Source organism: Siphateles boraxobius, unplaced genomic scaffold (assembly GCF_051911475.1).
Source record: "Siphateles boraxobius isolate OS27281-9 unplaced genomic scaffold, OSU_SipBor_1 25, whole genome shotgun sequence".
Lineage (NCBI taxonomy): Eukaryota > Metazoa > Chordata > Actinopteri > Cypriniformes > Leuciscidae > Siphateles > Siphateles boraxobius.
In genome coordinates this window covers 36,229,808-36,373,986 of record NW_027508866.1, presented here as the reverse complement: position 1 = coordinate 36,373,986, position 144,179 = coordinate 36,229,808, and the positions used below count along the sequence as shown (strand labels likewise).

Here is a 144,179-nt window from a genome sequence, read left to right as displayed (position 1 = left end):
TATTTAATCCACATCTTATTTTACCATTTATTCATATTTAATGCACATCTTATTTCACCTACTATATTTAATGCACATCTTATTTTATAATTTTTACCTACCATTTATTTAATCATCTAATCAGCTGACCAGGTTTATAGGTTTATTTAACTGTGCATGTGACAAATAAAAATGGTGAATTTTGAATCTTGAAGATAGGGAGGGAAACAACCTCACAAACTTCATCAATATCAGAAATGTCATTGTAGCAGTCTGGCAAAATTTTTCTATACAAGCTAATATAAACCTGTTCATACAACCAGCCAATCAGATGCCACCCAACACTCACCTCACATATTTAGCTGGAATAATGAGCGTCTTAATGCCACATCCTCCTAACAGGCTGGAAACCGTCACAAAGTTCTGAGTGCTGATGAACAACACCTGCGTGGCCTTTCAGATCACAGAGAAAAAGGCTGTTTTTAACACTGCACAAATGTCACTCCTGTGCCTGTAGGTCTGAATGTAGCGGTGAGTTTACCCTCGGGTCTCTCTGGTTCAGGACTACTGCTAATAGCTGAGCATCTGGAGAGAGCGCTGGAACCAGAGCACCTCTGGACTTCACTGGTTTACATGGAGGCAGGAGCTGGTTGAACGGGAAACACTTAGAGGACCAGTTAACACTGAAACCTACTGAACTGCCAAACAAAACAGAATAAAGTAATAAAGATCCAGAGGCCAGGGAATGATTCCAGGAAATGCATGAACTTAACAAACACTATACGTATCTTGAATGCTTTGGAAAAAAGCAGCTTGTTATTATATATAAATGGATATATTATAACTGATTATTTCTGATATATAAATTACTGTTCTCTCTGCAGGCACTAACATGTATATATGCGTACGTATTATTCATAGATAGACATATGTATGCAGATTCACACAAAATGCACACTTACATATTAACAATATATACATATACATGCTTTTTGCCTATCTGGGGTTTTTAATATTTGTTGTTGCTATGATTATATTGACTGTTTTTATTAGTTTGATGTAGCTGGAGACTTAAAATAATCTCTTTCTCCACTGTATTTGAATTGTTTTCTATCTGCAAAATATCTATAATAAAAATACTAAAAAAGCCCAATGTAAAATAAATAATTAAAATTATTATTAATAATAATAATATTAACAAATCACCATAAACAATACTTCCAAGTGACATGAACAAATGATACCGGAATTCTAATAAATAAAAGCACATTTAACATCATCTGACCTGAGTCTGTTTTCCCATGTGGAGTCCCACTGGATTTTCAGCAAGGTGACGATGAGCTTCCCATCAGCAGTGAAGACAAACGCGCTCAGACACGCGTCACCGACTGCCTAAAAACACCACAGCGAAATATAACACAAATGCAAAAAACCTGAGCAACATTAAGGGTGCTGCGTTTCAGAACCTGGTGCATTTTCTCCCCAGGTTCGGTTCGTTTAGGCATGTGTGCACACGGCAATCGCGCTGGGATCCGCCTGAACGCCTGAACGAGATGTTCTCAGCCCGATAGCAAACGAACTCTTGGACGGTTCGAGGTATGGAAGCAATCCGACCCAACGGGCCAAATGGTATTATAATTCATAACGGAAAATGTGCCATATAAATAGCAGTAGTGTCTGATTCTGTGAGTGAGCACATTAGTTATCAGTTGAAAACCAAAAGAGCACATACACATATATATATATATACATACATATTTATATATACACAGACACCTTACCTTAGACTGCTTCAAGTGGTCTTTGAACGTGGATCTCGACAGTAGCAAATAAAGCCACAATAAGCTCATGGAGCAAATTTGTCAATCATTTTGATGGATGACGCAGAGGAAACGCTGACCAATAAGAGGACAGTTGTACTCGCATGTGACTTGCATTAACACATTTTCACGCTTTGAAAGGTTGCCTTGTGAAAGCGACCCGAACCATGGAGAAAAATTAACATTGTAACAAATTAAGTCCCTGTTTCGGAAACAAAACAAACAATCTATAGGTGTGATAACGCCTTAATACTCTTTTCACTGTTTTTACCTGGTTCTTCACAAACACACTATGAACGGAAGCCTCTTTGTCCTTTACGGAGGGCAGTTGAGTGTTTTCATGCCATGATATGTGACTCCATCGTCCCGTGATGGTGGCGTCTCGCGGGCCGCTTAGATCCTGAAGTGTCGTACACTCCCAGAGGAATACCTGTCCTGTAAGAGCAGCCAGGAAAACTCTCTGCGCATTCTCCGAAACCAGCAGAGAAAGTCCTAGTGTAGTCGCAGAACCTGCGTTAGACGAGCCATGTTAGTTTAAGGATGATTATGGGATGTGCATCAGGAAAAGTTGAACTCAAGGTCCTTGCATACTGAGTCCGAAATTTCCGTATGCTTTTTTTCGTATTCTTCATTCGGTGGCTCTGAATTGTCAAAAAAAACTCTTGAAAAGCTTGCTACAGACGCGAAAAACGCAGAAAATCGAAGCTGATCCGAGTTTTTTTATGACTGACGATGGTTTCGGAGGCAGTGAGCAAACGTGATTAACAAAACATGAGGTTGTATTTATTTTTTAACGTGCAAAAATTGCGGACGCGAATTCTGGACTCAGTGTGCAAGGACCTTTAGGCTGGACATTCACTGTGAGATTTTTTGTCCGATTTTGAGCCGAATTCTGACTCGTGCGACTCTTTTTTTAATGAAGAACGAGAGGCGATTAACCTCTCCCAACCGCCAATCGGATGAATTCCTGGAATGTCAAAAAATGTTGGTCACTCCTTATAATTATATTGCACAGTTGAAGCAGAGCTACGAACCGATTGCCCTAAACTCCTGTTTTCATACAGGCGCAGTGAGGAAAAAACACCAAGTTATTAAGGTTGTACTGTGTAAGAATAAGTTCAACTATGTACTACAATTTTGTCTGTCATTGTATTTTTGTGAATGGCATTTTACACATTTATTACTACTTGTCTGCAGCTTAAAATTCAGAATACAGGTTTGTGACTATTGTCTGCGAGTGCAAATCTCAACATTCAACTTCAGATTTTTATTTTACAGGTTTGCACATTGGAGCTGTGAGTGTAAATTTTAGCATACAAGTACAAATATTTATTGCACAATTTCTCAAATTCACATCTACGTGCTCTCGAGTTTTGCTACTCTTTTACCTTCATACATTTGTTGTATGGTAAAGTTATTTGTCCACTGGGTGGTGCTGTGTACTGTGTATAATTAGAGCACCTGAGCAACAAGTGTGTGTGTTGGTAATTGGGAAGCACACAGTTTTTTAGAGTAGCTCACATGGTGGATTTTAGTCTTATGCTGTCTACGGTATGGCTTTGTGTGTATGTGTGAGCAAGGAAAGGCCACAAGAAGTTTTGAGACCATTGAGCACAAGCAATAACGAAAAACATTTGTTTGCATCTACATCCGTCTGCATGGACTCTTGTTTGTTTGCGTTCTAAACTTGCTTACTCTTATTATCAACGGCAAAGGCTTTGGAAAGCCATTAAATCGTGCATATTTCACACGTACAGTGTGAGCAGTAAAGTCACAGCTCGACGTTCGGACCGCACAGTGTGAACACATAAAATGCGAGCTTTAGTTTTACATCACATACGATCTACTCAAACAGTGCGAGTAGGTCACCTTGCTGAAATCGCACAGAAATCGAATGGTGTATGCCTGACTTTACACAGACCTTTGATGGAAGAAACCAGCTGATGAACCGCAGGAACTGCTGAGACCGTTTTTAACAGATCCTTGTCTTTGTTCCACAGGAAGAGTTCTCCAGAGACCAGCAGACCCACCAGCCACACGCCTGCAAATAACATGAATGAACACGCGTGTGATCCCATCACAACACACACACTGATGAGTGACAATCGTGTACCGTTCTGAGACGCTGACATGGACACCACCCTCTGCAACAGAGGCTGAAGTTTTGGGATCTTCTTTTTGGTCCGTCCCGAAAGCAAATGTACTTCACTAATCCGACTGTCATCTAACAGAAAAACACCCTCTTTTTCCTGAAAGAAAACAGTGTCGACATGCACTACTGTTAAAAACTTTTAGATCAGTAAAAAGAAGTCTCTTCTGCTTACCAACACTGCATTAATCTGATCCAAAACACAGTAAAAACACTGAAATATTATTACAATGTACAATAGCTGTTTTTTATGTGAATATATAGTAACGTGTAATTTATTCCTGTGATCAAAGCTGAATTTTCAGCATCATTACTCCAGTCTTCAGTGTCACATGATGCTTCAGAAAGCATTCTAATATGATGATTTGATGCTCAAGAAACATTTGATTATTATCAGTGTTGAAAACAGTTCAAAAGAACAGCATTTATTTTAAATATAATCTTTTGTAACATTATAAATGTCTTCAGTCACTTTTGATCAAGTCCATGCTGAACACAATTATTAATTTCCTTCCCCAAAAATATCTTACTGACCCTTTCTATTTCCTTTCTGATTCTTTCTACATATTGTGTTTTCTACATATTGTTTATTGTATTTTGTCTGTCTATAGTGTAGTGGAAATTTTGATATTCATTGATCCTTAGTAGGTATTACAAAGTACTGTGAGTCACATGTTTCTGTTGTGATATGTGAACAGGATATATGCATGTTTGTATACCTATGGAAATGCAGGAGTAAGACACTTTGGGAACAGAAGGGACCTTTGACCCTAGTATTCACCTTTGGTGGTCTAAGTGTTAACTATTGATGAACAGAAGGATATGCAACAGCATATGTCTTATCTTGAACGTGGATGGGGGAAAAGAAACCCGCTGAGTATAGTATAAAGGCTATTCCTGTCAGTGTCTCACTCGCTCTACAACGTAACTTCTGTGTGGTGACTGGGTCCTTCTTGCAAGAATAAATACCTTTTAAAAGACAGTTTGTTGCAGAGTGTCTCTTACACAGTGATGATGGTTTGATATTTAATTTTTGCCACAACAATTTGGAGTCAGAATAGTGGGATTCCTTGGAAGTGCCTTCTGGACCTGAGAGCGGACAGTGTTTGGCCACCCGTTCTGAGCAGTTCCAGCTCTACCGCGTAAGCTTCAGAGACAGGGACCGACCGCTATCAGGGCCAGGAGAAACTCCACTGGAATTGAATGAAAACGAACCCGTGGCAACCCAAATATCTCTGGTAAGAGACGGCTAAATTATTTTCTTTTGGGATAAAAGTCAGTGAACCGTAGTGGCTGAGACTGTTTTCTGTGGAGCAAGTACAAGAGGTTCTCGAGCCAGAAACTGAGACCTACAAACAAGTCAAGAGATTTCTAAACAGTTTAGCAGGTCAAGAGATTTCTAAACAGAGACTGAGTCTCACAAAGATGGGACATTGAGACCTAGGAACAGGTCAAGAGATTTAACACACCCAATTAATTAAAGGGGTTATGACAGGAGAAACCAAATTTGCCTTGATCTTTTGGTATATAAGAGGTCTTTGAACCATTAAAACCTCCTGCATGTTTCATAGCTTAAGACGTCCTCCCCATTATAAACAAACAAAAATAACGACTTTATTTGAACAATTCATTTCCTTCTCTGTGGGCCTCGAGTGAGTTCACTAGTGTAACAGCGCAGCGCTTCTGTTGTTGTACGTCACACGCATCACCCACATGACCAGCGTCGACCAATACGTGTGACGTACAACACAGAAGCGCTGCGCTGTTACACTAGTGAACTCACTCGAGGCCCACAGAGAAGGAAATGAATAGTTGAAATAAAGTCGTTATTTTTGTTTGTTTTTGCGCACAAAAAGTATTCTCGTCGCTTGATAAACTTAAGATTGAGCCACTGTAGTCACTTGGACTATTTTAACGATGTCTTTAATAACTTTTCGGGGAACAAGTTTCAATCCCTTAGAAGCCTATGGAGGAGTGATCCAACTCTCAGATTTAATCAAAAATATCTTAATTCGTATTCCGAAGATAAACGAAGGTCTTACGGGGTTGAACAACATGAGGGAGAGTAAATACTGACAGAATTTTAATTTTTGGGTGAACTATCCCTTTAACACTATAGAGTGGAGCGGATGGTGTTTATGTGAGATGTGTATGAGTGGAGCGGATGGTGTTTATGTGAGATGGGTGTGAATGGAGCTGATGGTGTTTATGTGAGATGGGTATGAGAGTGGAGCTGATGGTGTTTATGTGAGATGGGTATGAGAGTGGAGGTGATGGTGTTTATGAGAGAGTGTGTATGAGAGTGGAGCTGATGGTGTTTATGTGAGATGGGTATGAGAGTGGAGCTGATGGTGTTTATGTGAGATGTGTATGAGCGTGGGGGTGATGGTGTTTATGTGAGATGGGTATGAGAGTGGAGGTGATGGTGTTTATGTGAGATGGGTATAAGAGTGGAGGTGATGGTGTTTATGTGAGATGGGTATGAGAGTGGAGCTGATGGTGTTTATGTGAGATGGGTATGAGAGTGGAGCTGATGGTGTTTATGTGAGATGTGTATGAGAGTGGAGCTGATGGTGTTTATGTGAGATGTGTATGAGAGTGGAGCTGATGGTGTTTATGTGAGATGAGTATGAGAGTGGAGCTGATGGTGTTTATGTGAGATGTGTATGAGCGTGGAGCTGATGGTGCTTATGTGAGATGAGTATGAGAGTGGAGCGGATGGTGTTTATGTGAGATGGGTGTGAGAGTGGAGCTGATGGTGTTTCTGTGAGATGGGTATGAGAGTGGAGCTGATGGTGTTTATGTGAGATGGGTATGAGAGTGGAGCTGATGGTATTTATGTGAGATGAGTATGAGAGTGGAGCTGATGGTGTTTATGTGAGATGGGTATGAGAGTGGAGCTGATGGTGTTTATGTGAGATGGGTATGAGAGTGGAGCTGATGGTGTTTATGTGAGATGGTATGAGAGTGGAGCTGATGGTCTTTATGTGAGATGGGTATGAGAGTGGAGCTGATGGTGTTTATGTGAGATGTGTATGAGCGTGGGGGTGATGGTGTTTATGTGAGATGGGTATGAGAGTGGAGGTGATGGTGTTTATGTGAGATGGGTATAAGAGTGGAGGTGATGGTGTTTATGTGAGATGGGTATGAGAGTTGAGCTGATGGTGTTTATGTGAGATGGGTATGAGAGTGGAGCTGATGGTGTTTTATGTGAGATGGGTGTGAGAGTGGGGCTGATGGTGTTTATGTGAGATGGGTGTGAGAGTGGAGCTGATGGTGTTTATGTGAGATGGGTATGAGAGTGGAGCTGATGGTGTTTATGTGAGATGTGTATGAGAGTGGAGCTGATGGTGTTTATGTGAGATGTGTATGAGAGTGGAGCTGATGGTGTTTATGTGAGATGGGTGTAAGAGTGGGGCTGATGGTGTTTATGTGAGATGGGTGTGAGAGTGGAGCTGATGGTGTTTATGTGAGATGGGTGTGAGAGTGGAGCTGATGGTGTTTATGTGAGATGGGTGTGAAAGATGGGTGTGAGAGTGGAGCTGATGGTGTTTATGTGAGATGGGTGTGAGAGTGGAGCTGATGGTGTTTATGTGAGATGGGTGTGAGAGTGGAGCTGATGGTGTTTATGTGAGATGGGTGTGAGAGTGGAGCTGATGGTGTTTATGTGAGATGAGTATGAGAGTGGAGCTGATGGTGTTTATGTGAGATGGGTGTGAGAGTGGAGCTGATGGTGTTTATGTGAGATGGGTATGAGAGTGGAGCTGATGGTGTTTATGTGAGATGGGTGTGAGAGTGGAGTTGATGGTGTTTATGTGAGATGAGTATGAGAGTGGAGCTGATGGTGTTTATGTGAGATGGGTGTGAGAGTGGAGCTGATGGTGTTTATGTGAGATGGGTGTGAGAGTGGAGCTAATGGTGTTTATGTGAGAAGGGTATGAGAGTGGAGCTGATGGTGTTTATGTGAGATGGGAATGAGAGTGGAGCCGATGGTGTTTATGTGAGATGTGTATGAGAGTGGAGCTGATGGTGTTTATGTGAGATGAGTATGAGAGTGGAGCGGATGGTGTTTATGTGAGATGGGTATGAGAGTGGAGCTGATGGTGTTTATGTGAGATGGGTATGAGAGTGGAGCTGATGGTGTTTATGTGAGATGGGTATGAGAGTGGAGCTGATGGTGTTTATGTGAGATGGGTATGAGAGTGTAGGTGATGGTGTTTATGTGAGATGGGTGTGAGAGTGGAGCGGATGGTGTTTATGTGAGATGGGTATGAGAGTGGAGGTAATGGTGTTTATGTGAGATGTGTATGAGAGTGGAGCTGATGATGTTTATGTGAGATGTGTATGAGAGTGGAGCTGATGGTGTTTATGTGAGATGGGTATGAGAGTGGAGCGGATGGTGTTTATGTGACATGGGTATGAGAGTGGAGCTGATGGGGTTTATGTGAGATGGGTATGAGAGTGGAGCTGATGGTGTTTATGTGAGATCGGTGTGAGAGTGGAGCTGATGGTGTTTATGTGAGATGTGTATGAGAGTGGAGCTGATGGTGTTTATGTGAGATGTGTATGAGAGTGGAGCTGATGGTGTTTATGTGAGATGGGTATGAGAGTGGAGCTGATAGTGTTTATGTGAGATGGGTTTGAGAGTGGAGCGGATGGTGTTTATGTGAGATGGGTATGAGAGTGGAGCTGAAGGTGTTTATGTGAGATGAGTATGAGAGTGGAGCTGATGGTGTTTATGTGAGATGGGTATGAGATGGGTGTGAGAGTGGAGCTGATGGTGTTTATGTGAGATGTGTATGAGAGTGGAGCTGATGGTGTTTATGTGAGATGAGTATGAGAATGGAGCTGATGGTGTTTATGTGAGATGAGTATGAGAGTGGAGCTGATGGTGTTTATCTGAGATGGGTGTGAGAGTGGAGTTGATGGTGTTTATGTGAGATGGGTATGAGAGTGGAGGTGATGGTGTTTATGTGAGATGAGTATGAGAGTGGAGCTGATGGTGTTTATGTGAGATGGGTGTGAGAGTGGAGTTGATGGGGTTTATGTGAGATGAGTGTGGAGGTGATGGTGTTTATGTGAGATGGGTATGAGAGTGGAGGTGATGGTGTTTATGTGAGATGGGTATGAGAGTGGAGGTGATGGTGTTTATGTGAGATGGGTATGAGAGTGGAGCTGATGGTGTTTATGTGAGATGGGTGTGAGAGTGGAGCTTATGGTGTTTATGTGGGATGGGTATGAGAGTGGAGGTGATGGTGTTCATGTGAGATGGGTGTGAGAGTGGAGCTGATGGTGTTTATGTGAGATGGGTGTGAGAGTGGAGCTTATGGTGTTTATGTGAGATGGGTATGAGAGTGGAGGTGATGGTGTTCATGTGAGATGGGTGTGAGAGTGGAGCTGATGGTGTTTATGTGAGATGGGTGTGAGAGTGGAGCTGATGGTGTTTATTTGAGATGGGTATGAGAGTGGAGCTGATGGTGTTTATGTGAGATGGGTGTGAGTGGAGCGGATGGTGTTTATGTGAGATGGGTATGAGAGTCGAGGTGAGGGTGTTTATGTGAGATGGGTATGAGAGTGGAGGTGAGGGTGTTTATGTGAGATGGGTATGAGAGTGGAGGTGATGGTGTTTATGTGAGATGGGTATGAGAGTGGAGGTGATGGTGTTTATTTTAGATGTGTATGAGAGTGGAGGTGATGGTGTTTATGTGAGATGGGTATGAGAGTGGAGGTGATGGTGTTTATGTGAGATGGGTATGAGAGTGGAGGTGATGGTGTTTATTTGAGATGGGTATGAGAGTGGAGGTGATGGTGTTTATTTGAGATGGGTATGAGAGTGGAGGTGATGGTGTTTATGTGAGATGGGTATGAGAGTGGAGCTGATGGTGTTTATGTGAGATGGGTATGAGAGTGGAGGTGATGGTGTTTATGTGAGATGTGTATGAGAGTGGAGGTGATGGTGTTTATGTGAGATGTGTATGAGAGTGGAGGTGATGGTGTTTATGTGAGATGTGTATGAGAGTGGAGGTGATGGTGTTTATGTGAGATGTGTATGAGAGTGGAGGTGATGGTGTTTATGTGAGATGGGTATGAGAGTGGAGCTGATGGTGTTTATGTGAGATGGGTATGAGAGTGGAGGTGATTGTGTTTATGTGAGATGGGTATGAGAGTGGAGCTGATGGTGTTTATGTGAGATGGGTGTGAGAGTGGAGCTTATGGTGTTTATGTGGGATGGGTATGAGAGTGGAGGTGATGGTGTTCATGTGAGATGGGTGTGAGAATGGAGCTGATGGTGTTTATGTGAGATGGGTGTGAAAGTGGAGCTTATGGTGTTTATGTGAGATGGGTATGAGAGTGGAGGTGGTGGTGTTCATGTGAGATGGGTGTGAGAGTGGAGCAGATGGTGTTTATGTGAGATGGGTGTGAGTGGAGCGGATGGTGTTTATGTGAGATGGGTATGAGAGTGGAGGTGAGGGTGTTTATGTGAGATGGGTATGAGAGTGGAGGTGATGGTGTTTATGTGAGATGGGTATGAGAGTGGAGGTGATGGTGTTTATGTGAGATGGGTATGAGAGTGGAGGTGATGGTGTTTATGTGAGATGTGTATGAGAGTGGAGGTGATGGTGTTTATGTGAGATGGGTATGAGAGTGGAGGTGATGGTGTTTATGTGAGATGGGTATGAGAGTGGAGGTGATGGTGTTTATGTGAGATGGGTATGAGAGTGGAGGTGATGGTGTTTATGTGAGATGGGTATGAGAGTGGAGCTGATGGTGTTTATGTGAGATGGGTATGAGAGTGGAGGTGATGGTGTTTATGTGAGATGTGTATGAGAGTGGAGGTGATGGTGTTTATGTGAGATGTGTATGAGAGTGGAGGTGATGGTGTTTATGTGAGATGTGTATGAGAGTGGAGGTGATGGTGTTTATGTGAGATGGGTATGAGATTGGAGGTGATGGTGTTTATGTGAGATGGGTATGAGAGTGGAGGTGATGGTGTTTATGTGAGATGGGTATGAGAGTGGAGGTGATGGTGTTTATGTGAGATGAGTATGAGAGTGGAGGTGATGGTGTTTATGTGAGATGTGTATGAGAGTGGAGGTGATGGTGTTTATGTGAGATGGGTATGAGAGTGGAGGTGATGGTGTTTATGTGAGATGGGTGTGAGAGTGGAGGTGATGGTGTTTATGTGAGATGGGTGTGAGAGTGGAGGTGATGGTGTTTATGTGAGATGTGTATGAGAGTGGAGCTGATGGTGTTTATGTGAGATGGGTATGAGAGTGGAGGTGATGGTGTTTATGTGAGATGGGTATGAGAGTGGAGCTGATGGTGTTTATGTGAGATGGGTATGAGAGTGGAGGTGATGGTGTTTATCTGAGATGGGTATGAGAGTGGAGCTGATGGTGTTTATGTGAGATGGGTGTGAGAGTGGAGCAGATGGTGTTTATGTGAGATGGGTATGAGAGTGGAGGTGATGGTGTTTATGTGAGATGGGTGTGAGAGTGGAGCTGATGGTGTTTATGTGAGATGGGTATGAGAGTGGAGGTGATGGTGTTTATGTGAGATGGGTATGAGAGTGGAGCTGATGGTGTTTATGTGAGATGGGTGTGAGAGTGGAGGTGATGGTGTTTATGTGAGATGGGTATGAGAGTGGAGCTGATGGTGTTTATGTGAGATGGGTGTGAGAGTGGAGCTGATGGTGTTTATGTGAGATGGGTATGAGAGTGGAGGTGATGGTGTTTATGTGAGATGGGTATGAGAGTGGAGCTGATGGTGTTTATGTGAGATGGTTGTGAGAGTGGAGCTGATGGTGTTTATGTGAGATGGGTATGAGAGTGGAGGTGATGGTGTTTATGTGAGATGGGTATGAGAGTGGAGCTGATGGTGTTTATGTGAGATGGGTGTGAGAGTGGAGCTGATGGTGTTTATGTGAGATGGGTGTGAGAGTGGAGGTGATGGTGTTTATGTGAGATGGGTGTGAGAGTGGAGCTGATGGTGTTTATGTGAGATGGGTATGAGAGTGGAGCTGATGGTGTTTATGTGAGATGGGTGTGAGAGTGGAGGTGATGGTGTTTATGTGAGATGGGTGTGAGAGTGGAGCTGATGGTGTTTATGTGAGATGGGTGTGAGAGTGGAGCTGATGGTGTTTATGTGAGATGGGTATGAGAGTGGAGCTGATGGTGTTTATGTGAGATGGGTGTGAGAGTGGAGCTGATGGTGTTTATGTGAGATGGGTGTGAGAGTGGAGGTGATGGTGTTTATGTGAGATGGGTGTGAGAGTGGAGCTGATGGTGTTTATGTGAGATGGGTGTGAGAGTGGAGCTGATGGTGTTTATGTGAGATGGGTATGAGAGTGGAGCTGATGGTGTTTATGTGAGATGGGTATGAGAGTGGAGGTGATGGTGTTTATGTGAGATGGGTGTGAGAGTGGAGCTGATGGTGTTTATGTGAGATGGGTATGAGAGTGGAGCTGATGGTGTTTATGTGAGATGGGTATGAGAGTGGAGCTGATGGTGTTTATGTGAGATGGGTATGAGAGTGGAGCTGATGGTGTTTATGTGAGATGGGTATGAGAGTGGAGCTGATGGTGTTTATGTGAGATGGGTATGAGAGTGGAGCTGATGGTGTTTATGTGAGATGGGTATGAGAGTGGAGCTGATGGTGTTTATGTGAGATGGGTATGAGAGTGGAGCTGATGGTGTTTATGTGAGATGGGTGTGAGAGTGGAGCTGATGGTGTTTATGTGAGATGGGTGTGAGAGTGAAGGAAGGGATGGTAATCTGTCTGTCTTTCTGTTATCAGCCTGCTAAAGCAAGCTTGAACAAAATAATGATAATGAACCAAAACAACCCAGCTGACTTTTCTAAAATCAGATGAATAATGAACAGATATGCTTTGAAACTGGTTAAGTGACTATGTACAATTAGGTAAACCCGAAAGAAAAATGTGAAGTAAATATTTTTTTTTTTAGAGTTAATATCAAACCAATCAGATCAACGTGTTTTTTTGTTTTTTTTAGAGTTAATATCAAAAAGCGAACATTGAAAATGAGCAGTTAACATATGTGTGTCTAGTATGAGTGCGTGTGATGGTGACTGCACTTTATGTCTTGTATGTGTTAGTTTGGGGTACTAATATTGCCTGATTTGTGGATAGTGTGTCATTAACCTCTGGAATGAGTGTTTTATCATTAAAGATGGGTTAAGCGAAACGACAAACTTTAAAGAAGCTGATAATTCTGAGTCAATCTAATGAAAAGATGATGCAGAACATGAGACAAGCTTTAAATGGATTAGTTGACCAGCTCTGTCTGCTACTGGTAATTACGAATTACTCTCCGGATTAAAAGCATTTATGTAAATTGGATTTGTGAAGTTGTAGATAAACGGAAAAAGTTATAGATTTGACGGCAACAATAAAGTGACACATTGGCTAAGTCAATATCAAATTATCCAGAGAGTCTCTAACATTTATGATTATTGGAAACAAAGGAGGAGAATGTTGTTTGACTGACATTGACCAAGTCTGTACAGCATGACCTGACCTGAGAGAAGCAATCGATGACTTGTTTGTAGATGACTGACTTAAGAGACCAGACAACAGGCCTGAAAAGCAGGATACGCCGTGAGACTCAGGGCCGTTGCCCTTCATATATTTTGATCAGAGGTGAAGAATGTAATATTTTGTTTCAGAGACAGAGAAAGATGCCTGGAGGAAATTTGGGTGAAGGATAGTGTTGATGGCAAACTTTATTTATCCAAACACCATTATGTTAAAATTGATGCACGAGTTGGGTCATGCATCAAAAGGGGGATGGTAACAATTGCCAAATATGGGTTACTAAGGGGTTCACATTTGCTGAAAGCCATCACACACTACGGCAGCACAGCCGACAAAAGAAACTGCGTGCTCTTCTCTATTAGACAATAACCTCGGAATTTGTTTTTCTTTACAGAGCATGCAGACTGTTGATACAGGGAATGTGCCCAATAAGATAGTGGCTATGGATGAATTTGACTAATTATCCTGGCCTGGGTTATTATTGTGGCACCTGTGCAGCGCATAATGTGGGAAGGCAGAGAGCAATGGTAACAATTGCCAAATATGGGTTACTAAGGGGGTTCACATTTGCTGAAAGCCATTGCACAGGTGGGACAATAAATGTTGGGAGGACGCTGGGCTTGATTGGGTAAAAGCCCGGCAAGAAGCCATTCTTCTCCCTGACAAAATTGCTGTCTGTAAGTGTGCCGGACACACTAATGACAAAATTGCAGAACTGTTTCAACAGGAAACGCCAGGCCACATGCGGCAGCGAAGGCCGCAGCAGCAAAGCCGACAAAAGAAACTGCGTGTACTTCACTATCTGACAATAACCTCGGAATTTGTTTTTCTTTACAGAGCATGCAGACTGTTGATACAGGGAATGTGCTCGATAAAATAATGGTTATGGATGAATTTGACTAACTATCCTGGCCTGGGTTATTATTGTGGCACGCAAGCTTGCCCTTTCCACCCCACACTTAAAATTTTCCTTTTGCAGGATGTCAGGAAACATCAGGAGTGCATCAAACAGAACTGATTCTGTTCCAAATGTATAAATATTGTTTTGTTAACATAAGCAAAGTGGGTTGAATGTTTTTCAGGGGGAAAAGGACTCTGAGTGATATTAAGTGAGCAAGAAATTATTTAGTGATAAGATGATTTGTAAAATGAGAAAAAACAGAGTTGACTATATCCACAATAATCTGTGGAGTAGCGTTCAAGTATTTTATTGCACTTGATAACTTCTTTTGTACCAGCTGCCATTGGTTTTCGAAATTACTTTGGAGTAATTATTTAAGGAAGTCTTTTTTATATACTATTGTGTGTTTGTTGTTGCGTTTTATTTTTTTGGTTGTTGATTGTATGGATTACTGCTGGCTCTAAAACAAATTGCCCCTTGGGGATTGACCTAAATTGACCTAACCTAACACATGACAATAAATGACTTTTGACTTTGATATTGGTGTTTGGTTGAAATCATTACATTAGCTTCAAAGCATTAAAAAAGTAAAAATGTGTAAAGAATGATCTCACCCGGCCAAGCCAGCAGAATCTGGGCCACGGCTTCCGGCGCTTGATGCTGGACGACAACAAAACCTCGAACTTCACATCCATTGTCGGCGCTGACGGTGAGTTTCAGAGGACCAGAAGCTCGGTTTCCTACAACATTCAGCTTCAGGTGGAGCGAGAGAATTAAAAACAGCACACAGGAAAAAATAAGTCAAATCTACTCATATTTACAGCCCACGTAATGTTAAACAAGATATTGAAGCAGAGTATAATACAACCTTTGAATCATATGCAGTATTTATCTGGGTTTTTTATTTAACCTGGTTTACAGCTAAATTATCAGTACAAGCACAAGTAAACATACTTATTTTAATATGAGTTAAAGTAAATGCTTATAGCATGACAACAATTTTCTACAAAATTCAACCACAGCACTTAGTTAGCAAGATAAATCAAAAATAAGGTATTTAAGTAAATAAACTTGAATCTAAAATTAACCATATTATTATTATTTTGCATAATTTAACCGCAGCAAATCAAATCAGCTTCCAAAATACTGTATTACAAAAGCTAAGTTACACTATTAGTATAACGTTAAAAACATCCTTTAATCCGTTTGAAATGGATGAAAGAAACATTTGTGAATGATAAGATGCCAAGAAACTAATACGATTGAACTCTGTTAATATTGAAGAAATAAATAACTGTCATTAGCATGCGCAGTAATACCGTTAGCTGCGGTTTGTAAACACAACATCAAACATGATCCCCCCACACACACACTTTAGTTCTGTACAGTCCTAAACGGATGTTAAAGTGTCTTTATACTCTACCATCATCCCATGACTTTATTAAACACATGCCGCGTCTATTTTATCCGCTGTTTCGAATCTCCCTCCACTTCCGGTTCTCCAAACATCAAACATCCCATGTTTCCCGCTGCGTTTCCATAGAAGCAGACGCATTTGAGCGCAGCCAGTGCGCATGCGCGATCAGAGCTTCTTGAGCATGCGCAGAACGCATGACTAATCGGATCCTCCCTCGAAATTGGTTCTTCTATCTATCAACTATCAAGATTATACCATTCTCTGATTATATACTAAGTACATACGAACGGTACTAATTTCATATATGTAATTGTTAAACTATATAGTGCATAATGTAACAAATTGAACGTTTTTTTTGTTTTTAAATTGTTAATAAATAATAATAAGCCTACTAAGTGAATAATTGAACATTATTACATTCTTTTTTGAATGAAATATTCGGACCTTTAACACACGTAACTACATTAAAGATTATTGTGAATACAATATGCAAATGAGGCATTGTCTAATTGAATATGCACTCATTTGCATACATTTCCCGGAACAGAAATCTGCAGATTGGAGGTTCAAAATTCTTTTTTTCATTTTGTCGACATATTAGAGTTAAAGAGTTCCCTTTTTATAGAAGGGATTATTAATATCTCCATGAATCAGAAAATGCTCCCAACAGACAGAATTGTTTGTTTAGAAATAAATTGTTATATTACCATGGTGTAAATAAAACTGTAAAGTTTGCAAGTGCTACTGAAGAGAAGAAAAATTCCACGGCCTTTAAAGAGATGTAGGCTATTGAAACTGAAAACTACATATGAAGTGCAATAAAACAAATAGGCTACTTAATGTTTTTTTTCACATTATTCTGAAGGAGGACAAGTTATGGAAGTTATGGAAGCAAAATAGCAAAACATCTCAAAATTGACCAGTGGTATGCCTTAAAAAAATGAAATAATAAAAAATAAGTTAGAGGTAGCCTATTGTTATTGTTAGCCTATTATAGGTAGCTTATTGTTAAGCCTCTAGAAATGCAAAACATATACAGATATTAAAGATTTGTCTGTGAAAGACTGTGAAATAGCTTAGGTGTAGCTTTGCACCACCAAAGGAAAGAAATTGAAAATGATTGTTCTCTTGTGTTTTGATAATTGCGACCAGACGTCACTGCAATTATGTTTATGCCACTTGACGAATTAAAACCGCCTATAAGCGCAATTATTGTTGTGGGTAATTTTACAGTCAAATAAGCACAGAAATCCTTGTGTCATCAGCCAAGATAATGAAGTAGCCTACTAGACATTTAAAACCAACCAGCATTAAGTTTTTTTCGGCGGGAGAAATCCAGTTATTTCGTATGACGTCAAAACTCGTATGACTAATTCAACGCGATTTTCCTATGGGTTAATATAATGGGTTTATATATGGGCTTTTTCAATTTATAATTCAAAAAAGGTCTGTGGTAAACATAGTTTGATGACACATTTTGTTCTAAAACGTAGCCTAAACTACACGCACTCGACAACTTTTCTTATCGCCTAACTTATTAGAAACATACTGTCTAAAAAATAAATGTATCTGCTTAAAAATCAGCGTTTTCAATATGTGTTCGTGTAATTCACTTTGTAAAACGAAACGTTGAAGGCTGTCGTCAAGTTATATACCACGGAGCCCCTAAAGCAGAGACAACGGCATCATTTTATGGCCCGCGTCTTACAAAAGATGAATGCACTTTTTTGTATATAACTTGAGCTCAAATGTTGCGCAAATATTAGACAGTAGCTAGGCTATATATAGCCTATGTATACCGCGGACGCTTTGGATAAAACGTTGATCGATTAATAAAAAATAACATTCATCATCATCATTGTGATGTGTGTCTAATGTTGGGACTTTAGGCTATATAGCTACTTGATATCTCCGAAATGTAGCCTACCTTTAACTTGCTAAGCGCAACAAATAGCGAAACGAGCGGTAAGCTGTCTGGCAAGTTTTGTGTGCGCGCTACGCAGAGCTCGTGCATTCAGAGCTGCGCATTTTCACTTGCGTTATTGAAATATCACACTTTCATTATTTATAGCTCATAACTTAATAAAATAAGCTGTGTTTCTATATGACGAACGATTACCTGAAATGTTGATGTATGTGTAGCCTACTTTTTTAGGCTATCTGAATTAAATACATAGCCTACACATCCCCCTAATTTTATCTCACGTGCCAGCAATGTGCCATACCAACCCCTGGTCTCCCTGTAGTCTATTTTATCCCTTAACTCATCTTTGATCATGAAAATGACACATTTAAAAAAATGTACCTTGAAAAAATTATTATTCATGCCTTAAAATAGCTTAAATGTAGTCGACACCCTTGCCTCATTTAGTATACGTGGTTCTATGAATATGCAAATGAGCCCCGCCTCCACTCACTCACTCACTCACTCAGAGATCCACTCGTTGACGATCACACGTTGATCTGATTGGTTACAAGGTAGTTTGTGACGTCAGAAACATCAGTGATTTCAAAGCGTGTTTTTGAGACTGTCTTTGGTTCACTGCAGTTTTAAGGAGAAAATACTCAGCAATGCTGTCGACTTATGAATTTACACATGGTTTGTCTTAAAGCATATTAAAAACAACACATAGACATATTACCAACAATAAAAGCTGGATTTCCACCACAAGGGGATTTTAACATTTTCTCTGATTCTGCAATGGGTGTGCAAACTTTTGAGCACAGCAAAAAAAGCTGAGCATCTTCCCGTTCACATGATCATTTATATCTCATTAGAATATAGTTCTTTCACCTGGGGCGTGTTTTAATAAGGAGGTTCAACCAACTCGGAGTTGACTTACCCTGAGATGGGAAACTCTTGAGTTTTCGGTTTCAGAACAGCTGAATTGAGCTAGTTCAATCGACTCTGAGTAGGTTGACTCTGAGTTAAGCGCGTGCACCACGACTATGAAAAGCCATGATCAATGGAGCTCCGAAATTACGATTCACCATGACAAAAAGACGTGCACAATCAATACACAAGTATAATTCTTATTCACTGTTATATTATCAGGTGAAAACTGACAGAAAGGCAAGTTATTGAACTAATACTCATATTCATGCTATCCCACAGGCAAAAAACAAAACAAAAAATGTGGCAGCAACTAAAAATTATCATAATTCAATCAGTTAAATCTTTAAAAGGTTCGTGGCTGTAGGCTACATGACTTTACAAACATTTGACATATTAAATAAATATAATTCAGTGTCTATTTCAATGTGCAGCAGCTGTTTCCACACGTATAATGCTATTTTCACATAATTAAATGTTCTCTAATACAACCGGTTAATTTTTTTAATTAGGCTAATGAAGTTAACATTTGACTTCTACTGGGCCGACAGCAAGAAGGCATAGGCTGGACCTGTACATGATAGATGAAGAGGAGATGCACAATACTGGAAGAATATTAAAATCCAACAGGAAAAAGAATAACTGGTGCTTTCGTATTTGTAGGAAATAAAGATGACCAAATGAATTGTGAATAATTTGTGTGTATTTAACAGCTGTGGTGGTTACGGCATATATCTCAGACTATCCTTCCATACCATACAGTAATCCGTTTCATTTCCGGAAGGTGCGATGATGGGAATATGCATGTCATCAATGCATCCAAACACACTAGAAATCCTAAAGGAAAATCTAATTATTAGGTTTCTTTCAGAATCAGATGTCACAGCAAGATGTTATCAAGTGAACGTCATTCATCAGATTATCCTCATTTAAACCGTTTTCTCCACCACTGTCCTGCAATCCTGTGAATCTCCTCTTAGATGGATCTCATGAGTTTGTGTCGAGGAAACAACACAAAAACTCTCAGAAAGAGTGTGAGAGCGAGACACAGTTCCCTTCCCGCTCTGATGATACTGATGATGCTCTCTCCGATGTTATATAGAAAAATGTGCAATTAATGAATGCACGGCACTGCAAAAAAATAGTTTCTTACTTAGACTTTTTGTCTTGTATCCAGTCAAAATATCTAAAGATTATTAAATCACAATGCATTTACTAAAAGAAAAACTCTGGGTTTATATAAGAAACCTTGCTCCCGACCAGGTTAGGTTCACAGAGTAAGTTACCATGGTAACTGAGTATAAATGACCTCTCTTTCAGAAACGGGCTTGACTAACTCTCCATTCTCGGGTTTGACATACCTCACATTCTTTTATTCTTATTAATAAAGTAGGATATCGCGAACCAACTAACAAACTCTTTATTCTAAGTAATACCTTAAAGTTTACAGATAATGCATACACAAAAGTGCACTAAATAAAAGTCTTCCATCTGGTATTCAGAAATTATTTAAGTTAAGAGAGGGTAGATATAATTTAAGAGGCCTGTTTATGTTTGGATGTGGAAAAGAAAGAACTGATGTAAAATCGCGATGTGTGTCAGTAATTATGGCAAGCCGTTTTAACTTTTATTCATTTCCAGGATATGAATTCTTGTTATCAACAATTGAATTCTTGATATCTGTAATTGTATTTTCACTAGTGAAATGTCACCATAGGCTGCCATTCAAAATTAATTGTTGGTATCAATAATTGATTTCTTACTAGTAGAAATATAATTTTTGATTTCAATAATTACATTGTTACTAGTAAAAATGCGAATTCCTGATATCAATAATTCAATTTACACTAGTTGAAATGTCTATTCTTATCAACAATTTAATTGCTACTAGTAAAAATTTTAATTTTTGATATCTGAAAATGTATTTCTGATATCAATATAATTTCAGATATCTAAAATGGCTGTCTTACTAATAATAATTACATTCATGAAATCAGAAATTAACATTGTCACTAGTGAAAATGGAATTATTGATATCAAAAACGAACATTGTTACTAGTAGCAATTCAATTGTTGATAATCAAGAATAGACATTTCAACTAGTGACAATTGAATTTTTGATATCAAAAATAAAGGTTTTTACTAGTAAGAATTGTATTTCTGATATGTGAAATTTGAATTTCAACTAGTAAGAAATCATTATTGATATCAACAATTGATTTTGAATGGCAGCCTATGGTGACTTAACTAGTGAAAATACAATTACAGATATCAAGAATTATAGTTTTTACTAGTTGAAATTCAGTTGCTGATATCAAGAATTATAATTTTAACTAGAGAAAATTGTATTGTTGATATCAAGAATTCATATCCTGAAAATGAATAAAAGTTAAAACGGCTTGCCATACAGTTATGTGTGCGAAACTAGGAATTTACTAAAAGATGATTTGAAATGTACTTCTCTGTTTAGCTTCAAAAGATCTTTAAAAAAGAAGATTGTTAATGATTATTCAGTTAGTATGTAGGCTAAATCTTGTTAATATTATGTAGCCTATATATTTTTTTTTTTTAAATGTATGTGCAGTATTGTATAATTATGTATACGTTTTTTTATAATTTATAATGCTGATTCTTCAGGTATATGGTTAAATAGGGTAGGCAAATATTTTTTTTGGTTATTTCATTGTAAATTTACCAAAAAATAAAATAAATTTCAGGGTTAACATACTCAGAGTTTTCACTTAACCTCTTTTCTGAAACAGGCCCCTGTCTAATTTGTGGCACACTTGTTAATCCCACCATCACTCACACATTTCTCCTCCTCTCACATGTAATTAGTGCTCAGCATTATGAGAGGAGAGTTCAGTGACGTGACCACAGACCAGATCTTCACACACACACACACACACACCTTATAAAGTTAGATCTGTTATGCAAAGCAAGGAGGAAAACAACTGAGATGGAGGTTCAAGACTGGATCGAATCGTCCACACGAGCGTTTTTCTGCTTGACCGGAATCACAGGAAACTTCTGGCTGGGTTTGCGTTCTCTTCCCAAATCCAAATCTCAAATGCGTCCCAATGATCTTCTCTTCATTAACCTGGCCGTGTCCAATCTCATCACAAACTGCCTGGTGGATCTGCCCGACACTTTGGCACAGTTTGAGAACAACTGGTTCATTGGTAAGAATTACTGCGGCGTGCTTCAGTTTTCATCCGATCTCTCAGAGACCAGCAGCATCTTCTCCACGATGTTCATTAGCATGTATTGGCACCAGAAACTAGTGGGATCCCTCAGACGTGGAGGAGCTCCGGTTCAGATGGACAATCTGAGGCTCGTAACCGTGTTCCTCGCTGGGAGCTGGAGCGTGGCGTTGATGTTCAGCGTCCCCCACTTTTTTATCGCAGAACATGATGGGAATGAGAGTTTAGAAGTTTGTGAGGAAAGTTTCCCAACGCTCGCGGATAAACATACGTTTGATGCGCTGTATCTTATTCTGGCTAACGTCGTTCCTCTGGTTGGGGTCACGTACGCCAGTGTGCGGATCGTCTTAGTGTTGATGCAGAGCCAGAAACGGGTTATGGATCTCTCTAAAGGAGCGAATCATGCAAATAATAACTCGGGCAGCACTAAGAATAAAGCGGTGAATAATAGCCAGGTGCGCGCGGCTAAAAGCGTGGTGGCGGTGGCCACGATCTTCATCATCTGCTGGTTCTCTCACCTCGTGCTTCGCATCTACAGCAGCTTCAGAAAGTCAATACTGGCGGTGAAGCTGACCAACTTTTTCGGAGCATCTTACACTTGTTTCGTCCCGTACGTGTATCTGCACGGGGTGAAGAAACTCGACTGCTCCTGCTGGTGAAGTTCTGTGAAACATCATAATGGAAAAGTGTCTGAAACACTGTGTTTAAGTATGCAAACTGTTTTAGGGATAAAATGTTGATTATAAATGAACGAACCACTCAGGAAAAACCTTCAGAATATAGTCAAAGAAAAAAATATGTAGTTTTTGAATGTTTTTTACTAGTGTGTGCAGGACACTATAGTTCATTTATGTAAGTGAGGAGAGCAAAATAAAGTAAACTGTGACATATTATACCCAAATATTCTTCATACGGTTACTAACAATAAACATTTTTGACCAAAAATGATTCGGACACTTTGAGCTGATCATGTTTTGCTGAAGTGTTTTTTCTGTAATTGCTAATGCACCTTTTTACACCACAGACTGAACAACATGAAGCATTGCTTGGTAATCGGTTGAGCTAAACTGGTATTATCTAATTGTGTAGTTAAATTTAACAGCTGACAGATATTCAACATAATTCATGTGTGAGAGTCTAACAGAAGGACGGACAAAACCAGTGAAATATCAACTGATTTAATAACTCTGAGTTCTTCTCATATTTATTACCATTTTCTAAACTATAGCGAATAAACTGTGATAATGAGAGAAATGTTGAAGGTGTCTGAATAAGTTTTGATTTGACTGTATATAATACTGTAAAGTGTGGTGTGTGTGTGTGTGTGTAAAGCTGCTGAAGTGGAGGAAAAAACTCACAGCCTTTAAATATATTTATTGCATATGAAATCTAGACGCAAATGAATAAAAGTGCAATAAAATAGTGTATTTTGGTTGTTTTCTTTCCACTAGAATGAACACATTATGAAAAGCCTTTAAAATTGCCCAGAATTGAATTACGTCTTTGTCTGTAGCTTAATGGCAAAAACATGTAAATAGAGTTTGAATAATTAGTCCTGCATGTTAATTCAAATTTTTGTATGAAATGCATGTGAACTGTAGCAAAAGACGGGATATATAAAATGCTGTATCTTTTTTTCTACCACCAAAGCAAAAAACTGAAATGATTGTCCCTCCTGTGCTTTAATAATTGCTGCCAGCAATCACTGTAATTATGTTCGCTATGCCACTAAACAAATTATAAATCTGCATATGAATGCAATTCTCATCATGTTATTTTTGCTGTGACATCAGCATAAAAATCTGTTAAAGACAAAGTAAAGAATAATACAAGACATCAAATTAAAGTAAATATATTTACATTATACAAGTATATAAAATTTGCAGATTACAGTTAATATATTGTTTATATGTGTATATGCATTGTTTATAATTTGCCATTTTCAATTGTGTATATTTTTAATCATTTGTAAGAAAAAAAAGTTATATCTCCCTCTCTATAAATATATAATGTAAATTTATATATAGATTATGTAAATTAGAAAGAATATAGTAAAATCTTTAAAATGCGTTCAGAAAATCAATTAATTTCTCAGAAAATTATAAATGTTACACAATTGTGATTTAAAACAAAACTTTTATTATTTTCAAATCCTTTGCAATACATATTACACAAAACTAAATGGTGGTTGAAAACGATTGAGACTTTCATAAAAATGAGTAATTTTCATAAAACAGTCGCCTGATAGTACAAACGCCCGAGAGCATGATGTTTCCATTCAGAGAAACTTTAAACAAAACAGCATTGATGGGGAATTTGCAATAGATATGGAGAATATTATAACAGGCTTGCTTCATCCTCAGCGTTTATCCAGTTTGCACACGTAAAAAAAGTGTTACCGCACTCTCAGAAAGTGTTTTAGCAGTAGAAAATATCTAGAATAAGTGCCTCACGGGACAGTTTATGAACAAATACTGTACAGATATCAATGATTAACGATAAACACAAGAATTAATTTAGCAAGATTTACCCTCATATCTGGAATTCTCAACACAAAAACTTCTGCAAACCAAAGTATTGACATCTGAAGAGTTTATTCTGGCTGTCTGTTGGGCATTTCCATGGCTGGGTGAGTGAACATTACTCAATTTCTGGCACAAAGGCAGTAAATATAAAGACTGAAGACCTGGTGTGATGAGATGTAGTATCAGGACGTCCATCAAACTCTTACAAGCTGACAGCAAGAACAAACCCCACTGTAAACACTGACGGAGGGTCACCGTAACCTCAGTGGAGCTTCTCCAGTTTGGCCTGCAGGGATTTGAAGTTGCGTATGATGTCCTGCAGGGCAGCGTTTGGACTCAAGGACTGCAGCTCCACCAGATAACCACAGATGTTATCCAGACAAGCGTTGGTGAACCTCCGTCTGCAGGGAACCACAGAGAGCGTGAAGGACAGGACAATGTGAGATGTAGGGGATGTAGGAGGAGATGATGTTTACCTGTCATAGGTGGGCACACGGCTGGGATCATCCACGTATCCCGACAGGAGCACATGGATGCACTGCACCAGATGAAGAGGTTTCTTCAGGCGCTGCCAACACGGGTCCTGCAGAGAAACAAATCATTTATGGCTTAAAAAACAAAAAGTGCGCACGCCTATATATATATATACATACTATATTTGACTATTTGAGTGCAAGAACCAAAACATTTTGGGGTTGATCATTATTTTTTTTTAAATAATGAAATATTATATTAAAACAAAATAAATGAATAAATATACTTTATAACTATAATATATATATATAAATAAATATATAACTACCATTAAGCAATCATTAATAGGATTATGGATTAATAAATAATACTTTTTAAAGTAAATAAATAACTACCGTTAAGCAATCCTTGATAAGATTATGGATTTTTAAAAATAAAAAAATACTGAAATAATAAATAAATAAATAAATATATATATTTTAAGTAAATAAAAATATAAGCAAATTTTAAAAGGATTATGGAGTAATAAACAAATACTTAAAAAAATAAACAAATGAATAAAAAAAAGTAAATAAATATATAATTACCATTAAGCAATCCTTAAAAGTATTATGGATTAATGAATAAATAATAATAATAAATATTTTTATAGTAAACAAATAAATAACTACCACTAAGCAATCCTTAGATTATGGATTAATAAATAATAAAAAATACTGAAATAAAATAAAATATAGGTTAAGCAACTTTTAAAGGATTATGGAGTAAAATAAAAAATGAATGAGTAAATAAATAAATAAGAAAAAAGTAAATAAATAAAATATATATATAAACTACCGTTAGGCAATCCTTAAGATGATTTATAAATCAAAAAGTAAAATAATAATAAATAAATATATAAATATGCGTGTGTGTATATATATATATATACACACACACACATATATATATTTTTGGAGAGTACTTGTTTATTTAATTAATATTCTTAAAAAAATATAAATTTTTTCACACACAAAAAAAAATAAATATTTATATATATATATATATATATATATATTTTTTTTTTAAAGAATATTAATTAAATAAACAAGTACTCTCCAAAAAATCCTTAAGAGGATTAAGGGAGAAGAAACAAACTGAAATGAGCTTGAGATGGCGGTCTGATAAAAGGGCTCAGCTCTCGTACCCGTGTCTTGAAGAGCTGGTCATACACCTCCAGCAGTCGTGGGAGCTGAACGCCGATCTCCTGCATGGTGAAGGTGACGAAGCCCACGTCCCAGTTTAACCGGCACACCTCCTGCTCCAGGAACTTCACCAGGAAATCTGAAGAGCACAACGAACACCAGAAGAGTACATTAGAACTGTAAGAACGATCACTAGAGCTTCACACACAGTTGATCAGGGCTGGGTATCGTTCAATAACTTCACACACCCGTACCGTGACTTCAACACCGGTTCCTCAACCATACTTTTTTTCTATACCAATTTTATGAACAGAAAATGTTATAGCAGCCGGCTTTAACATTAATGTGAAGAGGGGAAAAACAAGCTAAACTGTTAATGCAGCCAACCTTAAGGATAAGCACACTTTACAAGACACCGAGTTTAATCCGAGTTCGTTTCGTTTGTCCCGTTTTCATTTTTCAGGACTCAATATTTGTTTTTCGCCATTTTGATTTTTCTGGGTGGTTAAATTAAATTGTATTAATCAAAAAGCATGTGTAATTAATTGAAATCAAGAAACTTTTTATCAAGAAAGCAATTTATTAACAAAAATAACTTTTTCCCCCAAATTCCATTTTATTTTTTTACTAAGTTCTGTGCTTTCCTTTTTATTTAGTATATATTCTATTTAAATGGGTTAATCAAAAACATTTTAATGGTTTAATCAAAAAAGTACCCAATTAATTGAATTCATAAAAACAACGTAATTTATTAATTTCTATACAATAATACGGTCCTATGAAATGTTTTTTGTTTTTTATAAATTCTGCGTTGTGTATTTAAATTTTTTTGGTAATCAAATGAAGGCATAAACATTAATTTATCTTTTATTCAAATGAAAATTAAACAAGTCCTTTAATTTTTTGGCAAACAAGTAGGGCTGTGAATCTTTGGGTAGGCAGCGAATCGATTCACGATTCATAGGTTTTCGATTCAAGAATGATTTTTGCAAATTCAGAAAGATTCGATTCAATGCGATTCACATTAAAATTCGATGCGATTCGAATAATTCGATTCTTAATTTTTTATATGCACTCATAGGATCATTTAAATGCTTCCCCCAATGGGTCTTAGTCAGGGTGTGAATTATACAGCTGCCTTCGGGGGTCAGAGAGGGGGAGCAAAACAAAAAAAGAACTAACGACATTTTGTCTATTGTTAACGTTAGTTCATGTTAGTTTTTAATGAATCTATTATTATAAAAAATATTTCCAAAGCCTATAAATTAGCATTTGTACAAATGTAAACCAAGATTTAAAAAGGATTTAAAAGTATAGTTAGTTCATCATGCTAACTATTTTGTCGGAACACAACCTTAAAGTGTTCCTGGTACATTAAACATCCTTCCTTTGTGAGACTAAAAATACCATGAACTTTCCCAACGAAACCTTAACTAACGTTTCCTCATGGAATAGCTACTCTTTGTTCTCTTTATCCGACTGAACATTTTCCTTGTGGTTCTGAAAGAAAACGCGCCGGGTGTCTACTTGTGCTATAGTAAAGATTACGAATGCAACTTTAATGCGCGTCTGATTGATGGATAAACCACGCGCTCTTATTTCAGTGTAATTAATGTTGTAGTTATTTCATCAGTTCAGTTTAACGACATTAAGTTACATTTCATTCATCATTCATGATTAATCGGAAGCGTGTGCATTTTAGACACCTATTATACGTTTTCTCTTTCCATGTAATAAATGCGCACTCTTGAATAAGTGGGGTTTTACTTTAACTGCTCAGGACGGGTATGACCCATCTCCGTAAAACTTCAGTATCTTATCTTAAAGAAAATAACGGTGACGTTTCCACGCAACGAGCGCGTTCTTTCATAGCAGTGCCCGCGCAATGATATGGCAGCTTTATCTATGGCTTGCTTTCTCGATAGAGAGCTGTCATCTGCTCATGTGAACACCAATGGCGGTCCACCAATGGCTGACCAATGGCTCAAACATGGACTGCTCAAAAATCTGTAGATGAGAGCTATATGGGACCGAGCGCGAGCGAAATCCAGTGAAAGATGGTAAGAGTGCAGCGAGTATGTGAGAGCTGTGAGGACGCCAAATGACGCCGCATAACGCCTCAATTCGCGCATGTAGTCATTTAATGTTTATATGTTTTAAAGCACTGCATCGATATAGAATCGCAAATTATTCGATTCTTAGCATTTTAAATCGAATATTGACCGAAATAAACGATTCACGATTCGAAATACATGTTTCAAGATCGATGCATATGCATCGTCAGGATTTGTAATCGATGCATCGAGAAAACGAATGAATCGTTACACCCCTACAAACAAGTGATACACAACAATTTTACTGTTAAAATTATATCATGGAAAATAAAAAAAACTATTATTATTAGTAGTAATAGTATTAGATTAAAATATACATTATAATATACAAGAGTAATGTATTTCTATCTCCGTTTTTAAGTGAAACCAAACTTTTATTTTGACGGGTTGCTGTGTAGAGCTTCTTCTGTGATGTTATGATAGTTTCTCTCAAATGAAATGTTGTCAAAGTGAGAATCAGTCAGTGAACTCGATACCCAGCGCTACAGTTGACCTCTGAACTGACGGGGAAGGGAAATGGCACCTAATGGGAAGTATCGTGGCGTTCCAGCGTACAACTTTCCCAGTGACACGAGCTTCAGGCTCAGCGCTCTCATCCGGTCCGCTGGACTCATGGCCACACTGTCACTCAACTCTGAAACACAGAACAAGCCGTCACACACACATCCACCACACAGGAACACAACCCAACAGGAGAGGCTTTACCAAAGCCACTTGATGACCAGCATGCAACCTTTAGCCAAAAACAGGGTAAGAGAGATTGATATTAGGGCTGGGCGATCTCGGTATTTTCTGGTTAAGGCGAGACACTACAGGTGAATAGGGTCATTTTTTTAACTAGCAGATATCACCATGAAACTTTGCCAGTTGATTAAGATGAGAAAAAAATTTATAGCAAGTTTTCTGTAATTTAATGTTTAAATATGCAAATGAGGCATTATCTAATTAAATATGCACTAATTTGCATATATTTAAAAAAACGAAATCTGAGTATTGGATAAAGCCAGGTTCAAAATAATTTTTTCATTGTGTTCACATATTAGATGGGGAAAAATTACAGAGGGATTTATGGATATCTACTTTTGTTATCCTGTAAATCAGAATATACTGCCAATAGCCTTAAAAAAAATTATTTTCGACATTTTTTTTGGAATAAAATGTTATATAAATCAGGCTAGGAATAATATATTTACAAATCCCTCTGTAAATGTCTTCATAATATAACTAGGTACAAGACTGGAAAGTTTGGTGTATACAGGTGCCACTGAAGTGGAGATTTCAGACTTGGAGTATGAGAGAAAAGACATTTTGAGAAAACGGGCTTTAAAGATTTAGCATCAGCCAATGAGATTGCACATTTAGAGTAAAATCCCCCCTTTTACTTTCACGATTGGTTGCTGATAAAAAGGAAATGACCATATTTGGATCCAGCAGTATTGTACACGAGAGAGAGAGCTTTCTAACGGTGTGTGTGATGACAGGGTGCAGATCGCGATCGCGGAGCAGAGGGGTGATTTATAACGACAACTTTTGATGAATTTATGAGCAATCTACAGACGCAAACAGACAAAGTGTAGTAAAATAAAGACCTAAATGTGTATTTCTGACTTTTTTTCACCACAAGTCTGAAAGAAGACATGTTATTGAAGACAAATATCCCAAAATCTCAAAATTGACCAGTGAAAAAAAAAAGTTTTTGCCTGCCGTGTCTCGCCTTAAATGGCTATATACGATATACATCTCAGTACTTTCTACGTTTTTCTATTTGGATCAAGAAAATCTGTATTTATTTTAAAAAATGCCATTTCAAATCCTGCCCAATGATATGTTGATATTGAAGGATATGGAAAAAAATACAGTAAATGTAATGTAGGCTATGCAATATATTATGTGCAAAAAGGTGGTTAAAATCACATTACATTCTAACATTACATTGTAATAGTAACATTGTAACAATATTACTATGTATATTTTATTCAGAATTATTGTGCTGCTATTCTATTGTGCTCCGTCTGTTTAGCGCTCTTTAACACCAATACAGAATATATATGTAAAAAAGCTAATCAGAGACCGTTGAAGGGGTTTAATGTTGATAGATCACTTCTGAAAACTTTTTATTCATCCTTTGATGAGTCAATTTTAACCTATGCTATGATCTGCTGGTTTGGCAATTTGAGTGTAATTTACAAAGACTGGGAAAAACTGTAAACATAAGTTGGAGAATAACTCTCACACTGCTATTTTTCAGATGTGCTCGTATCAAACTACTGTATCGATATAAACGATATTGCCTGATTTCGTATCGTTTCAAAAAAATATATCAATATATCGTACAAACTCGATATACAGGTTAAACTCGAAAAATTTGAATATCGTGCAAAAGTTCATGCATTTCAGTAATTCAAATTAAAAGGTGAAACTATATACAAATGCTTGATTTTACTTTTTAGAGGGCCGACATTTCTGTATTTAAAATACTTTTTTTTAAATTGATTTCATGCAATGTTCTAATTTTCTGAGATTTTGAATTTGGGGTTTTCATAAGCTGTAAGCCATAATCATCAAAATTATAACAAATAAAGGCTTGAAATATCTCACTTTGCATATAAGTCTGTATAATATATTAGTTTCACTTTCTTGAATTACTGAAATAAATGAACTTTTGCAGGATATTCTAGTGTTTCGAGTTCACCTGTATAATAGATATCTCCCTAATATAAGACTCACCCTTCTCAATGATCTCCTGCCACAGCGAGTGCACCAGGATCGGATCCGAATGTCCCGCACAGTGAATTATAGCCAGCTTACACTCCGACAACCGGAAATGATCCGCAAACTCGCCGTACAGCTTCAGAGAGGAAGACAACAGAGGAAATGTTAGTGGTGCAACAGATCACAACGTTCACGGTTCAAATCATTTACGGTTTTTGAGCCACAGATCAGTTGTTTTCTTTTCATCTATTACTTAAAGCTCACCTGAAGTTCTTTGAAACCACTTGCCTAACTGATAACATTATTCTCTTCAAATATTATTAAAAACAAGTGAACCGTCAGTAATAAAATAAGAACAAACACACAAATTAGAAGCAGAGATGAATACTAAATAAAGTTATAAAGTCTAACAGTTGTATTCAGGTACAGAAATTAATAATTAAGCCTAAAATGTAAAATAACACTATTTGTTCACTGTAGAAATTAAATATAGGATCATCTTTGTTAAAGCTGTATTGTTGTTTTATGAACATTAATGACACGGACAACAGTAGGAATATTAGGCCTCTGTCTCTTTAAGACCGAATAAACTGACAAACATCCAGTTTCTTTCTCAACTCTTCACTTATAAACGAGAGAATACTTGAAGAGACGGGTATTTAGATATCATTTTTTGTGTGTGTGTCCGTTCAAAGGCAAGGAAACGCGAAAGAGGAATCGATTCTGTGTTGGAGCTCTGTCTGAAACACCTCTCTCTCTCTGAGTGTGTATGGTTGTGCGCACAGATAATGTGTTTGAGTTTTGCGTTTAAAATTGTTTTAATGTGTAAATTGGCAAGTGTTACGGCTGGTGCCGTTTTGTGTTGTTTGTTTGTTCCCCCCATTTTCTGTTTGTTTTTACTTTCACTTTCTTAGTTCTGCACCATTGGTGTTGCTTCCTGTCAATCATCGTTGGAGCCGATGACGTCGTCTCCACCTTCTTCCGATTGGCTGACACCAGGATCCATAAAAGGAAGACGCTGACACGGATCGGGAGAAAAATGCTTTGTTTTGTCTGTTGCTGTTTTATGGGGAATTGTGATTAAGAGACGACGTTCTGTGTGACGTGCGTTACCAGTTTTATATTTTTGTGTGGAATTTAAATGATTCTTGTCCACCTTCCTTCGTGTAATATCCATTACGTTGGTTGGATTTGTGAACAGTGGGGAGGGAAGGAGAGGAAAGGTAAGGATATCACGTGATGTACATTGAGCAGTGAGTTATGTTAGACACTAGGTTAGGGGTGTGCATCACTTGCTGTATTTTTGTTTGTATTTAGTGAGTATAGTTTATATTTTAGTGTATCTTCGGATACTGAAGATTTTCTTTTCTTTCTAGTTAGTTTAGTACTGGTTTATGAGATAGAGGGTTATGTTTTGATCATTTCTTTTATTTGATTGCCGCCCAATTCCCTTCTTTTCCCCTGCCTGGGTAGGCTATGGATTTTCCCACTATATTATTGTTCATAAAAACTTGTTGATTGCCTTTAGAGCTTTGGTCTCATTCGCTTGCATTGACATCGGTCCGAAGTTAAACTCCAACAGTTAATCTGAGAGCTGGATCACTCCTCCATAGGCTTCTAAGGGATTGAAACTTGCCAGCCCCGAAAAGTTATTAAAGACATCGTCAAAATAGTCCAAGTGACTACAGTGGCTCAATCTTAAGTTTATCAAGCGACGAGAATACTTTTTTGTGCGCAAAAACAAACAAAAATAATTACTTTATTTCAACTATTCATTTCCTTCTCTGTGGGCCTCGAGTGAGTTCACTAGTGTAACAGCGCAGCGCTTCTGTGTTGTATGTCACACGCATCATCACACATGACCAGCGTCGGCCAATAGTGAGCCAGTGTGTGACGTATCTGTACGCAATCACACTATACGCTAACTGACTAGAGGCCCACAGAGAAGGAAATGAATAGTTGAAATAAAGTCGTTATTTTTGTTTGTTTTTGAACACAAAAAGTATTCTCGTCGCTTGATAAACTTAAGATTGAGCCACTGTAGTCACTTGGACTATTTTAACGATGTCTTTAATAACATTTCGGGGCCGGCAAGTTTCAGTCCCTTAGAAGCCTATGGAGGAGTGATCCAGCTCTCAGATTTAATCAAAAATATCATAATTCGTGTTCTGAAGATGAACGAAGGTCTTACGGGGTTGAACAACATGAAGGAGAGTAATTACTGACAGAATTTTCATTTTTGGGTGAACTATCCCTTTAATGTTAAACATTTTTTACCTCTTAATAACGGCAGGGTACGTAACAGCAAAACATAACACATCCAAATGATACATTTTCACTCTATGACGGTTAAATTTAGCAGTTAATCCGAGAATCACCTGCGTGCCGAACCGTAGGACCCGATCCGTACGGATCATGGTGCACCCCTAGGAAATGTTCGTAAAACACAACAGAAGCTCACATTGGCTGAACTGAACCGTCTTCTTCACTTACCTTAGTAATGTCCATGAGCTCAGAGTCGAGCTGCGTCATGGCTCCCTGCACTGAAGGATGCTGGGAATACTGTCTGCGCAGGGATTCCTGGATCTGCACCTGAATCCGCACCACCTGAGGATCAAAGCAGCGTTACGCTCTCGGCAGGATTAATGAAGGCACAGTAGAGACCGCTTTAAGGCCTTTTAAAGACCAAGTACAGATTTTAAGGAATAAACTATGACGGCTTGACAAAACCAGGTCTGACAGTTTAAAATAACAGCTTGAAGTTTGAAGGTTTTACTCAGAGAAAGTAAAAATATTTAGCATGTTGTTAACATGATTTAACTCATTGCTAGCATGTTTTAAAGTCAATCATTTTATCCCTTAAAACTCTTCTTAACACCGAAATGACGTTTGACGTTTTTCCTTAAAAAATAATCTTCAAGTCCCCCTGTGGTGAAAAGAAACCAGCTTTTAAATGTTGTTTATATGTCTATGTGGTGTTTTTAATATGCTTTAACACAAAGCATGTGTAAATTCATAAGTCGACAGCATTGCTGAGTATTTTCTCTTTAAAACTGCAGTGAACCAAAGACAGTCTCAAAAACACGGTTTGAAATCGCTGGTGTTTCTGACGTCACAAACTACCTTGTAACCAATCAGATCAACGTGTGATCGTCAACGAGTGGATCTCTGAGCTGAGTGAGTGGAGGCGGGGCTCATTTGCATATTCATAGAAACTCGTATACTAAATGAGGCGAGGGTGTCGAGTTACATTCAAGATATTTTTCCAAAGAAAAAACTTTAAAATGTAATTTTGGTGATTAAAGATGAGTTTTAAGGGATAAAACGATTGACTACAGGGGGACTTTAAATCCTATGGAAGCAGTAGGTGTGTACTTATATTTAGTCACCCATGGCTTTTCCATTTTGGCTTTATTTTTGTTAAATAATGACACAGTATAATATGGCCTGTGTTCTTCATCTGAGGTTGTATTTACCTATTTTTAAGACCTGCTGAGGACCAGATGATTTTTTATGTCCTGATAAATAAGACCATAGAATTAAATAGGGTGTCCTTTCTTTTTCACATGACTGTGTGTGTGTGTGTGTGTGTGTGTGTATATATATATATCATTGTAAATAATATGTGCTAGGATTGGACAAACAAAGTTATGCATATGGAAGGATGACGTTTATGACAAATGAGTCATCCATCATTCCTCCTTAACTTTAAACAAACACAGCTACAGGGAAGTGCTGGACACACCCTTTGAAGAGCTATGCAATATTAAATAGTAACGAGGACCGGTCTTGAACAGGTCTGGCTCCATAGCTCAGTGGTTAGAGCACTGGTCTTGTAAACTAGGGGTCGCGAGTTCGATCCTCGCTGGGGCCTGGGAATCAATTTTGCACAAGTATCAAAAACAAATTTATACAACTTTTAACAAGAGTAACACTTACAAGTCATCACATATGTGTCTGACTCGTGTGCGCTGAAGAACTATGTGCTGAGCTCCTAAAAAAACTTAAAGCAATTTATTGTGTCTATATGTAGTATCAGATTTATAAACAAAATGTGAACATTTAAGAAATGAAACAATACAAATTACAATGTTAATATTACTTTAAGTATTATTATTATATTTCTTTAATATCCATTTTGAATTTTGCAGTAGAGTTACATTAACAATATTTTTCTTATTTTGTTTAATATTTTATTTAATAATATTGATACATAATTAGTAGGGCTGTCAAGCAATGAACTAAAAAAAAATATATATAATTAGTTACATGTGGCGATTAATTAATCTAATTAATCTAAAGACATTACTCCCTAAAGATCATTTAAAGACGTAGCTTCAAAAAAGAAATATTTTATTCAGAAAATGACTGAATATTGACTTTTGAATGAGCTATACCGGTTTTTTTTAATAATATGTGAATAAGCTTATGTTGTAGTTGTTTTGCCCCCAATGAAATTATACTCTAAATAAGAAACCAAAACTGCCAGTAGCTGGTGGTAAATGTCTTATTTATGTTCACGTGCTATGGTAATTATGGTAAATGTTTAACCCTTTGGTGCTCTTCTGTCATTTATGACCGAAAATCTTACTTTTTTTTGTTTTTTTGAGAATTTTTGACTTTATCGGAATGGTACGAAACTTGAAGGTTTTGGCACTTGCTGTGTGGACAAATTGTGTAATTTTTGACCGACAGCAAGCAGCACCAGAGGGTTAATGATGAAGTCATCAAGTCATTCATTCGATTCGTTCAAACAGCTGATTCATTCAGGCGTGAAGTAAATGGCTCTTTATGAATGGTCCATCAGATCATTGGTTCACCTGATTCGTTGAAAACGCAGGTTCAGAAATCAAGCGCCGCTGTGTGTTGCTCGTAGACGAACCGTTCTGTTTTGTCTTTATATTTTCGTTTATTATTAAACAGACAATATTATTCTAAAATAACACGATTAACCTTTGCTGAACGATTATTTGTTGAACAATTGTATAAAATCAATATCACATTTGCACTCATGTGATATTGCTTAACTATATCATATGATGTAAATATGAGAAACTTATAATACAGGGGTATTTTGCTCTATATCTTGAATTTTAGGATCATTCTTACTGTAGTCTATAGGCTTCATCACAGTGAGTTGTTGCTCTGCTTCATGTTCATCACCAAACAACTGTATGAAATGTCAGATGATCTACGTAGATCTGTGTCAAGTGCTTTAAATGCGTTTAAACGTGTTATTTTTTACCGGGATTAATTCATCTAATTAACCCTCTGAGACCTAAGGGTATTTTTACAATAAATTTTTCGTCTGGTGTTATTCACTAAAAAAGCTTGTAAAACATCAACACTTTTGTGCACAGACAATTGACACACATCTTTTTTTTCAGGACAAATTGAACTTTCAGCTTATTTGTGTTTCATTGATGTCACCTGAATGTAAAATAAGTTATGGGACCACAAAGACAAATGAAAAAATAAATCGGAAATTGAATCACTGAAATATTTATTGAAATCACACACAAATAAATAAAAGCTAAGCAATTTTCCTCTGGAAAACAGTTTGTTCAAGTCTTTGGAGTCCTGGAGCACAGGAATGAACATTATAACTTGAACAGAACAAAAAATATTTACATTTTTCCAAAGGAAGTCCAGGCGTTTTGGGCCTCATGAAAATCACTGATGCCAAGCCTCAAAACAGTTCCTATCAGGAATCACACAGAGGGCCACATCACAGGCTTTGCATTTCCAGGGGGTGGCCTGTTTCACCTGCCTTGTCTGTTTGCAGTTCACACATTGCCTTCTACCATAGGTGGCCTTCTTGCTTGCTTCAGTTTGTTCCGATGTTTGGACGGGTACATGGTTACTTTGTTGCTGGGTGGGAGGAACAGCAACTGTAACACCACAGAGTTGGGCTGTCAGCTCCTCCAGAAAAGCCCTGTGGGTCATGGGCTGTTGCTGCTTCTCTGCACAAACTTCCTTGTGAAGTAAAAAACTGCAGCAGCCGTCCATGACCTATTCCTGGCAGCTGCTGGGATGCTGCAGCAGAAGTGGAAGGGCCCTCCTCAGTGGAAGAATGGGAGCTTTCCTGTCTGGCTTGGGTGGGTGGGCTGGTGTCTTCATCATTATCACAACTGTAAAACAAATAAATAAAGCAAAATATTAGATCATACAAATTAGATCAATTACTGTTTTTGTATTTGATTTTTCACATAAGATTACAATGGCTGAGATTGCTACTGTACCCCCAACCCACCACAGCTATAATATGACCATTCGCTTTCCAGCCAAAAGGTGTGACCAACCCCCCACTATTCTCTCCACAGGTAAAAGGTGTGACCAACCCCCCACTACAACATCCTTTGTTTGTATCTCTAGGTAAACTCAGACAAACAATGGCTGAGAGACAAAGTGTAATCCACAACTCTGTAACAAACATAAACAAATGAAATACTACTTTTACAGAACTTATTTTTACATATTTAGAAAATTTATATTTTATCATATTAGTTTTTTCTTCTTTTTTTTATACTTTTTACAGTAAATAAACTCAGACATACAATGGTTGAGAGACAAAGAGTGTAATCTACAACTCTTACTACTCTGTAACACACACAGAAAAACGAAATACTACTTTTACATAACTTATTTTTCCATATTTAGAAAATGTATATTTTATCATATTAGTTTTTGTTTATTTTTATACTTTTACAGTAAATAAATAAATGTAACTTACTCTTCAGCAGGGTCTAGACGATTCTGGTAATCAAGTTCCTCATCAGTCAAAAAGCTCTCTTCTCCAGAAAATCCATCATCCTCCATGGCATCCAAAAAGGCCAGTGCTTGATTTACATCCATGTTTCTCAATCTCTGAGGATCCATTATTCTCCGTGTTTCTCTGTGTATTATTCAAAACTCGCGTCTCTCTGTGCGTCTCTCTCTCTCTCTCCTCGAAACCACTGTGCCGTGCGTCTCTCTCTTTCCAAAATATCACCCTTGGTTCATGCGTAATGACGCACACCAACGTGGACGACGGATCAGCCTGTCATTGGTCAACAACCTCACGCAAAGCATCGCGAGATGTCCAAAATGGCAGCTTGCATCAAGCTAGCAGCAAATATGACGGAAAATTTATAAATTATGGACTTCAGAGATCAAAACTGGGATATACACATATGGATTTATTACTGAAACACTCTGAAAGGACGCACAAGTTCCAGGCTGGATAGAAAACCTTCTGAAAAGGCTAGAAAGACACCAAATACACCCCCGTGACGGCTAGCGTGTTAGCTTTCTGCTGCAAAAAACGGTAAGGAAATCGATCAATTTTTCATCAAATAATATCAATATTTATCGGAGGAGTCGTGTGGCGTCGTCGACGATGCCGTCGGTTTCAGAGGGTTAACGCGTTCAATCGACAGCCCTAGTAATCAGTCATATTGATATTGTACAGCCCTTCAAACACCCTGGAGCTTTTAAAAAAATATATATTTTTAAAAAAAATCTAATTTTAATTTTAACCATACACGCCGCAATTAGATTACACAAATGTCTCATTCAGATCATCAGCAGCTGCTTCTGTGTCAGTACCTCCATCTTCTCCTCCAGTTCATGCAGAAACTCTCCGTCAGCTCCCAGTGAAGACGCGCAGGACGAGCTCTTGGCCGAGAGAATGGCCCTCGAGATGTACTCCAAACGCTGCTTCAGAGAGATCTCAGTGCTACACACACACAGAACCAACACTGACCACTCAACTTCATTTGACACCAACAAACTGAGGAAAATTGAACCTTTAAGGGTTCATATAAATGTAAAAAAAACAGGAATACCAAAAAAAAAAAAAAAAAGTTATGTTTGAAAAGGCAAAATTATCGTTAAGAATTTTTAACTTCAAATGTAACAAAAGAATTGTTCATGAAATTGTTACGAAACCAAAGTGGGATTAAGGTTAACATACTTGAATTCTATTTAAATAATTGAATTTTAATAATTTAAATAAAATAATTTATTTAAATCAATAAAAATCTAACCATTTCACTAAATAAATGTAAATAATTAACTAAAATAAAATTAAAAACTGGAATTAATTAAATTAAATAAAAGAAAAAAATACTCAAGTAAAAACAACTAAAAACAATAAATAAAAATAACAAAAATAAAAATATATACTTAGATAAACATAGAAAAACAAAATAAATAAGTAAATAAAACAAGACTAAATTAAAAAAAAGTTGATTTTATAAATATTAACAATGCATGAAAAAAACAAAACATAAAATTGCAAATAAGCTAAATAATAAATATGTGAACTAAAAACTAAAGAAAAATACCAAAATGAATAAATTAACTAAAAAAAACTGTGTTTCCTTTCCCACAAATGTTTAATATATGTAAATGAAGAGTGATTTTGAACCAATAAGATTTCAGTGGGCGGGGCTAACCTGTGCATGTCTGCCAGTCGCGCCAGCACGTGCGCCGCTTTGCCAAAGCTTCGGTTCTTCTCGTAGTATCGCCACAGAAGGTCCATGTTACGCACTTTACTCTGGTCCTGTTTGATCATGTGCATCAGATGATCCTCGAGGTATGGGGAATTCACCTGGACCGGAGGAGAAAGGGTCCTTAACACTCACAGCAAAGAGACCTTCATCTGTGTAGCAAAACTCTGCATTATTTTTGTCATACCTCCAGAAGTTTGTCGGTAAGATCGGCCTGAATGAGCCAGTTATAGAGAGCGATGTGGAAGAGCTCGTCTTGAGATCTCTGAGCGAGACCCAGCATCTGCTCAAACTGTGTGAGGAATCAGTGCCGTTACTGATCATTCATCCAAAACCATTAAAATCATGTTCTTTTACTGAAATGAGGCTGGAAATAAAATAAACTAATACTAGGGGGAAAACGTTAACGAAAATTAGAAATGTTGCCTTGGCAAAAACGTGAAATAAAATAAAAGTAAAAAATAAAGTCTGTTTGTTAAACATTTACTTTTCAAGTTTTTTTTTTTAACATTTCATAAAAAATAAATAGATATACATTACAAATAAAATCACTAAAGCAACTATAGTAAATAAATAAAGTAAAAAACTAAAATAAACTGAATTAATGATAAATACATGAAAGCAAAAACTAAAATTTAAAATGAAATGAAAAACAAAAATATATAAACCGAAAACCTAAAATAAACAATAAAAAAAGTTTTGTTTCAGTTTAAGTTAACTATAATAACCTTGGTACTAAACTACTAAAAGAAAAATTAGAAATATAAAATAAAAAATGTAGTAAAAAATATTCAAGTTTCTAAAAATGAAATAAATTAAAGCTAAATAGAAAAAAAAACTAAAAACATTTGCACATAGCAAAATTACTAAAACTTCAACCAAAATGAAAACAATATAAAATATAAATATAAATATGAAAATATAAAAATAAAAGCCAATTCAAAATATTAAGTACTTCCATTGGAAAATTAAAATAACACTAAAACAGTTTTAGACTGAAGTTCTAGCAGGTGGCATGTAACTCACATGGGCGGCAGCGTCCTCATTGCTCAGCATGTTGGGGTCAGAGGTCATGACGGGTGGCCCGGGTTGTTTAGGCACGCTGGGAGACTGAGGAGCCGCTTTACTCTGGTTCACCAACTCCTGAATGGTGTCCGTGATGCATTTATAACAGGACAGTCTGGACAAAAATGTCATAAATGGTTTTAATTATTCATTTATGACCGGATTCAAAACTGCAACTTCCACCTGAGCACCTTAGGATCCTATATGATGAGTAGGGCTGTCAAATAAAAATTTGAATTTTTAAATATTCGTCGAATTAAAAAAAAAACTGCATATTCGAATGCAAAAACCGTGCATTCTAATTTTTGCTGTGTCAAGAGGGGCGCGAGACATGATGATGACGTAACGGACGCGGTGAGTTTGTTAGCTTATCCAGTATACAGCGCTGCGGCTTCGTTGCTAATTAGAAAAATGGCGGGAAAAGGCTTCTTGCTGACGAAAGCCCTCTCAGATCGTGGGAAAATCGTGCAACGACACACTTGACCATATCTGGCACATAGATCAGAGATGAGCGTGTGTGTTCATCAGCTGGAAACATTGTCAACAGAAAGCGCTCAGCACTCGCTCAGATCAAGCTGATCATCTGGTGTTTTTAACCAACAATATGTAGATGTAGTGAGTAGAAGTGAGTGTTTCTGAATGCCTGTTTGCTATTTTGTGTTCATGTAGTTCATTACGCTGTGTTGAAGAGTGTTTTCTCATTCATTTCAATAAAAGATGCTATGCTTGATTTGGTTCATATTTGCTTATAGCCCCCTCTTGTGGGCATAGGAGACTATACAGTACTTTTTCCTTTAACATAATATTGCCTTTAAAATTCTAATATAATTTGTATTTTGGTAATATTTAAGAAGGAAATTCTAATTTAGCTTTTCAGCCATTTTGACAGCCCTGATGATGAGTGTGTGTGTACTGACCTCTCCTGGAAGGCCTGCTGGCCGCTGGAGTCCTCCTCTGGTTCTCCGTTCCTGTAGAAGTGCGGCCCCAGTTTCTGAGGGTCTTTTTTATCAGCGGCCGTGAGACACAGCTCCACCACTCCCTCATAGAAGCGAACTGAACGGGGGCAGAAGGGGGTCAAGTTTGCAATATAAAGATCGTTCAGTTCCTCTGCATTGAAAGGGATAGTTCACTCAAAAATGAAAATTACCCCATGATTTACACACCCTGTATATGACTTTTTTTTTCAGACGAATACAATCGGAGTTATATTAAAAAATGTCCTGGCTCTTCCAAGCTTTATAATGGCAGTGAATGGGTATATATTTCTTTTTTGGAAGTCCATAAAAGTGCATCTATCCATCATAAAAGTGCATCTATCCATCATAAAAGTGCATCTAATTATCATAAAAGTGCATCTGTCCATCATAAAAGTGCATCGCATCCATCCATCATAATAGTGCATCTATCCATCATAAAAGTGCATCCATCCATCATAAAAGTGCATCCATCCATCATAAAAGTGCATCTATCCATCATAAAAGTGCATTTATCCATCATAAAAGTGCATCTAATTATCATAAAAGTGCATCTGTCCATCATAAAAGTGCATCGCATCTATCCATCATAATAGTGCATCTATCCATCATGATAGTGCATCTGTCCATCATAAAAGTGCATCTATCCATCATAAAAATGCATCTATCCATGATAAAAGTGCATCTATCCATCATAAAAGTGCATCTATCCATCATAAAAGTGCATCCATCCATCATAAAAGTGCATCCATCCATCATAAAAGTGCATCTATCCATCATAAAAGTGCATCCATCCATCATAAAAGTGGATCTATACATCATAAAAAAGCATCTATCCATGATAAAAGTGCATCTATCCATCATAAAAATGCATCTATCCATGATAAAAGTGCATCTATCCATCATAAAAGTGCATCTATCCATCATAAAAGTGCATCCATCCATCATAAAAGTGGATCTATACATCATAAAAAAGCATCTATTCATCATAAAAGTGCATTTATCCATCATAAACTGCTCACAGGCTCTGGCGGGTTAATAAAGGCCTTCTGATGTGAAGCGATGTGTTCGTGTAAGAAAAATATCCATATTTAAAGCTTTATCGACTTACATAACTAGCTTCCGGCGGACGGCATATGCATCAATTTACAGTGGAAGAGTAACACTTGACCTGACGCATGACATAATGATGAACGCAGGAGAGCAGAGGAAGGAGCAAAACATAACACTTGAATTAGAAGTCTAAAACCACAATTTGTAAAGAGAAATGTGGGAGGAGCTTGAGTTTGTTTGAACCGCGAGAGGCGTCTAAACTTAAGCTACTCCTACATCTACATCACACAAAAGAGTTACTCTTTTAGAGCAAGTCGACTTGCGTAGGCCGTCTGCCGGAAGAGAGTTATTTTAGTCCATAAAGTTTTAAATATGGATATTTTTCTTACAATAACACATCAGAAGGCCTTTATTAACCCGCCAGAGCCTGTGGAGCACTTTTATGATGGATAGATGCATTTTTATGATGGATAGATGCACTTTTATGATGGATAGATGCATTTTTATGATGGATAGATGCACTTTTATGATGGATAGATGCACTTTTATGATGATAGATGCACTTTTATGATGATAGATGCACTTTTATGATGGATAGATGCACTTTTATGATGGATAGATGCACTTTTATGATGGATAGATTCACTTTTATGATGGATAGATTCACTTTTATGATGGATAGATGCACTTTTATGATGGATAGATGCACTTTTATGATGGATAGATTCACTTTTATGATGGATAGATGCACTTTTATGATGGATAGATGCACTTTTATGATGGATAGATGCACTTTTATGATGGATAGATTCACTTTTATGATGGATAGATGCACTTTTATGATGGATAAATGCACTTTTATGATGGATAGATGCACTTTTATGATGAATAGATGCACTTTTATGATGGATAGATGCACTTTTGTGACGATAGATGCACTTTTGTTATGATAGATGCACTTTTATGATGGATAGATGCACTATTATGATGGATAGATGCACTTTTATGATGGATAGATGCACTTTTATGATGAATAGATGCACTTTTATGATGAATAGATGCACTTTTATGATGATAGATGCACTTTTATGATGGATAGATGCACTTTTATGATGGATAGATGCACTTTTATGATGGATAGATGCACTTTTATGATGATAGATGGACTTTTATGATGGATAGATGCACTTTTATGATGGATAGATGCACTTTTATGATGGATAGATGCACTTTTATGATGATAGATGCACTTTTATGATGGATAGATGCACTTTTATGATGATAGATGCACTATTATGATGGATAGATGCACTTTTATGATGGATAGATGCACTATTATGATGGATAGATGCACTATTATGATGGATAGATGCACTATTATGATGGATAGATGCACTATTATGATGGATAGATGCACTTTTATGATGATAGATGCACTTTTATGATGGATAGATGCACTTTTATGATGATAGATGCACTATTATGATGGATAGATGCACTTTTATGATGGATAGATGCACTTTTATGATGGATAGATGCACTTTTGTGATGGATAGATCCACTTTTATGATGGATAGATGCACTTTTATGATGGATAGATGCACTATTATGATGGATAGATGCACTATTATGATGATAGATGCACTTTTATGATGGATAGATGCACTATTATGATGGATAGATGCACTTTTATCATGAATAGATGCACTTTTATCATGGATAGATGCACTTTTATCATGGATAGATGCACTTTAATGGACTTCCAAAAATATATACCCATTCACTCCCATTGTAAAGCTTGGAAGAGCCAGGACATTTTTCGATATAACTCTGATTGTATTCGTCTGAAAGAAGAATGTCATATACACCTATGATAGATTCAGGTTGAGTAAATCATGGGCTAATTTTCATTTTTGGGGGAACTATCCCTCTAAAGCAGATTCTCAGACGCTCACCTTGCCGGTACTGTGAGCACACGAGTGGCAGGTCTGTGTGGTGGCTGATCTGCTGATAGAGACGGAGCGATTCCTTCAGTGTTCGCTCCTTCTCCTGCTTGTTCTGGATCTGTCTGGAGCTCTGGAGAAGCTCGTTGGCCTGTGAGGAGGGACAGAGATTTGATTTCAACCTTATATTCAAACGGTAACAGTTTATAAAACACAGAGACTTCAGTTATAGCGACTGGTCACGCTTGAAAAAGCATAATTATCGTCAAGTATTTTTAACTTCAAAAGTGACAAGAATTGTTCATGGAATTGTTAAGAAGGCATGGCAAGGAACCAAAGTGGAATTAAGATCATATTAAGAATAATGAATTTTCTTGAAATAATGAAATTGAGTAAATATCTAACTATTTCTCTAAATCAATGTAAATACAAATTAACTAAAATGAAAAAATGGAATGACTTCAATAAAAAGAAAATAATAAAATTATTATTTTATATATGTTTATATATATCAACATATATATATAAACTAAAATAACTTAATAAAACTAACTAGTTAATAAATAACAAATACATAAAAATAAGCTAAGTAATAAATGTGCACTAAAAACTAAAGAAAAACACCAAAATGAAAAAAAAATCATAAATAAAACTGTTTGATTCCTTTTCCACACGTTAAAAAAATTCACTAAAATATAAAATGATATAATACTGCAATAAGAAAAATAAACTGAATAAAAAAAATATAATAAATAAAAAATATGAAATTACAGAGATAAACAAAACCCCAAAAATGACTAAAGTAAATAAATATATATATAAAAAATAAAATTTGAAATAAATTAATAACAAACTAAAATAAATAAACATTAAAAACACAAAACTAAAAAATGAAAATAAAAATAAATAAATAAAACTGAATAAATAATAAATGCGTACAAAAAAAACTAAAAGCAGTGCGTTTGATTCCTTTCCCACAAGTTTAAAAAAAATCAAATGAAAAACTGGAATAAAGTAAATAAATAATTAAATAAATAATTAAACTAAATTAATAACAAACAAAAAAAAATAAACAAAATAAAAATGGAAAAAGAAAAATTTAGGAAATGAATTAAAAAACAAAGAAAAAAAAACAAAGAAAAAACTAAAATAAAACTAAAGAACTTAAAAATAAAAAAATTAGGATAAATGATACACACACAAAAAAAAAAAAAAAAAACTGAGTGATTCCCACAGTTGCCTCAAGTTATGTTTCCATCTTCATACTGTGTGTGGTTTGTGTGTGTTCTGTGAGGATGGGCGGTACCTTGGAGCAGGTGCTGTCGTCACTGCTGTACAGCAGAGGGCAGATGTCCCTCAGGTGAACGCTGACCGTGTCTACACACGCGCTGTCTTTGATGTACACGTTAATGAGCGCGGTGATGAGAGCGCCGCTCAGCTCGCGTCCAGAAACAACCACGTCCTTAAAACTCACGCCCTTAATCTGATCCTGAAACTCCTGGTAGTGGAAGAAAACCAGCGAGGGAAACGATAGGAACGTTTGTGCATCAAGTTTCAATATAGGGCTGCATGATATATATAAAAAGATACAAAAAAATTTATATCGCAATATGGCTTAGTGTGATTGTCAAATCACAGACTGCGATTCAATTAAATAAACGTATGCACTGCCAGTTAAATGAAAAGTGCCGTGCTTCATTCTGAAACGGGCACTGCATATTTTTTTTGGCCGGCAACCAGTCAAAATAAAAGCTCAATAGTTTACTGTTTGAAAATTAAGAGATTAAAATATTTCATAGTCATTTCACAGTAAAACAAAGCATTTTTTATTTTACAGTAAAATATTATTATTACTATTATTAAAAGTCCCCCTGCAGTCAATAACTTTATCCCTTAAAATTCATATTTTATAACCAGAATAAAATATATTCCTTGAAAAAAATTCTTCATTCCTTAAAATATCTTGAATGTAACTCGATAGCCTCGCCTCATTTTGTATACGCGGTTCTATGAATATGCAAATGAGCCCCGCCTCCACACACTCGTTGACGATCACACGTTGATCTGATTGGTTACAAGGTAGTTTGTGTGACGTCAGAAACACCAGCGATTTCAAACCGTGTTTTTGAGACTGTCTTTGGTTCACTGCAGTTTTAAGGAGGAAAGACTCAGCAATGCTGTCGACTTATGAAATTTACACATGGTTTGTGTTAAAGCATATTAAAAACACCACAAACATATACACAACGTCAAAAGCTGGATTTTCACCACAGGAGGACTTTATTATTATTGTAGATGCATATTGAATTGTTCAAAAACACTGTGAACATGGTCTATGAAAACTTTCCAAAAAATTCCTTTTTTCATATCGCGGAAAAACAAAATCTAAGTTTTTTACATTATCACGCAGCCCTATTTCAATATGATTTTGCCAATTAAGCGGTTTATATTCAAGAAAGTGAGAGCGATGAGTCGTACCTTGGGCATCTCAGAGATGATGAGGCTGAACTGGTGATCGCACAGGAGTTTCCAGAGTGCCAGCGTCTGACAGGAGCGATGAATCAACTGTTGCATGGCCTGAAGAGACGCTTTCTCATGCGCTTGAGCCTCCGCTGAGGAACAAACATGAGCAGATGCTGAATATCTGAACATCCAGAGACACACAAACATACAGACAAGGGCTGCACAATATATCAAAACTATCGAAATATCGCAAATGTATATACCGCGATGGTGTGCAATAACTGGGGTCATGAATAAAAGACAGAGACGCCTTGTTTTATTTCTACATTTGATTATACACATTCTGTTGTTATATAAACCTAATGTAGGCCTACCTGAAACCCTAAACCCCCTGGTTTACACTGATGTTAAAATAACACTTACTTCTTAATCCAAATTTATACTTCTGCGTGGAACTCACGGCGTAGCTACGTCGTAGGCTGTGTGTAGCGCGCGTACCCTGACGTGCACCTCTCCAAAAATGTAACTACGCGTCAATTCTACGCGGACGCAAGCGCTGTGATTGGTCCACTAGAACCCCTCCCCTTGGGTTTCACATGCTCCCTCTGCATGAGTAATTGCGCGTCAACGCGGACAATGACGCAGAACTATAAATGAAAACCAAGTCTATAGCGTAGAGGCTCTGGCGTATGTGTTGTGTTTATGTTTTTAGAGAATATGTTGTGACAAGGGCGCGTAATGAATGACCATATGAATTTCCCCCGTGGGATAATAAAGTTTACCTTGACCTTGTAGGTCCGACACTGAAGTATAAATCAGCCTTAATGCTACAGTAAAACACTGCTGTTCACTTTCGGAAGTTCTAGGGATGTTTTCTTGTCACAAAAAGAATGTGAAACGCGATAAAAAGATAATTTAAGTTTATTTTACACACTCTATACACATACATACATACATATATATATATAAATATATTAGTGCTGTCCGTTAAACGCGTTATTAACGGCGTTAACGCAAACACATTTTAACGGCGTCAATTTTTTTATCGCGAGATTAACACTCTTTTTGGCCTAGCAAACTTGTATTTTTTTCACATGCTGTTGCAACAACTAGTAACGTTAGAAAAACTACAACATCACACCGGATAGCTAGACCGGAAACAAAACAACAGGCACGCCGCACGTACTTGTTTGGGCTTGCGCGCCGGCCAAAGAGTAGTAGGCTAACGTTACGTTTTGAGTGGATGGCGCGAGCGCGAGACGCCGATCTAGAGACGTGCACTCTCAACGCAATAGAGTGCGGCGCGGGACTAGATTTGATGGCCGAGTGCGAGCGCGGGCTCGAGCGGTAATGCACTCACTCTGTGTGCGGATACGGACGCATAAAACGATTCGCGGGACTCCCGCAAACTAGAAATATCTATGAATAAAACATAAAAACTAATACATTTTTATTCATATGTTGCAGAAAAGCAACAAGAACAACTAAAACAAAATAGAAACGATTTACAGGCCAGAGTTTCTTTTTATGACATGTTTGCAGCGTTGAGGGATGTAGCCAATCACAGACATATGTGTTGATTTCTTGAACGCAATGGCCAATCAGAAGCATTTAAAATAGACTCCCCTCACCGCTCAAAGCAGACTTTTTGTTCAGTGCTGAATTCTGTATGCTGGCAAATCCTCAAATTATAACAAACAAAGTGTATATATTATGGAAGATGCATTGTGCAGTCAGCTTCATTGATAATAACAGATGTGTGAGATTGCGATGAACTGATGTCAGCTTTTTAGGAATTATTAAGGGAGCGCACTTTGCGCGCATTCAGTCATGCCAAACCATGCACTCAGTAGCCTGCTTGCTTTTATGTTATAACAGTGGTTTGTGTGTTAATGCTTTAATAACAAATAATTTATCAGGAGCATTTATGCTGATGTGTATGGTGGCGACACGTAGGCGAAAGTATTTGGAGGTAGCCTACAAAAAAAGAGTCTATTTGCGGGCGGGAGCGGGACAAAAATGTTGCGGGCGGGAGAAAGTAACATAGAAAGTTGAGAACGTCAGTTATAACGACCCACCCACGTATTAAAAAAATGGACGGGTTTAAATCGGGCTCGGGCTCATAATTACGGTTTATGTGTCGGGCCGGGCCGGGCTCGGACACAATGCGCACTGCTCGGGTCGGGCTTGATTTTTTGGGCCCGATCTAAGCTCTACAATTGATGACTTCAGACAGAAACACATGGATACCACAGCTAAGAACAAACTTACTGCTGATCCACTTTTCTATGTTGATAAGAGCATTCAAATTAGAAAAAATAATGAGACAAATAGAAATCAAGTGACATTTAGAATAGATAAAAATGTGCGATTAATCGCGAGTTAACTATGGCATTAATGCGATTAATCGCGATTAAATATTTTAATCGTTTGACAGCACTAATATATATATATATAAAACGTTATAGTTCCAGTCCTTGATTCTGATTGGTCAATAGCGGTTTTATTCACAATAAAACATTACTATGACCGCTTCACCCAACGGCTCAATGTATCACTACACAACACCCCTAGCAACGCAAACACGTTTGTTCTCACTGATATTGTTCATTGAAGCTAGAGTAGAGTATTGAGAGATCGAGTAAGTGAGTGTAACAACCTGCATTTACAGTATACAGCAATTTCCTTCAGGTCAGTGCTATATTCGTAATAAAAAAATCTGCTTAAATGTCCGCTGCGATATCTTGTCCTTTTAACGGTTAAGGTGTTTTACCGAGCCTTAGTCATTTATCAGTTGCATCTTGCTTTTCCGTGTTTACAAGTTTCAGTCCTTTCAATGTAAAAGTCTTCTCTACACACTGACTCACTCATAAAGACAGTTTTTGTTGCCATCTAATGGTGAAATAATGCATGTAACCTCTGTTGCTGTTGACAGTCAGGGACTATTTATTTCAGCGGAAGGAAGGCTTTTAGTGATTTTACTTCATGAAAGTTACATTGATACATATTTTTCAGCTTTAACATTTGTATTGTGTGGTAATCGTTTTATAAAAGCATTAAGGAACGAGAGGCTAGTGCTGTATTGTGAATAAGTCACAGCTGAAGGGCGTTGTTAGGCACGACGTGAATCGGAGCCTCTCGTACCTTATTGCTTACTCGCATTTTTCTTCAATATCGTGCAGCCCTAGTACAGACACACACTGAAACTCACTGTGGTACTTCCGCTGAAGCTCCTGCTGTACTTGTTGAGAGCTGGAACCATCCGGTCGCATGAATCCCAGAAGTCTTTGCTGTAGGTTTGCTGGAGAGCTGAAACTGATGAGGTCGAGACAGTTAGAAAACATGCATACTTTAACATGAGCGAGATGAGAAGAGGTGACGGGGACCTACTTGGCCACACCCAGGGAAGTCGGACTGAACTGGGAGTTTTTGTCCAGGAATTCCTTCAAACCCTGAAGCTCCAAGAGGATGAGCTCCAGATCGGATGAACTGGCTGTGCTCTCCAACTAAAGGTCAAACGACATTATCAATGAACCACACAAAGAAGTGCCGAGATTTTACACCAAAGAAATGTCAACCTGAACCTAGTCTCAGATTTGGCTGAACGTCTGATAAATAAGGCACACAAAATCATTTTGGAAAATTCGAAGTTGAATGTCGCGTTTACATCTGTGACAGTAAGCACTTACCGTGATCAACAAAACGCTGGGTTTTCAAAAAGCATGTAACCAATGTTTAGACTCTTTAAAATACGTCCAAGAGTTTTACAAGACTGTCTGTTATTGTAGGAAACATTGACGTTACATTTTTACGCCCCTAAACATGACGCTGAACTGTGATTGGCTGCTTTACATGTATGTTAGCTGGCTTCTGGAAAGTTCTTGGCCAATGAAATACATTTATGATGTCAATCTAAAGGTCTGGCTACGTGAAACTAGCCTGAACCTAAACACACAAAATCATTGACAGGTAGAGTACTTTTCTGATTTGCATAAAGTTGCTGGAAGTGATGCACTACAAAAACTTGAACGCAAGCGGAGCAGGAAAGTAAAAAATCTGTCGTTATTCACCATAGACAAAAATTAAACCAAAAAGGTTTTTGGGGGGAAAAATTAACCAATATCTGTCATTGCTCACAATAAAATAAAATATAAAAATAAATAAAACAAAAGAAAGCATTTTTTTGTAAAAATGCTCCAAAATCTGTAATTTATCAAACAAAAACTAAATGCATAAATAAAAGCAATAAAGCATTGAAATTTCTCTAAAATCTGTAATTACCCAAAATAAATAAAATATATATAAAAAAAGGCACTGCTCCCAAATCCGTCATTTGTAACAATAAAAAATTGTATAGAACATTTTATAAAACACAAAAATGACTCGTTTTACAAAAGTGTAAAAATACTCTAAAATGTCTCATTACTCACGAAAGTCACAGTCTGACTCCCTTTGTTTATGATGGTCTCCATCGAAAGACTCCCGTCCCAGATGTTCCTGTTTCAAAGCATCAACATAAAGTAAATCTTTATTAAAGTCATTCAAAACAGCTTTCGTAATGTCAAGGCAAGCATGTATTAAGCGTAACGCTGACTGACCCCAGTATACGTGTGAAGTAAATACAGATGCCGTTGTGTTTTCCAGAGTAGATGACCTCTGGTCCAGAGGACATAGCTGTGAGAGTGGCACCGCTGGGGATCATGGGAGTAACCGGGATGTAAGGGGTCGACATGGTTGGTGGGTACATGCCTGATGAGTCAAACACATATTAAAGGGGCATTGTGTAATTTAGCGCCATCTATTGGTGAGGTTGCGAATTGCACCCAACAGAAGTTAAGGCTTGTTTATACTTGACGCGTCCGCGCGAAGCAAAAATGACGTCATTGCGGTGTGGGCGGTCGTGTGCATTGGGTGCGAAAGACCCCATTATAACTGGCGGTGTGCACGGCACTTTTTGCAACATCGCGCGCAGCGCCGCATCCGAAGATGAACGACTTCAATGCGACTTTGTCCGAGCTGGTACGTCTGCACCAGCATGTTTATGATCCTTCTACACACAGAGACATTTGCATTGATTGTGAATAGGATCATATTGCATTGATCCTCTCATTTTGTGAATAGGAACACATTTGCATTAAGCACCCAGTTTGCACTTATATAAAGTAACTGCTTACATTTACAAAATAAGCCTACTATAGCAGAAGTAAGCCCTGCTGATGAAATTAAGGATTAAACACTCTTCAATAAGGCTTCAGTTGTTTAACTAGTTTACATACAGTGAAAGTACAATAAACCTACTGCATTTATTACTCTTTTTTATATGAATTTCAGCAATTAATAAACTACTAATAAACGGCAAACTACTTCTTCACTGCTGATTCCTGGTGGTTTAGAGAGCAATTACTCCGAGTCGCCCCCTGACCTTTCACAGAATAGCACAACGGCGACGCGTCGAGTATAAACAAGGCTTTACGGTGGCCGACAGGAAGTGATGTCGTTGTCTAAGCAGAGATTAGTCAGTTAATCAATGAGGTTTCTTTACAAAGATAAATTAAGAAATTAGGTTTACTTAATTATTCAGTAAAACGATATGTTATTGCAAATATTATTGTTACTTGTTCATTATTGTGTCAGTGTTTTATTCGCTTCTTTGCACAAAGAACAACATAGTGAGGAAACGCGTTTGTCTGCTCAGGGCCACTGTACATGTCGATGTAAGGGGACCCGCGGTGTGTGTAGAGAGAAATGTAATTAAAACATAACGGTTCATTATGTAAGGTCTTTATACACCACTGAAAACATAGTTATGAATATGATATTGCATTTCTGTCAACAGATCGTCCTAAATATTACACCCTGCTTTATAAAACGCAATGTTTAGAATAAGATACAAAACAATAAGACAAAGACAACAAGATGCATTATGGGCCTGGAATAGAGACAGACACACAATTGATTTCTTGTGTAAAATGATTGAATTAAAGAGGACCTATTATGCTTTATTTCATGTTCATCTCTCTTCAGTGTGTAATGTTGCTGTTTGAGCATAAAAAAAGATCCAGTTCTTCTCTATATCAGTGTCAGTGTTTCTGAACTCCCTGAAACGCCTCCATTGTAGTTCCGGGAACGAACACGTCACAATATTCTTCATTTAAATAATTAATACGCAGAATAAAGGGGCGGGGCCTGGTTGAGTTAGTTAGTAGTGTGTTGAAACTGGCGGTTTTGGGACATTTCCCAAACACACTCGACCAATCACAACACACTGACCAGGCCGACCAATTAGAGCACAGTGTGCTTTTCAGAAGGAGGGGCTTCATAGAGACAGGAAGTAAACAGAGCGTTACTGACAGACTGAGAAGAGAGGAGCCGCAACAATGGAGATTAGGAGGAAAATAATCAACCTGTTCTAATAGAGCACAAAAACTAAATCATAGGTCCTCTTTAACATCAGATATACCAGTACACACAGATTAGTGGAGCTCTCACTGATTTGAGGGGTAGTTTTATACCTGGGGCAGGTGTGGCAAGAAAACTGGGGTTTGGTATGGGGCTGCCGACAGGCATTGGGGATCCTACAATCACAGCAGACTACAGATTAGACATTAGTCAACACGGACAGATTCTAGTGTGATTTGACAGGGTTAATGGTTACAACTAGATTTGTGTGGCAGGTTGAAATGTCTCTCACCTGGTACGGGGGAGCTGAAGAGCGGGCCGACGTTACTGGGAGCAGAAATGGCAGATGGGAAACGCATCTGAGCCTCTCCACCGTACCTGCAAAAAAACACCTTCTGTGTTAATGCATCACGTCAAATCATCAAATCAAATATTTCCATGATGATTTTGTTGGCCGTAGAGTTTGGTACCAAGTCGGTACTAAAATTAAAAAAATGTGACTGAGCGGAATCAAAATCGCCTCTGATTGGCCATTGTGTTCAAGAGCTCATCGGATAGGTCTATGATTGGCTACAATGATCAGCGCCTAAAAACATGTTGTTAATATACATCAATGACGCTCTTCACACGAGAGTGTTTGAAAGTAGGACGGGTCCGCCGATAGACGTCTGCTTGTGCTTTCAAACGCTCCATCTCCTGGTTTTTAAAACACTTTCAAACTCTCCTGTGTGCTGATCAGTGTAGCCAATCACAGACATATCTGATGAGCGTGTGAACACAATCGCCAATCAGGCGTTTACGATTTCATTTAGTGTTCAAAGCGTCAAAATTTTACAATTTAAGTACCGACTTGGTACCGAAGTAGGTACTGTTTGACTTTTGGCCATATATTCACAATTCGTGAATTTGCAAGTAAAGGTTTTAAAGTAAAATTGTTTTAGCCATTGAATGAACTGGTAAAATGTACCATATTTTCCAGAAAACAAGTTGGACACTGTCAAAATTACACTGAGAAATTAAACGCAGATAAGTCGCATCTGTATACAAGTCACATTTTTAAGACCAAACAAATTTATTGAAAAGCGAAACTGTAACTTCTGCAGTGTGGGAAATGCGTTATAGATATAAACTTGGCTTCACGTATCTCTCATTCGCATGAATCTGCATGTTTTGCGTGCTTGACGTTAATTTAATTATACAAGTTGCTTTGGAATACGTCTCAGCACATTTTAGATTTAAAAAAAAAAGACACATGTTCTGGAAAATACGGTAAACATTGATTGAGTCGGTGTGGATAAAAGCATCAGACAAGATATATAAATTGAAATGTAATGTAAATTTCCTAACGAGTGTGTCAGAGCATTTCAATCAATCATTAGTAATGATGCTGGAAATTCAGCTTTGATCACAGGAATAAATTACACTTTACTATTTTGATCAAATTCATGCAGCCTTGGTGAGCAGAAGAGACAGTAGTGTGTGTGTGTGTGTGTAGTAATTATAGTGCTGTTTATTGTTATACTGGTGCAAATAAAATGATTAGAAATTCTCTATGTTAACTTGATTTTTTATTTATTATTTTAACACTTTTTTTTTATAGTTGTCTACTATGACTGTTGAAATAAAATGGTTCGTCTGATTTAAAAAACAGATAAATCATATCTGACCTGAAGAACGCTCGCGTGGCCCATACAGACACTTCTCTATCACTCGCTGCAGTGGAACAGGCCAAGATCAGCGCCGTGGCACACGCCTGCTCTTCCTGTGAACAGAGATCAATATTTATTAGGGGTGTAACGATACACTCATGTCACGATTCAATACATATCACGATACGATATTATTGCCATACTCCAAGACATATTTTTAAATGACCGCGGATTAAAATGCTAAATTTGATATTACATTGTGTGTGTAAATTAATAGGACGGACTTCGTGTTGATAACCCAATGCAAAGGATAATATAGACACCAGAATAAAAATATTAATGATTCTGAAGCTTAAAATACAGAATTATTTTGACGAACACGCTTGCACTGGGTAGATATATTTAAAATAATGTAGGTTACTTTTTACTGGTAATATCAGATATTTCGAATTATCAGAACACAAATATTCCCTCATTGCATTATTATACATTATTCTCAACATTATATATAGTTGTTTAATATAGTACGGACACTAAAACTTTCTCACTCAGTAATTTTTATTTTTTATAACTATACACAATAAATATTGTCACTATCCACTATACACATTGTTGCATTTTTGTATTGTGATATATTGTTACACCCCTAATATTAATTGACAAATGCATTGTTTCGATATTAAACGAATAAGCATGACGACACGTACCCTGTGCAGCTTAAAGAACCTCTCGACCTCCTCGCTCTCGCCTCCAGCGCTGCTCACCAGTAGGTGGCGCAACTGATCCACCGGCCTCAGCTTGTGGAAGATGTGACTCCCCTGCAGACGTAAAGATAACAGTAAGAGAAGAGGAACGTGAAGAATATCACACAGTGTCATCAACGGGAAGATAAATCACACCTGAGCGGACAAGAGAACAAACTTCTGTGGCGGGACGTTGTGTTGCTGAACGACTAAAGGAGAATCAGTGACTGGAATGAAATCTTTATTCAGAGGAGTGAGGATTCTGGGAGATTTCGTATCCTCGATTGAACACAGAGCCCATGAGTGACCGTCCACATTCACGATCATCTGAAGAAAGAGATCAAAAACAAGAGTGCTATCTTAAAAAACAGACAAACATTAAGCCATTTCATGATGCTGTTTTTCTGTCTCCAAATTTAAGACCACTTGAAATGATATTTAAGGATTTTCTCATATCAGTTAGGGCATTTAAGATAGGGATGCACGATGTATCGACCCCCATGTGTGACCCTGGGTCATTGTATGGGTCAAAATTATCGATTTTTCTTTTATGCCAAAAATCATTAGGATATTAAGTAAAAATTGTTTCATGAAGAAATTTTGTAACATAAATGGACAATTTTTTATTTTTTTGCACCCTCAGATTCCAGATTTTCAAATAGTTATATCTCAGCCAAATATCCTATCCTAACAAACCATATGCCAATGGAAAGCTTATTTATTCACCTTTCAGATGATGTATACATCTCAACTTCAAAAAAATTGACCCATATGACTGGTTTTGTGGTCCAGGGTCACATATCGGTCGATATTTGTTCATGTTATCGTTATCTGCCCAATAAGAAAATTTGGCCAATATATTAAATCTCATAAATAATGGATTATTTCACTGTTCAACATGATGGTTTTGAATTGCTTGAAATATGATTGAAATCACTTCAAAAAGGAAAATACAGTTCAGTGCAACATGTGCAGCGCAGGTCTGTCATATCGGCTACATAACATTATAATGAGATCATCATAATTGTGTGTTTGGGACATGGCGTTTAATGGTGAGACTTATGTTTTTGTAATCAGGCTCTCAAAATTATATAAAAAAAATTGGATTTAGATTTATCGGCCAATATATCGGTTATCGCCTTTCAAATATAAAGAATTATCGGTTATCGGCCAAAATGTTCATATCGCTGCATCCCTAACTCAGGGTTCCTGCACACTTTTTAAAGTCAAATTTAAGGCTTTTTAAGACCTTTTTAAGACTTGAAGATATCAAAATTAAGACCGTACATTAGGGGTGTGCAATATTGACAAAAATATATCTCGATATTTTAAACGTTTTGTTGATAATAATTAGATGATATTTTACTGATTGTGTTTTTGTGCTGGTGCAATGGCTGGTTTAGGCCTGTTGTTGACAGCAGACTCACGAAGATATTCATATTTTTCATATTCTATGCAGTGGTCAGTTCACAGCAGTGACAGAAATGATTAATTAACGTGCAATATTTGCCACCTTAAATTGATTTCCAGGGGCATTTTCACCTATATATGGACATTTTTTCTAAACTTATTTAGAGTTCTGCATCACCTTTTATGTCAAATACTAACATTCAAATTATTCAAATTAAATTATACAGTAATTATACTTATTTATACAATAATACTTAATTACACAATAATTATACAGTACCACCGTTACCAGTCAAATTAAATCATTCAATCAAAATCCATCTTTGCAGTTCAGAGGTGACACAGAAGCAGCATCAGAAGAGGCATTAATATTTACACTCCATTTACAATTGCATAAATAAAGCTATGAGATAGTTTTTAAAAAAATCCATATTCAATATTTAAACATGAAATGATTTCTAATTTTAACGTTTTAATTAAAGGGTACTTTAAATATGAAACTAAAACCGCCAGTAGGCGGCAGCAAGTCACTGTCTTAATACCGTAAGCGAGTTGAGGGAGTCATTCATTCATTCAACCGATTTGTTCAAACGGCTGATTCATTCGGGAAAGAAACAAGTGATTGTTCATTGAATCATTAAAATGACTCGTTTAAAACGTGGATTTCAGTCAAGAAATCATCGGTGTCTGTTGCATTAGACTCTGCAACGGTTTCATTTTGAAATTCTCGTCAGCGAAATAAAGGGAAAACAAATAATATTGTCAATATGGTGTCTAAAAAGTAACTCACAATGTTAATTTATTTTTAATTTAACTATTGTATAACATAAATATCACACTTGTGCACGGGAAAACGGCACTCTTACTGATGTGATATTCTAATATAAGAACATAATATAAATATAAGACAAAAACTAATTTGGGGACATAGGCCTACCTATAACTGCACTGACACATCACGCAGTGAAAGCACGAGAGACAAATGCGATGTCAGCTCACAGTGCCTCGTACATCGTTAAAACAATGATTACAATATCATAGTAGACAATACACATCGCACACCCCTACGCACAAAGAATGAACTTACTACTGAACTGACATTTGCCAACTTTCTTCTTCTCTCCTCTCTCGCGTGCAGGAGACAGACGTTATTCTGCCGGCCGCGAATGTGATGCGAATTGTCACGTGAACAAGCAAATCCACAAAGATAGAGTAATAAAAAATAATACTACGCTAATTAGATAGTTTTAATTTGGAAAACATTTAGATATGTCTAAGTCGAAGTGTCATCTAAAATTTAAGACCTTTCATAAGTAAAAATAAGACTTTATAAGACTTTTTATGGCCTTAAATTTTAAAAATCTAATTTAAGACTTTTTAAGACTTTTTAAGGATCCGCGGGAACCCTGAACTTAAGACTTTTTATGGCCTTAAATGTGATACAACTTAATTTAAGACTTTAAGGACCCGCAGGGACTTTGCTTAAAATAAAGAAAAAGAAACAGATAGGCAGCAAATGGCTTCATCTCTGACCTGAGCTTCCATGAGGGGCTTTTTAAAGGGAAACGAATCGTGGTTGATGCACCACAGGACATCGCTGTCTTCTGTCTCAGACGAGGCCATCAGCAGAACACCTTTACTGTACAGGGCCTTGTGTACTTTGGCTGGTTTCTGGAGAGTGGAGGACGCAGAGAATCCGGGCGGCAGACGCACATGAACCAGTGATAGGATGCTGGGTCGGGCCGGGACGTGTTTGGCATTGGGCGGAGCAAAAGGGATGCTGCTGAAGTAAAGACGCACACCTGCACATCACATAGAGATACAGCAACAGTCAAACATTCAACATTTCTCACATTATCACAGTTTATTCGCTATAGTTTAGAAAATGGTAATAAAATACGACAAGAACTCGGAGTTATTAAATCAGTTGATATTTGACTCGTTTTGTCCGTCCTTCTGTTAGACTCTCACACATGAATTATGTTGAATATCTGTCAGATGTTAAATTTAACTACACAATCAGATAATACCAGTTTAGCTCAACCGATTACCAAGCAATGCTTCATGTTGTTCAGTCTGTGGTGTAAAAAGGTGCATTAGCAATTAAAGAAAAAACACTTCAGCAAAACATCATCAGCTCAAAGTGTCCCAATTATTTTTGGTCCCAATTTTTTTATAAATTTTACTGGTAGTCACTGTATGAAGGATATTTGGGTATAATATGTCACAGTTTACTTTATTTTGCTCTCTTCACTTACATAAATGAACTATAGTGTCCTGCGCACTATAGTGTCCCTAAAAAAATATCAAAAATTAAATCTGGTGTCTGATTAATTTTAGGTTTGACTGTATATATACAGATCGATGCTTCATTAGTCTCCATGAATAAATGAGGTGTTCATACCAGCATGAGTGACGGCCAACAGCTGACAGTCTGACGACTCGGAGCGATCGATTACTGCGATCTGAACGATGGGTTTGAACACGGAGCGATCAATCGTCCTGCAAAAAAGATGTAGACACACATTATCAATTTAACTCGTTTAAAATGTATTAAACAATGATAACTGTATTAATACAATAATATTTCATTTTAAAATAAAATAATGTTATTAACAATAATTACTCGCTGACCAATATTAGTATTTTATAATACATTTAAATTCTGATTAAAGATAATGATACCTAAATCTTATTAATATCCATAACACCTCACAATAAAGGTTTCATTAGTTAACATTAATAAACTACATTAGTTAACATGATGAACTAAGAATGAACAATACTTCTACAGCATTTATTATTCTACAGCATTTATTATTCAGCATTTATTATACTAGTAAATGTTGATTTCAACATTTACTAGTACATATTTAAATATTATTATTATTAATACATTTAATACATTAATGTTAATAAATGAGAGATTATTGTAAAGTTTTAAAAATAATTATTAACAACAACATTTCATTTTAAAAATAAATCTTATATAATTATCATCATCGGAAGCTTTACATTTTTAAAATGAATTTTAAATGCATTAAAGAGAATGATCAATTTATTATTAATATTAAAACAATTTGATAATTAATGATTATTAATTTAATTCGGAAAAACAAGGAGTGCACAATATACTGATTGAATCATTTCTATAATAACATTTTAATACTATTAATAATATCAATAATTATTCTGAAATAAAAAATAAATGTTCTAAATTTGACAAAAATCTACCGGTAGTTAATATATTGATCCTTAAAAAAATATATATATATATATATTTTTTTTTTTTTTTTTTTTTAATTTTTATGAATTAAATAATATTTAATAAAATGTAATATGAATTAAATTATGAATAATTATATAAAAATAAAGTAAAATTATTCCAAATTTAATCATTCAGATTGTAAACTCATATTGACTGTCGGTTATCTATTCATCAGCCAAAATGTTTCTATAAGCGCATCCATACAGAACACACAGGTGAATCTCACCTGGCGATGTTTCCAGCCGCTGAGACGATAGAGCTCTGAGACATGGCAGCGACTCGACTCATTCCCTGCCCATCCACACCGAGATCATACACCTGACAGACACGACAGCACATCAGAACGACACGCATAACCATAAACACCACAGACACGATTCATATCCAAGCACACACCTGCAGAACACCCTTCTCCGAGCGCGTGTATAAAATGTTACGGGAATTGTCAACAGCAATTTGGACAACAGGATCTGCAACAAACAACAAGATTCAAATGAGAAACATGAGATCAAAGCACAAACCATTAGGGCTGTCAAAATGGCTGAAAAGCTAAATTCGAATTTCCTTCTTTAATATAAAATAATTTGAATTCTAAAGGCAACACTTAATGTTAGAGGAAAAAGTACTGTATCGTCTTCTATGCCCACAAGAGGGCGCAAACAAGCGCAATAAGCGAATATAAACCAAATCAAGCATCGCATCTTTGATTGAAATGACATTCACTTTTTAAAGTCTATTAACTTTTGAAACAATTGTTCTTAAATAACATATTTCCTTAATGTGCATGCAAGGAAATTATGTTACACAGGGTTCCCACACCTTGGTTAACCTCAAATTCAAGGACCTTTCAAGAGCTTTCCAGGTCCAATACTCTCAAATTCAAGGACTTAAAGCTATACTGTGTGATTTTTACCCCCATCTAGCGGTGAAAAGGTATATGACCATCCAGTGAATATTAGTTTCTGTTCCTCTCAATTTCGATTTCGTTTTAACTCCTACGGTGGCCAATGTAGTCCAAGATTGGAATGCAGCCTTACAACTGCATTATCACATTAGGCTACGTTAATTGTGTATAAAGTAAAATAAATGAAAAATAACTAAAATTTAAAGTGCCTACATATAACTTATAGCCTACAAATTATAGCGCCATTAAAATATTAATCACATGTTATCCGTCATAGAACACGGATTTATGTTACAAGGTAAACAATACTTTTCATCATTGACGCGAGGAAACCTATCCTAGATGTCGTTCTAGCGTTATGCACAGCACACCATGATATAATTAGCCAAGCAACTTCAAATATACACAAACAGGCTTAATTAACGTTACCTGTTGAGAAGAAAGCAGGCAAAGTCGGCATCCTTTTTAAAATCGTTGCTCGTCATGAGCTCTTTCCATCTTGGAAAGGCCACTCCAATATTTACTTTTGTCTTGTTGATTTGCCTGTTGCGTTGCCGTCTTAATTCTCTTTTTCGCTTCCTTGGCGACTCTGATACGTATCCTCGAGAATAAGAGTGATCCTCCATCAGCAACAGACTTTCAAAAAGGCTTTCAGGTTTTTATATATCAGTCTCAAGCAATCCCCCTCTTAAGATTCGACACGGTGCCATCGAGTGTTAAAACGCGAAAGGCGAAGCTTGAATTAACGGGTATGTCCCTCTTTGGCTAATGTACTTTCAAGATGGAGGAGCAACATGGCGACCGACATTAGAACCCCCCCACCCGTATGTATTTTCAATGGCATATTATACACTCACGAGAATACTTTATTACTTGAACGAAGTAAATATACATTAATGAGCACATATATTTTTGAAAGAACTAAGTGTTTTTAGCTAAGAATAAACTAAAAAAGTTACACAGTGTAGCTTTAATATGGGGACACATTTCAAGTGAGAGCAAGGTTACATCGTGTTACCTTGTAAGATACATTGTTACAGTTTTCATGCGTCAAACACAACAATGCAAAAAAGCATTTTTTTGCATTTATTTTTAGCCATATTACAGAGATCTGATATTCTATTTGTCGTATTTCTGTTTTGCATAAAACTGAAGAATATTTGGTACATCCTATACTGTATACTTAAATGATCTGATATTAACGTTTGCAGGGATTTTGTTGAAAAGAGCTTAGGCTCATGTAACCAGAAGTTTTCATATATTTGAATATGCTTTTAAAGGAGTAGTTCACTTTAAAATGAAAATCAGCCCATGATTTACTCACCCTCAAGCCATCCAAGGTGTATATGACTTTCTTCTTTCAGACAAAAAGAATGTGAGTTATATTAATTAACACCCTGACGCTTCCAAGCTTTATAATGGCAGTGGATTGCAACCATCAGATTGAAGCTCAAGAAAGTGCATCTATCCATCATAATAGTGCTCCACACGGCTCCGGGGGGTTAATAACGGCCTTCTGAAGCAAAGGCATGAGTTTTTGTAGGAAAAATATTCACATTTAACACGCTACAAAGAAAAATGGTAACACTTTATTTGAAGGGGCGTGCATAAGACTGACGTGACACTGTCATAAACATGACATAACACCTGTCATGAACATGAAGGAGTCTTTATGAATGTTTATGACTGTTGTCATTAAGTGTCATTCGGTAAATTATGACACTTTTAATGCAAAGTTGACATTGTTTAAAATGTCTTTGTTATGACAACTTGACATTAACCAAGAAATCATAACTAGTCCAACGTGTTCCACTTTACTTGAGGTAAGGGGAAATATTAATGACACTGTTGTTAACGCATTTGACAGTGTAATAACCCTTAATGACAAGTAAAATATTCATGTCACAGCTTGAATATAATATAATGGTGTCATGACAACCAAAGTTAAAACCAACCATAAAATATGACAGTGTAATGTAATGTTAACGCAAAGCTAAATAACTTCTTTAAGTTTGATAATTAGACCTGTTATGACATAATTGTGACAGGTTGACAGGTTATGATTTCTTGGTAAATGTCAAGTTGTCATAATCAAGACATTTTAAACAATGTCAACTTTGCATTAAAAGTGTCATAATTTACCGAATGACACTTAATGCAGGTGTTATGTCATGTTTATGACAGTGTCATGTCAGTCTTATGCACGCCCCTTCAAATAAAGTGTTACCGGAAAAATTCTAGCTTCCGGCCAAACGAATAATATGCAGTCTACTTACGCAAAGCACAACTTGTGACGTCAGAAGTAGCGTAGTGCGTCATGGCGTAGCGTAAATATCAGCAGTACGTTGCATTATTACGCATTACTGTCACATTACTTACCGTCAACCGGAAGATAGTTTTTTACTTTATAACGTTTTAAATATGAATATTTTTCCTACACGAACACATCGCTTCGCTTCTTGAAGGCCTTTATTAAACCCCCCAGAGCCGTGTGGAGCACTTTTATGATGGATGGATGCACTTTCATGGACTTCAAAACAGAAACATCCATTCACTGCCACTATAAAGCTGGGAAGAACCAGGACATTTTTTAATATAACTCTGATTGTGTTAGTCTGAAAGAAGATGAAGTCATATACACCTCATTGACTGAACATATTTGGGTTAGTATGCATAGGCCACGAAGTGTTGGCGGAATATCTCATTAGTGGACCGGAGGGAATAATATGGATTTTTTTACAGAAGACTTCTTGCACAAAAATAAATTCAAGCACTTTCAAGGACCTGTATCTATGTATGTTTATTTTCAAAAACTTTCCAGGGCCTTGACATTTTTTTTCCAGATCCACAAACTTTCAAGGATTTCAAGGACCCGTGGGACCCTGGTTACAATAGTGCATAAACTGTGTTTGTGCAACAGAAGCGTAATGAACTACATGAACACACAATAGCAAACTGGCCTTCAGAAACGCTCACTTCTACTCACTACATCTACATATTGTTGGTCAAAAACACCAGACGCTCAGCTTGATGAGCGAGTGCTGAGCGCTTTCTGTTGACAATGTTTCCAGCTGATGAAAACACACACTCATCTCTGATGTATGTGCAGGTTTGGTCAAGTGTGTCGTTGCACGATTTTTGCCAGATTTTGGAGAGGGCTTTCATCAGCAAGAAGCCTTTTCCCGCCATTTTTCAAATTAGCAACGCAGCCGCACCGCTGTATACTGGATAAGCTAACACAATCCGCGTCAGTTTCATCATCATCATGTCTCGCGCGCCTCTTGACACACCAAAAATCAAACGCATGTGTTTCGCATTCGAATGTGGTTTTTTTTGTAAATTCGACGAATATTGGAAATTCAAATTTTTATTTGACAGCCCAACAAACCCTCCAGTTGTGATGTTCTGCATGGCGTTCTCACCGTCCTCAGAGAAGGAGAACTGCAGGAGTGAGGGGATGAGGAAGGAAAGGCTGCTCTTGGAGTGGTTGATCTTCCTGCAGCGCTGACTGAACCAGCCCGCCTCGGCCTGATACGCGATCTCGTACAGACAGCCGTCTTTACCCGCCATGAAGATGCGGCCCACATCCGTGGAGGTGATGGCCAGCAGGTACGTGTTATCCGTGGGGATGGAATAGAGAGGATCCGGCAAGAGCTGCATCGCTCCTGACATGCTGTCATTCAAACCTGCTGGAATATAAACACAGAGAGGGCCGAGAGTAAATTTGAAAGCTTTATATTGCATCATCAAGCCAAAAATTATTCAGGCACTAGATTTAATTTTTTGTATTTTTTTGTGTGTGTTCATTTATGTAAGTGAGGATCAGAAAAAGTAAACTGTGACATTATACCTAAAAATTCTTCATACAGTGACTACCATTAAAATGTATACAAATTTTATGAAAAATGACACTTTGAGCTGATCATGTTTTGCTGAAGTCTTTTTTCTGTAATTGCTAATGCAACTTTTTACACCACAGACTGAACAACATGAAGCATTGCTTGGTGAGCGGTTGAGCTAAACTGGTATTATCTAATTGTGTAGTTAAATTTAACAGCTGACAGATATTCAACATAATTCATGTGTGAGACAGTCTAACACCACAGTTGTCAAACCCCCAGGGGTACGTGGACTGATTTCAGGGGGTACGCGAAAAAAGATCTAAGGGACTGTTCGTTTTTAATTTAAGGGGCTACCAGAGGAGTTTTGAGATCTGTTGTCAAAAAGACTTCGCCAGCAATAATTTTTTCTATGACCCTCCAAAATGATTGTGAAAAAAGGCATGACCCTCCCCGATAATGTATTGATTACTTCTGTACTGGTTTGCGCTTGACTAGTGATGTAGTACTCGAGTCCGGTCTCGAGACCGATTTCTGCTTTCTCGGACTCGTCTCGGACTTGTACCTTCAAAGACTCGGTCTTGACTCGGACTCGGCATTGGCGGTCTCGTCCCCATCACTAGTTGAGGCTGTAACGATAGACCAAACCTACAATTCGGTTTGTATCATGATTCTTTATTTTAGATTTTAAAAAAATAAATCATGTTTTCGGTGCTGATGCAGTGGTGACGCCTTCATGTAACAAGGGTGGCGCTCCCAATAAAGTATCTTAAAGCCGCCACAAAGAACCGGCAAAAGTAATGATTATGAATATGTAAAATATAGCAAGGAGAGATTTTAATTGTTTATTAATAAACAAGGTTTTTCAGTGTGTCGGCTTCAAGATGAAGTTGACGATGCTGAATCGCAATCTTCACAGTAACGCGCCAGAGAGAAATGCAGATTTCATCCGGATTACATAAGCAGAGAGCAGTCTGTTTTTCGTTTTTAAATGTTCTGTTTAAAAGTAGACATCAAGCTTTCTATATATTTCTCAAGTCTGTGAAGTACATTATACGCTGAGTTTCGGTTCATTTATGAGACGAGAGTCCAGTTCACGCATCGGCGACTCCGTGTCATGATGATCTATTTTCTACTATATATTTACTTCTTATTTATTAAATCCAGGCAATTGGTTGATGAAACATTAATTAAAATTAAGTTTAAATTTACTTTAAAGAAAGGCTTTGTGCTTTCTTTAGTCGCTTTCAGAGCGGTCACGTCCGTAACATTGTTATTTCCCTCATAAATGCGAACTCGAAAAATTAAATAAAAATAATATTTTATGTTCTGTGGAGGCCGACCCTCATCCGGTGGGTAGTATTAGTTTTGTTTTGCGCAGTGTAGTTCATAGAATTACTAAAACATATTTTGCCACCTAAAAGTTAAAGATTTTTTGTGTTATGTCTCGTGTATTTCCCTCATATTAAATATAAAACGCATGTGTAGACTGATATTTTTCTAATGTCTGGAGCTTTATTAAGGGAGTGTGGATATATAAACAGACGTTTCAGTATTAAATGCATTTTCTGAGAATTTATATTTCAAGTTCGGACCTGGCAAACCGAGCGATTAAGACGTTGATGCCATTTATTTATGTTGATGATTTTTTATGTTGATGCCATTTATTTATGATGCAAACGTATTTATGTGAGACTGGATTCTCAGCTTTGGTCTGCCTTAAGACCAAGTATAGGTACAGACTGTTAGTGGAAAATGATCTAAGACTGAAACTGTCCCCAATTCGGCCTAACATCGCTGCATTATGTAAGCACATCCAGGCACATCCCTCACATTGATTAAACTGGTGATGTGGATGGAGAGCTTTAATGAGATGTTGGATATGTGTTGTAGGCCTATTGTGTGTGAGATTGGGTGCATATCTGTTTAAAATCATTATATTCAGCACATTTGTATCATATGTTGACTTTTGATGAGATTTGTATCATATGTTTATGATTCTATTAACTATTCTCGACAAAATTGATAAAAATAAATATTAATAAATAAATAAAAAACTTGTTGTTAACAATTGGTGGTGTTGGGGGTACTCCGGAAGATCTATAATGTCGCAGGAGGTACATGCCTGTTAAAAGTTTGGGAACCACTGGTCTAACAGAAGGACGGACAAAACCAGTGAAATATCAACTGAGTTCATAACTCTGAGTTCTTGTCATATTTTATTACCATTTTCTAAACTATAGCAAATAAACTGATAATGTGAGAAATGTTGAAGGTGTCTGAATAAGTGTTGGTGTGACTATGTCCGCCGATTACAGTACTTAAGTTACTGACACATGAGGGTGATAGTGATATCGCAGAATCCAGTCATGAAAATGGAATTTACGGTATTATGTGGAATTTCACAGAATTTGATGAATAAGTAAAAAGCAGGTCTTCAATGTCGGACAGCTGTTTGCTCACTTTTGTCTGTTGCGCTTGATTGACTTGCTGTCAATGATTTTCTGTGTGTCTAACATTCGAGTTCTGTTTATTATTGCATAGTGTTTTGAGATTATACTGTTCAGCCTGATCAGTTTACACGGAGTGTGTAAAGCTGTGAAGAGAGCAGGTTAGTAGGTCGCGCGACGTACACTTTGCACTTAGGATGTTTTGGATTATGTTAGACACACTAGTTTAGGAGAGTGCCCACTTTGCAAGTTTGGTTATTTAGTTAGTGTAGTTTAGTTAGAGCGTCTTGACGCCGAAGATTTTCTTTTCTACATTTTTTGTTTGGTAGTTAGTTTAGTTGAATTAACTTTTAGCTAGTTTGTTTTGTTTTATTGTTTCCTTTGATTTGGCATCTCTTGTGCTCGCCTTCCCAACTTGTGTTTTTTGTTTGTGTTTAATGTTGTTATTTTGTTATTGTTCTTATTCCTTGTTTGTACATGTGGTAAATATCATTTTCTTCTTGGGCACTGAGGATAAATAAATCCTTTTGAGCTGAGTTCTGAGAGTACGGTTTTCTTTTCTTGTTCTGTCCTGCACTTTGAGGTACACACACATTTTTATAAGTGTTATTTCCTAACCCAACGGGAAAAAAAAGGACGTAACATTTATGGGAGACTTCTTAAATCAAGAAGTGTCTGTGACTATTAAAAAACAAAAAGACTTTAAATATGAATCTTGCATGTTCTGTATGGCGCAGAAGCGCGGTTTCATTTACCACACACACACACTGAAGCATGTGGTGTTTTCAGCCTCTGCCGCCTCACTATATGAGGACATGAACTTCATTTCCAGAGTCACTTTATGAGCATTTTACCGTTTAATTTGAGAAAAACTATCATCATATCAGAAAAACACAGAAAAAACACAGAAAAGGTCTTCACAGCAACCCATCAAAACACAAAATTGTGACAGAAATACATTCCTGCTGTACAGTAGAATTTAGCTACGTCTCAATATAATAATAATACTAACACTAATAATAATACATTATTAACTATTAATATTAACCATTTTTTTAAATAAAAGTTTGTTTAATTTCATATGAATAAAATTAAATTCATGTTTTATGCCTACATTAGATTGCCAGAAAATTTTAAATACACAACACAGAATGAAATAAAACAAATTTGAAATAGAATTTTATTTTTAAATTAATAAATTGTTGTTTTAATGAATTCAATTGATTAGACATGCTTTTGATTATTAAAATTTAATAAAACCATTAAAATGGAATCCAGAAAACTTAAATCAGAAAAAACACAGAATTTGATAAAAAAAAAAAAAAAAAAGCGCCGTCAAATTTGATAAGATTCATGACTTCAATGAATTAGACAAGCTTTTTGATGACTAAAATTTAACCGAAAAAAAAAAAAAAGAATTTGGGAAAAGATAAAACGTATTTCATAGGGCCCTATTAAATCAAACAACAAAAGACAGAGAAAATCACTTGTGCTTTTAACTCAATTAATCAGCAGCTTTTAATAAGAAACAATTTAGATTTAATTCATACAGTATTATGTATATCAAATAGTGAAGACTATGCAGTGTTTTATTGTTACATTTGATCATTCAATTTCTGAAGAATTCCTTAGTACATGTTGAATAAAACTGAAAAAATGCATCTGTCCTATTGTTTGTAATTTACTTTCGTTCTTCAATCGTGATCTACATCGTTAAATTAAGATTTTGGTCATAATCCAAGTGAAAACATCCAAATGTTGAACAAATCATAACATGACACTTACCTGTCTGGACTTTTGGGAAGCTCAAGCCCAGGATCACAACATCCACCGGTGTGGCCAACACTAACAGGAAGTGGATGTGAGGCTGAAAAATACCTGTAACAAGGGATACCACATAAGTTCAATATTCATAATATAAACACAAATCAGTGGTAAATCACAAAAATGTCCAGAATCTCCAGAAGGGAATCTTTTGATACATTACAGATATGTTTTCTGGAAATGACTGAAAAACGTTCTAATAATCAATCTATAACATCCTCAACTACTTCTGAGGGTGAGCACTAAATAGTGCACGACAGAAAAACCAACTAACCTGGCTTTGGTTTGACCAGTCCAACAGACAGTATAGTTTCACTGAGGCCATCAAAATACGCCACATCACTCCTGAACAAGAAAAATAAATCCCAATGAACATCATGCATCTGAAAAATCTAACTGATATCCGACCTGTCGATACTCACCCATCCTCATAATTCCACATAAAAATGTCATTATCAATAGTGAGCCACGCCCTGGAGATTTCAGGGAAAACTCCCATCATGCAGTTGCACTGCATATCTGTTCAGTGTCAATTAAGGCATCGCAAACAACTTAAAAATCGTCATGAAACAAAAGTTGCGCTAGTGTTTTCTTCCGTAATGTGACGTTTATCCGAGTGAAGCTGCTTCTGGAACAAGAACAAATGTGGGCGGGGCTTGATTCGAGTCCATGGGGAATTGATTGGATGGTTGTGGTTTGCTATTGGCTGATCTCATGTGAGTGACAGGTTGCCCCGCCCACATCATCAGAGAAGAGAAGCTGCAAGAGGAAGTTATTCTGATTCATGATTACCAGGAACATGATTTTAAAGTGCCCCTATTGTGTCTTTTTCAAATATTCACTATCATGCAGTGTGTAATACAGCTGTTCGTGAATGTAATCCTTCTGCAAAGATGTCAAAAGTACACGATAAATAAAGTTATTGTCTCCCAAAAGAAAGAATCAACTCTGAACCGCCTTTACGAGTGCTTTTTGTTTCGAATCCCACTGCTTTAAGGTTCTACGTCATTAGAAAAGACATTTTCATTTAAAGCCCGTCTAAAGCCCTATTCGCACTGGATTAGTATTATCTGGGAACCTCGTGTGAATTAGAAATTCACACGAAATTCAGTAATTGTACAAGACACTTTCTTTGCAGAGATCATTATCATAAATAAGCGTTTGGATGGTAGGATACGCCCGAACTGCTCCACGAGCTCTGGGGGCAGAGGAACCCTGCGGATGGTGCTGAGTTCGGGAAGACTCGGCACGCTGATCAGGCCCGGTCCCTGCAGAGGGTAATCCATGTCCGACACCCCCGAGAGAGAAGGCATATCTGACAAACACCAGACACAAGCATGAGTAGTAGTAGTGTTTATTTGTATAGTAGGGAAAGTAGTTTGCAGCAAGCTCACACAGACATTTAAAGAATCACAGCTGGCATATACAAACAATAAATCAAAAGTGCATTGTGTAATATTTAGGAGGATCTGTTGACAGAAATGCAATATCATATACATACCGGTAACTATGTTTTCAGTGGTGTATAAAGACCTTACTTAATGAACCGTTATGTTTTTATTAGGGGTGTAACGGTTCACAACATTCACGGTTCGGTTCGTTTTCGATACAGCAAAAAAAAATGCAAAAAAGTTTTCCTACATCTTGAAACTTTTAGTTTTATAAATGGGGGTAATCTTTGAAGGATGAACAAATAATGTTTTGGTCATCACATTAAAAATAACATTTAAATATGATAATATCTGAGTTTTGAAGTGCTGGAAAAAGATGTGTGATGCACTTGTGAACATTTTAGTATATCTGTCAAACGTCCATGGCTACAGTAAATCCATGGTGAATGTTGCTGATCTGTGGACTTAAAACCTTTAACTAGTTCATTCATGGAACAATGTTTCTCCTGGTTTCCACGTCAGTGCTGTTTGATCCGTTAATAACGGAGAAATTTTAATGCTTCTCACCAGATCTCGCAGCGATGTTATTACTTAGTGGAGAACTCATATGCTTTGTTTACTGGATCTCTCAGCGCTGTGTATAACCGTGTCGCTGATCAGGATCGGCTCGCGCTGCACTGATGCTGATGGTCCAGGGGCGGATCTACAAGGGGGCAAGGGGGGCAGGTGCCCCCCCCCCCCACTCTAGAGCCTTGCCCCCCCAGCTGCCCCCCTAACTTTGATGATCCAAAAACTGTGCTACTTGTAAAAACAACCTGCAAGCTTCTCAAAACAGTGAACTAAACGATACATTTACCAAAAGTGAACAATTTAATTTTTATTAAAGCTCCTCCCCCCTGCCCCTCAAATAGTACGTCCCTGATTCAAACGTGCAGCGGCGTTCGCTCAGTCTGGCTCACACACACACACACACACACACACACACACACACACACACACACACACACACACAGCGAGTCTGCTGCGGTGCGCTGGCCCTGCAACCCGACTGGAGAGACTGAGCTGCCCCAGAGCCTCTGAAGGTGAAGTGAGTTTCCCCAGGTGTAGTTAAACACACGTTTAATTTAAAGTTACATTTGTAATGAATGTATTGTATGCTAAAGACGATGTATCAGCAAAAACAGCGAGTCTGTTACGTTAGCCAAAATCAGCGGTCAAATTGCTCCCTCGTGATTTGTAAGAGCACTCTTCCCTTTGATTAGCCTAATTTTGATTTTAGTAAAGACAAGAACAGCTTAATAAAAAATATAAATTGTTTGTATCCATAACGTTTACTGATGGTCGCCGTTACGCCGACGTTACAATACAGTGCCAGTTAGGAGATCGATCATTTGATTAGCTAAGCAAATCCAATTCCTCTCAGGTATCACAGCAATGAAACCAGTCTTACAACTGGGGAAATAACAAATACAATTAGGATTATTATATTAAGTACTCTAAACATAACTGGTCTGTGTGCATGTGATAAATCTTTCTGATTTTATATTTGTTATATAGGCTACTTATTAGCTACATGGGCCTACAGTGTAATGTAATACAAGGATAACCAGAGGGTTTTCACATATTGACTTTTGCAGGCAAGAGTAGTTGAAGTAGCGGTAACACTTTACTTGAAGGGGTGTGCATAAGACTGACATGACACCTTCATAATCATGACATGACACATGTCATGAATATGAAGTAGGGTTTATGCATGTTTATAACAACTGTCATTAAGTGTCTTTCGCTCAATAATGACATTTTGAATGCAAATATGACATTGTTTAAGATGTCTTTGTCATGACAACTTGACATTAAATTAAGTTAAACTGTCATGTGGTTGGTTTTGACATTGGCTGTCATGAGGCCATTATAACTGTGTCATGAATATTTTTCGTGACCTCAACTACAGTGAAACAAATTGAATTTGTCATTAAAAAGTTATAATGGCTTCATGACAGCCAATGTCAAAACCAACCACCTGACAGTTTAATGTAATGTTAACCATAAAGTGGTTTCTTAAGTTTGATAATTAATCTGCTATGTCATGTTTATGACAGGTTGTGTGGTCTTAGTAATGTCAAGTTGTCATGACAAAGACACTGACCGGTTATGATGTATTGGTTTGTCAAGGTGTCATAACAAAGACATCTCAAACAATGTCATATTTGCATTAAAAATGTCATAATTGAGCGAATGACACTTAATGACAATTGTCATAAACATGCATAAAACTTGTCATATTAGTCTTATGCACACCCCTTCAAGTAAAGTGTTACCCTAAAAACCTTTGTAGTGTGTAAGGGAATGATTAAACTAACTACTGTGTTTTCGTGTTTGTAAGGGATTCCCACCGTCTACCCCTGCCACCCTGCCAAGACCTCTTGCCACCCCTTTGCCCCCCCATGTAAAATTTTCTAGATCCGCCACTATGGTCCAAACTGATAAACGGTCCGTGCAGCACAAAATAATGAGTAGCGCAGTTTCGTTCCGCTTTCATTACGTTTGCCAGTTGCCAGTCTCAGACGACGACATCACTTCCTGTCGGCCACCGTAACTTCTGTTGGGTGCAATTCGCAACCTCACCACTAGATGCCGCTAAAAATCACACAGTGCACCTTTAAAACAAATAAATCTAATTTAAGATAACCAGACCAGCTGACTTTCAATCAACACTAGAAGAAGAATTTAAAAAATCGAATTGCTTGTGGGATAAAAGATAGTTTGGACCAGTTTTTCTGCATCTGGGAACACAGTACCGTCGGCCAGATGGCAGTAATTCAAAAGCATAAGATAAAGGATGCCCCGTATCATTCACAATGATTCTGCACTCTCTCTTTATATATACTCTCTCTATACTTGTTAACTTAATTCCCAACCAGTCTCAACAGGCAGTGCATTAACTAGAGGCAGTTTAACAGGAGGAAGAGTGACTCTTACTGTGTGACGGGACATTGAGGAGCTCTGACAGGTCTGGGAAACAGCGATCCTCCTGCAGATGCCTGTCAATCAAGCGGCCCGAGTTCTCCAGAGCCTCCTGAAGAACCGCAGCGGGACCACTGGAGCCCAGACTGGACGGCATGATCACTGGAGAGACTACACAAACCACCTGGAGACAGAAGAACATTCACATCAGTGTTATTATACATGCATATCACCATAGATTTATAAAAATATATACATAACACTGTATTTTTTATTTAAATAGATTTTGATTTATTTTAATCAATTTATTTAGTATAATCTTATTTTAATTATTTTTACACTTTCATTTCTCATTAATTAATTAATTTATTTTAATCAAATGTTTAATTTATTTAAGTTACATTTGACTTATCTTAATCAATGTATTTAGTTAGTATAATCGTATTTATTTTTACACCGTTTTTCTTATTTTTATTTATCCAAGTCAAGATTTAATCTATCTATTTTAATCAAATGTTTGTTTGTTTTTTATTTAAAGATAATTGTATTTATTTAATTCATTTTATTTAGTATTATCTTTATTTATTTATACACTGATTTTCTTGTTTGTTTTTATTCATCTAAATCAAGTTAATTCAATTATTTTAATCATTTTGTTTATTTAGTTAGTTACACATATATACAAAATTTATTTATATAGCCCGCTAAATCACCCGCGACTGTAATAACAGCAATATCCAAACATAATACACAAACAATGTGGTTTTATTCACCCGATTTGAAAGTAAACACGTTTGATTATTTTAAATTTAACAACACGAGTAGCTTTAGCCGTACAGCTAATTCAAAATACACATCGCCCGAAAGACTGGCGACATCCTCTGAACAGCTTTACTAGAGCTCTGATCAAACATAAAAAACACAAACATCTTACCTCTGATTGAAAACTATATTCATAAAATATCAGCTGAAAGTGAAAGAAGAAAGTGAGTTTGTGGACTTCAATGACTCCCGCCAAGCGCGTGCGGCTGCAGCAGGGAGTGTGAAGCGCGCTGAAACCACACACACACACTCGCAGTCTCGCACACACAACACTGCTGCATTTCAAAATAAAAGTCACCAGTTTCTCATGCCTCTGGAGATGATCCGGATGTATAATTTTATACTTACAAGATGTTAATTATTTTTTAATTGGTTCATATTTATCTTAAAAGGGTAGAAAGCATGTTAATTTACACATATAAAGTGTGTTATTAAATATCTTTGAAGAAATAAACTTTCAACAAAAGAAGCAGGTGACTACATTAAAATGATAATAAAGGATGTCACAATTTTAAAGTGACATAATTTATCGTAATAATATAATATATAACATATTATATACTATTGATTGTATAATATAATTAATATAAATTATAGCATATAAAATAAAACAATAATTAATTAATAAATGATGATATAATGTAAGTAAACCTTGAGATATCAAACAAAAGAAAACCATAAATAATTAATAAATGATAATATTATATAAAAATAAAACCTTGAGATACCATACACAATGAAACCATAATTAATTAATAAATGATAATGTAATACAATATATAAAAACTTGAGATACCATACAAAATGAAACCATAATTAATTAACAAATGATGCATGTAAAAAACTTGAGATTAATAAAACCAGTATTTAATAAATGTTAATATAATATAATGAATAATAATATAGCATGTACAAAAACCTGAGATATAAATACAATATAATATAAACCATTATTAATAAATACATGATAATATAATAAATATTATGTAATATAATATATAATAATTATAAAATTTAAAATTTAAAAATAAAACATTGAATCATTATATAAATAAAACTGTAAGTTAATAACTATAATACAATGCAATAGAATATAAATAAAACAATATAAATAATTCTAGCCTATATCATATAAAAATAAAACTTTGTGTCACTATATAAATAAAACCTTAATTAATAAAATTATAATATAAGCCAAGTCAAGTCACCTTTATTTATATAGCGCTTTTTACAATGCAGATTGTTTCAAAGCAGCTTTACAGTGATAACAAGAAAATAATTCAACAAAGTTTGTTTCCAGAAGAAAATAGTGTCACAGTCCAGCTAAAATAAGTTCAGTGATGATTCATTTTTGTTGTTAGTTATTAATAAGTTATTAATTTAGTTCATTTATATATATAGCCTCTCTGGAGAAAACCGTGATGTCATCGTCCAGCTCAGTTCAGTTCTCATATAATGCTGTCAATGCAGGCAGATCAATAATATTGTTGAACATTAAATTAATCCTATAATCCTAATAATCATGATGTAATAAATAAAAAATATACGCGCTCATATTAGCCTAATCACATGCTGTGCCTCCCCTTCAATAAATGAGAACATGCAGGTATAGTGTGATATGTGTTATGAATGTTCTCACACATGTGTGATTAGCGTGAATCTCATGACGATCTATTAAAGGGGGCGTGGCCACGCCGTGTCTTTGCTCGCGGATTGGCGCTCATGTGACCAATCACAGCAGGTTGTACCGACACCCAACATAAACATCATCCTAATGTACTAGAGATCATTAGAGCCTCTCTAAACCACAGCATCCCTGCAGAGATCGGATCGAGACGGACAGGTGATGATATCAGTCTTATGATATATATAAGTATCGGTAGCGGTATCGGTTATTATTGCGGCTCGCCACACCCTGCGCGCGCAGCTCTGACTCACGAGGACACACTGTCATCCTGCGCACATTCACATTCACTAACAGCACAGCCGATCACAGCAGACATGGGAGGTAAGAAGACATTCATCCTCATCTGTGGAAATACAGCAGCTATAGAGCCTGTGAGGAGGATGTATGATGAGAATCTGTGTGTTTGTTTGCAGAATCAGAGACGCGTCAGAGGCTGCTGCGCAACGTCAAGAAGGAGGTGGGAGATATCTGGATCATTGTTTATCAAATATGCGCTAGATGCCCAAATATAATCATCCTCGTGCATCCTGAAATTTAAAAGGCAGTTATAAAGACCCAATTAATAGTTTGAAACATTAATATTAAAAATGCGTAAAATATTTAGTTTCTATTACGTTACATCAGTACGTTTTTTGTTTATTCCTACTCATTGTAGGACTGTACCATAGGGACTGTACTGTTAGATGCAAGTTAATGTATTTTATTAATTTAATCCAATTTTAATATAATATATTATGTATTTACTTAAACCTAATTTCATTAATTTATTCATTTGGTTTAATCTTATTTGTATTAATTTTTTTTTCTTCAATTAATTAATAATCTAAATAAAGATTATTTATTTATCTATTTTAATTATATATTTTTTGGTACATTGCTTTTCTTTAATTTACCTGCATCAAGTTTATTTATCTAAAAAAAAATTAATCATCATATTTATTTATTTTAATCAAATGTTTAATTTATTTGTTTTTTATTTAAAAAGAATTGTATTTATTTATTTTAATCAATTTATTTATTTAGTTAGTATAATCTTTTTTTAAATTTTTTCACTGCTTTTCTTATTTTTATTTATCTTTATCAAGTTTTCATTTATTTATTTTAATCAAATGTTTTTTTATTCAAATAGAATTGATTTATTTTAAACAATTTATTCATTTAGTTAGTATTATCTTGTTTATTTATACACTTTTTATACTAAATCAAGTACTAATTTATTTATTTGAATCATTTTAATTTATTTATTTGTCATATAAGTTATTTATTTAAATACAATTTTATTTATTTATTTCAATCAATTTGATTATTTAGTTAGTTAGTTAAATCTTATTTTTATATATTTATTTTTACATTTTTCCCATGGACCCCTAGCACTCCATTGTGGCCCCCGGATCCCACTTTAAAAACCCGTGCTCTAGATGATCAATACAGACGATCGATCACTCGATCTGACAGGGAATATAGGTGGTAAACGTGCAATAAGAGCACACTTTACTGACACTCACCTGTCTGATCACGATAATGCAGCGTTCATCATCGGCTCATTCAGATAGCACTATTGTGTACGGTCTATTTCTTTTTTAAAAGAGCATCTAAACAAGGTCATTCTGGTTTGTCCTCTTAGTACCATTTGCCTTATCTAAGGTGTCCAATACGATGAAGACGCGTCATAATTGATTTCCTTTTATAAGAAGTATTGTGATTGTATCAGATAATGGCATATGCCCAAAAAACGTGTGTTACAAATGTCATGTCAAGTGCTTGTTTGTGCATTATTTGTTACAATACTGAGCAACAACTCATTCATTTTAGTCAATTATATTCACATTTACAGCTTACTAAAGGGGTAGCTCACCCAAAAATGAAAATTCTGTCATCATTTACTTCATCTTTCTTTTTTTAATCTTTCAAATTTAAGAATATGGGGATCCAAACAATAGATGGACCCCATTGATTTCCATAGTATGAAGAAAAAAATACTATGTAAGTCATTGTGGTCCATCAACGATTTGGTTCCCCATATTCTTCAAAGTATCATCTTTTGTGTGTCAAAATATCAACTTGAGGGTGAGTAAATGATGACAGAATTTATATTTTTGGGTGCACTGTCCCTTTAAGAGCGTAACTCTGCTGTGTTCAATAGAAAGTCAATTGTGTGGTTTGTCCTCCTTAATGTAATGTTATTGTCCTCCATAACATTACATTATTGTCCTTCCATCCCGCTCAGAAACAAAATGTACTGTTATGGTACAATGATACGATAATGTATCAGATGTTAATGATGATATGATTGAAATCACGGCAAAAAGGAAAATACAGTTCAGTGAGTGCAACATGTGCAGCGAAAGTCTGTCATATCAGCTACATAAAATTTATAATGAGAACATCATAATTGTGTGCTTGAGACATGGCTTTTAATGGTGAGACTTTTGCTTTTGTAATCAGGCTCTCAAAAATAATATAAAAATTTGGATTTAGATTTATCAGCCAATATATCGGTTATTGGCTTTCAAATATAAAGAATTATCGGTACCGGCCACAGTTCTCATATCGGTGCATCCCTAGTTAATACTGTGAAGCTTTGATAAATATGGTACATGTGCAAAAAACACATGATTTTAGAAAACTAGAATGGTAGTGCCATTGTACTTTTAGGAAATAATAGTATTTTTTTACTCCAACCATCAAGATCTGCGCAACCCAATCGACACTTTTGGTGAATAAACCAACTAATCATTTACAGATAGTAAGAGCTTATAAAGGAGCAGAAATATTATTTTGTGATTACAAGTGTGATCATTTCATGGGTTCGACTCCCAGTGCATTAACCGGTCAAAATTATGATATAAATTGTAAATGATGTAAACCGTTTTGGCTAAAAGTGTCTGCCAAATGCATAAATGCAATGAAATTTAGGGATGCACCGATATGAAAATTTTGGCCGATAACCGATAATTCTTTATATTTGAAAGCCAATAACCGATATATTGGCCGATAAATCTAAATCCAAATTTTTATATAATTTTTGAGAGCCTGATCACAAAAACAAAAGTCTCATGTCCCAATCACACAATTATGATCTCCTCATAAAAATATTATGTAGCCGATTATGACAGACCTGCGCTGCACACGTTGCACTGAACTGTATTTTCCTTTTTTTAAGTGATTCCAATCATATTTCAAGCGATTCAAAACCATCATGTTGAACAGTGCGCATCTGAAGTGTCTCAGCTGAAGGAAATAATCCATTATTTATCGGCTTTAAGATATCGGCCAAATTTTCTTATTGGGCAGATAACGATAACATTAAAAATGAACATATATCGGCCGATATTAACATTTATAGTGGCCCTATTTAAATTATTGGTGCATTTAATTCAGAAGTGATCATCCTTGTGCCATTTTGTAAGGCTCAAAAATCATTCTTCTGAAATGACCCCGTCATGATTGTTCACTCGGGGAAGGTGCCGTTTTGAATGCACCATATGGATATAATTTCAATAAGTCGTCAGAAAGTGAAAGCCACTCTGATCCGAGTCACACACTCCCTTCTGTTTCTCTGATCGCGGCGTCACATATGTCCATCTGCACAGTCATTATGATGGAGCGATTGATCAGAGACAACCTATGAGTAAGAGAGCGTGTTTTATTCCCCGTCCTTCACGAGAAGTCTCCTCACCCCCGTTACCCATGATTCTCTGCGGTTGAACATCATCACAGTGATGCCTGTGAGATTCTCAGATGTTGGTTTGGACTTTCAGGTCAAGCAGATCATGGAGGAGGCCGTGACACGCAAGTTCGTGCATGAAGACAGCAGTCACATATTTTCTTTCTGTGGTAAGATGATCTTCACTTCAAAACCCCTGAAACATTAAAAATATCTGTAACACTTTACAATAAGGTTCATTAGTTAACTACCTTAGTTAACATGAACTAAGTATAAACAATACTTCTACAGCATTTATTAATATTAGTCAATATTAATTTCAGCATTTACTAATACACTATTAAAATCAAAGGTTGTATTTGTTAACATTAATGAATGCACTGTGAACTAACATGAACACACAATGAACAGCTGTATTTTTATTAACTAACATTAACAAAGATAACTTGTAGTAACAAATGTTTTGCTCATTGTTAATGTTAGTTAATACTAGTTAATAACTAGTTAGTTAATAAAATCAACTATGTTAACTAATGAACCTTATTGTAAAGTGTGTGAGATCTTTCTATGCTGAACTCTTACTTAATGTAAATTGCATCAATTTAAACCGTTTTAAAGAGGATATATTGTGTTTTTTTTTACATTCAACTGTCTTTAGTGTGTATGTTGTTGTTTGAGTAAGTCTGTTTCCGAACTCCCTGAAACGCCTCCATTTTAGTCTTGAGTTTCTTCCGGGAACGAACACGTCACAATATTCCTCATTTAAATAATTAATACACAGAATAAAGGGGCGGGGCCTGGTTGAGTTAGTTAGTAGTGTGTTAAACTGGTGGTTATGGTAAGGGGCGGGACATTTCCCAAACACACTCGAAGCGCTCAACCAATCACAACACACTGATCCAGCCGACCAATCACAGCACAGTGTGCTTTTCAGAAGGAGGGGCTTCATAGAGACAGGAACTAAACAGGGGTGCGTTTCCCAAAAGCGTGATTTTTTTTCCCTAACCACTTCAGCGGAAATCCCGCCCTGCAGCCGATTTCATTGGTTTAGGTTACAGTGACGGGTAGGTTTAGGGATCAGTGTTTGGTGTAGGCAATCAGTACAGTGATTGACACGACCAATGAAAACTTTAGAATCGGTTGCAGGGCGGGATTTCCACTGAAGTGGTTTGGGAGAAAAAATCACAAAATCTTCCCAAAAGCATCGTTAGCCAATATGTGTCGCAAGTTCCGTTTTTATTAGCATAGTTCAACGAATCGGCGTTTCCCGAAAACAGAGATCCAACGAACATTCACAAACAGCGACAGCTCTCTCGACCTGTGGTTAGAAGCAGAGTTTCGTGGACTTAATAAATAATTTTCTTGTGCAATATAAGCAAACTGACATTCAGTACAATCTATATCTTTTATTTAGAATGTAATTTACATCTTTTAGTTTGTCAAAAGATTTAAAGGAAGAGTTTTTGAAGAGTGCGCATGTGTGAACGTGCTCTAGTGCGTAAGAACGAGCCTATGATTGAATCTGGAAATAAAAACTAAAACAACTAAAAACAACATCAAGACTTTATAAAAAGGCATTATAGGTCCCAATGCATGTGACAAAAGCATTTTCCTTTTAAATGCATAATTTAGTCTCAACCTTATTTCACCTTAAACGTCAGTGTGTTGTATCTGGTATGTCAGTATGGTGAGTGGGCTGGTGAAAGGACACTAATTACTCGGGTTATCACTGATGGCTCACATCATATCCGTTTGCTTCAGTGAGCTGTCAAACCACCTCCACCTAACAATCTGTTCATGATGCTGTCAGATTCCTGCGTTCTGTAATCGAGCAGATAAACACTATGGGCTCTATCATACACCCGGTGTAATGCAGCGCCAGGCGCGACGCAAGTGTGTTTTGCTAGTTTCAGCCCGACGCAGTTTTATTTTCACGTCCTGCACCTCATTGTTTAATAGCAAATGCTCATCTGTGGCCCATGGGCTGCTGGTCTGAGAACAAGTGTGTGTTCGGGCGCGTTATTGGAGCGTCGCTATTTTGAGGAACTGAAATAGACTGAGCCATTGACCTACAAAAACCTGGTCTAGTCAATAGCTACGTTTACATGGACACCTTTTGGTTCAATCGGAATGAAATCAATCCAATTGATGAATCCGAACACGGTGTTTATATGAACGATAAATAAAGTAGGGTTGAAGTTCATACCCGTCAAGTATCCCGTTTTGGCCGGGAAAGTCCCGTATTTAACCCTTCTTTCCCGCCGTCCTCCCGTATTAGTATTTTCCCGTAAATCTCCCGTATTTTAACCTGCGCTATTAAAAAATAATAATGGCCCGGGCGGATTAAAAAAAAAAAACATTCGCAATCTGAGCTCTGTCACGCCGGCGCACTGAAGCGTTTTTTGTTTTTTTAAATAGTTCAAAGTTACTATCAGATTTAATGTTATTACCTTGACAAACTATAAATCATTAAAAAGATATAACACTCAAGTTTCAGTATTTGACCACTATTGTATTCTCAGAAACTTTGAAGATGTTTCATACAAAATAAATTTCTAATAACTTTACAAAACTTTGTAGCTATTAATAACTATTTTTTCACTATGACAATAATTAATTCTACATTTACAATAAACTGCCAGGTGTCAGCTTTCAAATGAGATCATACTTGTGATTTTAGTGTTTATGAACTGTAGGATATCTGTTTCAGTTTGTGTACGCCATTTCTGAGGATTTTTCAAAAGTGGGGTTGCAGGCTAACAGGTTAAAGAATGCAAAGTCTGCAACAAATTTGAACAATAACTCGCTAAAAGAGTAAAGAAAAGTTATGTGACATGTAAAGAAAAACTGTAAAAGAAAAACAATATGAAATTAAAAGAATGTGTGGAATGAAAATAAAATGTAAATGTAGAGACAAGCAATGTTAAATGAACAGAAAATATGCAAATAAGCCTTTAAAATAAATGCTCTTCATATATACCCTTTTGTGTTTTAATTTAAGCTATAGGCTAACACTAGTCTTAAAATGTAAGGGATAACGTGACTGGAGCTTGGTTGCGGTGGTGGGACTGCTCGCGGTGGGCGCCGGAAAATTTCCCTTATTTTCAAATCCAATATGTTTTTTGACATGCACACACTGCACGAATATATCGCCGCTGTTCACGCATAACTATTCTCCTCTATTGGTTCTTTATTTGTTTTAAACAGCAGACTTAATATTTATCCGTCTCTGGTCATGATTTGGAGACAATGAGCATATGAACCGTTTTGCCGCTGCTTATATTGATCACGCAGTAAAACCCCGCGCCCAAAACCAGTCGTCTGTGGATGAGAGTCTGAAACACAGACTGGTGGGATGTTGTTAGTGGTAGGCAGATCGAGGCTTCGTGAAACACTGAAACAGTTTAATCAAATGTGCCATATTGTGTCGAGGCTTCGAAACACTCCGACACGCGTCTCCACAGTGACCCCAAGTGGTCAGAACAGTGTAAATGCAACAAAAAACCTGGCCAAACATGCATAAAAACACTTTTTACAAATCTTTTGCAATTTTTTTTATTAAAAGGAAAATCGTTCAAATGCAATTATTTTAAGATTCTCAAGTGTATATATGTTACTTTATCAACTGTCAGGGTTTGTTTTGTTTGCTATATGAATGGTTCAACTAAACAGGCCAATGAGACTATTTACTACCATTATATATACGAATGTCTAATTAAAATGTCTACAAATGTATAAAACTGATCAGATATCAGGTAAACCCCACAGACACTTGTTCATTGGCAGTGACTCAGTGACATGGTTTGACAGAGATCGTCGGCCCCAGCGATAAACCACTGAAATTTCGAAGTGTTTTGAAACAGTTGTGACGTAATGAAGCCTCGTTTACTGAAATCACGTGACTCTGGCAGTTTGATACACGCTCCGAAATATTGATTCGGAACAAAAGATTCGTAAAGGCTTCGAAGCTTCATGAAGCAGTGTTTTGAAATTTCCATCACTAGCCGTTGTCCTGCTCCACTTCACAGACGCTGAGTGAAATGAGCATTTCAGAATGACGGGACACTCGTTTATACGACACTTTATTAAACAGGAAGAACAGCTCGTTCCGTGCGTCATACATCATTACGCTATTTCAACGTCATTGCACATGCGCAAACCTTTCAGTTTTGGTTTTCAATCCGATCAAATGTTTACATGTCCTCTTGATCGGATTACAAAAGGAATAAACCACCCCTTTCAATCCGATCGAAATTCCAGTCGGATTGAGCTTAATCAGATCGATTAAGGCGTTTACACAAAGGTTTTAGTCCGATTGAGCCGTCAATCCGATTATAAGGGTCCATGTAAATGCAGCTAATGGTGCAGTATTTTTTTTGAGTGCGTTATAGGCGGGTCCACAAGGAGCGTAGGCCTACACTTTGTCCCATACATTTTCAGATCTGTTTCCTCGCTACAGAAGCGTTCAGTTTTTCCGCTTGCAAATTCCGCCGTGTAAATGGCGAATCCGCCAAGGCTCGAGCGCAACTGGCTTTTAAAGGGAATGGGAGATGAGACTTTATTGCACGTTACGCCCAAAACACACCCATTACTCATTAAGAGAATAGAGACGACCCTTTTAGACCACGCGCCGGGAGCGCCGACCATTTTTCCCGTCGTTAAACTAGCAAAAGTGGATTCAGACTCTTAGTGGATTTTAGACCATGTGCTCAGATCCTTAAAATAGGAGCCACTGTGACTAAACAGACTGAATGGAGATGTATTTGTGGTTTGTGCAGGTGTGGTGGAAGCGTGTGTTCTTCATGGGCTGAAGCGACGAGCCGCTGGATTCCTGCGCAGTAACAAACTGGCGGCTCTTTTCATGAAGGTGGGGAAGATGTTTCCACCGGCGGAGGAACTGTGCAGGAAAGTCCAGGAACTGGAGCAAATCATAGAGAATAAGTGAGTTTCTCTTAGTAATGTGGTATTCAAATAAAAAATATTACTATTAAGATAATACTATATAATTAATTTATATATATTTATTATTAATTAATTATAAATATAATTAATTTATATTAATTATTTTAATTTAATTAAAAAAAATTTTTGTTGAAAAAATTATATTATTATTATTATTATTTAAGCTTTGGTCAAATTCTCAGATTGCTGGAATTATGTTGTTTTTTGTTCCTTTTCTTTAGAAAGGTGCTATGTAAATGACACAATAATAATAAATTATAAATAATAATAATAAAAAATATGTTTAATAAATAATAGTATTAATAATTATTATTTTTAATGACAATAATAATTGTAATTTTGATTAAATTATATATTTTTTATCATTTATATTAGATTATAATTTTGATACATTATATTTATAATTATAAATATACTTTTATAATTTATAATTTTATTTTATAAAATACAAATATAAAGGTATTATTATTTTAATTTCATGAATTGTACTTATTATATTATATTTATGTTTAATTATTAATAATAATAATAATTGTAACGTCACCAGCTGGAGTTCCCTCGAGAGCCACCAGAGGGCTACACATCAGACTATTGTCATTCCCTCACAAACTACATCTCCCATAATCCTCTGCCTGGACTCATCACTGATCACATTCACCTGTGTCTCATTATCTTGTGTATTCACCCCATATAAGCCTGGTTTTCACATTCATTCATTTCCTGCGAAGTCTTGTTTAGTGTTTATACTGTATTTTTTGAGCAATTCCAGTGTTTTTCATGTTCCTGGTTTTCCCGTTCCCGTCTCACCCTCTGGATTTGTTTGTTTGATTGGACTGATTTACTGTGCTCTGACTTCTTGCCTGTTTTCAACCACGATTGTGGATTTCCCTTTCAATAAACCTGCATTAGGATCCTCAACCTTCTTATCTCAGAGCAGTTGAGACAATAATAATATTATTATTACTAAAAGCAATAATTAGTTATATACATTTGAATAAGTTGTATGTATTTATTCATAATATATTCAAATATTTGTATTATTTTAATTGTGTGAATTGCAATTAATGATATTTATTATTTTAAATAATAAGTAATATAAATATTTCTGCTGGTTTGAAATCAAATGATAATTGTGCGCTGTTGAATCGTGCATTTGAGAGGTAAAATATAGTTGATTTTCATTCAGTGTTATTTTACTTTTCACAACACAAGACAAAACCAGAGCCAGATGGGTCAAGAGAGTGTCCGAAAGCATCCGCGGCCGCCCAACCTGTCGCCGCTGGCCATCAAACACCTCTGGATCCGAACTGCGCTCACAGAGAAGATGCTGGACAAAATCCTGCATTACATGGTGGAGAACAGCAGGTGAAGAATCAATTAATGACTTCTATTGTTTCTGACTATAGCAAGCACACTGCTTGGTGTAAAAATGCTTCAACGGATATGTTGCATGTTTAATTTAGCAAGTGCCATTCAGTTACAGTATCACCCTATAAATGAATATGGGACTAAAAAGCTGTTTAAAAGTTAGCCTTCTAGTTACTTTGTTACACTTACATCCATGAGTGTTCTTTGCATACAGAACATTTACATACTAGACTCAGCATGCAAAGTGCAGTATTATGTTATTCTGATCCTGAATGCCATTACTTTTATTTGTATTTGTATTTCAGCAAGTTTTATGAAAGAGAAGCTCTTCTGAGAGATCCAGTTGACGGCCCAATCCTGGCATCTTTGCTTGGTATCAGCTTTGATATTTTTACATATATTCAAGAATTTGTATATTGTGATGTTTTTATTGTTGGTTTAGGTTAGTTAATGTTTTACCTCATGTTAAAAGCGAGACCTTATAGAGGTTATGCACTGACGTCACTTTGAGTGTCAGAAGAGCTGCAGTGTGACTGGATTTAATAGGAGAAACTGCGAAAAATCCAGTAAAACGAACAATTCTCAGTTTAAACTAAAGCTTGTACTCGATATAGTGTTCCTTACAACTTACCGAAGATCCAGTGATCATGTATATTGATTGACATGAAGCAGGAATCATGTTTCCTGACATTAATATGAGCCTGATTTAAACGCCGGGGAAATACATAATGCAAATTTGCCTGTGAATGCTTTATATAAATACAATATAGGACTAAATCCATGTGATCACTTATATCAATGTTATATATATATATATATATAAAACTTATATACTAAAACTTGTCTTTTTTTGTCAGTGTTAATTTAAAAAAGCTCCAACTATGCAGAATATACGATGGTAAATATTTAATTGTAATGCAATATATAACAATACAATATATAGGTAATGATTTTACCCCAAAATCAGAATATTGACACCAAATGAAAACTGTAAATCCAGCTTTCTCTGCCTGGATCCAGTTGTTTCTGTGAATCGAAACGATTCATTTGCATCTCTGTTCTGTATCTTTCGGCAGTCTGTAAATATACCTCAGATTTCCTGTAAAATCTGGTTGTTCAGTCAATCAATTTTAGATGTGTTTCGTGTGTTTTTTACGGCATTAACGCTGGAAACAAAAGCTTCCGCTCAGTGTTTCTGCCACTCGGTGTGTGTGTGACCGCAGTCACGTGACATCACATGCATATCCTCTATCGAAAAGTGTAACTGCAATTTTCTGTATATAGAAATTATGTATTTTTTATTGTAACTTATACTACAGGGCTGTTGAATGCTTGATTCTGATTGGTTGAGAACGTTCTAAGGCAGGGGTCTCCAACACGTCGCTCGCGAGCTACCAGTAGCTCGTGGCCTGATTGGAGGTAGCTCATCAAGGGGGCGTTCACATATCGCATCTTTTGCGCGCTCAAGTTCGTTATTTCAAATGTAGGAAGCTCATAATTGAAGCGACGCACTCATTTTTTCCATGCGCAGCAAGATGAAAAATCCATTAGCTACTAAAACTTCTTTGTCATTGTGGAGAGCGCAGTGCATGGTTGCATAACATTGACAGACGCCACGGGAAAATCGGACGAATTTTACTATTAATAATGAAAGATAAGCTAATGTGCATTGTGAACGTCAGTAATTTATCTTTTTTGACTCATTCTTTTTATAAAAAGGATTTAAAGGCTGAAATATGCGAGCTTTTTATAAATCTTTTTTTGTCAAAACTTTATTTGAACTTGTAGGCTACATAGTAGATAACATGTCGCAAGACACTCCTTTAAAATCTGACCATTATTTTTAATGTTGTTATTTTGTTTATGTAAACAAAAAGTGCAAATGAATTGAAAGGTTTTCGACATAAACCTTGGTGAATGGATTTTATTGTGTAGTATTAGTACTTTTTGAACAGGATTCTGTGATAACTGATCATTTTGGTCACTATAATCATGAAATGAAATTTTCAGGCCATTTCATCTCTAGTTAAGATGCACTGTAAAATCAACTGTAATTATGTGTTTTTATAGTATAATATGCAAAGTACAATTTTCTTTAAAAAAATTAATCTCTGATTCTGTTCTTTTCTCTGACATTTAAGGGTGACATATATAGGCCTACAAAAACTCTTTTAGGTCTAAAACAGTTTAGATAGCTGTTAATATGAGAGTTATGAGACATTATTTAAGAAATTTAAGTATTGTATTAGCCTACATGAGTAGCTCTCGGCCAATATTTTTTAAAAAGTAGCTCTCAAATGAAAAAAGATTGGAGACCCCTGTTCTAAGGTGTGCAATTATTTTCAGGGAAACGCACGGCTAACGTAGTTCAAGGCAGGTCTTGACCGCATTACAGTTCCATATCACTTCGCGTAGTGAACTGTAATAACGGAAAATAGGATACAATTCATAACAAGAAAAAACATGCAGCCCATGCGCTTGATCTGCAATTTTCGATGTCTAACTTCACAATCAATGGAAACATGCAGTTTAATTTGAATAAACAAAGTATATAGCCCTATATAGTCAATAGAAAATTAAACTGAATAGGCCTATATAAATAAATTGATAGCCTACTTGTTAATAGGACTTTGTGTTTCATTTACTACTGTCAATATTAGGAAAAAAACATGAACGAACTAATTAAAATGAATTGAATTAATTAATAAATAATAACATTGAAGCACATGCCTTTCTCTCTCTCTCTCTCTCTCTCTAATAACTGCATTAATAACTGCATAAAGCCGGGGACACACTTATTGTAAGGTTATGAATGTAATTTGATACTTTGTTATGATTGATCATGCCCAAACGCGTGTTCAGCGCGTTCAGTCTGTGTTTTAAATCTGCTGCAGTCGATGGAAACAGAAAGTTTCAGCCAGTCGTTAGGTATGTCCAGCATTAGTCTGCTATCAGTGGCTCAAACCTCCGTTACTAACTCTAAAATGACCTTATGGAATGAGCAACGGAGGCGTGGGATTAGATGCGCAATAAATTAGTCCTACATACAAGAGCGTTTTAACCCTTTATAAGGCACTCATTGAAATATTTGGAAATTGTAAATTTTAACCACAGAAAGCTAATGGGGGATGTTAAAGGACATTTAAACAAAAAAAAATGTTCTTAATTTTTTTCATCTTTGCATTGCAAATCAAGGTCAATGAAGTTACCATATATGAGCACTTGCCTGTCTAGGGTAAAATAAATTACCGAGAGTGAATTTAAAAAAAAAAATGACACAAACACTCACAAACTGCAAGGAACATTTATTTAGAGACATCTCTGTCTTGAGGTACTGATACTGGCATCTTGTGGAGGGGCTCTGGGAGTACAGGGTCCGGGGCCCTTTCCTAAGGGCTATCCAGTCCCTGTACGACCGGAGCAGGAGCTTGGTTCGCATTGCCGGTAGTAAGTCAGACTTGTTCCCGGTGCATGTTGGACTCCGGCAGGGCTGCCCTTTGTCGCCGGTTCTGTTCATAATTTTTATGGACAGAATTTATAGGCGCAGCCAGGGGCCGGAGGGTGTCAGGTTTGGGGACCACACGATTTCATCTCTGCTGTTTGCGGATAATTTTGTCATGCTGGCCCCTTCACACCAGGACCTTCAGCATGCACTCTGGGATAGCCGAGTGTGAAGCGGCTGGGATGGGAATCAGCACCTCCAAAACTGAGGCCATGGTTCTCAGTCTCAGGTTGGTGGAGAGTTCCTGCCTCAAGTGGAGGAGTTCAAGTATCTTGGGGTCTTGTTCACGAGTGAGGGAAGGATGGAACGGGAGATTGAAGACGGATCGGTGCAGATTCTGCAGTAATGCGGTTGATGTACCGGTCTGTCGCGGTGAAGAAGGAGTTGCAAGGCGAAGCTCTTGATTTTCCGGTCGATCTACGTTCCTACTCTAACCAATGGTCATGAGCTTATATTTGCTCATAGTTGTGTTTTATCACAAACCAATATTCAGTAATTAAAATCAATTCACACAGAACTAGGCCTCACACTAACAATAAGCACCTGTGTATGCCATTTAACTATAATTAAAAAAAACATACATTCATAAGGCATATGTCTAAAAATGGACACTTGCTAGTCTTAGGTAAACGGGGCATATGATCAAATATGGTGCATTTAGTTTTCAGCCAAACATTAAGCTAATTTTTACAAATGCTATGCAAATAACAACAATCTTAATCTTTAACACAACTATTCAACCAAATAATTTGTGAGTTACATCAACTTACCATGTTTAGTTATGATGTTATTACTATAGCTGTGGGAGAAGGCAGGTTCAAAAAAGCAATATTTATGATTTCTGCAAGATGGCTGTGTTTGAGGTGCTCCAGGCCACTGCTGATTGGTCAGATGCCTTGATGTCAATATCTGTCAGATAGCTTGATCTCCCCTGATTGGCTGAGAGAAAACCACATGACTCTAGAACTCCAAATGGAGGCAGGGGGAGGGCATTTTGAATGTGTGCGGAAGTGACTAAATATGGTTACTTGCCTCATAGCAAAAACTTTACAAACGTCTTGAAATACATCATTTGAACAATGTTTCGATATGTGGTCGTTGTATTATAAGCGGAATAATTGACTTCAGGCCGTTGAATTATTATAAAAAATAATGCACACCGAGGTGTAACCGCCACTCCGCTTCGCGTCGTGACCGCATTACCACCTCGGGTGTGCATTATTTTTCTAATAATTCAACGGGCTGTCGTCAATTATTCCTAACATTTTCTATTACATAGTTGTAGCCTATTACAATGTAGTTCTAATTATATATAGAAATAGTGTATTTCTATATGCAGTTTTTTTTACTGTGTATTTTTGTGTAATTGCGATATTCAATTCACGTTTATTTGTACAGCGCTTTTCACAATACACATAATTTCAAAGCAGCTTTACAGAAAATGCATGAGTCCATATTACAATTTAGAGTGATCTGTTATAAGAAATGTAAATATACAAAATCAGTTAGCTAAAAATGTATTAATTTAAACAAAGTAATAAATTAATGCAGATATAATGAGCTCCTTGAAGTAATGAATACTTGTTTGTTTACAAATGATTATGACATTTATAAAATATGATGATGCATTGAGGTAAAGATACGTGTGTGTGATGTGTGTGTTTCAGTCGGCCCGTGTGCTCTGGATTACACTAAAGCTAAGACGGCCAATCACTTCTGGACGGACCCGTCAGCTGACGAGCTGGTGCAGAGACACCGCATCCACAGCGGACACTGCCGGCAGGACTCTCCCACCAAACGCCCCGCGCTCGTAAGACTCTCAGCATTCGGCAGATCATGCTCGTCTCTCCGCTCTCTAATGTGTGCTGACACTGGGCTTTTATTCAGTTATATTTCTTGTTTATCTATCATCTATTGCTCATTCTATCTATCCTTCTATCTGTCTATCATCTATCGCTCATTCTATCTATCCTTCTATCTGTCTATCATCTATCGCTCATTCTATCTATCCTTCTATCTGTCTATCATCTATTGCTCATTCTATCTATCCTTCTATCTGTCTATCATCTATTGCTCATTCTATCTATCCTTCTATCTGTCTATCATCTATCGCTCATTCTATCTATCCTTCTATCTGTCTATCATCTATTGCTCATTCTATCTATCCTTCTATCTGTCAATCATCTATCGCTCATTCTATCTATCCTTCTATCTGTCTATCATCTATCGCTCATTCTATCTATCCTTCTATCTGTCTATCATCTATTGCTCATTCTATCTATCCTTCTATCTGTCAATCATCTATCGCTCATTCTATCTATCCTTCTATCTGTCTATCATCTATCGCTCATTCTATCTATCCTTCTATCTGTCAATCATCTATCGCTCATTCTATCTATCCTTCTATCTGTCTATCATCTATCGCTCATTCTATCTATCCATCTATCTGTCTATCATCTATCGCTCATTCTATCTATCCATCTATCTGTCTATCATCTATCGCTCATTCTATCTATCCTTCTATCTGTCAATCATCTATCGCTCATTCTATCTATCTATCATCTATCTATCACTAAGTCTATCTATCCTTCTATCTGTCTATCATCTATCGCTCATTCTATCTATCTATCATCTATCTATCACTAAGTCTATCTATCCTTCTATCTGTCTATCATCAATCGCTCATTCTATCTATCTATCATCTATCTATCACTAAGTCTATCTATCCTTCTATCTGTCAATCATCTATCGCTCATTCTATCTATCTATCATCTATCTATCACTAAGTCTATCTATCCTTCTATCTGTCTATCATCTGTTGCTCATTCTATCTATCCTTCTATCTGTCAATCATCTATCGCTTATTCTATCTATCCTTCTATCTGTCTATCATCTATTGCTCATTCTATCTATCCTTCTATCTGTCTATCATCAATCGCTCATTCTATCTATCTATCATCTATCTATCACTAAGTCTATCTATCCTTCTATCTGTCTATCATCTATTGCTCATTCTATCTATTTATCATCTATCTATCACTAAGTCTATCTATCCTTCTGTCTCACCTACCGTTCATTGTATCGGTCTATCATCTACCATTCATTCTATCTATCTATCGTTCATTCTATCTATCTATCGTTCAGTCTATCTATCCATCTATTGTTCATTCTATCTATTTAGCATCTATCTATCCTTCGATCTGTCTATCATCTATCATTCATTCTATTTATCTATCGTTCAGTCTATCTATATCTATCCATCTATCTTCTATCTATCTATTTATCATCTATCTATCTGTCGTTCAGTCTATTTATCCATCTATTGTTCATTCTATCTATTTAACATCTATCCATCTATCTGTCTATCATCTATCGCTCATTCTATCTGTCTATTTATCATCTATCTATCGCTAAGTCTATCTATCCTTTTGTCTCATCTACCGTTCATTGTATCTATCTATCAATCTGTCGTTCAGTCTATCTATCCTTCTGTTTATCATCTATCGTTCATTCTAACTATCGTTCAGTCTATCTATATCTATCCATCTATCTTCTATCTATTTATCTATCTATCTGTCGTTCATTCTATCTATTTATCTTCTATCTATCTGCCATACAGTCTATCGATCTTTCTATCTGTCTATCATCTTTCATTCATTCTATCTATCTATTTATTATCCATCTGTCTTTCTATCATCTATCTGTTGTTCAATCTATATCTGTCTATCATTCAGTCTTTCTATCCGTCATCTATCTATCTATGCATCTGTCTATCCACCTTGCTTTGCTTTTCTTTTCTATTTGTTTGTTGCATATGTAAAATTCTAATAAAAAGAAACATCTCAAATGCTATTAGAGGAGAATGCGCTGAAAGAAAGGTGCTGTCCGTCTCTGGCTGTAGATTCAGAAGAGGCAGTCGAGCGGCAGTATGGATGACAGGCCTTCTCTCTGGGCTCGCGATTACGTCCAATCCCTCCATCAAAACTCCAGAGCCACGTTACTCTTCGGGAAGAACAATGTCCTCGTGCAGCCGGTACGTCAGCTGGGAAATATTACTTTGACGTGCATGACGATACTGTAGTGATATGGCGTTTTAAAGGTGCATTGTGTAATATTTAGGAGGATCTGTTGACAGAAATGTATTTTCATATACATAACTATGTTTTCAGTGGTGTATAAAGACCTTACTTAACGAACCGTTATGTTTTTATTAGCTTAGAATGAGGCATTTCTCTCTACACACACCGCGGGTCCCCTTACATCGACATGTTTCTACGGTGGCCCTGAGCGGACAAACGCGTTTCCTCACTATGTTGCTCTTTGTGCAAAGAAGCGAGCTAAAGTCAGCAAATAAAACACTGACACAATGATGAACAAGTAACAATAATATTCGCAATAACATATCGTTTTACTCAATAATTAAGTAAACCTAATTTTTTTATTTATCTTTGTAATGAAATTGCTTAAATGGCTACTCTCTGCTGTCTCAGACGACGACATCACTTCCTGTCGGCCACCATAACTTCTGTTGGGTGCAATTCGCAAACTCACCACTAGATGCCGCTAAAAATTACACACTACACCTTTAAAAATAAAGAATGGCAATAAATGGTCTCTGGTCTTTTAGGCAGACGACACTGAATCTATCCCAGGATACCTCTCTCTACATCAGACGGCCGATCTTATGACACTGAAATGGACACCGAACCAGCTGATGAATGGAAACGTGGGGGAGTTTGATTATGAGAAAAGGTGCGTTATGATTGCGACGTCGACTATGTGGCTGTGTAAAGGATTTTTAAGTCAACACTGGTGTGTCTTTATTTTCTCCCATAGTGTGTATTGGGATTTCGCAATGTCCATTCGCCTAGAGGAGATCGTCTACTTGCACTGTCATCAGCATGGTGAATATATCAATGCAGAGCATCTTTAACACTATCAAGCCAATAACACTGAGAAAAAGTTTTTTTTAATAAGTTTATTGAACCTTTAGACAAAATATTTGCATTTGCATGGAATACTTGGACAGTTTGCATTTGTTGAGTATCAGAATTGATCCATCAGGCTTTTAAGGCTCATTTAGTATGATATTGTGAGAATATGGAGAAAAAAACCGCTAAATTTTATTCAGACTCAAACTGAGCAAAAAAAGATGCAATTCTGAGAAAATTTTGATATTTTATGGTCAAAAAGGGGTGAAATTCTGATGCCTGTAATGTAAATCAATGAGACTTTTATAACCGTACAGCAGATATTTACATAAATTTTCATATATATATCAATAACTGCCAATAATATATCTTAGTAAGTTGATATTCACATGCTTAGTGTTATGATCAAAGCTCTGTAGTTTTAAAACATATAATGCAATACAATGTCATTGAGAGATGAACAAATAAACCTTCCTCAAAAGCCTGATGATCATATTTGATACTCGCGATTTCTCTAAAAACTGATGTCTGGATAATCACAAGTAGCTTTAGTCTTCATCTTGAAATATTACTAACAATATCAACGTAATTCTTTCATTTACTTTATAAAAACCAGTAAACGAATCAATCAGAAGGGCTGTATTTGATTGTGTGCGACAGGATTTTCAAAGTTCTGATCATGTCGATAATTAAGAAATGTGCATATCAAATATGATACAGTATCTTTACAGGGTTAAAGGAATATTACAGGTGTGTCTGAATCTGCTTGTGTTCAGTGGACAGTGGCGGGACTGTGGTTTTGGTCAGCCAAGACGGGATCCAAAGACCTCCGTTCCGGTTCCCAAAAGGAGGCCACATTCTCCAGTTCCTCACGTGTCTGGAGACGGGCCTCCTTCCTCACGGACAGCTAGATCCTCCTCTGTGGTCCCAAAGAGGGAAGGTTCGCCAAAAACTCTTTCTTCAGTAGTTTGCATAAGAAACGTTTTGTTTTGCAGACCTTTTTGTGTTCTTTCCCCAGGGAAAAGTGTTCCCAAAACTGCGTAATAGGAGTCCACATGGATCCTGCGAGTCATTCTCGGACAAAGATGAAGATGAGGCCACGGATTATGTGTTTCGGATTATATATCCAGGCAGTCAGGAGTTTGGTAAGTTAACGTGATGTTGGTGTTTCATTAAGGCTGTTCACAAGCAACTGGCACTTTCCTGCATTGCTTCAGGCTTGCTACGGTAGTCGGTGTCACCGGTGTTACACGGTGTTCAGTCGCAACACCGGTTTCATCTCTTGCCCACCGCGAAACCGCCAAAAAAAAAAAAAAAAGAAAAGATTAAAGCTTTAAAAATATTTAACGCAATTACGCAGTAGGCCCTATCCGTTAAGTCCTGCACGCACACACACACACACACACGACCCACAGAAAAGACACGCGTCAGTATTGAGTTTTCTTTGGGTCTTGAACAAACCATAACACACAAATTATGCCAAAATGTCTGTTTTGTTGAGTGTCCTCATAAGAGTCTTAAATGATTTAAATAAAGTCTTAAATGAACGTAGAGATTTGTGAGAAACCATAGTGGACGTTATTGAGTGCGCTTATTCAATCCCACATTGCACTGAGTGTACAGTTTATGTACGCTCAACGTCTGTCCGAATTAGTTCACTCGTTTTCATTCACTCCTTCAAGTGAACAGTATTAGTGGACTAACATAGGGAATAGGCCTTACTTAGTGAATGAGTGTTTAGGGGGCGATTTCGGATTCAACCCATGTTCTCAAGCAGGGAAAAATAGAGGACACTGACAACACGCTGACAGACAGGACCGAGCAGGTAATATTATGGAACAAAGTCTCAACTTCCAAATTTGGGCAGTCAAAGAAAACTAAACAAATATGCCTAATGTTTTGTGGCTCTTTAATGTGTCGTGACAGATTGCCTCAGTTAAAGCCAAGTTCAAATCCACCGATGTTAATCTACTACCTCTCCTGACTGCTCTGTCGGACAAAAATTGTCGATTTTGATTGGTCAGATCACATGTCAATCAAACTCCCTGCGATGGATGAATTGACGCTGATTTAAAAGTTAAAGTGAAGTGCGCACTGCCGCACCAGCTTTTTATAAGCGTTGTTAAAAAAAATTAGTTTAGTTTTCAAATTAGCACCAATTCAGGGCACAATAACAAAACAGTGCTGCTCCGCACAACCACCATTATGCATGCCTGTCCATCGCGTGCATTTTACGTTTGCCTTTAAATTAGTGATTTAAAAGCCCCCGCCGGTGATACCGGTATTACCGGTGTTGTCACACGTCGATTAACCGGTGGGAAAATATCCTCACCGTCACATCTCTACTTCAAATCTAACTAAAATAAAATGGTAACAAAAAATTTTTTTTTGAGTTTTTGTGTGACAATTTTCTTTTTAAAACCTTGACTACACATGTTTAGTGTGGACTCAATAGTATCATAGCAGCATGTTTGCATAAAACAGCACAGAATGTAAAAATCGAGTGTAAAATATAGGCATATGAATTTTCCATTTGTTTCTATTCTTAACACACTAATTCGGTCGTTTTTGATCGAACAATTGTAGAATTTTTGACTTCATCGAACGAAACTTGGTAAAGATTTTGGCACGTGCTATGTGAACACAAATAAATCAGACATGATACAAAAGGTTAAATGGTCCTCAAAAAACAGTCACACTTAACGCATTGGAAACGAATTTCCCCTAGTGGAAGCGTTTAGTACTGCGCCTAACAAAATCCCACTGAAAGCTCATTTTTTGAGATAATCAACCTCAAATTTGGAACACAACTCGTTTAGATTTACGGCTTTCATTTTCTCACAGTTTTAGAGTAAAATGTGTTTTGGAAATTTTTTTTTTTTTTAATGCTTTTTTATGCATAATAAACTTAAACTTCTACAACTTATTTTTCCAAGTGTCTTTAAAAAGAGCTCAAACTTAAGTCTGTTGCTCCAAAGCATTCGAAATTTACGACAGTAAATAATAGGTAATAAATGGATCGTAACTATTTTATAAATATAATTTTGTACCATAAAATCCACTTAAAATACAAACTATAATATAGTAGGCCTACATTAATTTCATTGAAATACCGTTATGCAGGAACCAACAGAGGGTTATTAGAAATAAAAACTAAAATATACTGATAGACTAAAGCAAAACTGAAACTAAGTAAGTGGGTTTACAAAATAAACAGAACTAGCAAATAATTTGAAATGGTACAAAATTAATTATAACCTAGTTCACCTGTTTATACAGTTTCCCATGAGCGTCTCCTTTTATAAGTCTACAGCGACATCTACTGGCCAAAACATCATGTTTTTATTTTGCTTTGAACATATAAATGCAAATATAAGGCATACAGTAGATATTTGTGTAAATATATTGTATATCATTCCAAACACATCAAGCACCTCTTAAGATGCGAGACTTTTTTTCCCTCTTTAATGTAATAAATTATGCACATTTGATAAATATTTTAAAACGGATATAACTGCCAGTAGTACATTTATCTACATCTTGTCATAAATCCAGTGTTTGGATTATTTTAATTTGTTTTATGAATATTTTGAATTGGCTTTACTTTATATTTTTAGTATTCATTTTCATTTTAGTTAAACGGCAATATAAAAAAAATGAAATTAGTAAAAATTTTAGTGTAATTCATTATTATGACAGTTTTAGTTTTATTTATTAGTTCCAGTTAATCATTTTAGTGCTTCAACTTGAACAAAAAAATTAGAAATGTTGTTATTAGTTTTTCAACTAATATTTATATTTTTTATTTTAGCTTGATTTCAATGTTTTAAATACCATTAGTTTTAGTTAATGATAATAACCCTCCACATATCTATATCAATATTAATTTGATACAGTGAAAGTGCCTCGTTTAATGGTATGAAAGAAAAATGAATGCAATATAAAAAAAAGCAAAACTGTCCTCGTATGTTTATGAAAAACACATTCATACAGCATTTCTTATTGGATACTATACATTTTTATTTTATTTCTTTTTACATCTGACTAATGTCTGAAGCAGGATAGCATTTCTCACACTGGTAATGATGGTCTTAAATACAGGGTTAATACAGATACTGTCAAATGAAATTCTAGGACTTTTAAAGCTGTATCATATACTTGCATATTTATATGGGCAATATCACGCTCATAGCCATGCGAAATGGCTCTATATCTATATAAGACGGACTGCAGCATTAATTTTGCATGGAAAGAATATTTCATAGAGAAAATTAAACACTAATTTCACATAAGTTATCTTTCAATAATTCAATATAATTTCAATAATAATATTTTCCATGGGTTTTCCAGGACTTAAATTTTAACAAATCAAATTCAAATCCGTCAAGCACTTTAAGCGCCTTGTATGAACCCTGTAAATATGATGCTAATTGATATTCTCAATATTAAAGTTGCACCAGAACTGATGGACCAGAGTGTGAGCATGTGGCAGCCCACACCGAGGAAGACGTCTTGTTCTTCGTGTTCGCAGAACGGCTTGTCGGACGGTGGACTTCCCAACGGATGCAACCACGACAGGCTAGTCTGGATTTATGATGTTTGCAATATAAAATAACCTTCTATCTGTGACCCTGGATCACAAAAGTCGCACGGGTATATTTGTATGATACATTGTATGGGTCAAAATTATCGTTTTTTTTCCTTTTACGCCAAAAATCATTAGGATATTAATTAAAGATCATGTTTCATGAAGATATTTTGTAAATTTCCAACCGTAAATATATAAAACAATTATTTTTGTGAGTGAATGCAACATAATCGCGAACATAAATGCACAACTTTAAAAGCGATTTTCTCAATGTTTTGATTTTTTTGCACCCTCAGATTCCAGGTTTTCAAATAGTCAGCCAAATATTGTCCTAACCTAAAAAACATACATCAATGGAAAGCTTATTTATTCAGCTTTCAGATGCATAAATCTCAATTTCAAAAAATGTACCCGTGTGACTGGTTTTGTGGTCCAGGGTCACATATATGGTTTTAGACTGACTCCAGATGTGTGTGTGAAACAGGGCGCCGCTGAAGTTACTCTGTGAGACCATGAAGCACCAGATCATTTCCCGTGCATTCTACGGCTGTATGTATGGCATGAGATTTTATGGTTTAACGCACTTTCTTATGCACTTTCTCATGAGCTGTGTGTGTCTTCAAGGGTTGGCGTACTGCCGTCACCTGTCCACCGTACGCACGCACCTGTCGGCTCTGGTGAACGCCACTATTGTTGAGACGGACATCCCTTATGATGCCAAAGGTGGACTATCTGCAGAAGTGTGGAAGATGTTCCTACAGGACAGTGCTGTATGTGACCTTCACTATCTAGTGTACTTACTCCACAGCCTCATTAACAATCAGCTGATATCTTGTGTACAGTAGGGCTATTATAGTTAAGTGAAACCTTATTTTCCTCATATTCTCCAGTGTTGCGGCTCCTCTCTTCCCAGTCTGTCAGTAACGCTGAGTTTAGTGCCTGTCTCTATGAAGCCCCTCCTTCTGTAAAGCACACTGTGCTCTGATTGGTCGGCTTGAGCAGTGTGTTGTGATTGGTTGAGTGTGTTTGGGAAATGTCCCGCCCCTTACCATAACCGCCAGTTTAACACACTACTAACTAACTCAACCAGGCCCCGCCCCTTTATCCTGCGTATGAATTATTTAAATGAGGAATATTGTGACGTGTTCGTTCCCGGAAGAAACTCAAGACTACAATGGATGCGTTTCAGGGAGTTCAGAAACACTGACACTGATATAGTCACGAACTGCTCTGAGACACGAAGGTTGAGGATCCAAATGCAGTGTTTCAGTGAAAGAGTAATCAACAATCGTAGTCGAAAACAGGCAAGAAGTCAGAGCACAGTAAATCAGTCCAATCAAACCATCAAATGCAGAGGGTGAGACGGGATCGTGAAAACCAGGACACATGCAGATATCACAAACCAGGAACATGGAAAACAGTGGAAACGCTCAGAAATTACATGTACATGTACAGGGTTACATGTACAAGGGAATGAATGAGCGTACATGGTTTAAATAGGCTGAGACTGGCTGCGTTTACACTTGGCATTAACATGCGACCTGTATCCGGATGTTGTCCACATACACATTGATTAGACAAGTGTAAACGCTCTTCTGATGGGAATGATATCCGATCCGCGTGTCCAGGTCCGGAGGGAGTCGAGGACGCATTGTGATCGGATCTCAGTGAAGTAAACGCTATCAGCCGTCGTGTGTGTATTCACAGGTGGACGTCACACACTGTCTTTATTCCCCTCCTCTCTCCGGGACTGAGAGCTGTGGTTTTGTGATACAGTCGAGTGCGAAGTACACTCTCAGAAAAAAAAGGTACAAAAGCTGGCACTGGGACAGTACCCTTCAAAAGGGTTCTAATATGTACAATTTAGGTACTGATATGTACACTTTTGCCACCAATGTGTACCTTTGAGGGACTGATATGCACTCTTTAGATACAAAGGTGTACCTTTTGAAAAGGTACAACCACAGTGACAGCTTTTGTACCTTTTTTCCTGAGAGTGTACATGTAGGCTACATCGCAAATATACTGAAATTTTTGCCTTCGCATTTCGCACCCGAAAGTTGCAGAACCATTCGTTGCCTGTAAAGAACGTGCATTTTTCCCACCACAGCTGTGCATCGTTCTCGGATATGTTTCTCTGTGCCGTTTCCATTTACGGCATCTATCCACATTATTAGCACTTGCAGCCTCTTCATCCTCATTTTGTGAGATTTGTAAAATGCCCCTTGGCTGAAAACGTTTTTTAAAAGAAAACCAACTTCAGGTCCACTTTGCACCGGAACGATCCTTTATTTTTAATTTTATTTTATTTTTTTCGCGCTGGAATACGAGATCCGATCTGTTATCCAGATACAGAAGCCTCTTGATGTGGACAGGGTTAAACGCACCGTGTCCTGATTGGCTTATGATCCGATCACGGTGATCGGATAAGTGTAAACAGAGCCACTGACAAGGTAATGAGACACAGGTGGAAGCAATCAGGGATGATGAGTCCAGGCAGTGAGTTATGGGAAATGTAGTTTCATGAGGGAATGGCAGTAGTCCGGGGTGGAGCGCCCTCTGGTGGTAATGATGGGCACTCTCGCTGTTGATCGTGACTGATATAGAGAATAACTCAGAGCTTTTTCATGCTCAAACAGCAACATCATACACTAAAGAAAAATTGTGTAAGCTTGTTTCCGCCACAGAATAAAACATTTAAAAGATAATTGCGACATTTTGTCTCACAATTGCTAGTTAACATCTCACAATTCTGACTTTATTTCTCTGAATTGCGAGTTTACATACGCGAGATATAAAGTCGGAATTGCGCAATATAAACTCACAGTTCTGACTTTATAACTCGCTAAAGATGAAAACTCACAATCGTGAGGAAAAAAGTCAGCATTGTGAGATAAAAAGTCGCAATTACCTTTTTTATTCTGTGGCGGAAACAAGCTTTCATAATAATTGGACCCTTTTAAAATCAAAGTGAACATGGAAAATGTAAACTTAAATAAATAAATAAAGTCTCATTTGTTTTTAAAATGTTTTAAAAACTTAAAATTTATAAATACTGTACAAGTAGTGTTCATCGTTAGTTCATGTAAATTGTTACTATAAAAACATGTAAAATATTAACAACTATAATATTATCTCATCGATGCTGTGCAGGCGTACGAGGAGCAGGAACTTCTTCGGCTGGTGTATTATGGAGGCGTGGATCCCGCTCTACGTAAAGAGGTCTGGCCGTTTCTCTTAGGACACTATCACTTCACCATGAGCCTCGACGAACGCAAAGAGGTGAGCGAACGTGACTCTGATCGACAGAACGAGACCAGAGGAAGCATAACCGTGCTATACGGCTGTCAAAATGGCTGAAAAGCTAAATTCGAATTTCTTTATTAAATATTTAAATAAAAATAAAAAAATTGAATTTTAAAGGCAATACTTAATTTTAAAAGAAAAAAAGTACTGCTGTCTCCTATGCCCACAAGAGGGCGCAAGCGAGCTTGAAAATAACAAACTGGCATTCAGAAACGCTCACTTCTACTCACTATATCTACATATTGTTCATCAAAAACACCAAATGTGTATGGTAGTCAGTGGCGAGAGACAACTTATCTTTTTATTCCGTCTGAACTGTGCCCTGAATTACACATATGATGTTTGTCAATATAAAAGATAAATTATGAAAGTCAAGAAAGTCACAGTTTGTCATAAAACAGAAGAGTAACATTTAGTTTTATGTGAAAATCGCTCAATGAACTACATCTCTCGTCTCGCACTATGTACGTCACCAAGCTCGTGTGTGTGCAGTCTGGTACAAAACACACAGGCATGACGGCGTAACGTTACGATTATAACGTTAGACTATAGAAAACATGACAGACGTTAGCTTCAGTAAAGTTAGTTTCATTCATTGAGAGAAAAGGTATGACCTTTTGGGTTTGTAGTTTTTGTAATGATGTATTTTCACAGTCTTTACATCAAACTGCGACTTTCTTGACTTTAAAATGTATCTTTTAAATTGACAAACATCATATGTGTAATTCAGGGCACAATTCAAACGGGATCCAAATATTTGTTGTCTCTCGCCATTGACTACCATACAATATTTTTCCAAAATAAGATCCCATGGTCCACCGGAAGAGGAGGGACTTAGGCTCTCTATACTGGATAAGCTAACAAAAACACACCGCGTCAGTTACGTCATCATCATGTCTTGTGCGCCTCTTGACACACCAAAAATTCAAATGTGCAGTTTTTTTAAATTCGACGAATATTTCAAAAATTGTATTTTTATTTGACAGCCCTAGCTAGTAATCTTGAATCAGAGGAACTTCCTCTTCTCATCTTTGATGTCGAGGGCGGGGCAACCTGTCACTCACATGAGATCTACCAATAGCAAACCACAACCATCCAATCAAATTCCCTGCAGTTTTATTATTACTTTTTAATTTTAATTGACAACCCTATTATACTCTCTCTAGGTGGACGAGCAGATTCGAGCGTGTTACGAGCAGACCATGAGCGAGTGGTTGGGATGTGAAGCCATCGTGCGCCAGCGAGAGAAGGAACAACACGCCGTCGCTCTGGCCAAATGCGCGTCGGGCGCTAACGTGGACAACGGATCCCGCCAGGACTCCACCATCAGCACGGATGTAAACGTTTACGCTCGAGTCGCGTACGCATATCAGATGCACAGTGATGTTTGCATGCAGATTTATTGTGTTTCTCTCTCCAGTCGTCTCAGAGCAGCGGCTCCGATAAACCGATAAGTCACGCCGGATCACACAGCGACTCCAACAGCAGCACTCGGGTGAGACGCCATCGCATTAAACACCACGATTAACTCTCACAATTATATCGCAATACAAAAAATGCAACTACCGGTATGTATCAAGGATACATCATGGATCAAAACTAAAATGTTATTAAATAATTTAATTTAAAATATGTTGACACCCATAGTTTAAGCCAGGGTTGCCAGGTCTGCAGTTTTTCCCTATACTAAACATTATTTGTAGTGCTTCTCGTCCAATAATCGGAAATAGCTTTGTTTTTTGTTAAAGCAGCACTATGTCGTTTTTCAACCTCCATAATATATTTTTCAAGACATGGTACATCGACTTACAATAGGTTGAATGACACGTCTGCCATAGCCTGACAGTGTCTGTATTGCTTTTACTGGCACTATGTAACTTCGGGTTTCGGGTAGTAACCCAAGCACAAAAAGAACTACAAAATTCAACTACTTTAAGGCATACGTCACTTCCCCCACTTCCTCAGATTCTGACGTGAGAGCCCAACTAGCGTTTGATACCCGTCTGTATGTTGTTGTCATGACCGAAGCAACAACTAAAAGGAAGAAGGCAAAGGTTTTGTCAGAGGAGACTAGAAGGAGAAAAGGGCGAGGATCAGTATTGGTCCAGCGTTCGGGGAGATATATCCAGCTGCAGACCCGCAGCACCACCAGTTTCAGAACCCCAGTGCCAGAACCCCAGTGCCAGAACCCCAGTGCCAGAACCCCAGTGCCAGAACCCCAGTGCCAGAACCCCAGTGCCAGAACCCCAGTGCCAGAACCCCAGCGCCAGAACCGGAAGTGAGGGAGGGGCGGAATTATTTACAATGACACAAGCATGGTTATTTTTGCAAGTATTTAAAAATATTAAAAATTGTTGCACCTTTTAAATAATATTTAGGGTATGTTTTTATTACACAGTGAGTCACTGCTCGTTGTATGAACTATAACTGGTATGTGACAAATAAAGAGCAAGACAGTGCTCGTGTTGTTTGAAGACGTGAGAGTGCGCGCGCGCGGCCGGGGCTCTCTCTCTCTCTGCTCGTTAAGCGCCCTGTCATGCGCAGCAGTCATTCTATTCCGCCAAAAAGCGGACGATCTGACGGGTTTTAGAAGATTTAATACAACCTGAAACTAAAAAACAGACCCGACCTCTATTTGAGACCGGACTTATATTTACCCAGACCTGCAGCCACACCAGGCGTGTAAAGAGACAATCGTCTATTTGGGACTCGGCTATTATTTGAAGTACGGTACATTTTTATGGTTTCTTTTAAAACAATGCCGGATTTTCTCTCTCTTTTTAGATTTTTGACATTATTTTACATAAAGAAAAATGCATGCTGCACATGTTCTTGTGAAATAAAGTATATTTTATATAAAATGACCATAAGTTTCAAGCATTATTTTCACGATCAGGAAGTAACTCTCATAATACAATAAAACGGATAACTATATAGAATTATATTACACAAAATTAATGTTTTAAATGCTTATTGTACTATACCTTAATGTATCATTATAATAGGTATAAAGTATGACATTTCGTGTGTAATAATGACGTTTCGTGTCTAAGCAAATTACGCTCCAAAACGTTAGGTGGCGTTACTCGGTTTAGAACGTAAGCTCCGCCACTCACTTCCAGTCCTGGCGCCGGTGTTTGAACGTAAGCTCCGCCCCTTACTTCCGGTTCTGGCGCTGGGGTTCTGAAACTGGTGGTGCTGCGGGTCTGCAGCTGGATACTATTGGCTAAAGGAGGAGGGGGGGGGGGCCGTCATGCTGTTGGGCTAGTAAATAAATTGCTTGCATACTATCTCTATTTTTTCGTATTTGTTGTCTGTCTGGCCATGTTACAGAATCTATCTGGTCCTCCATTTATCTTCATGGTAGTCATGTTTGTTTATTTATTTTTCTGGTGAAAGTGTTTTGCCTCAGGCTATAATGCAAATTGATTTTTCAAATTTGCAGATTCATCTATGGTAGCTTGATATTATAATATTGACGATACATGGCTATTACCTACCACACAAACATTGAATTGATTTAGCATATCCGTTATGTAAAACAGTAGACAATAGGCTACTAATGACGCTGGCTTGTAAACGTGAGCTACGCGATCCTTTGACGTTTGAAAAAAATAAAAGCCATGAAATTATATTCATATGACATGCTGAAATATATGCCAATGTACCTGGGATGAAGACATTTGATGCGCAACGCTCGCAGTCAGTCCAAGACGTGAGAACTCGCGAGAACACGACGGTATCGGCTTGTCAACAAATGCACACGTGTATCGCCTGGTGTAACCATGACAGATTTTACCACAGAAGTAGAAGACAATACTGTTTCCCAACTGTAGGGGGACGCCGAGAGCAAAAACTACATAGTGCTGCTTTAAAAGAAACAGCTTTCAAATTTTGTACATTTTATCACAAAATTCAAACTATAAATGGCGTTTTGATGCTCTTAAATGTGACGTGACAGATCGCTGTCTTTGAGTCTTTTCATCCACTTTAATACAAATTATATCTAGATAAACATGGATGTTTATCAGAAAGTATGTTGAAAGTTACAGTACAACTTACCGAAATCCATATCATATCATGCCGCAGAAAGATGCCAATAAATGTCTTGTGAACACTATCACTTAATGTTGCAATTACCTCAGTAAAAGTTATCCAGTGTTCACAGTTCGTTAGTTAGCTAGTAAATAAGCTCTTCTCTAGTGTTTTTATGTTATAAACATTTAAACATATGACGTATAAACATTTCAGTTTTTATTTGGGTGTAATTATTATCTGAAAATAATAATAGCAGTTTAATATAATACCTCTGTTGTTATTTGCAACCAATATTATAGATTATAGAGGGTTCTCTGTATAGTTTGCAAAATTATTTGAGAACGATTTTTTTTTCCATAAGAAAAACCGAACTATCGGCAGATATCATTCTGAATAATCGGTATCTGCGAAGATATTTAATATCGGTGAATCTTTATGTATTGTTGTTCTGTCTTTCAGCTGGTTTTCTGATTTTGCTTCCGTCTGTTTTGACCATCCTCAGGTGTTCGGGTCTGTCGATGAGGTCGACCCGATTGAATCTGAGCCCAAACCGAAAGACGAGAAGCCACAGCCCAAAATCCCAAACGGCACTCTCCCGAACTGCACTAGTTCTCCAGACTCCGGGCACCCGTCGTCTCGTAACTTCTCCGTGACTTCAGCGCTCTCAGACGGCTCTCCGAGCACAGAGGAGACGTCCACACAAGAGCCCAAAACCACAACTCGAGACCCGCCATCACAACGTCAGACTGACCTGGAGAAGAAGGCCAACGAGGATCCATCAGAAAACAGCTCGACTTCTCGGGACACGGTCAAAGACGCTGTAGTTTCACAAACAGAGAGTGTCCGTTCAGAAGGAGAGTCAGTAAAGCCTCTAGAAAGCGAGATTTCTGAAACATCTGGGACTGAAATGCATCAGGAAATCGATTCAGTGAAAGATAAAGACACGACTAAAGTTAAAATGCAAACCAGTGCAAGAAAATCTGAAGATAATGAAAAATGTGAACTTGGTTCTTTAAAAGATCCTGTTGAAAAAATGACAAAGTCAAAGGAGGTTGAGATTGAAGTCGATTCAGTGAAAGATAAAGACACGACTAAAGAAAACACAGAAGCTAAAATACAAACCAGTGCAAGAAAATCTGAAGATAATGAAAAATCTGAACTTGGTTCATTAAAAGATCCCGTTGAAGAAATGACAAAATCCTCAGAGTCAAAGGAGGTTGAGATTGAAGGATGTGCGTCTTCAACGTCTGGAGAGGAAACCTCACAATCAAAGACTGATAAAGAAACAGGTTTAAAAGTAAACGAAGGCCAGGATGATACTAAACCAACTGATCAAGAAATGAATCAAATTGATGAATGTTCACAGAATGTGACCGAATGTGAAGCTGAAACCATCAGCGCACCGCAAACAATCAACTGGGACTCTGATCACACCATTAACAGATCACTAATCAAACAAATCACCGAATCCGAGTCGGAAAGCTGCGGTCCCATCACTTCCCAATCAAAACAATCTCCAGACATGTCTGACGACTCACCGTCGGCTCTGGAAATGGAGGAGATCGCTTCATCCGTGGTTTACATGTCCTCAGAGACTCACGTGTCCCGGACTCGTCTGGCGCTGGCTCGTCCCGTGAGCTCTCCGCTGGGAACGCCGGCGCTGGAGCTCTGCGTGGAGCCGGGAGTCAACACCACTCCCGAGGGAACCGACTCCGCGCTCTCGGACGAGGACCCCGAGATCAACGGCTCATTCCCCAAACCAGACTCTCTCGCGGTCACGGGGGACAAGCTCGACATCGCGTCTCCGGTGTCTTCCATCGGGACAACATACTCAGTACGTTATCTAAAGCATGCGCAGGTTAAACCATAAAGGGATTGTTCAGGGGGGGGGGGGGGGGTGCTTGGTCTTCCCTAAAGCATTATTTTAGTTTAATTTATGACGTCCATTGTTTTTCTTTCCTTGATACTGGTATGTTTTTGTTTGTTTGAGAACTGTGTTTTTTTGGTCTTTGTACGTTTGTGTTTCTTTACTGTGTGTTGTTGTTTGTTTTTTTGGCCTTTGTTTTTTTATATTTGTTTACTGTGGGGTTTTTTGGACCTTTGAATGTTTGTGTTTGTTTACTGTGTGTTTTTTGGACTTTGTATTTTTATATTTGTTTACTGTGTTTTTTCTTTGTTTTTTTAGCCTTTGAATGTTTGTGTTTGTTTACTTTGGGTTTTTTTTTTGGCTTTGCATTTTTCTATTTATTCACTGATTTTGTCTGTAATTTTGTGTTTTTTTTTTGGCTTTGTTTTCAATATTTGTTTACTTTTTTGTGTTTGTTTACTGTGTATTTTTGGCCTTTGTATGTTTGTTTACATGTTTGTATTTGTTTACATGTTTGTTTACTGTTCTTTTGCTTTCTTTGTATGTTTCTTTTTATGTTTGGCAAACTCAAAAACAGCATCATGAAAGTAGCTCAATTGGCTTATATACAGTACTGTATATTTCAAGTCTTCTGAAGCCATATGATGCTATGTGCAAACATTTTAATGTGTCTGTTCCTAACACAATTTAAACCTCCTTTTGTGCTACAATGAAGAAAGTAATACATTTTTGGGTGAACTGTTCCTCTATTAATGTGCAATCTTAATAGACATTTTTTCTTCTCGTTTCTTTTACAGCAGGAGCTGGTAGACCTTTACACACTCAACCTACATCGCATTGACAAAGACGTCCAGCGATGTGACAGAAACTATTGGTATTTTACTCCCATAAACCTGGAGAAACTGCGTAACATTATGTGCAGGTAAAATATAAAGCTGATTGTGATTTTTTTTAAATATTTTAGTTGCATAAAGCTGCATTTATTTGATTACAAATACAGTAAAAATAGTGAAATATGATTAGAATTTAAAACAGCCGTTTTCTATGTGAATATATATATATATATAGTAAAGTGTACTTTATTCCTGTGATCAAAGCTGAATTTTCATGAATTACTTTAGATTCTCTGACGAATAGAAACTTCAAAAGAACATTTAAAAAAAGAGAGAGATCTTTTTTAACATGGTTTAAAAAAAATGCCTTTGTCACTTTTGATCAATTTATTGAATCCTTGTTCAGGGCTCTAGAGTGCGACCAAAATTTGTAAGGGTGTGACTATAATTTTTCCTCGGCCTCACACTAACTCACACTTATGGTTGTATCATATCGTGGCCTAAACCAATCAGAGACAGAGATGGGCGGGTCTTTAACTCTGATTGGCTGTGGTCCAGATATTCCTGTAGGCATACACTTCTCCGTGCTGTGAGATTGAAATTGCGACCTGAGCACCAGAGAATCAGTTACGGCAATCAGCATCAGCAAAATAAACGCAAGGAAACAGACGACGAACAATGAAAAGTAATAGACTAGGGCTGTTACGATGTTAGATTTTTCACACCACGGTTATTGTGGGCAAAAGAATTCACGATATCGATATATCGCAATATCTATAGAGATTATGGGGGGGGGGGATATCATTCAAATTAATTTTTACTTTAGTTTTACCCAGTTTTCTTTTTTACCCAACAAACATAAGTAATACTGATAAACACAAGGCACATGCATTTCTAATTATTGCGTTCTCAAAAAAACTCCTTTCCACAGACTCAGTATATATGATGAATTAATATCAACATCTACACTGATACTTTAACCAACCTGTTAACTTGCGTAACGTTACCCAATAAAGTCATGCAGATTTGAAAAAACAAAATCACGTGCAAATACAACATACAAAAATAAGACGAGTAAAGAAAACGAGGTACTTAAAATCACCCTTATTTAAATATATGAACACAGAAACCCGCTTGTTAACAGGTTAATGTCATATTTCCCATTCCATTACTAGTCAAATAAATCAGAACTTACTCTCTGTAAAATGGCGAAATCCGCAGGGTGATGGACATGGAGATGGGTAAAAAGGTTGTTGGTGTTGCCCCCCTTCGCACTGACCGTAACCCAACACATCCTGCAGATTGGGCTGTCTAAGGCCTCGTTCACACTGCAGGGGCTTAATTCTCAATTCCGATTTTTTGAAAAAATCCGATTTTTTTGCAAGGCCGTTCACATTTCCAATTAAATGCGACCTTTTGTGATCTCCTGTGTGAACGTGAAGTGACCCGCATGCGCAGAAGAGACCTCAAAGGTCAACGATGTCACTTGCTGTTTGCGGAAGTAGTTAAACATGGCCTGAATAGAGCTGTCCCCCCAAATATTAATTAAATCAGAAACCTTACTTCCCTTCCATTGACTCGTCTCAGTATCGTCCGCCATAGTTGTTGTTTATCTTCTCATTCCCGCCTACTTCAACGCAGAATTATGACGTTTGTCGCATATCAGTGACGTGCGGGTCGGATACATGTGACCTGGCCGTTCAGATTGAAGTCGTATTTCAAAAGATCGGATACATATCGGATTCGGACCACATACCCAAGTGGCCTGGGTCGCATTTGAAAGGATCGGATCTGTGTCGTTCAGACTGTCATGAAAATATCAGATACAGGTCGCATGGAGCAAAAAAAATCGGAATTGGGTCGTTTCAGCCTGCAGTGTGAACGTAGCCTAAGGTGCGGTTTTCTTTGAAGCCAAAAAACTCCCATACTGGGGAGATCACTTTTTTCAGGGGTGGACAGAGCGTTTCACTCTCTCGCTCAGGCGACATGGTTCTTCTCAGAATTCGGCCGCGCGCTGCGTCGTCGTCCTGTTTGCTAGGTGTCAGCGGGTGCAACACTGCCACCTGAGAGGTCAACCACTTGCCTGGTCCCACCAGACTCTCATACATTTAATTTAATTTGTACATAGAGTCTGGCACCGCTCCATTGACAAGCGTTAACTTCCTTGTCGGCGGGTACTCTATTGAAGTCTAAAACTATTGGATCTGCCATAACCAATCGCTAACGTTTGTTCGTGACGTATGTCATATGTCAAACTTTTCCCGAACCCCGTGGGGAGGAGAGCCACAACATCATGGCCACCAACAAAACAAAGATTGTTCTTGCTCCGGCTTTGACTTCTTGACATTCGGCAGCGTTGCCAGAACGGATCGAATGGCTTCGCTCGCATCTTTCTCCACTGCCATTACTGAACTAAAACTCAAAATAACGCACGACATCACCGTCATCGTTCTCAGCCACTCCCTCTGTTCGCCGATTGGCCCGGTAAAAAATTGACCGGAGAAAACCAAAGACTACAGCGCAATCCCAGACGTAGTACTGAAGGAAAATGAAAATTGAGCGGAAGTACCTAGGAGGGCGGAGCCAGGCTAGTCAACCAGGTACTGGCGCTGGAGTATTTACGTGTCCTGTTATAATAAGAGTCCTATTCATAGATGCCACCTACGTCACTAGAAATACAACGGCCAACCTAACCCTAATGGCTGCCCAAACTGCCCATTTTAATGAGAGAGAAAGACTGAGATGCATGGATACAATTTTAATTTTAGGCTCCGATCCTTATTTGTTACCCCCAGTTTTCTTTTGTCCTTTATTATCTGCCCCAGACTTGCCTTCCATTTTTATATATATATATATATATATATATCTTGTACATAACCCCTCCCCATACAGTGGGGAGCACTTGAAGGCTTTCAAGACTACAGACGCATATCAATATGCTGTTGCTGGATGGGTAACAAATGTAAAAGTGTGGCACCTGGCCACCAAGGATTTATATTTAATCATGTGAAATGTAGGTATTATAGAAAATAATTTGGTGGTAGTTTGCTCTGACTAGGTAGCGAGTTGTTAGCTAGCTAAGTGGCTAACAGCTGGTAGCTTGCCAGCTGTTAGCCACGGCTAGCTGTCATTAATCTGGATTAGGCCTGTCGCGATAGTCAATAAATCAATTAATCGCACGATTAAAAAAAATTAGCTCAATCATTTTTCCGTCCGCGATAATTTCCATTTGCATGCTTGTTTGTTTTCTTCGTTTCTCTCTCTCCCTCTGTCTCTACCAAAGAGACTGGATGACAACTCTGTTTAAGACATAACCGACATATTTCACGTGAATACTCTCCGAAACGGACATTTAAACATAATGTTGAGTGTATTTGTCCATTCAGACACGAAACAGAGCTCAGTTCATTACTCACACGCTGTACAGGGGTCTATGGCTGCACGCTTCGGGTCGGGTGTGTGCGCACAGAAAGATGAGACATGATACAATATGAGACATTCATACAATATGAGACATTTCTTCTATCCTTTTCTTTTGGTATAGAATAAAAAACCAGTTCGGGGTTCCTCTCTCGGCTGTTTTGCAGCCAACTGCACAACATATTGCAGGCATTACTGAGACCGTCGGTCGTCAAGATGGTGGCGCAAAGCTACAGTGACGTCATGCGACCCGAACAAATTCATTTTAAACATTGTGGTTATCGCCAATATCGGTATATTTTCACTCTAAATTGACACAATGTAAATATTTTATGCTTTGAATATCACGATTATCGTCAAAACCGGTATATTGCGACACCCCTAAAATAGACCCATAGAGTTTTTTCTTTAAGAAAAGTAGGCCTGCGCCACCCCCCCCGCCCCTCGACACTGTCCTGGGTCAATGCTCCGACAACAGCCCAGACATGGAGTTACTTCAGCCACCAGTCTCCCCAGTCCCGGTAACATGCCCTGGTCCTTCATCAGAGATGGGATCCGACTCAGAGACGGAGGTAGAGCCGACCAAGCCTGAACTACAGACTCAAAATAAAAAGGGAAAAACATACATTTCAGAAAGACTGGTTAGAACAGTTTCCCTGGTTAAGGTTTAATAGGAAAGAAAATGTAATGCACTGCATTTATTGTAAAGAATGTGCGCATGGCAGGGAACAGTGCGTTTGTAAGTGGATCAACAACGTTTCGAATCGAAACGCTGAAAAAGCACAATATAAAAAAACCCTCAAAAAAGTGTGTGACTACAGTCACACTCTCCCGGCTGCATTTCAGCGGCACTGCAGCATCAGGTTGTTAGAGGTATACAGTCAAAGACCCAGAACCAGATATGAAGAATGAAGACCAGGAGTCAGAATTATAATAAAGGTTTCCTTAAGATAGTTTGCAGTTTCATCAGCAGAAGTCAGCTTCAATACTCACACAGGAGTTCGTAGGCCGCCCCGCTTACAGTTACACAGATCACACAGTTATACCATTCCCAAGGTCTAAGCTACGTCATTGCTTACAGGATGAATGATTCTGATTGGCTAAGGAATAGATAAACAGTAAATTTCCACATATACAGATAGACTGAAGCATATCTCCATGGATTATGCAGCTGAAGTTAGGCACGTCGTGACCTTCCAGGTCTCAAATTTGGGTTGTTGGGCGCCAGCATGTCCAGAACAACAACTCAGTCAATCTCCAATAATGTAACCAAGAAGACTAACACACACACACACGACACACAGCTTTTCCAAGGTTGGATTTGGCCAGGCTCTCACTATAAACAGGAGAGTATTCTCAAAACATCAAGATAATGCGATCTTTCTCTCAAGGAGACCTAAACTTTAGTCTAAATGGAAAATATAGGCTTTAACTGAGAAATAGTCTCTTAAACTATAGACCCCTATATGTTTTAACATGTTGAAGACCTTCCTCAAACACAAAACAAGTCCCTATTTTATTTCTGAAAGCTGGGATAAATAAGCGAGCGCTGTTACTGCACTCAGATAGCAAATACTGACATTACAGAATACATGAAAAGAACATTTCAGTAATCACACTGGTAACTTCTGTAACAAAGTAAAATCTCCAGAGAAGTCATTCAACTCATTTGATATTTAGAGGGAAAAATATTGATTGAATACCTTAATTATAATCAATCATTACATATACATTGAAGCAGCATGTTCAGCAAGCAACATGTCATTTATGATCGACGGTTCAGGGAAGCACTTTTAAACAGTAGCACTTCCTATTTTGAAATGTTTGCTTAAAATGTTTTAGTTTGGCAGCTCAGTGAAGCACTTTAAACATTTTCTATTTTAAAAAAAAGATTTTTATTTTTATATACAGTAGCTATAATTGTGCTTCAAATAAAAAAAGTATTTACCTACACCTTATTCTTGTATAAAATAATTTGCATAATATATATGAATGTATATGGAGCGTGATAAAAAGCTAAAGGCGACGTGAGCCGAGGAAAAATTTAGGTGCAACTAAATAAAGTTAGGCACACCAGTGCAAAGAGTTAGTCTGCAGACATGCTTATTGCTAAATAAATTGTTAATTACTTTGAAAAAAATACTTTTGAATGCTAAGAAATAAATCTGCACATTACACTTATTTACTTCCCATCTGAGAATGTTATCATGTTTTTGTCTCCTAAGTTATGTGTGGCAGCACCTTGACATTGGATACGTCCAGGGAATGTGTGACTTACTAGCGCCCCTGCTGGTCATCCTGGATGATGGTACAATAACCTTAAGTCTTACCCCATTTACTCCAGTGACCCAAGTGTTCTGCTTAATTATAAAAATGAATATTTTTTCCCCTCTGAAATCTGATTGGACATATATAAATTGTTGGGGAAAATATTTATTGTGTTTTTTAATTTAATTATTTGTACAATGATGTACAAATTAAATTACAAATATTTATTACAATGGTGTATTTTATTATATTGCTGTTGCCTGTATTTAATAGAAGCATTTGAAGTTTTTTAGGCACTATGATTGATGTTGTGCCTAAAAAAAACACCTCAAACAATGTGATTTAAAGTCCCCCTGTGGTTGAAATCCAGCTTTTAATGTTGTTTATGCGTCTATGTGGTGTTTTTAATATGAATTTACACATGGTTTGTCTTTAAGCCTAAGTCGACAGCATTGCTGAGTATTTTCTCCTTAAAACTGCAGTGAACCAAAGACAGTCTCAAAAACACGGTTTGAAATCGCTGTTGTTTCTGACGTCTCAAACTACCTTGTAACCAATCAGATCAACTTGTGATCGTCAACGAGTGGATCTCTGAGTGAGTGAGTGAGTGGAGGCGGGGCTCATTTGCATATTCATAGAACCGCGTATACTAAATGAGGCGAGGGTGTCGAGTTACATTCAAGATATTTTAAGGCATGGGAAAAAAACGTTAAATATACATTTTATTGGTCAAAGATCAGTTTTAAGGGATACGATTATTGACTACAGGGGGACTTTAACTAAAGCAATGTGACTGTTATATTACCAAGTGAAAAATATTTCTGAATCGTCTGGTTTAAATGTAGAGGCCATGGCTTTCAGCTGCTTCACTGAACTCATGAAACGAATGAACCAGAACTTCCCTCATGGAGGAGCCATGGACACACACTTCGCCAACATGCGTTCCCTCATCCAGGTTTCACCCACAATCACACGCACCTATTAAACACATTTCTGCTGATATTTTAGTGAGTGTGTGTGTGTTTCGGTTTCATGATTCTTCAAACCTCTTCAGATCCTGGACTCGGAGCTGTTTGAGCTGATGCAGCAGAACGGAGACTACACACACTTCTACTTCTGCTACCGCTGGTTCCTCCTGGACTTCAAGAGAGGTGAGTGCATCAACGCCACACTGGAAAACAAAATGAAAACACTAATAAATAATCAATATTACATTGTTAATAAATAACTATTAAATCTTAAATAAATATACTAAAATACCCATTTTAAGGCGAGACACTACAGGCAAATCCATAGATTATGCACCGGTCAATTTTTTGTTTTTTGGGATATTTTGCATTTATAACTTTCAGACTAGTGGAAAGCAAACATCCAAAATACACTTAAGTTTTTATTTTATTGCATTGTATTAATTTGCATCTAGATTTCAATTGTCAAATATAATCAAAAATTAGTTTTTTTCTCCACTTCAGTATCGCATACACACACCAAACTTTACAGATTTATTCCTATTTATATTCTGAAGGTCTTTACTGAGGGGTTTGTTCATATATCTTTTGTCTGATTTTATTCAATATTTTACTGCTAAAAACAAGGTAAAAATAAAATTCTGCCGTATAGTTAAAGTTTTTTTTCTCCACTTCAGCAGCACTTACACACTAAACTTTACAGTTTTATTCCATTAGTATCTAGCCTGTATTAGTATTCTGATTGTTTTTACTGAGGGTTTGGTCATATATAATTTGCCTGATTTTATTTATTTATATTTTATTCATAAAAATAATTTTTTCTGGCTGTTGATAGTATTTTCTGATTTATAGAGTGGTAAAAAGAGAAAAATCCACTCAGTAAAAACCTTTAACTCTAATTAAAATGAGCAAATTTGCAATTCATTTTGGTGACACTAGTGCTGCAAAACTTCCCATTTAAAGAAAACTGATGCACTTAAAATGATTGAATCCTTTTTTTACCTCTTTTTTTAAGAAATGGTGTATGATGACGTGTTCTCTGTGTGGGAGACCATCTGGGCCGCCCGTTACGCCTCCTCTGAGCACTTTGTGCTCTTCATCGCGCTGGCGTTGGTTGAGCTGTACCGAGACATTATCCTGGAGAACAACATGGATTTCACAGACATAATCAAGTTCTTTAACGGTGAGCTGACTATTAAACGTCTATCAAATGCAGTGATGCATATTAGTTTTCTTCTACCTATTTTTAAGCAAATTTTGGGTTAAAACTGCAGGATGGAAATGCCAAGATGCGCTTAACTTCTAAAAATGCGCATAAAAATGTATGAAGAATAATTGTTTTATCCAAAAAGAAGATATGCGCATAAATTGCGATGGAAACACATTTACAAAATAAATGCGTCGGATGTGCAAAAAAAAAAAAAAAAAAACTTGCGTGACTTTGCGATCAGAGGATGCGATTGGATAACTGGACTAACCAGCGGACCAATCGCATCGCAGCATCTCAAATGTTGGTTTGATCATTCTGAAATGCATTAGCAAGTCTGTCATCTAAATGATTTAGTATAATTACCTCCCAGAAGCGTCTCACACGATAGCGTTCACAAACACCAGCATCCGAACACAAGATAACATGACGTCACGATTAACCATTTCGTTCCCTTGGTTTGCTATATCGTGAGCACAACTTTTAAATTGAGGGAATACATTAGTATATTGTGCACACAATGTACTTTTTGTCCCCAGGATGTCATGTGCTGGTCATTTATGATGTATGAAAAATAGCCACAGTGGCTTTTGCACCAAAATATTTTGCCCCAAAATAGTCACAGGTAGTTAAACACATGGGATTGAAACTCCTTCTCCAATGTTTATTGCGATATTCCAATTTTGTGTATATGTTAAACTCCCAACTTTGGATGGAAACGTAGCTAACGACATGCTGTTGATCATTATGTCTACATATAGAAATGGCTGAACATCATGATGTCCCAAAGCTGCTGGTCATGGCCCGAGACCTGGTGCACAAGGTCCAGATCCTGATCGAGAACAAGTGAACAACTTCCTCATCATTCTGCCAACCATTATCCATCTAAAGATGCTCTGTGTCTGTTTTTGGCCATTTTGAGAAAACAAAACCCTTCAGCTACGGTAAATGCCAAACCAGTGTTTTCATCAGCCCAGATCTTAATAGTATAATATAGAGTATAAATATTGAAACAGGAAGTTGGGGCGGTATACATCAGTGTTTTTTTTTAAACAGCCAATAGCTCATTTGACTGGAAAAAACAGTGTAAGCTGAGAAACTTTTTAATGCCCTATACATCGTTTATTTAGTCAGATTAGCACTAACATGTCAATGGACTCAAAGACATAATCTACAAGCGACAAAACACTGATTTTGATTTTATGGGGTCTGTAAAAGTAAATATGACTAGAATTTATCAGAGATAAAGAAAATTATTTAAAGAAAATGTAGGATACTTGGAGAATAGTTTTGTACAAGGTCGTGGATGTAAACAAATGGCTTTGAAATATATAAAGATGATCTATGAATGGCAGTGATGTGTGACTCATTGACTCAGATTTTCTAAAAGCACAAAGTATTAAAAATAATGCTGTATATTTATTTATTTTTTAAATGTGTGAAAATTAGACACTCATTGCAGAGATGTTTAGAGTACTTCACACATCACTACACGATATTTGCACGGGAATTATTGTCATTTCCAGCAGGGTGGAAATCAGCTCATATTTGACCTCTAAATAAAAAGGAAAAAATAAGAAATTAAATTTGCATTCTACTTTTAGAAAGGTTTAGGATTATTGTTTATTTGCAAAAAATCTAGTAAATCATTATTGTAATACATTTTTAATAGTGGTGGAACGGATCACAAAATACACGGTTCGGATAATTTATGGTTTTTGAGCCAGGGATTGGATCATTTTACAGATCAGCAAAAAAAATAACAATTTTATATACACACATATATATATATAGTTCACACATTTAAAACAAGAAAACAGTCAGTAATAAAATAAGAACAAATACACAAATTACAAGCAGAGATGAATACTACATAAAGTTATAAAGTCTAACAGTTGTATTCAGGTACAGAAATTAATAATTTAGCCTAAATGTAAAATAACACTGTTTGATCACCTTGTTAAAGCTGTATTTTGATGTTTTATTAATATTAATGACACGGACAACAGTAGGAATATTAGGCTGCCGTCACTGACAAACCTCCGGTTTCCTTTTAAACTGATCGCTTATGACATAAACAAGACATAACACGTCCAAATGATAAACTTTCACTCTATGATGGTTAAATTTATCAGTTAATCCATGAATCACATTCATGCCGAACCGTGGGACCCGATCCGTACGGATCAACTGCGATCCGTTCCACCCCTAATTTTTGTTTAAATGATCAAAAAGGCTGTACAATAAATACTATCTTGATGTATAAATCTAAATCATAATTTTTAATATAGTCACATTACAGTAATGAAAAAGAAATTATATAGGGATGCCCCGATATTAAAATTTTGTCCGATACCGATAACCGATAATTCTTTATATTTGGAAGCCGATAACCGATATATTGGCCGATAAACATAAATCCAAATTTTTATATAATTTATGAGAGTCTGATTACAAAAACAAAAGTCTCACCATTAAAAGCCATGTCCCAAACACACAATTATGATGTTCTCATTATAATTTTATGTAGCTGATATGACAGACTTGCGCTGCACATGTTGCACTGAACTGTATTTTCCTTCTTTTTTTTTAAAAAGTGATTTCAATCATATTTCAAGCAAATCAAAATCCTCATGTTGAACAGTGAAGGAAATAATACATTATCTATCGGTTTTAATACATCGGCCAAATTTTCTTATTGGGAAGAAAATGATAACATTAAAAATTAACATATATCGGCCGATACCAATATGGTATATATCGTGAATCCCTAAAATTATACAACAAAGGAAAAACTAATAAATTAAATTAGCATTCTTTCAAGAATATTAAGATTTTTGCTTATTTACGAAACTATAGTAAATTATTGTAATACATTTTTTATTTAAGTGAGCAAAAATTCTGATCTAAATCATAAATGTATATTGCAGTAATGAAGATTTTATTTATTTAGATAGTAAAATGGTCTTAAAAATAGGCTAAATTTTCTTTGTGCAAAAAAAAAAATATATTAATAATATTTATTTTGATTTTGGGGTCAGATGTGACCTGAACATGTTCAGTCATTTAGCATCCGGTTTTTTTTTGCCCCAGCGTCGCTCAGATAATCTGTTGTGCTGCTACACAATGACGAACCTCACTCAGTGAACCAACTTTACTGTAAAAACAACCGATATTTTCATTTATATTGATCTTTTTGCCTTAAGTTTCTCTGTTCAGGGACGTGTGTGGTGGCGCTTGTCCTGAAGTTCATGTTTATCTGATACAGTATATGCCATATAGGTGTGTGTGCGTGCGTGCGTGTGTGTGTGTGTGTGTGTGTGTACAGATGTGCTCTACTACCAGCAGCCAAACTTTTTGTATGGTGTCCCAAACTTTAGCACTTGTTAGATTTGATGTGATTGTAGTAACCTGCTAAAACACGAGTAATCCAGAGCGATTGGATGAAGAGCCAGTGTCATCAACACTAATTCCCCTCCATCATATCTGATCTCTTTATCATCTATCTCTGTATGTATTACGGTTTAATGCCCTGTAACATACGCTTACATTGAATGATGCTGTATGTAGCTCACAATATAACAATATCTACAAATGTTGGACGTGTGAATTGTAAAAACCTCAACTGATCAATGTATTTTGCTCACAGCCTCAGCGACACGAACTACAGACAACATTAGACACAAAAAGATTTGTTCAAATTGTATTGGAAACCTATATATTTTTATTGTACTCTGTGAAACTATATAGTATATTGTCAGAACTGCGTGCTGCACATGATATAATCTGTATTATAATATTTAATAAATGTATGTGTTGACTGTTTTCCGTGATGGATCATTCTTTACTTAACGCGCGTGGGAAAATATAAATATACATAAGTGCCTTTGTACGGACAATATTAGAAACGTTTAAAATATACAACATTTAATAACCAATGTATAATGAAACGAGCATGATAGAAATTAAATACTGATGCATAACATCACAAAAAAACTCTCTTCAATACTGACCTTCAGCATGTTCCTATTTTTATTAATTTATTTATTATTTTTTTGAAGAAATTAATTGTTCTACTACTTCAGTAAATATAGACCATCCGCAATTCCCTATTTTTATTAACTATATTCCATTTTATTTATTTATCGTTTTTCTGACTAAATTGTTCTACTTCCAGTAAATATCTCCCTCAGCACTTTCCCATTTTTTTTATACTTTTTTATGTATTACTTTTCTGAAGAATGAAATTGTTCTACGTCGTCTTCTGTTATTGATTAACAGAGAATGGTCTAAAACTCCAATATCACAAACATTTCTGTAATAATATTTCTCTCTCTATATCTATATTATATATATATATATTCATCGAAATAAAGATGCAATACAATGTAGACAACATTGAATAAATACATTTTCGACAGGTTAGACCTGAAATGACGTCATCATTGCGCGCCACGTGAGACCACGTGGTATCGTTCGGCAAAGTCAAAGAGAGATTGCGGAATAAACAGCGAGATCTCATCTGATAGACAACATTCAACCCGTGAACTGTGTCGTCTCATTGGGATAAGAAGATGAACAGTGTCGGCGAGGGCTGCACGGAGCTCAAGCGCGAATATGATCAGTGTTTTAACCGCTGGTTTGCCGAGAAATTCCTAAAAGGAGACCGCAGCGCAGATCCATGCAGCGAATTATTCCACAAATACCACACGTGTGTTCAGGTACATATACGTGCATGTCAACAATAATGTATGTGATTGTGAATCAGCCCTCGGAGGTGAGAAAACACGTGCGACTGTGCCTCAAAACCTATTGAGCTTCCTATAAACCTGCTGTCAATCACTGATGCTCTGATGTGTGTTTACAGAAAGCCATCAAGGAGAAGGACATCCCTGTAGAAGGTGTGGAGTTCATGGGCCCAAACAGAGAGAAACCAGACAGCTGATGGCCTGATGTTCATCTGAACGCGTTTTATTCTTTGCTTTATATGAACGAGGACAGCTCGTGTTGCATCAGACACAAAGACTGCATCGCTGACTCTGATGGACACATATTTTTGAGACTGTGCATTGCTTGTTAAATTATTAAATAGGGATTATTTGGCATGTTTGAGCTGTCAGCGTCGCTGAGGCTTTTTAAACGTGCAAGGAAATGCATGTGTGCATTAAAATGAAACCAGTTGTGTTTGGTTTGCAGACTGTCTTTAATGTGCCTCAGAAAATGTTTGTTGATGTGGAACAATACATGTGCATTATTTTTTACTTTATTTTAAATGCAGGCCAACAATTATTTCACTTCTCTCCTTAAGGCCATTTTGTTTTAGGAGGGGGGTGTAATGGTATTTAAATAATTTAAGAATATAAATGGATTTCAGGTAGTGATGCATGGGAGAAACGAAGCGTCGATTAAAGGGAAAAATTATTTTCTGTAAATGCAACGAAAACATGAACAGAAGCACGCTTTACAAACTAATTGCAAAATTTTAAAGTGTAGGCCTAATTATTATTAAATGCCGCTTACAAAACCATCTAATATCGTTAAAGCTACACTGTGTAACTTTTTGAGTTTATTCTTAGCTAAAAACACTAAGTTCTTTCAAAAATATATGTGCTCATTAATGTATATTTACTTCGTTCAAGTAATAAAGTATTCTCGTGAGTGTATAATATGCCATTGAAAATACATACGGGTGGGGGGTTCTAATGTCGGTCGCCATGTTGCCCCTCCATCTTGAAAGTACATTAGCCAAAGAGGGACATACGGTTAATTTAAGCTTCACCTTTCACTCATGGACGAGGTCGAACTGGAAGCCATGCTAATCTTGGACTACATTGGCCACCGTAGGAGTTAAAACGAAATCGGAATTGAGAGGAACAGAAACTAATATTCACTGGATGGTCATATACCTTTTCACCGCTAGATGGGGGTAAAAATCACACAGTGTAGCTTTAAATATGAAAAGTATGTATAATGTGTTGTTTTATTACTGTAGTCTTGTTTTTGTTTTATGGAGAGCTTGGTTCAGGCCAATTAGAGATTAATATAATGTCAACAAATTGATATAACTGATTAGATAAGAATCCATAAACTATATAGACACACGGATCCATGGGTTCAAAGAGATCAATATCGTTGTGTTGAAGCAAAGCATCGTTCACTGAAATCACGTGACTCAGTTTGATCGATAGGCGCTCTGAATCAATAGGAGCGTTTCCATTACAGATTTGCGCAAAATGTTTGCGATTTTTTTCTAAATGTAGACAAAACACTATTGTGAAATGACGGCTTTCCATTAACCGATGTTATGCGACTAAAACGTCAATTTTACCTCTCACGAGAAGTCATTTCAAACATCATGGTAACGGACGTTGTTAGGTTTATGTAGATCTTCTCAGTCACCACACTAACCATTATTTATAATCAAAGGAGACTTCGAAGTCTTGATTGTGGCATTTCTTTGAGGTTTAGAATCCAGTATTCCAGTAATTCTTTTGTCTTTTATGAATTTAATAAAGACCTCTGTCTCCTATTCTGTCCAAACACACCGCGTCATCTACACCAGGTGACATGTAAATGCGCAAAAACGGTTTCCACTGCAGTTTTGCGAAATATTTATTTTTCGAAATCCCGGAAAACCACCTCATGCGAGCGTAAAAACTTTATTGCGATAAATTGGAGTTTTTGCGAAATTGATGCGTAGGCCTATCCATTGGGCGTAATTTCAATTTGCGCAATTTAAAGAGAAAATGGAAACGCGGCGGTTCGAAATATAATTCGCAAAGGTTTTGAAGCTTCACAACGGAACGCGCCCATCAATAAAGTAAAGAATAAACCATATTTTCATAGATCCATGGGTTCAAAGAGATCTATAACCTTTTAAAAATGTCGAAACAGTTATGACATAACGAAGCATCGTTTACTGAAATCACGTGACTTTGGTAGTTTGATTGAACTGCGCTCTGGAAACATGATTCGCAAAGTTTTCCAAGCTTCAACAAAAAAACCCCAGTAAAATAACAAAAAAGTTATTATCTAGTTATTATTATCTTATTAGATGATTATATAATTGCATTTGAAAGATTTTCCTTTTAATAAAAATTTGCAATAGATTTGTAAAAAGTGTTATGCATGTTTTGCCCGTTTTTTGGTTGCATTTACACTGTTCTGACCACTAGGGGTCACTGTGGTGTCGGACTCGGAGTGTTTCGAAGCCTCAGCACAATATGGCACAATTCATTCAACTGTTTCAGTGTTTCACGAAGCCTCGATCTGCCTACCACTACAAGAAAGTATAGTAGTTTACATCACTGGATAAAACGGTTGATCGTATATCATTTACATAGTAAAACAGCGATTTAAATCTTACCTCGCATTCGCACTCTTTCACCATCAAACACAGAAGCCGAGCTAAAATTCGCGCGGTTTCTATGAAGAGTGACGGGTAAACTAAGCCCCGCCTTCTTTGATTTGATTGGCCAGCAGTCCTTTTTTTACGTTAATTAGCTCAGTTTTTATTTATTAAAACGTTTATTCCAACAAAATATACATGTAACATTTCGAAAGATACAAACGTTTCACATAGAATGCTCTAAAGAATTCCGTAGCATCGTAAAAACTTGAATAACATTTTTAATATCAGGTATTGATTGTAGCCTATATCCATAACTAAGGATAACATTCATATATATTCAAAGATATTAAAGAAAAACATATTGAGGAAGAAAAAAGAAAGTAAAAATAACAAAAGGGTATACATGCATGCTCAAAATAAAAGAGGAATTTAATTATTTGTAAATTAACATGTTTTCTCTTTGTCAGTGTAACTTATAACACAAATCCTGATGTACAGAATCCAACACATTGGGTTATTTATTGAAACCTAATTAAATCTGTGGTGTCACATCAGTACACTAATGGAAAATATCTATTGGGACTAATTAAAAAAGTCTGATTGTGCCAATCATTTAGCCTGTAATGGGCTTCACTTGTGATCAGTTGGTACTAACCCTTGAAATTAAAATGATTAAAGTCTTTCTGTACAAATGGCTCAGATAAGACAGAACATTTTATGGTTTAAATGAGCAATTTCTCAAACAAACATCAATATCTGAACTATTAAGAGCTCAACTTATGCTGAGCTCTTAATATTTCAGATATTGATGTTTGTTTGAGAAATGGCTCATTAAAGTAACCATAATTAGTCTCAACTAATAAAATATTAACTGTTACAGAAAAATCCATGACAAACAAAAGTAACATTCAATGGATCTTAATCTTAGTTAATGCTCATTTAACATTAATGCATCATTTTAATTAATTATTTAAAAGTATTACTGATAACCCAATGACTTGATTTTTAACTCCCAATTGCTCCGTTATCTGTTATTGTTTCCGTTATTCCTGCAAAACGGCGGTGTGTAATGACTCGCGATACACAGTGGGAGTAAATTTGACTTGATGCTTTAATTGAAAAAAAAAAAAAAATGCATACAGTCATCACATGATACAAAACAGACAAGGAAAAAAGATCACATAGGGGGAAATTCCAGAAAGAAACATTTAAAAAATTCCAGCCTTTTATTCAAATCATAAAAAAATCATCATGTTTATGAAATAGACCAGATTAATCACAAACAGCACGTCTTTAATGTCACCTCACGTCAATCACAAAGGACAAAACGGGTTATTCATCACAACCGCATCATCTGTTCTGAAAACACACGCACATCATCCATATGATCATTTACATATTCGCATGAACTGAACGGTGAATAAGGCCATTCGGGTTCCTAAAATGGAATGTAAATTACAAAATTGAGAAAGGAAAAGAGGGCGTGACGGCCGAGAAAAGGAGCTGGCGCTCATCGATAGTGGCGTGGCGGCGGGCTGTGATGCTGGAGGGGGGGGCGGCGGGAGGGCGGGCTATGGCGGGTCATGTGACGCGGTGGCGATCGGTAACGGGGGGGCGGAGACCCTCTGCTCTGGTACGCGGGTGAGTAGCGTCCGCGAGACCTGGACCGGGAACGCGAGCGACCCCAGCTTGTGCCTCGCTCCTCCATGACTCTGATGTAGGACGTCTCTCCCTGCACAACAAACAAGATGGATGAACTTTAAATCAGGGGTATTGTCGCTAACTCAAACTGGAGCTTTTTATATATATATATATATATAAACATGTATTTATTGAATTTTAACAGTTTACAAGAATACATGTTGATACATTTAACAAAACATATAACAGTCAAACTATAAAAGAATCACCCCCCCCCCCCCCCCCCCCAAAAAAAACTGGGTAACAACATTATATAATCATATACAGTTTAGGAGGAATCGACATAAAACTGGAGCTTTTAATGTTGTTTATATGCAGTAACGCATTACAAGTAACTCGAGTTACGTAATCAGATTACTTTTATCAAGTAACTAGTAAAGTAACTCAATACTTTTCAATTTACAACAAAATATCGGAGTTACTCTTTTCAAATAGGTAACACAAGTTACTTTGCTTTCCCATGACTGACAGCTTTTCTGTCCCCATGCAGAGGCGTTGTGTTTGAAAATGATGGTTATTGTAGTTCTGGACTAAATGTTAACATGAATTTACTCTTCTCACTTGCACAAAAAAAGATTCAGTATTCCTCAAAATGAATAAAATCATTGAAATGCAAAATCAGAATACTAAGCAAACCTCCAATAATTGATGTTAAATAAAACAAATATTTTTATGCATTTATTCTCACTTTATGTGATTTATGTGTACATTTACCAAAGTACTTGCTGCTGAACTAGTTTTTATTGGTGAAGTAAGTGTTAAACTTTATTCTCCTGCAATCCAGAATGGCAGCAGCAGCTGAAAGGTTTTTTTGAGCGGCGCACTTTACACACGTAAATTTGCATTTACTTCAGCCTTATTATTTCAATTTTTGTGTGAAAAGGCCTTTAAATTTGCCCAAAAATAGAACTTTTTTGTTATAAAAAAAGCACAGCCCAAGTGAGTAACGCGAAAGTGACGTGACATTACTTTTCCTAAAAAGTAACTAAGTAACTCAATTAGTTACTTTTTAAGGGAGTAATGCAATATTGTAATGAATAAGTTTCTAAAAGTAACTTTCCCCAACACTGTTTATATGTCTATATGGTGTTTTTAATGTGCTTTAAGACAAACCATGTGTAAATTCATAAGTCGACAGCATTGCTGAGTATTTTCTCCTTAAAACTGCAGTGAACCAAAGACAGTCTCAAAAACACGCTTTGAAATCACTGGTGTTTCTGACGTCACCAATGTAACCAATCAGATCAACATGTGATCATTGGGGGGCGAGATTTTGAAGGCCGAAAAAATACACCCATCCATCATAAAAATGATATATCCCTATAAAAAACAAAACCTGAGGGACGAACTGAAAATATTTGATTTTGCACACTCGTTTCCTCACCTGGTGTGATCTGAACTCTGTGCTGTCCAGACGCCGCAGCGCGTACTCCATGTCCTCACGTCTGAGGAACTCAACCACGCCCTCGCCGTCACGCTGCACGTCAGCGAAACACACGTCTCCAGCCTCACGCATGTGGTCTTTGAGGTCCTGCCAGCTGCCAGTGGGAGGAAGCCCTGCAGAGAAAGGTTTTTATTATGTTCATCAACCCATCTACAAAACACTTCCAGAGTTAAGTGCTGTAAACATTTGTGTAATATGCATGTAAACAAATTAACATCCATTTGCTAAATTAAAGTCAAGCATTCACAATTCATTATGATTATCAGTTAATAAAGAGTAAACCCTTTTCACATCTCTAAGGTTCTCAGAAGCAGAAGTCGTCATAGTTGGGTAAACTTCTGTAGTGTTTAGGTTTAGGAGTGGATGGCTGACTCTTAAAGTTTTTGATATTCCTTATATTCTATGTGGAGGTCAGGTCGGAGCAGTGACAGAAATCATCTTTTCCAAACAAATTACATCAACAAAATTCATCTTTGCAATGCAGAAGCTGCTTTTGAAGTGGCATTTAGATGCATTTACACAGACTGTTTAATGCAGCTCAGAGGGACATGGATACATTTAACCTGCAGTTACACATGCAGAAATAATGTTGGGATTAATTAGACATAAAACGCTGAATATTTATATTTTGAAATTATTTTAAAAAATTTAAAAACGACACTAGGAGACAGCGAGTCACTGTTAATGAGTCACTGACATTCAACCAATTCATTTAAACGACTGATTAATTCAGAAACGAATCATTTGACTATCTTAATGAGTGAGTCATTGAATCATTCATTCAAGCGTTTCGTTGATTCAGTAAGGAAACACCTGTGTGTTGCTCAGAGACGCAAAACTGTCCTGTGGTTTTGTTTCGAACTATTTTTGTTGGCGAAATTGAGCAAAAATAGGAAATACTGTGTCTAAAATGCAAGTCACTTAATATTAACGACTAGTTTATTGAACTGTTGTATAAAATCAATATCACATTTATAATCATGCTGATATTTAGAGAAAAAACTGCACTCTTCGTGTGACTTCGATTAAAGTACCTCATGTTTAAAATCTTTTCCTAAAAAGTAACTAACTAACTCAATTAGTTACTTTTTAAGGGAGTAATGCAATATTGTAATGAATAACTTTTTTAAAGTAACTTTCCCCAACACTGTTTATATGCCTATATGGTGTTTTTAATATGCTTTAACATAAACCATGTGTAAATTCACAAGTCGACAGCATTGCTGAGTATTTCCTCCTTAAAACTGCAGTGAACCAAAGACAGTCTCAAAAACACGGTTTGAAATCGCTGGTCTTTCTGACGTCACAAACTACCTTGTAACCAATCAGATCAACGTGTGATCGTCAACGAGTGGATCTCTGAGTGAGTGAGTGGAGGCGGGGCTCATTTGCATATTCATAGAGCCTTGTAAACTAAAGTAAACTTGTAAACCTGAGGCGAGGGTGTCGAATTACATTAAAGATATTTTAAGGCATGAAGAATTTTTTTTCCAAAGAAAAAAACTTTTAAATATGTAATTTTGGTTATCAAAGATGATTTAAGGGATCAAATTATTGACTACAGGGATTTTTAAATATATTAAATAATATAAATATAAAAGACATGAGAGGTATTTTTGCCCTTATTTTGAATATTGAGGGCATTATAAATGCATTTTAATAGAGTAAATCATGCAGTGAAAGCATGCACACTAAATGCACAAGCGCACTAGTCTAACCTACTAGACTACATAACGTAGTGTGTGTTTTTGTAAAGTGTGGGACATATTTGATGTCAGATCAAACATCATTAAAACAACAATCACGATATTATTGTAGTCGATATTTATCGCACACCCCTAATGTCATGTTAATTTAAGTGAAGGTGTCTGCCAGAGTCTCAAATCTCTTAACTCACCGGTTACAATAACACGAAACTCAGATCTACGTGTCGGGGGCCCAAACCTTCCCCGTGGCCCTCCGCCTCCTCCTCCACCTCCTCCTGCAGGTCCACTAAATTTGGATCCGGAAGAACGAGGGTATTCCACACGCAGCTTACAGTCTCCAAAAGCATATCCATTCCTTCCAAAGACGGCATCCTCGGCATCCCTAGAGGAAGAGAGGAAAGTGCTCCTAATTTTCGTTCTACACCTGAAAAAGCCTCGTCCCTGAGCTCTCTGAGGCCGTGCGACTCACCGTGGATCCTCAAATCGCACAAAGGCAAACGGGATGGTGCCTCTGTTGTTCTTCAGCTCAATATCCCGAATTTTTCCATATTTGTAGAAGAGATCCTCAATGTCCCTCTCCTGAACTTCCATGGGAAGATTTCCCACGTAGATCCGTCCGTCCGACATGGCTTAAACCTCGCTGGACCTGCAGCCTTCGAGGAAATAGAGCGTTTTTTTCCGGGTCAGGGTCTTTAAAACATCCAAACTCTAGTCCGTTCTTCTAAAAGCCACTATTTACAACTCTAAACTCTGGTGGAAGCAGTGCATGTCGAGCTCAAGTAACCCAGCAGAGGACCGTCTCCAGGACCACAGTCTGAAAACTTAGAAACACAGGATAATCAGTCAATATGAACATACATGAGGGTCAGGCGAGGAACAAGGGACTGAATGATGCTTCCAATCGACCACAAAATATTTGAATAACGTCTAAGAAGCACATGTGTGGATGATTTAAATGGTGATTTACATTTTGTAGGGAAAATATCTACTCATTTTGACATAGAACACGTATTAAGCTACCATACGTTATGCAAAGATCTAGAAAAACTACTTTTAATATGTTAAATGTCATTCAACACAAACATTGTAAAACATTTTTTTAATGAGCAGGGCCTATGAGTGACTCTGGTATTAGCTTATGGGCTTTGTAAAGAGAATAACTATGCAAAGATGTGAAAAAATATGATTAATAAAGGAGTACATGTTTAATAATGGAGTCAAATGCAAATGACTGGAGGAGCCATGACAGCTGCTAACAGTGCTAACATCTCTCATATCTTCTAATGTTGTTAATTCCCCACGCAATTTAAAATATAAACCTAGATTTGTTCTTTTATACTAGTATATATAATAATCACCTAAATTAGGCATAACATTGTCATATTTAAGTATTGTTTAGTAACAATACAACACAATGACATTAGCATACTAGCTGCTAGCTCCTTTGTTGAGACCAACTGCTCAGAGCAAAATGGCAAAACACGAGCGAATAACGAGGTCAGCCTTTTTCCTCATGAGCGAATGTGTTTAAATATTAAATATAAGGATAATTTAAGTTTGATTTACCTTATGAAATTGCAGCTCGTAATAAAAAACCGAGGATAAACAGGCGCACGAGCTTCCCCTCCCCGGATCAGGAAGTGAGAGAATCTAAATTCCGCCCCTTCAGGCGGAAACAAGCAAGTGCAGCAAACCGCTGAAACCCGTGACCGCGCAACGACGGACGGACACGAGCACGTCAGTGTATCAGGGCTAAATAAATAAATAAGTTATTATAGTTAAAATAATATAAAATGTTATTATATAACGAATTATTTATTAGAATATTTATTATAATAAATATCATTAAAGTAACATAAAATAACAAAATTTGTTATAGTTAAAATAAAATTAAATGTAATTATAGTTAAAATAAAATATTATATAAAAATGTCATTATAGCTTAAAGAAAAGAAGACAATAATAAAATAATGTTATTGCAGTTAAAATAAAATAAAATGTTACTATAGGTAAAATAAAATAAAATGTTGTTATTATAGTTAAAATAAAATAAAATGTTATAACTAAAATAAAAATATAATAAAATCATCAAAATGTCTAATGTCATTGGTAAAATAAAATAAAGATATTGTAGTTAAAATAAAATAAAATGTTATTATAATTAAAATAAAATATAATCAAATGTCATTAAAATCTCAAATGTCATTGGTAAATATAAAATAAAATAAACTGTTATTATAGTTAAAATAAAATCAATAAAATAAAATGTCATTATAGCTCAAATAAATAAAATAAAATGTTATTATAGTCAAAACAAAATAAAAAAATGTAGTTATTATAGTTAATAAAATAAAATTCAGTTATTTAAAGTATATCATTAACAATGTTTTGCAAAAAACTGCATAAAGAAACATAATATTTTTAATGTACACTAAAATCAAATTGTCCATGATAATAGACAATTCAATTGTCATCAGGGTTATTATCATATCATATCTACTTATAGTTATTATTATATTATTATCAACATTTCACATTTTTATTTTTGTTGTAACATGCATGTACTAAAGTAACTGAAACTGAAATATATATAGGCCTAATTAACTATTGATTATTACGAGGTTTTAACACAAGTCTAATGTTCACTCACACAACATGAGCGGGGTGTGTGTATTGACCACATCAGACGATTCTTTACATCACAGAATGTGACTTTCCATTGCTCTAGTGACAATTTATCATTTATAAACATCAAACCAAGCAGAACAAAGAACCGAGAGGTTTTTCTCCGTCAACAGCAGAACAGGTTCCCAAGAGCGCTATAGATGTCCCTCATTTGGATAATTATTGGATCGAGCTGTTATGTTATCTGTCTTTGGCCATGATTTCTCAGATGATTTAATGTGGTAAAGCAATGCTTCAACAAGGACTGATCAGGTATACGCTGCACTTAACTCTTTTATGACATCATATGGAATGATGACATCATATTAAGAATTATTTGAGCCGAGGAAGTAACATTTAACGGGTTTTGATGTGAACTTAATTAACCTCATGTCTGACACACCTTTCAAAAACTATCATTCAGGAAGGACTTGCTTTCCTTTTACAAGTGTTTTTCATTTACAGATTGAACTGTCATTAAACTCGCAAACATAATTCATTTTAACCATCCATATCACTTATAGTTATAGTTAGATATAGTTAGTAAATGTTACATTTAAGGTGTGTTGGAATGAGATTAAGGCAACTGTGAAACAAGAGTTGTACTTGTAAACACTGGCATACGCCTGTTTGATGTGTAAACATAAGAAACACTTTCTGTACAAATACAGAGACTCTGTGCATACAAATCCACCACACTATGACAAACAGCAATGCATACTCTAACAAATGTAGCTAAACTCTCGTTTGCAAATACCAAACAAAATCAAAACATGTCTACTAAATCTTATTTCCAGGGAGTAAAGATCTGATATCAGTTGCAACACAGCAGCCGTCTTAAGAACTAGTCTGACCAACTAGCAATCAGCGAGAGTGAACAGTCTTGTTTTTTGGTTCTTGTAAGACTAGTCTACGGTTTATGCAATCGGTCACATGTATAGATAAAGGGATCTTATCTATGATTTCCTGTTAACAGTCCAAGAGAGTTTGGAAGGATGATGAAGCGAGTGATACAAAAGTTGTTTTTGGGGGCTTTTGTGATTTGCATCATGGGATTCTACTGTTTCATTGCTCCAGCCTCACTGGATACACACAGGTAAGCACACTTTGTTGTTTCGTTTTACATTTAGCATATATTGTTAAAACAGCTGTTTACGTGATGTAAAAAACCAAGCAAATAAAAATCATATAAGATCTTTTGCTAATTTAATGTAAAAATAACAACCCAAGCAATGCCGAAAACCAAAGTGACACATTTCTGAGAGAGTAAAGTAAAATAAAAACTTGGAATAACGCACTGCATAAGTCTACACACCCCTACACTAATATAAGTTGAAGCATCCTTTGATTTTGAGTCTTATCAGCGGTTCTGATTTGTTTGATTTTATTTACATCACAAAAACCAGCTGTTTTAACGGGTGTGTGACGACTTTTTTATCCACTGTAAGGCATGAGTCAGAAAGAAATCAGATTATGGAATCAGCAAATTGAGCGATTATAGCGATTGGAGCACCCATGTTATTATCAGAGTATTTTAAGGTAAAAAAAACTGATTTTCAAGTATATCGGTATATTAACATTTTTCAAGTGGTTGAAAGTTGTAAAATATATATAGACCTGTAATACTGGAAACAGTATTTTACATTTCTGGCAACCACAGCTTGTTTATTGTTAATTTAACAGGATATTTGTTACATTTTATTCATGCCATTCACTGTAAAAAAAAATATCTGTGAAATGTACGGTAGAAAAAACGGCAGCTGTGGTTGCCAGACATTTACTGTAAAAATACAGTATAGCAACATTTAAGGATTTACAGATTTAACTTAAGTTATATAACGTTTATTTCCCAACCTATTAAAGTACTAATATCTGTTCTGTGCCTTTGTAATAAACTGACAACCACTAAAACCACATGGTGATGAGGTAGTCACATGATGAATCAAAGCTCATTACAAGTTGAGAAGGTCAATGATAATGTATAAAAGACTTTCACACAAACACTAAACACCATCATGGTAACACACAACACTTACAAGTTATGCGATAAACATTCATTTAACAACATGTAACATAAAAACATAATGTACACTGATTGGAACAAACTAGGGCATAGTTATTTCAGAAGAAATACATCACATTTTTGAAGCGTCACATGGGAATTCTGGGAATGTAAATTTACGGGTTTCACTGTAAATTATTCAGTGACTTGTTATTTTTCCCTTCTGTCAATTTAACTGTATTTTACTTTAAAATAAAGTTTTAGTTATTAACATTATCATATAGGGGAACTTACTGTTAACCAATAAACACGATTTACTGTAGCATTTTTACAGTTATTCACCGTTAAAATCACCGTTTTTTATCGTGTATTCCGTCTCAATGTCCGGCACGGGTAAATAATGATAATGCGGATTACAAGGTGAGGTATCTTTATTCATTAACTTTTGACCATTCGGTGTGTAAATTTTAAGAAAAAAATCTATAACGAATGTCTTTTACTTTTGCTCAGTTTTATGCATCCTTGCTGAATAAAAGTATTTATATCTGAAAAATCCTGATCGGAGTAGTTAAAAGGATGGCTTTAAGACCCCATGATTGTTGATGGATGATTGGTATCGGCAGGTTGTAAAATAGAAAGCCACATGTTGAATCATTAGCAACCAATGTGAACCCTAATGCTCAAAACAATTAAAGGTACAATATGTAAGAATTTTGTAATAAAATATCCAAAAATCACTTGCACAGTGTGATATATTTCCTGCAGTTGTGTACTTACAATAGGAATTCAGGTAGAGAGGGACACTTAAGCTTTTGGGTACTGTAAAGGGTTAATTCTGTAAGCCAATCACAACAGTTATTACTATGTTGTAGCTGGATGTCTATTGGATATAAAATAAAGGTTGTGATTGGAGTGATATCACAGATGCGGTCCAGTTGTTATTTTTCATATTGCTTGACTCCTGGGACCTCACGGTAAACCCGGCAAGTGTAAATCTATTTTAGAATTATAAGGTTGATAATTCTGTCACTTATGATGTAACAATAAAACTTTTGCTTTTACATAGATTTATACTGGCTGTGTATTAGAGATTAATAACAATGATCATCTAACTGTATCAAATATTTGTGAAAATTACATTCACACCACCGTCCCACTCAACCTGACAGTTTTAGGCTGGGTGGGACAGTGCATTTCAGGTTGAGTGGGACAGTTTTAGGGCTAATGCTAGCAAACACAGTGCAGTCATTTCATGAACAAAAGATAACATTTTAATAGCCATGAGAAGTCACCCTCTTCGTCTCTCACAAAATCCGCCATGTTCATCGCCATTCACTATGTCTACTGTAGGAAAAATAGCCAGCTACTATTCACGCCGGTATGTTGACGGAAGTTGGGGGATTTCAGGTGTTGAGTGATATGACTGCGCCCAATCAGCAGTGCTTCGCCTGTGATTCAACCTAATATAGTCCCTATATTAGTCAATCTCAGCCTAGGAAATAGCCCAGTCTTAATCTGACTTGCTATTTGTACTCGTTGTGAATACGCAGGCCACAAGAAGTAATTAGTTTTTTTTTTTAATCACTTTTAATCACGACATGCCACCTGACAACATATGATTCCATTCATTATGCTAAGCTAAGCTAGCGTCGGCGCTGACAAACTAATGGTATGTTCACACCGAACGCGAATAGAGCGTCAAATACGCGTCTATCACGTCTAGTTAGACGCTTGAATATTCGCTCGAGTTCAAATTTTTCAACTTGCGCGGAAGACGTTCGCGGCAAACGAGTCGCCCAATTCACGTCATTCGCGACGCCCGGCGCGAATGATGCGTCTATTCGTATCTTCGCATTGACTTTGTATTTAATCTACTCGCGCAAACAATTAAATTTGCGTTCGGTGTGAACACACCATAAGACAATGCATGCACTGAGACAAAAATGCTTTTGCCCACCTATCTTAATGTAGGGGAGACGGTGAATAAGCCCTATTTCAAAAAACGGTGGAGTGTTCCTTTAATTTTTTCCAGAGCTGTATTTCATTCCATGTAATAAATTACATTTAAAGGACCATTTTTGCTTCTACTCCGAAATCAAATCGACATACAGTAGTCAACATTTGAAGTAAAAAAAGTTCATCAAAGTTGTCCTTTGACAAAAATGGGTATTGTTCAAAATGTATGTATAACTTTGAAAGGTTTTGATCCACAGTTTTTATCCTCTATTTTTTGTATATTTTTCAGTGAACTTCTGGCCTCATGTGCACCAAACATTAAAGTGTGGAACAATTCACAAAGCATCAGAGAAGATGTGGCCTGTGCGCCTAAATTGAACCTGATGTTCCTGAAGACCCATAAGACGGCCAGCAGCACTTTAATGAACATTCTCCTCCGCTTTGGAGAAAAGAATCAGTTAAAGTTTGCTCTCCCAGACAGCAGTAATGACTTCTCCTACCCATCCAGCTTCATTCGAACTCAAGTGAAGAGCTACCAGCCGGGGACATGCTATAATATCGTGTGCAATCACATGCGATTCAATGCGCCTGAGGTGAAGAAGCTACTCCCGGCGGACGCCATCTTCTTCACCATCATACGAGATCCTGCAGAGCTTTTTGAGTCAATGTTTCACTACTTCAAAGCTTACATACCCCAAACATGGAGAATACCTGGAGAAAACCAATTTAAAGAGTTCCTCGCGCACCCAAACCGCTACTTTAACCCAAAGGGAATCAACGCGTTTTACCTCAAGAACCTACAGTTTTTTGACCTTGGCTTCGAGAACGATTTGGATGCTGGAGATCCAAGAGTTCAACAAGGGATTGAGTACGTCGAAAAGCATTTTCAGTATGTTTTGATATCGGAGCACTTTGAGGAGTCGCTCATTCTGCTAAAAGATGCTCTATGTTGGCAAATGGATGACTTGTTGTTTTTTAAGATTAATGCTCGAAACGTCACGTCTGTAGCTCTCATGAGCCCGGAGATGAAGACTCAAGCTCGGCAATGGAGCGGCGCTGACTGGCAGCTTTATCGGCATTTTAACGCTACTTTCTGGGCGCGTGTGGAGGCGTACGGCCGGAGCCGAATGGAGGAGCATGTGAAGGAGCTACGCAGGAGAAACGCAGAGATGGAGGCCATTTGCATTGATGGAGGGCGAGCTGTGGAGGCGAAGGACATCACAGACAGACACATGAAACCATGGCAGCCCATTGGAAAAGCTTCCATATTAGGATTCAACCTGAGGACCGATATTGACCAGCAGTACCATGAGCTCTGCCGGAAAATGCTGACACCTGAGATCCAGTATTTGACTGATTTAGGAGTCAATCTATGGATCACTAGATTATGGGGCTGGTTTAAGGATAGTATTATTCAATTTTGGATGAGTTCATGACTTCATATGGAATTTTATATTACACACTAAATTAAAGTCTATGTAATTTTTAATACTCACTGTTTCATATTTAGTAGCTAAGTGTTCATTTGTTGGTCGTTTCATTTTTAAATTATTATAATTTTTAATATACTAAAATGCAAGTAATATAACTGAAAATCAGGACTCCGATTTGTAAGGTTACATTTACTGTTGTTCGGCGAAAATTCGTTTCAATCTGTGATTCTTTGTTTGGTAAGTTACTCTAAAAATATAAATGAATTACTAGTTTCAACAGTGTCATTAGATTAGCTACTTTAATTACTCTCTCTAAAAAGTATAGCATTATTTATTATTACTAATTCCGTTCTAAATTCCGTATTTACCTCAAGCAGTTGAACAATAAAAGGATAGATAAAAACTACTCTTTTAATTCTTTCAAATAAATAATTAAAAACTGCATAAATTATTCTTGAACTAAACAAGTTATTTAAATGGAGAAGGTTACATTTAAAACATACAAGTTAACATTAGACATACAATTTTGATATTAAATCCACTATTGTTAGAATTGTAGTATAGTCTAAACAGTATTTAATGCACCTTTAACCTGCGGGGGGAAAAACTCGCGGCAACAATTTAAAAGTAGCGAATTTGAGCCGATTTTAGAACATTGTTTTCATCTGTCACGCGTCACCTAGCAACGAGGCGCTTGTTTGATTAGACAGGTGTCCTGCACAATCAACGGTTTTCTCCTCATGAAGCTCACTCAGGAGTCGAGATATTTAGTTAATTTTGATTAACTATACCTGAACTGATAAGTGTCATTATTTTAATGTCATTTCATTGAATTGTTATTGTTTTCTCTAGCACAGTGCAGTTTCACATTATTACTGCAGCACAATATTATTATTTGTTTTACTAATGCAACACACGCCTCATTTTAAGCCTCAACAGGGGAGTATTAAGGATTTACATTTAAATTCATTTTATATATGATTCCACCGAGACTTAAAAAGTGTACTGTTTTAATAAAGCAATGCTAAACAATAAGCTGTCGTCTCCTTCTTCACCATATTGAGAAATTAGAGATTTTATGGACCTATTTAGGGACACAATGTTTTAATGCATATCTAATAATATTGTTTTTATCGTTTATTGATTGCTTCACAATTGTAATAAAGAGTTTTATTTAAAAAATACAAGTTAACTGTCTGTTTCAAAACAAACAGTGACGCTCAACGGACTTTTCAGGCGTTCGCCAATCGAACTCAAGCACATGTTCATTGATAGGCTTTCATTGGACAGCAGCGCGTCCTCAAAATGGGCGGGGCTTATCGGCTCGTTATTTCGTCTAAATAATAATGCTCCTATTTTAACGTTTCACTGTTTATTTTAATTCAATTATCGCTAGTAATGTTAAACAATATAATTATTTTGATAATTCAAAATAAATGCTGAAGAGACGGCTAGGTCAGGTATCTCTGTTACTTTTCACCGCGATGGTCATAATGGATCAATCACATCCGTGCTTGAGAAAGATTTTTACATCGTATTGTATTGAACTTTCACGATCTGATTAAATTTTTCTTCCGAGGCGTACATCAAATGAACATGTTGATTAAAAAAATTATCCTCCCTAGAGATCAAAAGCCCACAACAATACAAAAAACTCCTTAAGGTTTGAATGCGTCTCAATGAAAGATTCGGCATTCTGGGCCACCAAGCGCCCACACACCAACTAGCCTATGGCAAGCCGTTTTGACTTTTATTAATTCCCATGATAGGCATTCTTGATATAAAAAAATTAAATTGTCACTAGTTAAAATGCAAAATTTTGATATCAGGAATTACTTTTCCACTAGTAAAAACTGTAATTCTTGATATCAATAGGCTGTCATACAAATTCAATTGTTGAGATCAAGAATTGATTTCTTAGTTGAAATTACAATTTCACATATCAGAAAAATGTGCGTGTGAATGCTTTAATCCGATAACATGGGTGGCGAAAAAAAATATGCGCTGCTTACAGTCTTTTTACGTTTGCGTTGTGAAACCGGCCTGAGACCTGTAAGCAGCCTATAGCAATGAGTTGTAGATACATTTGGACGTGATCGACATTTTGCCAAACTTGTTCTTCTCCCTTTTCCCATTGCATATCATATTTGGAAAGAAATTTATTTTCAATAAATATGAAGCAAATATGTGAAAAGTGGAATTAAAGTGCCTAACGGTTATTTAATAATAAAGTGTTAGTGTTTATTGGGTAGGGTTAGGTATAGGGAGGGCTTTTATTGTCCTAATAATACAACATTTATTTAATAAATATAATAATATACACTCATTATGTTATTATTGCATACTGTTTTATAATGTAGGCTAAAATACTGAGGTGCAAATAGTATCTACCTACTATTAACACTTATTGCAAAGAAAATACTGCTATTTTTACATTTGTGTGAATAGAATCTATCGCTATTTTCACTTAGTGTAAATAGCATCTATCGCTAAGAAAATATGTTATTTTGACTTGGTGTAAATGGCATATATTAACCATTGACATAATTTTAAATGTTATTGGGTCGTGGGGGGGTTTTTTGGGGGGGAGGGGGGCAATTCGATTCAAACACTGATTTTAAAGGCACGCTATGCAAGAATTTTACCTTAATATAACAGCTTCAAAGTCATTTCGGTGGTAAACAAACTCATAGTAGGACGAATCATCCTGGTAGTAAAGCTTTGGGGGGGACGCCGCTGGAAAAACCAGCTATGTAAGTTTGAGAGGAGCGCCCCCCGACAAATCTCGCGAGAATCACGAAATGCTTTACGGCAACGACGTCACACACATCAACAACAACATGAAGCACGAAGACACTTGCGCGCATTTCAGACGTGATACTCGAGTCGAAGATGGAAAAAGTAAAGAAAACGCGCTCGGAAGAGAAAAGGAAAACAGAATCTGACCGCGTGAGGAACCGGACAAGAGTCCCACTCGCTCGGGCATTTACTCGTTGGCGCGAGCTAAACAGCAGCACTGGATGCAACAGCATCTTGTTGATGGACTAGTAAGTAAATATCTTATTTGTAAACTTGTTTGCGTTCCATATTGTATGTTGTTGCGCTTGCTTGTAGTATGTCATTTTTTACGATGCTGTTCATTCATCCATTGTTGATAATTAGACCAGTCCAATAATTTATCATGAGATTATCATGAGAACAGTTGTCAATATCTCACATAATTATCAGGACACAAATAAGCCTAGAGGTTGTAAATACTGTAAACGAGCACAATTGGCAAACTATTATGATAAATTGCAATAATCATGTCTAATGACATCATAACGGCGAATGTTATTAAATAATGCGACGTACATTTAACTTTATTGATGTCATCTGGCGTTTTGTAATGTTTACATAACACTCAAAAAACACAAATGAAGTTATACAGTAGTCTTAGACTATAGGCTATTTACTTGTGATTTAGCAGCAATCATGTAAAAACGTTATAAGCCAGCAAACATGGTAGGCAACTTTATTATTATAAAGTAGAATAACACTTGACATATAGTTATTATTATCCTTTTACCGTCATCAGTAGTTCAGTAGACTATGCAGTAGCCTAATATTTGTATGAAATCGTGAAATATTACCTGTTCAATATCTTCGGAGTCTATCTGTGCCTGTTACATGCCCGACGCTTCTATCCTACCGATCAGGTGTAGGTGAAGTTGTAGCTTAAAATACCCGACAGATATTTTTATAGCATGTTAAAATTGTCCTTTTTTGACGGTGAGCAAAAATACGTCGTTTTGTGTGTGTCCCTTTAAATGCAAATGACCTGCTGACATTGTTGACCTCTACATTATTGACCTTTTAGGATCGTACAAATCAGGCAGGACATTAAGATCAACGAACCAGCTTCTGCTGACAGTACCTTATTCCAAAAAGAAGACAAAGGGTGACCGAGCTTTTTCCGTTGTGGCTCCCAAGCTGTGGAACAGTCTTCCTTCTCATATCTGGCTAGCTCAGACAATAGACATTTTTAAGTCGCAATTAAAAACGTATCTTTTTAACCTAGCTTTTAGTTAAGTGCATTGTACATTGTAGATATAATATAGATATAATATAGATATAGAATATATAATGTAGATATAATTTACTCTCTTTTAGTTTTTTTTAGTGTGGTCTTACCTTCATATATGCTTTTATACATGAATGTCTTACTGTTTTAGTTAACTGTGAAGCACTTTGGGCAACAACGTTGCTATTAAATGTGCTATATAAATAAATATAAGTTGAATTTGAAGTTGTTGCTCCCGGCACAGAGGGCGGAGCTTCAAGAGGTTGTGTGTGTGTGTGTGTGTGTGTGTGTGTGTGTGTGTGTGTGTGTGTGTGTGTGTGTGTGTGTGTGTGTGTGTGCGTGGTGTGCGTGTGTGTGTGTTTGTTTGTGTGTGTTAGCAGCTCTGATTACCTCTTCTCAATATGGACTCACCCCCTTTCTTGTGTGTTCCTGGGGGCGGGGTTTATGTAAATTTTAGGGTTAGTGATGTCACTAATCCAAGAGGAAGCTTGTGTAGTTCCTACCAGCCATTTGTTATAGTCATTAAAAAACAATTTCTTTAAAAGCAAATATCTCCCTGTGCTGTTGTAACTTTGCAGATGTTGTTTATGCTCAAACAGAAACATTAAACACTAACTAAAGTTAAAAAAGTGAAATCATAATTAACCATCCCTTTAATATCAATTTCGTATAAATTGACATATTAAAGGGGTGGTTGATTATGATTTGACTTCTTTAACTTTAGTTAGTGTTTAATGTTTCTGTTTGAGCATAAACAACACTAACAAACTTTACATATATAAAAAAAAAATATATATATATATATAGCCTATATATATTATATATATATATATTATATATAGCCTATATATATTTAGTATGTAAAGTTTGTTGGTTAATAAAAAAAAAGAATTACTTTCCTGGGAATGAGTAAAAGTTAAACCGGCTTGCCATACATACAACAAGATCCTTTGTGTCTCATCAGACAACTTTAACCGACCAATCAATGGCGCCGCACGCACGCGCGCAGAGGGGGCGGAGCCTCCAACACCCCGCCCATCGCCGGGTATTCAACGGTCCGTCTGAACCGAACTGCAGTGCAGAGCCGGCATGGGGGGCTTGGCCCCGGTCCAGCATGGTCAAAATTAGCTCTCTGTTGAATTACATGCAGTCAGCCATTGGAAGCGGCTGAGTTCCAGTCCTGCAGCCTTGTATGGGGTGCCAGAGCCCCGCAAGGCTGCTGCTTGGGTCTGCCTTCATCCACAGACGTCTTTTCCAGCAGTAACTTTACAGTGAAAGGACAAGAACAAAGGCTTTATCTGTAAGTAAACCTTCACACATTCGTCAAAAGTTCAAACACGAAGAATAAACGGGACTTCTTTAACGCTAGTTAGTTATTCTTCTAGTACTGAATATAATGTATGAAATTGTGTTTATCTTAGTCCAAAACATGCCTTGACTGTATCCAGCTCACAAAAAGCAGGACAGATGGGAATAAAACCGAACAAACGGGAATAACGAAAGTGCCGTTGATATCGCAGCGCCTCCTTTGTTCTGTCTGCCGTTGAACAGGAAAGTCTAAACTTGATTTACTAGATTAATAAACGGCAGAAAAGACAGTCAAAGACCAGCAGCAGCACAATAACTGAATGTACTAATGTTATTTGTACCCAGACATGGACTGACTGTATTCCCCCAGTCTGCCACCTACTCACACAAACACAGTTTTAAAGCATTAAGGGTTGTTGTTGCCGATTATACGAAACGTTTAAATGTTACACTGTTGTGTGGGTTTAAACCTGTTTTCAGTATCATCAGCACTTCCAAGGGAAAAACCCGACAGCATTGCATCCTCTCGATGCCAAAACTCGTTTCTCAGTTCATGTTAGGACAAGGGTGTCTTATTTTCCACCATTTTCACCTCATTCAGCAGAACTATACCAGAATGCCTTGTGCTCAAAGCAGGAATGCCACATATCACTGTCTAGGGAGCTCCAAAGCTGTTGCATGCACAGCACAGTCCTAAATTTAGACTCAAAGATGAAGTCATGCATACGGGCATCGTCGGTAGACGTGTCTCCTTTGCTGTTATACTTATTCCAGCGTCATGCAAATCACCATGGTCTGTTTTCAAATGCTTACATACATAAAGAGCATTTGATTGCAGTGCCATTTCAGTCATTTGATCCAAACCCCCTTTTTTATGCATTGCATTGCATGGGATTGATATGTATGCAATTTCAGTGTTTTTTCGTACAATTATGGAATTGCTTATTATTGCATAGTGAATATATATGATTAAAACCACAGTGTAGACTAGGGTATCGTTGGCGTGAGCTGGAACCGTGTCAGTAGGGGCGTTTTTCCACAATCAGTCTGTTCTGCAGCAGGAGGATGGGTTCATTGGGTTCATGCACGCTCAGTATGGCGGGCTGAGGCGGGGGAAAATATGACCTCGTTTGACTGGATTTGGAAACGCTCCAAGCTGCAGTCAGGGAAGTGGAATGGGAAGCCAGTGTCTGGCCCCACTATTGCAACCGTGTGCATTTGCTTGAGACAATAAATGCATATTCTGTATTGTTATTTGCATTTGTCGTTTAAATGTTCAAAACGCTTCTGTGGTGCATGTTACCGGCTCACACCGAGTTTAGTATAGATTTAGTCGTCGTCTGAAGTCTGTCTGACTCAGCAGGAATGTGGGAGGACGAATGTTTCTTCAGAGCAGAGATTATGACCTTAAATTTACGAG

General features: G+C 36.9%; 7 protein-coding genes, 1 long non-coding RNA gene and 1 other non-coding gene across 13 annotated transcripts in view; 6 read left to right on the top strand and 3 right to left on the bottom strand.

Annotated features, from left to right (window-relative positions):
- cplane1 (ciliogenesis and planar polarity effector 1) overlaps nt 1-15,978 on the bottom strand; it is a 91,265-nt gene extending 75,287 nt beyond the window's left edge. The window contains exons 1-8 of the mRNA XM_077243776.1: nt 15,828-15,978; nt 15,019-15,157; nt 3,913-4,048; nt 3,721-3,840; nt 2,071-2,309; nt 1,265-1,371; nt 521-677; nt 329-432 (exon numbers count right to left, since the gene is read on the bottom strand). Coding sequence (XP_077099891.1) covers nt 329-432; nt 521-677; nt 1,265-1,371; nt 2,071-2,309; nt 3,721-3,840; nt 3,913-4,048; nt 15,019-15,099 — 944 coding nt within the window. The 5' untranslated portion in view covers nt 15,100-15,157; nt 15,828-15,978. The remainder of the gene's footprint in view (nt 1-328; nt 433-520; nt 678-1,264; nt 1,372-2,070; nt 2,310-3,720; nt 3,841-3,912; nt 4,049-15,018; nt 15,158-15,827) is intronic.
- Nucleotides 15,979-21,613: 5,635 nt separating this feature from the next.
- Nucleotides 21,614-22,517, top strand: ora5 (olfactory receptor class A related 5). Its single transcript, XM_077242036.1, has one exon. The coding sequence runs from the start codon at nt 21,614-21,616 to the stop codon at nt 22,514-22,516; it is 903 nt and encodes a 300-aa protein (XP_077098151.1). The 3' UTR covers nt 22,517.
- A 1,456-nt stretch (nt 22,518-23,973) lies between these two features.
- On the bottom strand, nt 23,974-74,787 carry nup155 (nucleoporin 155). 4 transcript variants are annotated; one of them, XM_077243777.1, is made up of 34 exons: nt 74,632-74,787; nt 73,713-73,881; nt 70,520-70,657; nt 69,765-69,861; nt 69,617-69,687; nt 69,304-69,396; nt 64,652-64,915; nt 60,722-60,795; nt 60,552-60,643; nt 59,462-59,559; nt 58,591-58,859; nt 55,804-55,974; nt 55,612-55,722; nt 54,923-55,017; nt 53,548-53,633; nt 53,369-53,431; nt 51,455-51,605; nt 51,287-51,353; nt 50,247-50,362; nt 50,068-50,171; nt 46,872-47,005; nt 45,700-45,891; nt 44,406-44,544; nt 41,341-41,476; nt 40,385-40,538; nt 39,546-39,650; nt 39,305-39,459; nt 38,454-38,583; nt 33,360-33,473; nt 30,882-31,002; nt 28,678-28,788; nt 26,043-26,179; nt 24,859-24,965; nt 23,974-24,783 (listed from the first exon to the last, which is right to left on the bottom strand). In XM_077243777.1, exons 2-34 carry the CDS (start codon nt 73,852-73,854, stop codon nt 24,645-24,647), a joined length of 4,176 nt encoding a protein of 1,391 aa, XP_077099892.1. In that variant the 5' UTR covers nt 73,855-73,881; nt 74,632-74,787; the 3' UTR covers nt 23,974-24,644. The 4 variants fall into 4 exon arrangements, with proteins under 4 accessions (XP_077099892.1, XP_077099895.1, XP_077099893.1 ...); XM_077243780.1 differs by having other exon boundaries at nt 64,652-64,918; nt 74,632-74,754; XM_077243778.1 differs by lacking the exon at nt 53,369-53,431 and having other exon boundaries at nt 64,652-64,918; nt 74,632-74,763.
- trnat-ugu (transfer RNA threonine (anticodon UGU)) lies at nt 34,668-34,740 on the top strand. Its single transcript has one exon. It is a non-coding gene; the product is annotated as a tRNA-Thr (tRNA).
- A 1,532-nt stretch (nt 74,788-76,319) lies between the features above and the next one.
- sgsm1b (small G protein signaling modulator 1b) lies at nt 76,320-120,956 on the top strand. The gene is made up of 25 exons (XM_077243781.1): nt 76,320-76,527; nt 76,620-76,663; nt 79,968-80,043; nt 84,652-84,814; nt 86,048-86,200; nt 86,509-86,576; nt 91,373-91,515; nt 93,607-93,738; nt 94,333-94,457; nt 94,542-94,609; nt 95,413-95,576; nt 95,655-95,781; nt 99,088-99,214; nt 99,709-99,773; nt 99,849-99,994; nt 102,378-102,506; nt 103,697-103,867; nt 103,951-104,025; nt 107,071-108,402; nt 109,233-109,357; nt 114,914-114,996; nt 115,802-115,911; nt 116,011-116,107; nt 116,940-117,107; nt 117,893-120,956. Exons 1-25 carry the CDS (start codon nt 76,380-76,382, stop codon nt 117,979-117,981), a joined length of 4,128 nt encoding a protein of 1,375 aa, XP_077099896.1. The 5' UTR covers nt 76,320-76,379; the 3' UTR covers nt 117,982-120,956.
- Nucleotides 120,957-121,583: 627 nt separating this feature from the next.
- On the top strand, nt 121,584-125,037 carry triap1 (TP53 regulated inhibitor of apoptosis 1). Its single transcript, XM_077243831.1, has 2 exons — nt 121,584-121,852; nt 121,999-125,037. Exons 1-2 carry the CDS (start codon nt 121,706-121,708, stop codon nt 122,074-122,076), a joined length of 225 nt encoding a protein of 74 aa, XP_077099946.1. The 5' UTR covers nt 121,584-121,705; the 3' UTR covers nt 122,077-125,037.
- A 540-nt stretch (nt 125,038-125,577) lies between these two features.
- On the bottom strand, nt 125,578-131,012 carry srsf9 (serine and arginine rich splicing factor 9). Of its 2 annotated transcripts, none has more exons than XM_077243827.1 (5): nt 130,900-131,012; nt 129,803-130,154; nt 129,525-129,715; nt 127,568-127,740; nt 125,578-126,214 (listed from the first exon to the last, which is right to left on the bottom strand). In XM_077243827.1, the coding sequence occupies exons 2-5, from the start codon at nt 129,958-129,960 to the stop codon at nt 125,993-125,995; spliced, it is 744 nt and encodes a 247-aa protein (XP_077099942.1). In that variant the 5' UTR covers nt 129,961-130,154; nt 130,900-131,012; the 3' UTR covers nt 125,578-125,992. The 2 variants fall into 2 exon arrangements, with proteins under 2 accessions (XP_077099942.1, XP_077099943.1); XM_077243828.1 differs by having other exon boundaries at nt 129,803-129,986; nt 130,900-130,981.
- Nucleotides 131,013-132,904: 1,892 nt separating this feature from the next.
- gal3st1b (galactose-3-O-sulfotransferase 1b) lies at nt 132,905-138,423 on the top strand. The gene is made up of 2 exons (XM_077242035.1): nt 132,905-133,093; nt 136,245-138,423. The coding sequence occupies exons 1-2, from the start codon at nt 132,993-132,995 to the stop codon at nt 137,389-137,391; spliced, it is 1,248 nt and encodes a 415-aa protein (XP_077098150.1). The 5' UTR covers nt 132,905-132,992; the 3' UTR covers nt 137,392-138,423.
- Nucleotides 138,424-142,457: 4,034 nt separating this feature from the next.
- LOC143750613 (uncharacterized) overlaps nt 142,458-144,179 on the top strand; it is an 8,230-nt gene continuing 6,508 nt past the window's right edge. The window contains exon 1 of the long non-coding RNA XR_013207184.1: nt 142,458-142,751. This is a non-coding gene — a long non-coding RNA (uncharacterized LOC143750613). The remainder of the gene's footprint in view (nt 142,752-144,179) is intronic.

Bases quoted from the DNA above. Each gene is read 5' to 3' on its own strand.
- triap1 (XM_077243831.1), top strand. From the start codon at position 121,706: ATGAACAGTGTCGGCGAGGGCTGCACGGAGCTCAAGCGCGAATATGAT. The intron at 121,853-121,998 runs GTACATATACGT...GTGTGTTTACAG, and splicing joins AATACCACACGTGTGTTCAG to AAAGCCATCAAGGAGAAGGA.
- sgsm1b (XM_077243781.1), top strand. From the start codon at position 76,380: ATGATATATATAAGTATCGGTAGCGGTATCGGTTATTATTGCGGCTCG. The intron at 99,215-99,708 runs GCTAGTCTGGAT...TGTGTGAAACAG, and splicing joins AACGGATGCAACCACGACAG to GGCGCCGCTGAAGTTACTCT. The intron at 108,403-109,232 runs GTACGTTATCTA...TTTCTTTTACAG, and splicing joins CCATCGGGACAACATACTCA to CAGGAGCTGGTAGACCTTTA.
- gal3st1b (XM_077242035.1), top strand. From the start codon at position 132,993: ATGATGAAGCGAGTGATACAAAAGTTGTTTTTGGGGGCTTTTGTGATT. The intron at 133,094-136,244 runs GTAAGCACACTT...TATATTTTTCAG, and splicing joins GCCTCACTGGATACACACAG to TGAACTTCTGGCCTCATGTG.
- nup155 (XM_077243780.1), bottom strand. From the start codon at position 73,854: ATGCCGTCCAGTCTGGGCTCCAGTGGTCCCGCTGCGGTTCTTCAGGAG. The intron at 40,539-41,340 runs GTCAGTACACAC...ATTTTTGTCCAG, and splicing joins CAGCAGGCCTTCCAGGAGAG to ACTGTCCTGTTATAAATGCA. The intron at 39,651-40,384 runs GTGAGTTACATG...TTCCTCACACAG, and splicing joins ATGAGGACGCTGCCGCCCAT to TTTGAGCAGATGCTGGGTCT.
- srsf9 (XM_077243827.1), bottom strand. From the start codon at position 129,960: ATGTCGGACGGACGGATCTACGTGGGAAATCTTCCCATGGAAGTTCAG. The intron at 129,716-129,802 runs GTGAGTCGCACG...CTCTTCCTCTAG, and splicing joins GTGCGATTTGAGGATCCACG to GGATGCCGAGGATGCCGTCT. The intron at 126,215-127,567 runs GTGAGGAAACGA...TTTGTTGTGCAG, and splicing joins CAGAGTTCAGATCACACCAG to GGAGAGACGTCCTACATCAG.
- ora5 (XM_077242036.1), top strand. From the start codon at position 21,614: ATGGAGGTTCAAGACTGGATCGAATCGTCCACACGAGCGTTTTTCTGC.